General features: G+C 42.2%; 3 protein-coding genes and 1 non-coding gene across 5 annotated transcripts in view; 1 reads left to right on the top strand and 3 right to left on the bottom strand.

Moving 5' to 3' along the window:
* The window catches only part of LOC115166487 (extensin-like), a 6,653-nt gene extending 5,673 nt beyond the window's left edge, over window positions 1–980 (bottom strand). The window contains exon 1 of the mRNA XM_029720382.1: window positions 349–980. Within this exon, the coding sequence (XP_029576242.1) occupies window positions 349–980 (632 nt within the window). The remainder of the gene's footprint in view (window positions 1–348) is intronic.
* A 12,232-nt stretch (window positions 981–13,212) lies between these two features.
* LOC115165771 (calmodulin-binding transcription activator 1-like) lies at window positions 13,213–97,169 on the bottom strand. The gene is made up of 4 exons (XM_029719125.1): window positions 97,096–97,169; window positions 90,154–90,255; window positions 73,864–73,967; window positions 13,213–13,358 (listed from the first exon to the last, which is right to left on the bottom strand). The coding sequence occupies exons 1-4, from the start codon at window positions 97,118–97,120 to the stop codon at window positions 13,272–13,274; spliced, it is 318 nt and encodes a 105-aa protein (XP_029574985.1). The 5' UTR covers window positions 97,121–97,169; the 3' UTR covers window positions 13,213–13,271.
* On the bottom strand, window positions 74,614–74,668 carry LOC115166497 (U7 small nuclear RNA). Its single transcript, XR_003870333.1, has one exon. It is a non-coding gene; the product is annotated as a U7 small nuclear RNA (small nuclear RNA).
* A 1,223-nt stretch (window positions 97,170–98,392) lies between the features above and the next one.
* LOC115165772 (dnaJ homolog subfamily C member 11) lies at window positions 98,393–112,225 on the top strand. 2 transcript variants are annotated; one of them, XM_029719126.1, is made up of 16 exons: window positions 98,393–98,500; window positions 99,124–99,253; window positions 99,428–99,501; window positions 99,647–99,748; window positions 99,839–99,967; window positions 100,085–100,207; window positions 100,381–100,454; window positions 100,608–100,797; window positions 100,910–100,995; window positions 101,147–101,263; window positions 110,172–110,327; window positions 110,570–110,639; window positions 110,827–110,884; window positions 111,011–111,153; window positions 111,452–111,581; window positions 111,726–112,225. In XM_029719126.1, exons 1-16 carry the CDS (start codon window positions 98,429–98,431, stop codon window positions 111,749–111,751), a joined length of 1,680 nt encoding a protein of 559 aa, XP_029574986.1. In that variant the 5' UTR covers window positions 98,393–98,428; the 3' UTR covers window positions 111,752–112,225. The 2 variants fall into 2 exon arrangements, with proteins under 2 accessions (XP_029574986.1, XP_029574987.1); XM_029719127.1 differs by lacking the exon at window positions 98,393–98,500 and adding an exon at window positions 98,535–99,042.
* The last annotated feature ends 11,421 nt before the right edge of the window (window positions 112,226–123,646 follow it).

The raw sequence follows: 123,646 nt of genomic DNA on the forward strand, positions 1-123,646 counted from the left end.
TAGAGTGGTGGGTGTAGGGGATGGATGAGGGGTGGTGGGGTGGAGTGTAGGGGTTGGATGAGGGGTGGTGTGGTGGGTGTAGGGGATGGATGAGGGGTGGTGTGGTGGGTGTAGGGGATGGACGAGGGATGGAGTGGTCGGGTGTAGGGGATGGACGAGGGGTGGTGTGGTGGGGTGTAGGGGATGGACGAGGGGTGGTGGGGTGGGGTGTAGGGGATGGATGAGGGTTGGTGGGTGTAGGGGATGGATGAGGGGTAGTGTGGTGGGGTTTAGTGGATGGACGAGGGGTGGTGTGGTGGGGTGTAGGGGATGGATGAGGGGTGGTGGGGTGGGGTGTAGGGGATGGACGAGGGATGGAGTGGTCGGGTGTAGGGGATGGACGAGGGGTGGTGTGGTGGAGTGTAGGGGTTGGATGAGGGGTGGTGTGGTGGGGTGTAGGGGTTGGATGAGGGGTGGTGGGGTGGGGTGTAGGGGATGGATGAGGGTTGGCGGGTGTAGGGGATGGACGAGGGGTGGTGTGGTGGGGTGTAGGGGATGGACGAGGGGTGGTGTGGTGGGGTGTAGGGGATGGATGAGGGTTGGTGGGTGTAGGGGATGGACGAGGGGTGGTGTGGTGGGTGTAGGGGATGGATGAGGGGTAGAGTGGTGGGTGTAGGGGATGGATGAGGGGTGGTGGGGTGGAGTGTAGGGGTTGGATGAGGGGTGGTGTGGTGGGTGTAGGGGATGGATGAGGGGTGGTGTGGTGGGTGTAGGGGATGGATGAGGGGTAGAGTGGTGGGTGTAGGGGATGGATGAGGGGTGGTGGGGTGGGATGTAGGGGTTGGATGAGGGTTGGTGGGGTGGGATGTAGGGGATGGATGAGGGGTGGTGGGGTGGGATGTAGGGGATGGATGAGGGGTAGAGTGGTGGGTGTAGGGGATGGATGAGGGTTGGTGGGGTGTAGGGGATGGAAGAGGGGTGGTATGGTGAGGGGTCCCCATTAGTTGTTGCAAAAGCAGCAGCTACTCTTCCTGGGGTCCACGCAAAACATGAAACATAATACAGAATGACATAATATAGAACATCAATAGACAAGAACAGCTCAAGGACAGAACTACATACATTTTTAAAAGGCACATGTAGCCTACACATCAATGCATACACACAAACTATCTAGGCCAAATGGATGAGTGTTGGTGTGGTGGGGTGTAGGGGATGATGAAGGTTGGTGTGGTTGGGTGTAGGGGATGGATGAGCGGTGGTGTAGGGGATGGAGGAGGGTTGATGGGGTATAGGGGATGAAGGAGGGTTGGTGGGGTGTAGGGGATGAAGGGTGGTATGGTGGGATGGATGAGGGGTGGTGTAGGGATGGAGGAGGGTTGGTGGGGTGTAGGGGATGAAGGGTGGTATGGTGGGATGGATGAGGGGTGGTGTAGGGATGGAGGAGGGTTGGTGGGGTGTAGGGGATGAAGGGTGGTATGGTGGGGTGTAGGGGATGAAGGAGGGTTGGTGGGGTGTAGGGGATGAAGGGTGGTATGGTGGGATGGATGAGGGGTGGTGTAGGGATGGAGGAGGGTTGGTGGGGTGTAGGGGATGAAGGGTGGTATGGTGGGGTGTAGGGGATGAAGGAGGGTTGGTGGGGTGTAGGGGATGAAGGGTGGTATGGTGGGATGGATGAGGGGTGGTGTAGGGGATGAAGGAGGGTTGGTGGGATGTAGGGGATGGATGACAGTTGGTGTGGTGTAGGAGATGGATGAGTATTAGTGTGGTGCGGTGCAGAGGATGATGAGGGTCGGTATGGTTGGGTGAAGGGGATGGATGAGGGGTGGTGTGTTGTAGGTGATGGATGAGAGTTCGTGGGGTGTATGGGGATGGATGACAGATGGTGTGGTGGGTGTAGGTGATGGATAGAGGTGGTGTGGTAGGGTGTAGGTGATGGATTGAGGTGGTGTGGTAGGGTGTAGGTGATGGATAGAGGTGGTGTGGTAGGGTGTAGGTGATGGATTGAGGTGGTGTGGTAGGGTGTAGGTGATGGATAGAGGTGGTGTGGTAGGGTGTAGGTGATGGATTGAGGTGGTGTGGTAGGGTGTAGGGGATGGATAGAGGTGGTGTGGTAGGGTGTAGGTGATGGATTGAGGTGGTGTGGTAGGGTGTAGGTGATGGATAGAGGTGGTGTGGTAGGGTGTAGGGGATGGATAGAGGTGGTGTGGGAGGGTGTAGGGGATGGATAGATGTGGTGTGGTAGGGTGTAGGTGATGGATAGGGGTGGTGTGGTAGGGTGTAGGTGATGGATAGAGGTGGTGTGGTAGGGTGTAGGTGATGGATAGGGGTGGTGTGGTAGGGTGTAGGTGATGGATAGAGGTGGTGTGGTAGGGTGTAGGTGATGGATAGAGGTGGTGTGGTAGGGTGTAGGTGATGGATAGGGGTGGTGTGGTAGGGTGTAGGGGATGGATAGGGGTGGTGTGGTAGGGTGTAGGTAATGGATAGAGGTGGTGTGGTAGGGTGTAGGTGATGGATAGGGGTGGTGTGGTAGGGTGTAGGGGATGGATAGGGGTGGTGTGGTAAGGTGTAGGGGGTGGATAGAGGTGGTGTGGTAGGGTGTAGGGGATGGATAGGGGTGGTGTGGTAGGGTGTAGGTGATGGATAGGGGTGGTGTGGTAGGGTGTAGGGGATGGATAGAGGTGGTGTGGTAGGGTGTAGGTGATGGATAGGGGTGGTGTGGTAAGGTGTAGGTGATGGATAGGACTGGTGTGGTAGGGTGTAGGGGATGGATAGAGGTGGTGTGGTAGGGTGTAGGTGATGGATAGGGGTGGTGTGGTAGGGTGTAGGTGATGGATTGAGGTGGTGTGGTAGGGTGTAGGTGATGGATAGAGGTGGTGTGGTAGGGTGTAGGTGATGGATAGAGGTGGTGTGGTAGGGTGTAGGGGATGGATAGAGGTGGTGTGGTAGGGTGTAGGTGATGGATAGGGGTGGTGTGGTAGGGTGTAGGTGATGGTTAGAGGTGGTGTGGTAGGGTGTAGGTGATGGATAGAGGTGGTGTGGTAGGGTGTAGGTGATGGATAGGGGTGGTGTGGTAGGGTGTAGGGGATGGATAGGGGTGGTATGGTAGGGTGTAGGGGGTGGATAGAGGTGGTGTGGTAGGGTGTAGGTAATGGATAGGGGTGGTGTGGTAGGGTGTAGGTGATGGATAGGGGTGGTGTGGTGGGTGTAGGTGATGGATAGAGGTGGTGTGGTAGGGTGTAGGGGATGGATAGAGGTGGTGTGGTAGGGTGTAGGTGATGGATAGGGGTGGTGTGGTAGGGTGTAGGGGATGGATAGGGGTGGTGTGGTAGGGTGTAGGGGGTGGATAGAGGTGGTGTGGTAGGGTGTAGGGGATGGATAGAGGTGGTGTGGTAGGGTGTAGGTGATGGATAGGGGTGGTGTGGTAGGGTGTAGGTGATGGATAGAGGTGGTGTGGTAGGGTGTAGGGGGTGGATAGAGGTGGTGTGGTAGGGTGTAGGGGATGGATAGAGGTGGTGTGGTAGGGTGTAGGTGATGGATAGGGGTGGTGTGGTAGGGTGTAGGGGATGGATAGGGGTGGTGTGGTAGGGTGTAGGGGGTGGATAGAGGTGGTGTGGTAGGGTGTAGGGGATGGATAGGGGTGGTGTGGTAGGGTGTAGGTGATGGTGATGGATAGGGGTGGTGTGGTAGGGTGTAGGGGATGGATAGAGGTGGTGTGGTAGGGTGTAGGGGATGGATAGAGGTGGTGTGGTAGGGTGTAGGGGATGGATAGGGGTGGTGTGGTAGGGTGTAGGGGATGGATAGAGGTGGTGTGGTAGGGTGTAGGGGATGGATAGAGGTGGTGTGGTAGGGTGTAGGTGATGGATAGGGGTGGTGTGGTAGGGTGTAGGTGATGGATAGGACTGGTGTGGTAGGGTGTAGGTGATGGATAGGGGTGGTGTGGTAGGGTGTAGGTGATGGATAGGGGTGGTGTGGTAGGGTGTAGGGGCTGGATAGGGGTGGTGGGGTAGGGTCTAGGGATGATGAGGAATGGTGTGGTAGGGTGTAGTGGATGGATGAGGGGTGGTGTGGTGGGGTGGGGTGTTGTGAATGGATGACAGATGGCGTGGTGGGGTGTAGGTGATGGATGAGAGTTGGTGGGGTGGGGTGTATGGGGATGGATGAGGGGTGGTGTGGTGGGTGTAGGGGACGGATGAGGGGTGGTGTGGTGGGGTGTTGTGGATGGATGACAGATGGTGTGGTGGGGTGTAGGTGATGGATGAGAGTTGGTGGGGTGGGGTGTATGGGCATGGATGAGGGGTGGTGTGGTGGGTGTAGGGGGTGGATGAGGGGTGGTGTGGTGGGGTGTAGGTGATGGATGAGAGTTGGTGGGGTGGGGTGTATGGGACGGATGAGGGGTGGTGTGGTGGGGTGTAGGGGACGGATGAGGGGTGGTGTGGTGGGTGTATGGGGATGGATGAGGGGTGGTGTGGTGGGTGTATGGGGATGGATGAGGGGTGGTGTGGTGGGTGTAGGGGATGGATGAGGGGTGGTGTGGTGGGTGTAGGGGGTGGATGAGGGGTGGTGTGGTAGGGTGTAGGGGATGGATGAGAGTTGGTGTGTTGTAGGGGACGGATGAGGGGTGCTTTTATTTCCATTCATCATTCAATGCAGGAGGTCGTGTACAGTTAGTCGCTCGGCTCCCAGGGATCTGTAAAACACTCTCCCTGATGCCTGGCTGTCAGCAGTAGTGAAGCCAGAGGAAAGAAAACACACACGCACAGACACGCGCACACAGGCACACTCATACACACACACCCACACACACACCCACATATAAACCATCCCTCCTCAGCAACAGACCAATCAATCCAACACCAGATTTTTCACTTTATATTCAAGGTTAGTAGAAAACTGCTACTTTACAACAACAGCCTCATTGACAAAACAGCGATTGAACACTGATGTCATTCTTTCAACAGATATCATGTAAAACAAATCCCACACTGACGTTATTTGTGATGACAATGTTTCATTCCTGTTATACTATTCATACTGATGGTATCTTATGACTAGCCTGTATTCCTTCCTGTTACTCTCTCCTCTCTAAGATGTGTGTAGATGACTCAGATGCTCAGCACCTGTCCAGCCTTAACAAGACAGACACCTAGAGCCTCTCTACCGGAGGTAAACAGCATGATCCAGTCGATCTGTCAGCTTGCTTCCTTCTCCTCCTCTTCCTCCTCCTCACACATAACATGTGTTTCTCCCATCAAAGAGGCTCACTCCCCAGGACATACTGCAGGTGGCTAACAGCATGCTCCAGCTTTACCAGGCTTCAACCCGCCTCTCCCCTCATCTCCCCACCTCAGACACATGTACACACCAACAGGCCTCCTTCCCACCCCCTCCTCCTTCCCTGCCCAGGGAGCCCTCCCACTCCACTCTAATTAGGGGCGAGCTGATTGGCGATGCCCCTTGCTCCAGCAAGAAGCCACCCCTTCTTCATCCATGCCAACCTTTCGGCCCTCCCTCCACTTTGGATCTTCCACCTCCAGACCTGGCACTCTATCTGAGCAACACCATGGCAGAGTCAAGGGTAAGGCCTGGGGCGGTGTGTGACTGTAATAACACACACAACAAAGCACTTCTTACACACATGCTCTCCCATGATCCTTTGTGATTAATATGCAGGTCAGTAGATCTGCTGGGACAGACGGGGGACATTTGTCCGTGGTTTAATTAGTTGCAGCTCTAGCAAATATTCAGTCAGTAATTATGGTCAGGATTTTCCTGACCTTTCTCCTGTTTGGCTTTTATCCGACCATGTATTATGCAGGGTCTTTGTTGCGTAGCCTACATTATGCTGCTCAGCTGAGCTCTGCTGTACCTCTGTATCTCTCACAGCTTATCTGCTGCACATACAGTCTCATATAAAAAAACCTCGCTTTACAGGATGGCCAAACGGCGATGGCCTATTTTCTATTATTTGCCTTCGATTTTTTCGCTTCTGAAATGACAGAGTTCCGCTATGAAACGGCGGGGCCAAGCCTCACACAGTCTGAGCAGCTTGTCCAGAAGGCAGCCATCCATATTTATAAGCATGTCATTCTGTTTGCTTTCATAAGATTCAATTTTGGACGTACAGTAGGAAGACCAACATTCTAACATGTGAATAGCCTGCCAATGTCTCCCCCCAACCCCCACCTCGACACCGCCACCAGGCTGAATACTGAAGTCAGGAAAATAATATTATTAAAAGAAAATATTTTCCCTCCAAGGTGTTCTTTCATGTTAAAAGGGATATGGGGGGGGGTTAGAAATAGAAAGAGAGCAAAACGTACGGAGGTGAAAAGGAGGGGTGAGAAGAGGAGGATGGTAGTGTAGAAGGCAAAAGTGTGTCTGAATGTGACATGCAGAGGGTCTCTCACAGCGGCATTCTAACTAGGTTATTAGAGGATTAATTACTGGGTTAACAGTGAGTGTCAAAGCAGGGCCTGGCTGTGTGTTTAAAACCCCACAACCACTAACTCAACCTCTCAACAGACACACTTCTCAAAATAATATACACACACAGGAGCAGAGAGACACTGACTGTTCAAATCTGGCTATACAAGAGAAGCGTCAGACAAGTTCTCATACTCTGAGCATATTAAATCCGGGCTAAGCTGTGCCATTCTGCAAACATAGGATCATAGACCACACAACTAGGCCTGCACACAAAGAATACACACTACAACTACACACAATGACAGGAGCAGGGTTATACATGCTCTGACTGTCTACAACACACGACACACACACACACACACACACACACACACACACACACACACACACACACACACAACACACACAAACGACACACGACACACACACACACACACACACACACACACACACACACACACATACTACTAACACATACTATTAACACACACGTGGTATAAGAGCAGAGGCAGTGCTGTAGGGATTTGAGCTGCCAGGGCCCCTGTGGGGGAAGCTACGGCTTCCTGTTTGCAAGCCTTTCTTTAGTGAAAATGCTTAAAACGGGCCAAACGAGAGCAGTGCTTATCCAGCAAAATTGCTGCTAGATGGAGCAGAAAGTGCACAAATGTTCTATGACACCCCAGTAATGAGGTTTTATATTGACCCAGCCACGGTGAGTGGAAAGGGCCACTGCTCCTCTCCTCTTCCCCCCTAGCTGCTCCAGCCTTTCTTCCCTCTCTCCTTTCCCTCCATTTATTCTGGGTGCTTTCAGTCAGTCACTATCTGGTGGAGCTGCCTGGCCGGCCGGCCTCAGCCATGCAGGTGGAAGAGCACAACACACATCACTCAAACCTCTGCATCAACTATTCATAAAGCTCCATTATATTGTTGGTCTGAATAAAGGGCTTAAGGAAATAAAAACGGTCGTTGTTGTTGTCGCAGGGTGCTGTCAGTATACTGTACATAAATCACAGGTATAATGGGACTTTTTTAGGTTGTTTGAAAGATTGACATATCATCAAGCTCAGTTGTTTACGGTAAAGCTTGTTATATTCAGAAAAACTATAAGTCTGATTAGAGAATACAACGCTGAACAATCTAAGCATTAGTTCTAATAAAGTGCTTAAACAGTCATTTCCGGTTTCACATGACGTTTATTGCTTTTGTGTAGTCTGTATCCACATATAGAAGTTTTCAAATTGATTTAAACAAGGCGATAGGAACTGAACAGAGTAGTACCATTATTGTTGGCAAACACAGGTGTGAGCGTTGTGCTGTGACTGCTTTGATAACAGTGCATGTTTCCTCTTTGATCAGATTATCCCTGAAGACATCTCTCTCCCAGAATGCCAAGTGCCTGAGGCTGTGGGTCGTGAGGCTCCGTGAGGCTCCATGATGCATAGCTCCATATCCCTATGCTGCTACTCTTAAAGGTCAGGCTTCTCTGGCTGGATGTGTGTGTGTGTGTGTGTGTGTATGTGTGTGTGTGTGTGTGTGTGTGTGTGTGTGTGTGTGTGTGTGTGTGTGTGTGTGTGTGTGTGTGTGTGTGTGTGTGTGTGTGTATGTGTATGTGTGTGTGTGTGTGTGTGTGTGTGTGTGTGTGTGTGTGTGTGTGTGTGTGTGTGTGTGTGTGTGTGTGGGAGCCAGGAGGAGAGGGGTTCGGGGGATAGATAGACACTGATCTCACTGTGATCTTTGAACAGTTATTTCATTCATAGGTTTGGTGTTCTGTCTAGCACCTCACAACGCCCCTCTCCCCTCTCTGAACACTGACATTCAGACCTGAAAAAAAAAACAGGATTTTGACCCATCCATCATGTATTCATTAGATGTGTCCCTGGTTCTCTGGACCCTGACACAGATATATAGTGCTGGATGCTGCCTGCTGGAGCTGTGCCTGTCATGGTAACCAAGGCTCTCTCCCTCCCCTTTCCTCTCCTCTGCTCCGCTCTGCCACCCAGGCTGGGTTGGATCTCTCATTAGCAATATTTTTGTATGTCCGTCAGGGTAGCATGCGCCAAGCTATTTTAAGTAAATGCATCAACCACCAGTGAGATTTTGCAAAGTCTGCAGTCTTCTGATAAATGAAAAATGTATGCATGGATGGGGATCATTTCTGTATTACACCAATGGTTATTATTATCTTACAGGGCTACTACACATATCATTTCTAGAGGGTCATTCTTTTTTCATAATTACCCTTCTGAACATTTTAACATCTTAAGTGAGGATTTTGTCAAACTTATTATACTCTAAAAATACATTTAACCTTCCTATCTACACGTTTCTCACATTTTATCCGAGATGCCAAGAATCGGTCACTGCTTTCAGACAAACATAACATACAGTAAGCCTCAAAGGTTGCCCATAATGCATTAAGGCTGTTTTCTTTTTGACAGACAGAATGTGACCTTTAAATGATTTTTGTTATGAGCGAAACAGAACAGGAAAATGTATGGGAATCAGCGGGACAGGAGGGATTTACGCCCACCAGATTGATCCTTCCGCGTCATTTTCATCTTGATCAGAGATGCTCCCGGCAATGCACTTCTGCCCCATCACCTTCTGTTTGTTACACGCAACCATGTCTTACTAATGGAGACATCGTGAAGATAAAGATTCTCCCATCCACATGTACAACATATGCTGTGTCACCGTGAACAGGTCTCGCTTGTAAAATACATGTAATCTCAACGAGAACCACCTGTATAAAAAAAAGGTTCAACTGACGAACTAAGACCCACGACAACACAGTGGTTGAGACATAGCGTATGGTGTCTTACTAGACACCATCAATATGAGGAAATGAGAGGAACGTTCCTTTCAGACAAGCATGTTGGTCCATCACACAATAAAAACAAACACATTAATCATCTGAACAACACTGATAGATCATTAATTATTTTTCCTTACTGTTGTCGTCACACATTGTTGAATCCATTCACGGGTAGCCAGAGCAGTTTGACAGAACTTTATAAGGCACTTTCAGTTACGTACACTGCCATATCTTGATGAGCAGGAATTTCACATTGAGTCTCTGCAATAAAAATACTATTTTCTTTAGGAAAATTCAGCAAACATTCAAAAGAATTGGACTCTTTTCTCCAGTTTCTATGCTCACGGTTGGGATCGTTCGAGCTGAAAATGCCAAAGGCTCTACAAGAGAACAATGATAACAAATCTAGCAGATGTACCAAATGAAAAATGGCACTTCTCCCTTACAAGCAGATACATCAGTGTTTATTAAATCAATGGCAGACGGAGGAATCTGAAGGTAAAATAATGAACCACTTATAAATGATCTTTGCTTCACTGGGCCTTACCTGATCGGGGGCTGCTAGGGGACCACCAATGCGAGTTATATTAGGAGAGGTCTATTAATCCTAGCCTCTCATAGCTGACTATTAAATGGGAGAGTCCTCTGTGACTTGCTAGGCACATCCTTTTTAATTTTCCTATGCTAAAAAAAAGAAGTCAAGCCACACGGCTCTCATTGATTGGGTGTGAATGTTTCTGTTTCCCTGTACTGTATATCTCTCCTTGTGCAGCCTGAGCTTTCCCTGCTGGTGTTGTGGGAGCTATGCTAGGTCTAGGCAGCCCTGCTACCCCCCCCCCCCCCACATCCATGGCAACAAGGCCGCTCTGCTCTGCTCTCTCAACAGCAATGTGCTTTTAATTGAGTGACATCTAATCAGGCGGTGAAATACAGCGGTGGAGTTAACAAAACAGGTCAACGAGGAACAGGCAGCGCCAGCTGCACCAAACGCTGTAACAGGACAGCTAGGCAGATAAGTCAAGATACCGAGGTGGAGAATCAGTCTGGTGGTTTTAATGAACCAAAATCACGGGGTCGGAGAGATTTCTGTGTGAGATCCTGGGGTGAATGTGTGATTGGATAGGAGTGGAGTATCAGAAGAGACAGGCTTTGGGAGGAGGAATGTGAGGATGTGACTGAGGGGTCTCACCAGCTCCATCTTAACACATTAAACAGGCTCTTCGCAAAGGAGGAATAGTTCATTACAGAACATAGCGGGCCATGTTTAGGGTTTAGGCTTTTTTTTAATCAAATGTCAAATCTGTGGACTGGGGGGAAACCATCAAGTTTCCAAACATAAATCACAGTGAACAGTCAGGACTGTGATTGTAGAGGTAGTGACATGCAGTACATAGATAAAGGAGTGAAGGCAGACGTAAGACTAAAATCTCCATCGTGTTCTTGGTTGGGATCATTTGAATTCATGGCCTTTCTGAGTACGCTAACCATAATCCCCTGCTCTCTCTCTCGCTTCATCCACCTGATACGGCAAACACGGTTCCCTTCATTCCTCACATCTCACTCAGTCTCTGTCTCTCTCTCTCTCTCGTCTCTCTCTCGTCTCTCTCTCCTCTCTCTCTCTCTCGTCTCTCTCTCTCCTCTCTCTCTCTCGTCTCTCTCTCTCCTCTCTCTCTCTCGTCTCTCTCTCGTCTCTCGTCTCACTCTCGACTCTCTCTCTCGTCTCTCTCTCCTCTCTCTCTCTCTCTCTCCTCTCTCGTCTCTCTCTCTCTCTCTCATCTCTCTCTCTCCTCTCTCTCTCTCTCGTCTCTCTCTCTCGTCTCTCTCTCTCTCTCTCCTCTCTCTCTCTCGTCTCTCTCTCTCTCAACAAACACATTTAGGAGATGTACTATGTGTCCCTCTGCGTGTGAGAAACAACAGGCTCGACCTTTTTGCATAGTGTCATTCAGCGCAGCTGAAATAAATGAGATTTTAAATGCCGCTCCTCGCCAGCTTGACGCGCAGATACAACGGGCAGATTGGATCTCATAGAGGACGTTGTTTTTGATACACCCCCCCAAGTCACAAATAATTGCCAATGAACTTTTGGCCTTTCGTCCAGCAGAGCAGGATGAGTCTCTCTGATGAGTGTGCTTCCTCTTAAGGCCTCGAACCAGAGGGGTGTTGCCCTGGGAACAGTAGCCTACTGCGCTAGCTTCCTACTTAGGGGAAGAAGAGAAAAGAAAAGGGGTCTCTTGTTAAAGTCACTCTAACAAATGTCCCTGTGAAAACTGCTGTATAAATACAACTGAAGAGAAGAGATTTAGCTGTGTTTGTATTTGTTGTAATGTATGCGAGATGCCGAGTGGGCTGGGCTCTAATTGGAAGCCCCTGACAGCATGTGAATGTTACAGTCTGCAGCTCTAGTAGTGTAGGTAGCATTGGCTTATAATGCCCCAATTTCCTCTTTGGTGGGGCTAACTGTGGTGCTATCTGTTTGTTATTGCTCGAGATAAATTTCATTTCAATATTGGTGCCAGCAATAGCACCCCCCCCCCCCCCTCTCCTCCAGCTGAAGGGTTGGAAGTTGACAGGCAGGGGAAGACAGCTAATCAAAAAATCTGCCAAACAATTGCGGGTCAGAGCCAAAGATGTTCTCTATCGCTCACAATTTCCTTTATGCAGAGCAGGCACCGACGTGACTGACTGTGTGTGTATGTGTGTGCAAGCACTCGTGTGTGTGTGTGACAGACAGTCTGTGTGTGTGTTTGTCTGATTCTCTGTGTGTGTGAGTGTGCGAATCTGTGTGTGCATTTGTACAAACCTGTGTGTATGTCTGTGTGCATGCCTGTGTGTGTTTGTGGCGGGGCCACAGATAGGACCCAGTCACCCTTGCGACCCCCAGCCACACTCCACTTGTCTGAGGATAAGAGCAGTAGCATTAGAGAGGTCCGACCGCATCACCCTGAACCAGCCAATACGAGGAGGGGCAGACAGGACACTTGTTAACAAATGCAGCGTGATCCCTGTCCTGTCATCACAAACCGTGTGTGTGTGTGTGTATGGGTAAGTGGGTGAGTGAGTATGTGTCTCTGTGACTATGATAATGCCTGCGCCCACTGCTTTACACCAGGGTGGAGACTCATTGCTTGTTTTTAGGGGGACTGGGAAGGAGAAGATAAAAAAGGAATGCCTGTGTGCCATGCGGCCTGCTGTTCTAGACAGAGCCAGCAGCCAGGCCCTATCCTCCTCATAGTGTTTCTGTCCACGTCCTTCTCTGTTAGCTATTACTGCGTGCAGACGAGGGGTGATGTTTACTCTGCTGAGACAAGCAAGTCTACTGCTCTGGGTGGCAACCTTGTGACTCCCCTCTTCTCTCCTGCCGCCAGCTCGCCTCATGTCTAACCCTGGTCCTCACACAGGCAGCCAGGAGGCAGGGAGGGGAAATGTTTTTCATATTAACCCGATTGGTGCGTGTCCTTCAAGAATCATTCAGTCAGAATTTGTAAAAGGCGATACCTAACATATGGAAAACAACGGATCCACTCAGTTACTTAATAGAATAATATTTAATTATCTTTGTCTCCCGCTCTCTCCTTCTTTCTCTTACACAAATACACATATGCACACACAGGGAGGAGGGAAAGGGGAATGGGAATCGTTGGTAATAAGAAAAAAGCTAACATTGTCAATGAAAACATGACTAATTAGATATTCTATTAAATTAAAATGAAAAATAAAACAATAAGACACACATAATAAGAAGCAAAGACATGAGCAAACAAATTGCTATGTATTTGCAGAAATGTTATGGGTTACGGACAGAGGAGGTCATTGAGAATGCAATAAATAATGAAAAGGACACATATAAATTAATATAAAAATGCAGTCATTTCTAAATTGAGAACATATCATGATAATCAGAAGGGACAAAGGTATAAAGAAGATGAAATAGCAAGACATCTGGAAATGACATCTGGAAATTATATGATGATGAGAAAAAGGCCAAATTTTGAAAATAATAAAATGTATCAAATAAAAAATGAAATGATTACCAAGATTATGCAGGAGTTCAGGGTTCAGAGGTCAAGTTCAATATAAACAGGAAGGAGGAAAACCAATATGACGGATGGATGTCTGCCTGCATGGAAGGATGTCTCTGGAAGAAATAAAGCAAGGTGAGGTAAGTACACTTCACTGTTAAGTGGTGTTGAAGCCCTACACCTACTTGACAATATGTAGCACTCAAATATTAATGGAACACAATACAGTAATAAGCACTGGAACACTGCAGCATAGTACTTCACACTACTTCATAGTACTTCATAGTACTGTAGTAGTAACCCATTGCTGCAATCAAATGACAAACTCACCCTAGCGGCCTCATGGGTGGAATGTTATTCATATTTTTCATAATTTAATAATTAATAAACATTATACAAATTTAAAAAAATTAAAATCTGGTGTTTCTATGTCAAATGGTTTTGTTATATTTCAGTCTTCTGTGATGTACAGGACCAGTCAAAAGTTTGGACACACCTACTCATTCAATTTTTTTTTTTACTATTTTCTACATTGTAGAATAATAGTGAAGACATCAAAACTATGAAATAACACATATGGAATCATGTAGTCACCAAAAAAGTGTTTAACAAATCAAAATATATTTTATATTTGAGATTCTTCAAAGTAGCCACCCTTTGCCTTGATGACAGCTTTGCACACTCTTGGCATTCTCTCAACCAGCTTCATGAGGTACAGTAGTCACCTGGAATGCATTTCAATTAACAGGTGTGCCAGGTTAAAAGTACATTTGTGGAATTTCTTTCCTTCTTAATGAGTTTGAGCAAATCAGTTGTGTTGTGACAAGGTAGGGGTGGTATACAGAGGATAGCCCTATTTGGTAAAAGACCAAGTCCATATTATGACAAGAACAGCTCAAATAAGCAAAGAGAAACGAAAATCCATCATTACTTTAAGACATGAAGGTCAGTCAATTTTGAAAATGTCAAGAACTGAACGTTTCTTCAAGTGCAGTTGCAAAAACCATCAAGCGCCATGATGAAACTGGCTCTCATGAGGACCACCACAGGAAAGGAAGATCCAGAGTTACCTCTGCTGCAGAGGATAAGTTAATTAGTTCATTAGTTACCAGCCTCAGAAATCGGCAATTAACTGCACCTCAGATTGCTGCCTAAATAAATGCTTCACAGAGTTCAAGTAACAGACACATCTCAACATCAACTGTTCAGAGGAGACTGTGTGAATCAGGCCTTCATGGTCTAATTGCTGCAAAGAAACCACTACTAAAGGACACCAATAATAAGAAGAGACTTGCTTGGTTCAAGAAACACGAGCAATGGACATTAGAATGGTGGAAATCTGTTCCTTGGTCTGATGAGTCCAAATTAGAAATGTTTGGTTCCAACCACCGTGTCTTTGTGAGATGCAGAGTAGGTGAATGGATAATCTTCGCATGTGTGGTTCCCACTGTGAAGCATGGAGGAGGTGGTGTGATGTGTGGGGGTGCTTTGCTGGTGACACTGTCTGTGATTTATTTAGAATTCAAGGCACACTTAACCAGCATGGCTTCTATAGCATTCTGCAGCGATACACCATCCCATCTGGTTTGCGCTTAGTGGGACTATCATTTGTTTTTCAATAGGACAATGACCCAAAACACACCTTCAGGCTGTGTAAGGGCTATTTGATCAAGAAGGAGAGTGATGGAGTGCTGCATCAGATGAACTGGCCTCTACAATCACCCGACCTCAACCCAATTGAGATGATTTGGGATGAGTTGGACCGCAGAGTGAAGGAAAATCAGACAACAAGTGCTCAACATATGTGGAAACTCCTTCAAGACTGTTGGAAAAGCAATACAGGTGACTACCTCATGAAGCTGGTTGAGAGAATGCCAAGAGTGTGCAAAGCTGTCATCATGGCAAAGGGTGGCTTCTTTGAAGAATCTAAAATCTAAAATATATTTTGATGTATTTGACACTTTTTTGGTTACTACATGATTCCATATGTGTTATTTCATAGTTTTGATGTCTTCACTACTATTCTACAATGTAGAAAATAGTAAAAATAAAGAAAAACCCTTGAATGAGTAGGTGTGTCCAAACTTTTGACTGGTACTGTATATAAAGCGTAATATGTGACTTGTTTCAGGAAACAAGGTGTATGTCTTGCGTCACTACTTCATAGGAGAGGCATTTGAACATAAACTTTTTTTTTATCAAAAATATTTTTGGGGCAGAAATGCCTTCTGGAACATGTGAACTTTCATGTGCCTTAATAACAAACATGTATGCCATCTGCAAATACAAATACATTTGTTAAATTACGAGCCTAGTTGGTTTAGCCACGGAAAAAGCCAGGAACCTTCCCACTAGCCATGATTGGCTGAGATAATGGATGGGCTGGACATGCCAAGAGATGAGTTTGGATTGGTCTGCCTTGTACCTCGCTTCTGTCTATATCATGAGCCGGTCAGTATGTGTAGGTAATCCTTTCTAACGTGGCTTTTTTTTTTAAAGATATCACGTAGTAGAACTGTAAAAATGTCGATCTCCACTTTCTGGAGGACAAAGTTTTGAAATCTGTGGAATGCCCATTGGAATTAGAGTATGATAGCTAAGGAGATGGGGAAAATTTGTGCATTTTATTGTAAATATGCAGAGGGAGTCGAAAAGAGAACACACAGAAGGCTGTTGTAAGGGCATCCATGGCATCCGTGACAGAGAGTGAGAAGATTCCATTCATGTATACGGGTAAGATTGTCTAGCTAGCTAAATTTACAGATATTATACACATTTTGTCAGAAAGTCGTTTTCATTTCCAGTTAAAGTGTACTGTTAGCTAGCTAGCTAACGTTAGCTGGTTGGCTCGCTAGCTAACATTACAAGTATGATTTGTGTAGTAATATTATTCTTACCTCATATTATTTGCATTGCTAGTTATAGTCTAATGTTAGCTAGCTAACATTGAACCTGGTTGGTTAGCTACCTGCAGATTCATGCAGAAGAGTAACGTTATGATTTGGGATTGTGGTTCATTGTTTACCTAGCTAGCATGACTAAACAAAATACTCCACTATGCAAGTAACTATTTCACTAAACCTTAAAATTGGCTCGCCATTAAATTGTAAATAATAATTTTGTTGTGAGTTTATTTTCCTGTAATAATGAAGACAAATTAGCTAAAGTGAAGGCGTTGTCAGCTATATGATATGGTCATTATTTGAAATGGCTAGCCAGCTAACTTAACATTAGCTAGCTAGCTAACAAGCTAGAAACTAATCAAATCATTGTTTAGAAAGTATTTTTTGCTAGATTGATACTAAATTCATTTATAAACGGGTGGGTTTATTTGTGTTAAAATACACTACTTATGCAATTTTTTACCATCATGCAGCCTGTAGTTTTGTGTTTATACTTGTTCATAACGACAACGACAAGTTTGATGTCGGACGACAATAGAATGTACCTGATGTCATTGCGACAACTGTCGATAGATATAGTATAAACCAGCCTTTAGTCTTAAAATCTTTGGTTGTTTAGTACATGGACTCACGTGAATCCTTAACGAGATGGGTGGGGCTAAGGCTTAAGAGGATGTGAACGATGCTGAATGGGTGTAGACAAAGAAGATGTCTCCAGCAGGTTTACCAAAACATTTAAGGGCCATTTTCTCAAAAGTGAGGTTACAAGTTTATCAACTTTCAAAGCAGAATTACTTCTCCATTGCTCCTCAACTGTACTGTAGGCTATACCATTTTCTACTTTTATCCAATGTAAAAAAAACAATTCAAATTTTGCTACATGCTCGGCCTCTGACCGCAAGGGTAGCGCGTACGGCCCAGTACATCACTGGGGATAAGCTGTCTGCCATCCAGGACCTCTACACCAGGCGGTGTCAGAGGGCCCTAAAAATTGTCAAAGGCCCCAGCCACCCCAGTCATAGACTGTTCTCTCTACTACCGCATGGCAAGCGGTACCGGAGTGCCAAGTCTAGGACAAAAAGGCTTCTCAACAGTTTTTACCCACAAGCCATAAGACTCCTGAACAGGTAATCAAATGGCTACCCGGACTATTTGCATTTTGTGCCCCCCCCCCAACCCCTCTTTTTATGCTGCTGCTACTCTCTGTTTATCATATATGCATAGTCACTTTAACTATACATTCATGTACTAACCGGACTATCTGCATTGTGTCCCGCCACCCACCACCCGCCAACCCCTATTTTATGCTACTGCTACTCTCTGTTCATCATATATGCAAAGTCACTTTAACCATATCTACATGTACATACTACCTCAATCAGCCTGACTAACCGGTGTCTGTATGTAGCCTCGCTACTTTTATAGCCTTGCTACTGTATATAGCCTGTCTTTTTACTGTTGTTTTATTTCTTTACCTACCTATTGTTCACCTAATACATTTTTTGCACTATTGGTTAGAGCCTGTAAGTAAGCATTTCACTGTAAGGTGTAACTGTAAGGTGTAACCAGGTGTAACCTGTTGTATTCGGCGCCCGTGACAAATAAACTTTGATTTGATTTGAAGACCGAATTGAGCAGGTTGGTCAGAAACAAAAGCAGGTCGGATGCAAACAAAAAACGTAATACATTTCAACTCTAAATCTGACATGGAACAGGTGTCTTTTTTAACGCCCATAACCACGTGTGTGTACTTTTGTTTCAAAGAAGACTTGTTTAAGACTACCAAGAAACACTCTGTGTGACCCTGATTTAGCTCACTGCAGTAAAAGGCTCAAGATAAAGAAATACAAGTCTGTTCCACTAAGTGACAGTGGTGGGCTACTTTGGTGGTCACTGAATCTCAGCCATTTAGTTCACCCCCCATAAAAATCAGACAGGATCTTTAAATCCTCCCATAACAGAGGCTAGACTATACATTACGCTTTCGGTCATCTTCAACACCTCTCAGGAAATTGGGAAGACTTAGCAGGACACCAGAGTGCTATACTGTAGATTGTTAAAACAGCTACATTCACTCTCTAGTCTCTCTCTCACACATACAGTACATTGTGTACACACCTTAACTCAGACACATAAGTAAGTGTGCACTGCACAAATTCATGTAAGCTAGTTTGTGAAACAACAAAGTAAATATACAAAAACTGAAACCAATTATCAGGCACCAAGACAAAAGAACAAGGCATGTTGACTTCACTATCTACTGTATATCCAGTCTGTGTATCTATACTTTTAACAAACATTACATCTAAGCCCCTTGTGTCCTTGATTAGTTATTTTGCCTCAGATACACACATATGCAGAATGTCCCCTCTCCATAATCCATGTTTAGTCACAGCACTGCCTCCAACACTCAATCTTAAAACCTCTTGAGACTCTCATCCCGTTAGCGGGATCATTTTCCAGCGAAAAACTCCTAGCGACATTAGCATAACGAAATTCAATATTTTTTTTTTCAAATATAGGACTGTCTCATATCGTTTTATAGATACACCTCTCTTGAATCGACCCTCGTTGTCCGATTTCAAAAAGGTTTTACAGGAAAAGCACAATATTAGATTATGTTAGAGGAGTACATGGTAAAAGTAGCATCATATGAATTTTCCGACCAAGCACATGCATCACATATAACCAAAAAACAGCTAAATGCAGCACTAACCTTTTACAAACTTCATCAGATGACACACCTAGGACATCATGTTACACACAGCATGCAATCTTTTGTTCAATAAAGGTCATATTTCTATATAAAAACAGCATTTTACATCGGCACCTGACATTGACTAACTATTTTCCCATAAAATGCGTCCCGGGAAACAGTGCTACAATTTTATAAATTACTATTCGAAAACTTTTTTTTTTTTTATATTGTCAATCTAAGATTTATAGATGAATATCTCTTGAAAACACCCGTCATAACAGATTTTAAATTAACTTTACAGGGTAATCACACTTTGAGATAAAAGGGGATGCGATACTCAGAAAATGAGCTAGAAAGCCTAGCTCGTCGCCATCTTGGAACAATCGCACATCACATCTGATCTTGTATAATATTGCCAATAATCCCTCACCTTTAGTTGTCTTCATCAGAAAGCACTTCCAGGAATCCCAGGTCCACGACAAATGTATTTTCGGTCGAAAAAGTCCATCCTTTATGTTCCATTAGCTTGCTGTTGTTAGCGCGTCCTAAGGCTGTAACCAAATGTTGATCCGTGCGCGGCACTTGGCTAACGAAAAATGACTTTTTTCCCTCCGTTAGGTTCGTTCAAACATGTCAAACGTTGTATAACATTAATCTTCAGGGCCTGTTTCAACAAGAGAGCCAATAAGATTCGAGTGGGACGATTTCATTGTGTTTCAAAACGTTTCCAAAGGTGGGGGCAGACACGGCCACCGACGTCACAATGCTGATGGCCCTCCTACTGTGACCAATTGCCACATCGTCTCCTACACTGAGTTTCGACAGTAGAAGCCTCAAAACACTTTGTAAAGACTGGGGACATCTAGTGGATGCACTGGAAAGTGCTCAATTATCATTTTTTCACGTTGTGAATTACAGGGAAGGCTGTGAAGTCGAGTCCACAATTCAGAATCCCACTTCCTGGTTCAATCGGTCTCGGGGTTTTGACTGCCATACGAGTTCTGTTATACTCACAGACACCATTCAAACAGTTTTAGAAACTTTAGGGTGTTTTCTATCCATATAAAATAAGTATATGCATGTCCTAGCTTCTGAGTTTGATTAGTAGGCCGTTGAAAATGGGAACGAATTTTTTCCAAAATGCGCTGTGGCGCCCCCAGTGGTAGGATATACGCAAGAGGTTTTAACACACTCTAACTTCACAACAACCCTAATGTTTGAAAACTTAACGCCACAACACTGAACCACTTTAACACTAACCTTACTGCTAATAACTTGATAAAACACAACCCTAAACAGCCTTAATGCTGTAATTTCACAACACCAAACTCACTAACAGCACTCCCGCCTGCCTCAGTTCATTGTGGAGCTGGGAAGGAAGCAGCACGAGGTAGTGCAGAGCAGAAGGGAGATCTCACGGGTATTAGCAGCTAATTGCCATCAACGAAACAAGCTGCACTTTCTGGAAGGAAAAACAATCTATATTAATTCCTCCTATTCTCCCCCGTAGAATACACGCCACAACTTCTTGGGCACACAAGATAAATGCTTATACTGTAATTACGACTAATTGTACAAATAATTGCAACGTTTTCGTGCCACCTAAACCCCGACTCAAACAAAAGCAATCTATGGCTCTTGGCTGTGGAACAGAGAGGGCCCTGGCTGGTAGAATATGAAGGATTCAATTCTTTTCACATCTCTCTCTCGCTCTCTCTGTTCTTTATAGGAAACACGACTGGGCAGAGAATTCATCTGCTTCACGGAAATAAATCTAAAAATCCAAAAATTGACAAAGGGACGGTAAGGGAAGGGAGGTAAGAGGGAAGGCTGACAAGGAGTCATGGATGTTCCCAAAGGAGACATGCTCTTAAAATGGGGCTCATCTCTACAACCAAAACATTTGAAGGCCCCGGGAGCTTAACGCTCCAGGATGGCATCTTTGAGATCATATCCAAGTCCCCCTTTTTAAAGGAGAAAACACAAACAACAAACACAACATCACCTGTACGTCCAGATAGCCTTCTGCTGCAGGTTTTACAGCCTAATCCCTTTCATTTTGGGTCAGGATGACATTAGTGCTTTCTCACCGCTCCGGTGGTCAAAGCACACTTCAAAGATGTGATTCTCTCACCGACGGAGGGGCGAGGGAGAGGGCAGGAGGGAGACCAAGGAAATCCTCAGTCTATTACAGACAAGCCAATCATCAAAGAGAAATTACTGTACACTTCACTGGGATATGCTAATTCCAAATGAGATGAAAGTCATCAAAAGATAAGCACTGAGATATTTTGCATCTACAAATTGAAAATGTCTTGCTTTCAAATATAGTTGTTTTTTTCCGCTAACTTAGGTCCAATCTGGGGTTGCATTGGTGTTGGGGCAATTTGTAATGATTTGGCAAACAGTATGGGAATGTCACATCATATTAATGGTATAGCATTATATTATTGCCTAGCCCTAGACTTAACAGAGAGTACACATCAAGTGTACACATCAAGACAGTCTTTTACACTCCAATCTGACTAGCATGGATATCACTTGTCATTCATCATGGTTTCATTTGTTTCCGGCATAGATTATTTTGTGAGGAAGCCAGAACAGAGTTAGTTTAAACAATAGAGACACATGGAGACAATGACCCTATCCTCAGGGAGCCCCAGACTAAGGGGATAGTCAATACTTCTGTGCTACAGACACGTCAAAACGGCTGGGTCAGCTCCAGCACGCATTCCTCTCACCCTGGTTACCCTCTGAATGCTCCTTTCCAATCTTTTTTCTAAAGAGGAGAGCAATCACTCCAGCCAGTACAGCCCTGAGGTGTGAACTGTGTTTATGAGTTTTGCCCTTATGCTTGACATTTGATATGGAAGGCCATGGGCTTATGCTCCAGTCAAGAGGGATGAACAGTAGACAATGTCGATATTTTCCCCAACATGCAGAGTAGGCATACACACTCATAACAGAACAAGTGTATCAGCAAATGAAAGTAGAGGACCAGAGGGGTTGGGTGGAATAAATAGCTTGCTACAACAAATGACCTGACACCACAAATGCATGACACACAAACAAGCTGCAAAGATATGCCAAGGGCTTAGGTTTCTTTAGTAAATACAATAGAGTTTGACCATAAAAGAAATGCATGGATGTTTGAGAATGAGGGGAGACACAAGGCAGTCATCGTCACCATTGAAAGTAGTAGGTAGGCTAGTGTTCATAACCATCAAGGCACTTTGATCATCACAGCCTCATCGAGGGCTACAGACGTAATAGTTTTGTGTCCGTCACTCCTCCTCCAGGGACAGTTTATGTACCGGTACACCACTGGAGGTCAAGTCAGAGGATTCAAGGTTCTTCAGTAGAAAACCGTCTCACCTACACGCCATTTGATGTGTTTCCCCACCCCATCTTCTCCCCCCACCCCATCTTCTCCCCCCACCCGATGTCTCCCCCATTTCCCTCAGAATATGATGGGACTTATCATAAAAGCGCAGCGTGGAGATATTGTCAAGACCGCTTTCAAGTAATCCTGATTAAAAGCTTGACTTTTATTCTCTCAAGAGCACTCTCTCTCCCTGCCCTCTACCATGGCCCACAAGGGTGCCATTCCAGTGCTGTTGGACTCCATCCATTCACCACGCACCCCATCTGGGTGTAATATTACATATCAGGTGCTGGGCTGGCCCCTGTTGTGTTGTCCTGCCTGTATAGATAACTGGCTCAGCCCAGGCAGCACACCAACACCACAGATATTACTGTAGGTTAGAGATGACAAATCGGAAAAGAAGAGGAAGTGTTTTAGGTCATGGATTTTGAAAAACTACTATCTAAAAGCACTAGTTTTAAAACAGACATGAATACTTACTGATGTAGCCATGCGAAATATGAAAGTATATTTACATCTAGATGACAAAAAAGTACTTGAGTAATGATTTGAGTAAGACCTTAAACTATGTGCCAGTAAGTGGAGCCTGACACAGCTGTGTGCCTGTATGTAGGATACTTCATCGTGGACTGGGAGGATTATTTGTCCATTTTTATTTGTCCTTTATTACACAAGCACTTCCTTGCATTATTCATCACTATTCATCATTATTCATCGTGAAACAGAATCCAACACCATGTTTTAATCACACACAGATTGACAAAGCTGAAAGGACAGGCAAGCAGAGACTCTCCTCTCCCCTCAGTGAGTCTTTGTTCAGTGTCACCAATGTTAAAACATCAACAGATTAAAACACTTTCTGTGCAAATGTTGTTCCTAATTTCAATGGAAAAGAGGGAAGCTTACATACTTTATGTAAATGGATAAAGAAATGAACCTTTAATAAATGGACAGTATGCGTAACATAACAGAACAGTGGCAGATTGCTGTTTGTGACTGTGTGTGGTGGACTGACTCTCTCAGCAGGGGGCTGTGTGTGTCATCAATCCTCTGTGTTCCCTCTCTTTTCTGTCCCTCTCTACTCTGTGTTCCCTCTCTTTTCTGTCCCTCTCTACTCTGTGTTCCCGCTCTTTTCTGTCCCTCTCTACTCTGTGTTCCCTCTCTTTTCTGTCCCTCTCTACTCTGTGTTCCCTCTCTTTTCTGTCCCTCTCTACTCTGTGTTCCCGCTCTTTTCTGTCCCTCTCTACTCTGTGTTCCCTCTCTTTTCTGTCCCTCTCTACTCTGTGTTCCCTCTCTTTTCTGTCCCTCTCTACTCTGTGTTCCCTCTCTTTTCTGTCCCTCTCTACTCTGTGTTCCCTCTCTTTTCTGTCCCTCTCTACTCTGTGTTCCCTCTCTTTTCTGTCCCTCTCTACTCTGTGTTCCCTCTCTTTTCTGTCCCTCTCTACTCTGTGTTCCCGCTCTTTTCTGTCCCTCTCTACTCTGTGTTCCCTCTCTTTTCTGTCCCTCTCTACTCTGTGTTCCCTCTCTTTTCTAGGGTATTGTAACCAGGAGAGGAAGGGGATGGAGAAGGCAGAGAGCAGAGAGGAAAGAGAGGAACCCCTATCCCCTGACAGAGACAGACCCCAGACAGTGGTGATGGTGTTCCTGCTATCTTCCTGTACTGAAGCTGTCACTCGTAGCGTCAGGGCTGGGAGGCAGGCAGGCAATTTTAGCGCTGTGCAGAGGAATCGATACCCCATCACAGCACGTTCGCGGGCAGCACACCGCCCTGAAGAGGCTGCAGCGCAATTTACAGCATATTGTTTTTGGCCCCTGATGCAAACAGGCCACCGCCGCCCAGAGCAATAGAAGGAACATGGAGGAGCAGGACTAAGTCAAGGTGTGTCATTGTCATATCTGCCTTATCACTGGACAACATGGAGGAGACAAGGAGGAACATTCATATGAAACACATCAGACCTCGTCCTCAGACTAGGGGAGCGCTTACAAACGCTGCACGATGCATCAATTTGTCTGAAGCTAAATCTTTGAGGCTAACTTGTTTTACTTTCTTATTTGCTGACTATTGTACATGAGCCAATGTAAAGGTAGGAATCAGAGAGAGGAGAGAGCAAAACATCAGCCCAGGTGTTCAAGATGCACACTACAGGAGCTGTACAACAACACATGCAACAGATGATTCATTTGGTGGGAAAAAAGCAGCAGCTATGAGTACGTGTATGCTGCTGTTCACTCACCGGTATGCCAACAAGTGCCTTGCATACACCTGCAATCATTACCATCACACAGCGGGACAGACACTCTGAAACAGACACACTGTGCACAGTAGGCACTATGGATTAGGATAGAGCAGCAGCTCCAATAGGATTCACACTAAACAAACACCAAGTAGCCTACACAACAAATAGTCTGGTACACATACCTTCATAGATACTGACTCTGTCGAAATGACAACGCTGATACAGTAAATAACAGTGATGTGAATAGGCATGTGTGAGATGAAGAATGCGATCTGGTTTAATCGATAGCAACAGCCTCTTATGGTGACACGCTTCAACAATCATTACTGTTATGCAGATCCTCTCTTGCTTGAGACACATTGTGTTCTTGATATTCTATAGGCCTGCCTACAGAACTCTAGGGAGATCTAGGCTACAGTAAGCAACGCCTCTCGTGTTCATACAGTGAATACTGTGTGTACCTTACCTGTTTTTCTGTTTCTGTGTTTGGCATTGGTCTGAAAGCAAGCCCACAGGGTTTTCAAGTACCTTTTCAATCTAGGTATATGATGGGGGTTTATGTGGTGGGGGTCCGGCCAGTGTGCTTGTTGTGTTCAATCACTAATCTTATCCAGGAGGCATTGTGGGAAACAGCGCTATTATAGGTAAAAATGAAAGAAAAATCATTGCTGTTTGATTGATGGAACTATTCCCCTGGGCGATAAGCCACTATTTCATTTTCAACAACTGCAACTGACACAATCCTCTGTAGTTAGGCTGGTTACTATACTGTAGGTAAATCTCTTTAAAATGATACTTTTATACACTAGAAAATCAACAGCCGTAACACAGTCAAGGGCACTTAATGCCTGTCTGTCTGGGTGGGTGGTTGCAGACAGACTAACTACCTCTAACGTCAGTGTTGTGGCTTCTCTTTAATAATGCAGTTGTTGTGACGAGACAAGACTAGAGGAGAAGGCCTGTATTGGGATACAGCTGAATAGCTAGTCTTTAGACTGGATTGATAGTGATTGGCCAAGGAAGTCAAACAGAGCTGGAAGTGGCCTATTATTTGGCTGTGTTTTTAACAGCTGGAGCAGGAACGTCATTACGAGGAGAGCTATGGTGGTGGCAGAGCAGGAAGCATGAGGAGGAAAGCAGACATTAGGGTGTCTGGGACACCTAACCCACCACAGACATTAAACTAGAGTTAAGGGCTTTCTGAACAACAAGTGCATTGTTTGGCTGCTAGGCTATGCCTTAAACTAGTTCAATTAGATTATTTATCTACACATAATCATATAACTCAGTGAATTTCCCCAGATAAGGTCCAGCAAATAAATTATTACACACGCAGTTAATGTGTACTGCACAAATAATTGCTTTGCTTCTCAGTTTTGTTTCATACAAGTCTCAAACCATTGAGCATTTAGGGACCAGCACAAAAACACTAATTTGATTTAAATCTACTTTACCACCCAGTATATTCAGTTGTCAGTGCTACAGTCAGTACATCCCTCCTCAACCTCATCTACTCTGCTCAGAACAAGACATCCATCTCCCATCTCACCCAATAAGTCATGCAATAAGGATGTGTACGTCCTGGTGGGAAGGCAGAGGGGCCATGGCGCTGCATCCTGACATTTTCATTTGGAGATAGATAGATATCCATCTGTAATGCCTTGACAGGAGGTGTCAGTCCTGAATATGATTAGTAATCAATAGATGATGTACGTAGTGCTGGAATAGGGTGGAGGGGGCAAGGACGGCCATGTGTGTTTGCATCTCAAATGGCACCCTATTCCCTTAATAGTGCAGTACTTTTGACAAGGACCCACAGGTGCACTATAAAAGGAATAGGGTGCCATTTGGGATGCAGCCTATTTCTCCCACCCCCTCATCACCATTCCAGAGAACATCCCTCATTGGGATGCAGCCTCTCTTCATCACCATTCCAGACAACATATCTCATTGGGATGCAGCCTCTCTTCATCACCATTCCAGAGAACATCCCTCATTGGGATGCAGCCTCTCTTCATCACCATTCCAGAGAACATATCTCATTGGGATGCAGCCTCTCTTCATCACCATTCCAGACAACATATCTCATTGGGATGCAGCCTCTCTTCATCACCATTCCAGACAACATATCTCATTGGGATGCAGCCTCTCTTCATCACCATTCCAGACAACATATCTCATTGGGATGCAGCCTCTCTTCATCACCATTCCAGACAACATATCTCATTGGGATGCAGCCTCTCTTCATCACCATTCCAGAGAACATATCTCATTGGGATGCAGCCTCTCTTCATCACCATTCCAGAGAACATATCTCATTGGGATGCAGCCTCTCTTCATCACCATTCCAGACAACATATCTCATTGGGATGCAGCCTCTCTTCATCACCACTCCAGACAACATATCTCATTGGGATGCAGCCTCTCTTCATCACCATTCCAGACAACATATCTCATTGGGATGCAACCTCTCTTCATCACCATTCCAGAGAACATATCTCATTGGGATGCAGCCTCTCTTCATCACCATTCCAGAGAACATATCTCATTGGGATGCAGCCTCTCTTCATCACCATTCCAGACAACATATCTCATTGGGATGCAGCCTCTCTTCATCACCACTCCAGACAACATATCTCATTGGGATGCAGCCTCTCTTCATCACCATTCCAGACAACATATCTCATTGGGATGCAACCTCTCTTCATCACCATTCCAGAGAACATATCTCATTGGGATGCAGCCTCTCTTCATCACCATTCCAGAGAACATATCTCATTGGGATGCAGCCTCTCTTCATCACCATTCCAGACAACATATCTCATTGGGATGCAGCCTCTCTTCATCACCACTCCAGACAACATATCTCATTGGGATGCAGCCTCTCTTCATCACCATTCCAGACAACATATCTCATTGGGATGCAGCCTCTCTTCATCACCATTCCAGAGAACATATCTCATTGGGATGCAGCCTCTCTTCATCACCATTCCAGAGAACATATCTCATTGGGATGCAGCCTCTCTTCATCACCATTCCAGAGAACATCCCTCATTGGGATGCAGCCTCTCTTCATCACCATTCCAGATAACATAGCATTACTAGCGCTTTCCACAAGGAAATCAGTGTGCATATGAGGCACATAAATGTGAATTTTCATCATATTTCACATGCAGGGAATATTAATCAGCAGCTACATCCCCTACCGACCAGAACTCATCCATATTCCTGTCTGGCTTAATGCTCGGAGAGCCAGTGGCGATTAAACAGGATCGATATGCAGAATTGGTGAAAACACGGCCAGAACAACAGCAGGACACAAAGGCAAAGAGCAGGAGAAGAGAAGTGGAGAGCAGAGAGAGGGGAGAAGTGGAGAGAGGGCAGAGCAGAGAAGAGAAGTAGAGAGAGGGCAGAGCAGAGAAGAGAAGTGGAGAGAGGGCAGAGCAGAGAAGAGAAGGGGAGAGCAGAGAGAGGGGAGAAGTGGAGAGAGGGCAGAGTAGAGAAGAGAATGGGAGAGCAGAGAGGGGGGAGAAGTGGAGAGAGGGCAGAGTAGAGAAGAGAAGGGGAGAGCAGAGAGAGGGTAGAAGTGGAGAGAGGGCAGAGCAGAGAAGAGAAGGGGAGAGCAGAGAGAGGGTAGAAGTGGAGAGAGGGCAGAGCAGAGAAGAGAAGGGGAGAGCAGAGAGGGGAAAGAAGTGGAGAGAGGGCAGAGCAGAGAAGAGAATGGGAGAGCAGAGAGGGGGGAGAAGTGGAGAGAGGGCAGAGTAGAGAAGAGAAGGAGAGAGGGTAGAAGTGGAGAGAGGGCAGAGCAGAGAAGAGAAGGGGAGAGCAGAGAGGGGGGGAAGTGGAGAGAGGGCAGAGCAGAGAAGAGAAGGGGAGAGCAGAGAAGAGAGAGGGAAAGATGACTGGTAAGTCAGACTTAAAAATATTGCATATTGATGAGAGAGAAGGCAAAGGCCTGATCTTCTGTTGTAAATATCACAAAGGAAACATGCATGCACATCTGATGTAGTCACAGACGAAAGAACCAATTATGTTGAGGGAAATGGATGTCACAGTCAATCTTCTCAGTGAATTTGTTGTAAATAATGTGACATCTGTAGGTCTACTCTGCTTTGGAGGTGCAAATTCTCACAGCATGGTGCAAAAGAAAAACATATATATTTCTTTACATAAGATAATGATAATGCACACAGCTTTCATTACATTCATAATTTAATGAGCATAGGCTATGTGCATGAAACACATTGTTAACACACCTAGTAAATATGGCTGGGGAATTTAAGGGAGGCAAAAATATTTTCAATACATTTTTACAGTGGAAAATGTATAATCCTGTATCAAAACAGGATTGGCAGATTGTCTACCTGCACACCAACATTTATTTTCTCAATGCATACAGAGGTACAGAACAGAGTAGGACTTTAGTTTTTACATTCCACACGGGGAAACCTAGACACAAATCAAACATTTTCCCTCTCTTCAGCACATCTGAAAAAATGCCTCAGAAAATGAGTGACAACTTTATTCCTCATGTGTTACATAAACCAACTGAACCAGAAAGAATAAACTGAATCTTTAACTAAGAAATGTTCCCAGCGTTCTAGGCTTCCAAGCATTTTCTCAATAAAGTTTCACCAAAAAGAGAGTCATTTCTTTGACAGACAGGCTTTATGTGATAGAAGGGGACTTTTACCCACATAAAGAAAAGAGCGTTTCAAACAACACAACAGATAGCAGCTGTTTAAAAGGCCAATTTCCAAGTCCACATTGTCATTGTCACCCCTTTACCGCCAAAGGCACATACACACTCTAGCATCAAAGGCCATTGATTTTCTAATCAAGAGCAAATGATGATTAAGGCATATATGCTCCCTTATCGTTCTGTTTAAAATCCTCTTTTCTGGATTCAGTTTGACTTTGGGTGTTTTCCCCCGCTGTTGAAGGGAATCAGGGGAGGCAAAGACACCATGTGAGTGAAGGTGTCATAAATGATTAAGTCAAGCAGAAAATAACTGTGCCCCCCAAAAAACTCGGCTTGGTTTGGAGGTGAAGAAAGGCTGGCGTTGTGTAAAAGGAGGATGATGTGTGAAAGGAGGATAGGCCTAGGTCTGCCTTTTCAATAGCTATCCTTCAATATTAAGAGATAATTTGTCCCCTAAAAGTAGATGTTAAAATGAGAGTAGTTTATGGAGGGTGGATGGGAGATACCAACCCCTGCCAGGGGCATCAATAACACCCATTACTCATCCCTGACTGACTGAGGCAGCTCTAAGGTCTAACATAGAGCACTATTAATTCCCCCTCTGGAGCTCTATGGACTCCCCCGCTGCTCCCATACATCCATCCCTAGCTAGGGCTTCCTGGATCTGGGCAGCAATAAACAACATTTAAACCAATGCCTTTGAAGACTGGTAGAGTCTGAGTCCTTCCTTTAGCTTGATAAAGTTAAGAAGTAAGGCAACGCAGCACTGCTGTTGACTACGAGCCCTCAGGATGCAGCTTGAACGTACATTCTATCTTACCAGACTTGAATTATCCCTGCTTTCTCCCCTGGCCTGTCTGACTCTGTTTACCCTTTCTTTAATACACCTGCCTGTGGCTCCAGGATTAACTCCTGCTGTAGCCTATCTAAAGCCCAGTCTGGTGTATCTGGTGTAGGTCTGGCTGGGCTGAGGTCTGTCTGTCCTTCAGGAGGATGGATGCCTGATGAAGACCTAAGGGTCGAAACATTGTTATAAATAAAATCACCTGGGAGCGTGAGCAGCAGTGTGCAGCGTTTTCCTTTCTGTTTTCCATGATTTCACCTACAACTCCAGCACCTGCAGAAAGGACCTGGATGTGTGTATGTTCTTCAGCTTTTGTCCTTCAGGAGCCTGGAGCTCAGCTTAACAGAACTCTCTCTTTCAGCCCCCCTCTCTTTATCCACACGGACTCTGTATCTCTCTCTCTCTCTCTCTCTCTCTCCAATCTCTCTCTTTATCTACAGACTCTGTATCTCTCTCTCTCTCTCCAATCTCTCTCTTTATCCACACTGACTCTGTATCTCTCTCTCTCCAATCTCTCTCTTTATCCACACTGACTCTGTATCTCTCTCTCTCTCTCTCTCTCCAATCTCTCTCTTTATCCACACTGACTCTGTATCTCTCTCCAATCTCTCTCTCTCTCCAATCTCTCTCTTTATCCACACTGACTCTGTATCTCTCTCTCTCTCCAATCTCTCTTTTTATCCCTCTATTCTTCTTTCTCCTTCTTGACACACTCCTTGGTCTGGGAATGAATCCCACTCACACGCCCCTGGACATCATCAGTTCCTCTGTCTTTAATAATACCATCCACCTAAGTAGCCCTTTCCTGCAGTCAAATGACCTAGTTGTTAATATTTTTCATAATTTCATAATTAATAAACATAAATTCAAACAAATCGCCGAAGATCTGGTGTTTCTATGTTTTGTTATATTTCAATCTTCTGTGATGTATATAAAGTGTAATATAGGGATGTAAACTCAAAATATAATACATTTCAACTGTATATCTGACATGGTACAGATGTCATCTTTTTTATAAACCCATAACCATGTGTGTTAGGTGTATACTTTTGTTTCAAAGTAGATTTGTTTAAGACTACCAAGAAACACTCTGTGTGACTCTGATTTAGCCCACTACAGTAAAAGGCTAAATAATATGGAAACCAACCCACATCGACCAGCTAGAGGTGAATATTGTCTGTGCAGACGACCACTGACAAAGGCACTGTTTTGGTGCTCAGCTGGGAAGCTTGTACTCAGTACAGGATTTTGTCTTTTTGGAGTCAGAGTGGTGAAAAAGAAGAGAAAATAATAATTGCAAGGCCCAATAGCTTTTGATGAATAGGGGTCATTGTGTTACAGCTGCTTGTGTTAATTACACCAGTTATATGAGTTATTACTCTCTGTGTAAACCTCTCTCTCTCTCACACAAACCAAATAATGGGGAGGGGGACGTTTATTTTCAGATTCATCATTGCTACTATCCAACAACTAATATACTGTAACTACCATTCCTCAAAACCCTGTGAATGTTCTTTATCTACTCAACTTCACCTGGTGGTAATTGATGGGTGTTTCTAGTTCATCTCTCCCTATGAATGCTTCTTCTTTGTCAGCAGCATACAATCTTGCATCCCACTGCTGGCTTGCCTCTGAAGCTACGCAGGGTTTGTCCTGGTTGGTCCCTGGATGTGAGACCAGATCCTGCTGGAAGTGGTATTGGAGGGCCAGTAGGAGGCACTCTTTACTCTGGTCAACAACAAAAAATATCTGAATGCCCCATGGCAGTGATTGGGGACATTGCCCTGTGTAGGATGTGATGTTAAACGGGTTTCCTGACTCTCTGTGGGAACTAAAGATCCCATGGCACTTATTGTAAGAGTAGGGATGTTAACCCTGTCCTGGCTAAATTCCCAATCTGGCCCTAATACCATCATGGCCACCTAATCATCCCCAGCTTCCAATTGGCTCATTCATCCCCCTCCTCTCCCCTGAAACTATTCCCCAGGTTGTTGCTGTAAATGAGAATGTGTTCTCAGTCAACTTACCTGGTAAAATATATATTTTTTTTAGTTAGCTTGATGTTTTCAGTTCTGTATCTATCAATGGTGTTTCCTCAACGCAAAGGCCTGTGATGTGACAGTGTGAAGAGCTAAGAGAGGGAGCAGTGGATACCTCCAGCATGGTGGAGCAGAGCAGAAAGAATGAAGGCTTGGTACAGTTCTGGGGCACAGCAAGAGGAAAGATGGAAAGCAAAGCAGGCGGACACTCGTTGGTTGCACGGTTCTATATGGATGGAAAGATTGGGACGACAGCGAGTGAGAAGTGGTTTTGTTCTCTATGTATTTCTTCGTATCTGCTTGTTGAGTGCATCTCATCTCCCCATGTAGCTGCTCAGAGAGAGGGAGATTTCTAATCTGTTTATTTGGCTGTGTGTAGTGGAGTCATTGACAGCTTCATATAGACATAACAAGGTCTTTAAAAGCAGATGCGTTTTTGCACTTTCCACAGTCTAGTGTTCATATGAATATATCTGCTTTCGTATGTAATCTATGAAGGCCTATTCTGTGCGTCGTCCACACGCCCCAGCTCATGACCTTAAAAGGTGACTGCTTGTTTTTGATTTGGTTCATTAAAGATGCACTACACAGAAATCGCTCCGCCATCTCATGGTTGCTAAAATTCTAATAATTTGCCTAATTTCAGTTTATGTGACAAAACTTTATGTGACAAAAAAAAGTATAGTGTAGAGAATCATTATACCATCTAAACCAAGCTGGTGGTGTACACCAAGCTGGTGGTGTAAACCAAGCTGGTGGTCTAAACCGAGCTGGTGGTGTACACCAAGCTGGTGGTGTACACCAAGCTGGTGGTCTAAACCAAGCTGGTGGTGTAAACCAAGCTGGTGGTGTACACCAAGCTGGTGGTGTAAACCAAGCTGGTGGTCTAAACCAAGCTGGTGGTGTACACCAAGCTGGTGGTGTAAACCAAGCTGGTGGTGTACACCAAGCTGGTGGTGTACACCAAGCTGGTGGTGTACACCAAGCTGGTGGTCTAAACCAAGCTGGTGGTGTACACCAAGCTGGTGGTGTAAACCAAGCTGGTGGTGTACACCAAGCTGGTGGTGTACACCAAGCTGGTGGTGTACACCAAGCTGGTGGTCTAAACCAAGCTGGTGGTGTACACCAAGCTGGTGGTGTAAACCAAGCTGGTGGTGTACACCAAGCTGGTGGTGTACACCAAGCTGGTGGTGTACACCAAGCTGGTGGTGTAAACCAAGCTGGTGGTCTAAACCAAGCTGGTGGTGTAAACCAAGCTGGTGGTGTACACCAAGCTGGTGGTGTAAACCAAGCTGGTGGTGTACACCAAGCTGGTGGTGTAAACCAAGCTGGTGGTGTAAACCAAGATGGTGGTGTAAACCAAGCTGGTGGTCTAAACCAAGCTGGTGGTGTAAACCAAGCTGGTGGTGTAAACCAAGCTGGTGGTCTAAACCAAGCTGGTGGTGTAAACCAAGCTGGTGGTGTAAACCAAGCTGGTGGTGTACACCAAGCTGGTGGTATAAACCAAGCTGGTGGTGTACACCAAGCTGGTGGTGTACACCAAGCTGGTGGTGTAAACCAAGCTGGTGGTCTAAACCAAGCTGGTGGTGTAAACCAAGCTGGTGGTGTAAACCAAGCTGGTGGTGTACACCAAGCTGGTGGTGTAAACCAAGCTGGTGGTGTACACCAAGCTGGTGGTGTACACCAAGCTGGTGGTGTAAACCAAGCTGGTGGTGTAAACCAAGCTGGTGGTGTAAACCAAGCTGGTGGTGTACACCAAGCTGGTGGTCTAAACCGAGCTGGTGGTGTACACCAAGCTGGTGGTGTACACCAAGCTGGTGGTCTAAACCGAGCTGGTGGTGTACACCAAGCTGGTGGTCTAAACCGAGCTGGTGGTGTACACCAAGCTGGTGGTGTACACCAAGCTGGTGGTGTACACCAAGCTGGTGGTCTAAACCGAGCTGGTGGTGTACACCGAGCTGGTGGTGTACACCAAGCTGGTGGTGTAAACCGAGCTGGTGGTGTACACCAAGCTGGTGGTCTAAACCGAGCTGGTGGTCTAAACCAAGCTGGTGGTCTAAACCGAGCTGGTGGTGTACACCAAGCTGGTGGTCTAAACCGAGCTGGTGGTGTACACCAAGCTGGTGGTGTACACCAAGCTGGTGGTCTAAACCGAGCTGGTGGTGTACACCAAGCTGGTGGTGTACACCAAGCTGGTGGTGTACACCAAGCTGGTGGTCTAAACCGAGCTGGTGGTGTACACCAAGCTGGTGGTGTACACCAAGCTGGTGGTGTACACCAAGCTGGTGGTCTAAACCGAGCTGGTGGTCTAAACCGAGCTGGTGGTCTAAACCGAGCTGGTGGTGTACACCAAGCTGGTGGTCTAAACCGAGCTGGTGGTGTACACCAAGCTGGTGGTGTACACCAAGCTGGTGGTGTACACCAAGCTGGTGGTCTAAACCGAGCTGGTGGTGTACACCAAGCTGGTGGTGTACACCAAGCTGGTGGTGTAAACCGAGCTGGTGGTGTACACCAAGCTGGTGGTCTAAACCGAGCTGGTGGTCTAAACCAAGCTGGTGGTCTAAACCGAGCTGGTGGTGTACACCAAGCTGGTGGTCTAAACCGAGCTGGTGGTGTACACCAAGCTGGTGGTCTAAACCGAGCTGGTGGTGTACACCAAGCTGGTGGTGTACACCAAGCTGGTGGTCTAAACCGAGCTGGTGGTGTACACCAAGCTGGTGGTGTACACCAAGCTGGTGGTGTACACCAAGCTGGTGGTCTAAACCGAGCTGGTGGTCTAAACCGAGCTGGTGGTGTACACCAAGCTGGTGTACAAAATCGGAAGTAAAAAGACGCAAAACATTCCCTTACTTAAAATGGTCCACTGACATGTGCACAGTGGTGAAGAAGGCGACAGCACCTCTTCCTCCTCAGGAAGTTGAAAAGGTTTGGCATGGGCCCCTCAAATCCTCAAAGAGTTCTACAGCCAGAGGTCCTGGATGGCAGGAAGAGGATCTTGACTGGCTACATCGTTGCTTGATATGGCAACAGCACCGCCCTCGATCGCATGGCACTACAGAGGGTGGTGCGGACAGCTCAGTACACCACTGGGTTTGAGCTCCCTGCCATCCAGGACCTCTATATCAGGCCCAGAAAATCGTTAAAGACTCCAGCCACCCAAGCTATAGACTGTTCTGTCTGCTTCTACAAGGCAAGTGGTACCGGTGCATCGAGTCTGACACCAACAGGCTCCTGAACAGCTTCTATCTCCAAGACATAAGACTGCTAAATAGCTAACAGAATGGCTGAGTTGACCCTTGTATTTTATTTTTATCACTCTTTGCACACTCACAGGACTCTACACACTCAAGCACACTGACATTCCAACACACACATAACATTCACACACATTTATACTGACTCTACACACACACACACACACACACACACACACATATACACTCACATACAATCATAATTTACGCTGATGCTACTCTATGCATCATACATCCTGATGCCTGGTCACCGTACCCCTATACATACAGTGCATTCAGAAAGTACTTTTTCCACATTTTGTTACGTTACAGCCTTATTCTATAACGGATTACATCGTTTTTCCCACCTCATCAATCTACACACAATACCACATAATTACAAAACAAAAACAGTTTTTTTGAAATGTTTGCAAAACCAAATAAAAAATGTTAATATCACATTTAAATAAGTATTCAGACCATTTACTCAGTACTTTGTTGAAGCACCATTGGCAGCGATTACAGCCTCAAGTCTTCTTGGGTATGACGCTACAAGCTTGGCACACCTGTATTTGGGGAGTTTCTCTCATTCTTCAGTGCAGATCCTCTCAAGCTCTGTCAGGTTGAATGGGGAGCATCCAGAGATGTTTGATCGGGTTCAAGTCCAGGCTCTGTCTGGGTCACTCAAGGACATTCAGAGACTTGTCCCGAAGCCACTCCTGCATTGTCTTGGCTGTGTGCTTAGGGTCGTTGTCCTGTTGGAAGGTCAACCTCGCCCCAGTCTGAGATCCTGAGTGCTCTGGAGCAGGTTTTCATCAAGGATCTCTCTGTACTTTGCTCCGTTCATCTTTCCCTCGATCCTGACTAGTCTTCCAGTCCCTGCCGCTGAAAAACATCCCCTTACATGATGCTGCCACCACCATGCTTCACCGTAGGGATGGTGCCAGGTTTCCTCCAGACGTGACGCTTGGCATTCAGGCCAAAGAGTTCAATCTTGGTTTAATCAGACCAGAGTATCTTGTTTCTCATGGTCTGAGAGTCCTTTACAGTAGGTGCTTTTTGGCCAACTCCAAGCGTGCTGTCATGTGCCTTTTACTGAGGAGTGGCTTCCGTCTGGCCACTCTACCATAAAGACCTGATTGGTGGAGTGCTGCAGAGATGGTTGTCCTTCTGGAAGTTTCTCCCATCTGCACAGAGGAATTCTGGAGCTCTGTCAGAGTGACCATCGGGTTCTTGGTCACCTCCCTGACCAAGGCCCTTCTCCCCTGTTTGTTCAGTTTGACCGGGCGGCCAGGTCTAGGAAGACTCTTAATGGTTCCAAACTTCTTCCAGTTAAGAATGATGGAGGCCACTGAGTTTTTGGGGAACTTCAATGCTGCAGAAATATTTTGATACCCTTCCCCAATCTGTGCCTCGATAAAATCCTGTCTCGGAGCTCTACGGACAATTACTCTAACCTCATGGCTTGGTTTTTGCTCTGACATGCACTGTCAACTGTAGGACCTTATATAGACAGGTGTGTGCCTTTCCAAATCATGTCCAATCAATTGAATTTACCACAGGTGGACTCCAATCAAGTTGTAGAAACACCTCAAGGATGACCAATGGAAACAGGTTGCACCTGAGCGCAATTTCGAGTCTCATAGCAGAGGGTCTGAATACTAATGTAAATAAGGTAAATAAGGTTTTCGCGTTGTTATTATGCGGTATTGTGTGTAGATTGATGAGGAGTTGTTTTATTTAATCCACTTTAGAATAAGGCTGTAACATAACAAAATGTGGAAAAAGTCAAGGGGTCTGAATACTTTCCGATTCCACTGTATCTACCTCTATCCCCCAGGATCCCTGCACATTGTACATATGGTACCGGAACTGACCCTGTATATAGCTTCTTACTTTCTCGTGTTTTTCATATTTTTATTTCTCGTGTTTTTGTTCTACCTTGTTATTTTTTGTGCTACATTGATATTCATTACTGCATTGTTGGGTTTGGACCTTGCAAGAAAGGCATTTCACTGTACTTTTGCACGTGACATTAAAAACTTGAAACTTGCCCCATTGGGATATCCAAAGTCAACCTAAATTTGCCATGGGTATTACAATGGGTCGTGTGCAGCTGTACTCTGAATTGCTGATTATTTGTGTGCTTTCAGCTGTGGGCCTGTGGGCACGATTGAAACAAACCCAACCTTTACACATACTCTGAATTGTACTTGGTGATATGGTGCTGCTAGTGATAGACAACATTTAGAGACAGAATACAGACAGCGGAGTTTAAATAAAGTTTACATACATTATATACAACTCGGTAGAGTGAGCATAGCGCTATAAGAGAATGAGCATATATACACATATACAGTACACTGGGTTGATATAGAGTGGATGTACACATTTACAGTATCAGTATGAATATCTCTAAATGCAGAGAGATGAACAAAGTACAAATGCAGTACAGTGCAGTTATTTTGTGTACAGTTCAGAGATGCACTGTCCGGCGATGATCTTTCCTGAACGCTTCCTTGCACTGGAGTTGTGCAGGACCTTGATGGAGGGCAGATGGCTGCTGATGAACCTCTCTGCAGACCGGACAATGCTTTGCAGTTTGCCCTTGCAGCAGGCAGATGCAGACCCAAAACAGACGGTGATGGAGGAGGTGAGGATGGACTCAAAGATTCATTTGTAAAACCGAATGAGGATTGACTGGTAGATTCAGCTGACTGGTAGATTCAGCTGATTGGTAGATTCAGCTGACTGGTAGATTCAGCTGACTGGTAGATTCAGCTGACTGGTAGATTCAGCTGATTGGTAGATTCAGCTGACTGGTAGATTCAGCTGATTGGTAGATTCAGCTGATTGGTAGATTCAGCTGACTTGTAGATTCAGCTGATTGGTAGATTCAGCTGACTGGTAGATTCAGCTGACTTGTAGATTCAGCTGACTGGTAGATTCAGCTGACTGGTAGATTCAGCTGACTGGTAGATTCAGCTGATTGGTAGATTCAGCTGACTGGTAGATTCAGCTGATTGGTAGATTCAGCTGATTGGTAGATTCAGCTGACTTGTAGATTCAGCTGACTGGTAGATTCAGCTGACTGGTAGATTCAGCTGACTGGTAGATTCAGCTGACTGGTAGATTCAGCTGATTGGTAGATTCAGCTGACTGGTAGATTCAGCTGATTGGTAGATTCAGCTGATTGGTAGATTCAGCTGACTGGTAGATTCAGCTGATTGGTAGATTCAGCTGATTGGTAGATTCAGCTGACTGGTAGATTCAGCTGACTTGTAGATTCAGCTGACTGGTAGATTCAGCTGATTGGTAGATTCAGCTGACTGGTAGATTCAGCTGACTGGTAGATTCAGCTGACTGGTAGATTCAGCTGATTGGTAGATTCAGCTGACTGGTAGATTCAGCTGATTGGTAGATTCAGCTGACTGGTAGATTCAGCTGACTGGTAGATTCAGCTGACTGGTAGATTCAGCTGCTGCAAGTAGTTGATCCTCCGTTGTGTCTTCTTGGTGACCGGTGTGATGTCGTCCTCCCACTTGTGGTTGTGGGAGATGGTCCCAAGGAATTTTAATGATTCAACCGAGCTAAATTCACGACCACAAGTTTCACAAAACTCAGTTTTCCACAAGACTGACTTTGTGACTGAAATTGTCCTATTTACGCTTTGTAGTCAATTTTGACAGTAGAATAAATGTTTCTAACTCATATCGATGCCACATAGGTTGTTTTCTAAATGAGAAGTTGGTTTTAGTGGCAGTTTCTCTTTAACATAAGATGTATAGTCAATTACTTCTTGTTTTTATAAGCAATGTTACTGTTGGAAATTCCAAATTGTTTGCATAGTCAACTTACACACAGCACTGACACACACACTTACCCCACCATACATACCACCAGAGGTCTTTTCACAGTCCCCAGGTCCAGAACAAATTCAAGAAAACGTACAGCATTATACAGAGCCATGATTGGATGGAACTCCCTTCCATCTCATATTGCGCAAGAGAACAGCAAACATGTTTTTTTTTTAATGAATAAAGCAACACCTCACGGCACAACGCCTCTCCCTTATGTGACCTACTTGTTGTGTGTATGTATTGACATGTATGTGTAACTGATAAATGCACACACACACTACATGTTAATGTTTTTAATGTTTGTAAATTGTAAAGTCTTTTGTCTGTAATGTATTTTTCATTATATGTCGAATCCCAGGAAGACTAGCTGTCTCCATTGGCGTCGGCTGATGGGGATCCTAATAAATCACATCAAAATTAAACAGTCTAAAATATATATATATATATACAAAATATATATATATTTTGTATTTTACCCCCTTTTTCTCCCCAGTTTTGATCTTGTCTAATCTCTGCAACTCCCCAACTGGCTCGGGAGAGGCGAAGGTGGAGTCAGGCACCCTCCGAGACATGACCCGCCTAACCGTGCTCCTTAACACCCGTCAGCTTAACCCTGAAGCTAGCCACACCAATGTGTCAGAGGAAACACTGTTCAACTGGCGACCGGGGTCAGCCTGCAGGCACCAGGCGCGCCACAAGGAGTCGCTAGGGCGCGATGAGCCAAGTAAAGCCCCCCCGGCCAAACCCTCCCCTAACCTGGACGACGCTGGGCCAATTTGGGGCCATCCTATGGGACTCCCGGCCAAGGCCGGTTGTGGCACAGCCTGAGAATTAACAGTGCCTGAGACCGCTGCGCCACTCGGGAAGCCCAAAATGAAACAGGTTTAATGAAATCATTGTTATACGGACAATAATGAGACTCATAATGCTACAAGGCTGCTGGTTAAGGTTGGCTAGAGGCTGGTGATGCAGGATTAGATAGGAGACCTAGGTCATGTGATCTCCATCATCAGATTGGCGGAGCAGAACCTGTCTGTCATGATTACTTCCTAACTCCTCTTCTTATCTACCGAACCACCAAGCATACATATAACACCTCAGTGTCTGTACCTAGGATTGTGTTTTTTATCAAGAGGTTTCCTGTCACTTTTTACCTTAATCCTATCAGCTAATGTGAAGGCACTGATCCGCGTCTGTCTTGAAGGTTATCTGTGTATGTTTCACACCCCGGGGCATTCATTATTTACATAGCTGCTCCCCCGAGGCACCGCCAGGTCTCTCTCCACAGGAGGTGTGGATGGAAAAATCTCCTTCCCCAATCTAGCCGGGGACACATCCATATCTCGGCTGCAGCGCTCTGTTCTAACACCATGCCTGACTGACTCAGAGAGGATGCAGTGTCAGAATGATCATCTTCTCCCAAGACACTTCATCATCATCGGCTTGGTAGCAGTAAGGCACCAGGGAGTAGACAGAAACAGCAGCATCAGGGAGGGAATCAGGGGTTCCCCAACTCCGCAGCCCCCAGGGGACCTGTCTTAGAGAAGAAGGCTGTTTCGGAAACTCATTAGGAAACAAATCAGAATGTAACAACGCTACGCTAGCTAACAACGAGCTCCTTGTTATGAAGAGCCCCCAGGACATTTTGTCTGCGTGAGAAGGAGGAGTGGAGTGCACCAACTTAAATTTACATTGAAGTGGAGAGTAAGAGAATGTTTTCCTAATATCATATATAAATTCGGCTCTCGTTTCTGGATGTGATAGAGGCGTTAAGCCAGCCTGGTGTTTCTACCCAGATATTTTCCCTGAGGAGGAGGAGGGAGAGAAACGGACTGACTTCCTGAAAGGGTTTTTAGTGACTCAGCTCATGCAAAGGTGCTAATAATTCATGTTTTGTAAACATCTATCCACACATGAATACATTCTACATCCACACAGACATGTGAAGTAGAATAGCTCAATAGCAGCTGTTGCATAGCAAGGATTTCATTTCACAACAACCTCATCTCTCTAACCTCCCAGATAACTATTTCTAATGATACTGTGATACTGATATCTGTGACATTCATTATGATAAACGTCAATACACCAGCCCACTCATCTGAATGTGTTATTGAGCAGAACGTTGACTTTTGCCAAGCCCCCTATACCATCTCCGATATGTGTGAAAAACATCCACGCCTGCCCTTTCAGAGCACAGGGCTCATTTGATAGAAGTGTGACGGGGTATTTATAGAAAGAGAGGCAGACAGGGCAGAAAGCCTCCTCCTCCTCCTCCTATTCCATGGCCATGAGCCTGTTCTAGTCCAGTCCAGACAATATTGGCAGCCCTGCTCACTCACAGGAAAAGCCATCATGTCAGCAGCACACAGGCAGTGCCGAGAAACATGTTGAGGTAACAGGTTTGGGAGGGAAATAGGGACAGGGACAGATCAGGACAGTGCTGTCCATTGTCTATGGCCTACCCTAGAAAAACATCAGTACTATACTCTATACGGTCTACCCTAGAAAAACATCAGTACTACATTCTCTACGGCCTACCCTAGAAAAACATCAGTACTATACTCTATACGGCCTACCCAGAAAAACATCAGTACTACATTCTCTACGGCCTACCCTAGAAAAACATCAGTACTACATTCTCTACGGTCTACCCTAGAAAAACATCAGTACTACATTCTCTATGGCCAACTCTAGAAATACATCAGTACTATACTCTCTACGGCCTACCCTAGAAATACATCAGTACTATACTCTATACGGCCTACCCTAGAAATACCTCAGTACTACATTCTCTCTGGCCTACCCTAGAAATACATCAGTACTACATTCTCTATGGCCTACCCTAGAAATACATCAGTACTACATTCTCTACGGCCTACCCTAGAAATACATCAGTACTACATTCTCTATGGCCTACCCTAGAAAAACATCAGTACTACATTCTCTACGGCCTACCCTAGAAAAACATCAGTACTACATTCTCTATGGTCTACCCTAGAAAAACATCAGTACTACATTCTCTATGGCCAACTCTAGAAATACATCAGTTCTATACTCTCTACGGCCTACCCTAGAAATACATCAGTACTATACTCTATACGGCCTACCCTAGAAATACATCAGTACTACATTCTCTCTGGCCTACCCTAGAAATACATCAGTACTACATACTCTATGGCCTACCCTAGAAATACATCAGTGCTACATTCTCTACGGCCTACCCTAGAAATACATCAGTACTACATTCTCTACGGTCTACCCTAGAAATACATCAGTACTACATTCTCTACGGCCTACCCTAGAAATACATTGGTATTACATTCTCTATGGCCTACCCTAGAAATACCTCAGTACTACATTCTCTATGGCCTACCCTAGAAATACATCAGTACTACATTCTCTATGGCCTACCCTAGAAATACATCAGTACTACATTCTCTATGGCCTACCCTAGAAACACATCAGTACTACATTCTCAATGGCCTACCCTAGAAATACATCAGTACTACATACTCTATGGCCTACCCTAGAAATACATCAGTACTACATTCTCTACGGCCTACCCTAGAAATACCTCAGTACTACATTCTCTATGGCCTACCCTAGAAATAGCCTAGTCCTATACTGAGCCATGATTGCATGAAAATCCCTTCCATCTCATATAGCGCAAATGAACAGCAAACCTGGTTTCAAAAAACAAATAAAGCAACACCTCACGACACAACGCCTCTCCCTCATGTGACCAAAATGTGCGTGTATGTACTGATATGTATGTGGTACTGATAGATGCACACACACACACACACACACACGCACGCACACACACACACACACACACACACACACTAGAGGTCGGCCGATTATGATTTATCACCGCCGATACCGATTATTGTGGGACCAAAAAAGTCCGCTACCAATTAATCTGCCGGTTTTTAAAAAATGTACTTGTAATAATGACAATTACAACAATACTGAATGAACACTTATTTTAACTTAATATAATACATCAATAAAATCAATTTAGCCTCAAATAAATAATGAAACATGTTCAATTTGGTTTAAATAATGCAAAAACAAAGTGTTGGAGAAGAAAGTAAAAGTACAATATGTGCCATGTAAGAAAGCTAACGTTTAAGTTCCTTGCTCAGAACATGAGAACATATGAAAGCTGGTGGTTCCTTTTAACATGAGTCTTCAATATTCCCAGGTAAGAATTTTTATATTTCATATACCTTTGACTATTGGATGTTCTTATAGGCACTTTAGTATTGCCAGTGTAACAGTATAGCTTCCGTCCCTCTCCTCGCTCCTACCTGGGCTCGAACCAGGAACACATCGACAACAGCCACCCTCGAAGCAGCGTTACCCATGTAGAGGAAGGGAAAAAACTACTCCAAGTCTCAGAGCGAGTGACGTTTGAAACGCTATTAGCGCGTGCCCCGCTAACTAGCTAGCCATTTCACATCAGTTACACCAGCCTAATCTTGGGAGTTGACAGGCTTGAAGTCATAAACAGCGCAATGCATTGCGAAGAGCTGCTGGCAAAACGCACGAAAGTGCTGTTTGAATGAATGCTTACGAGCCTGCTGGTGCCTACCACCGCTCAGTCAGACTGCTCTATCAAATCATAGACTTAATGATAATATAATAAACACACAGAAATACGAGCCTTAGGTCATTAATATGGTCGAATCCGGAAACTATCATCTCGAAAACAAAACGTTTTTTTCTTTCAGTGAAATACGGAACCGGTCCGTATTTTATCTAACGGGTGGCATCCCTAAGTCTAAATATTCCTGTTACATTGCACAACCTTCAATGGTATGTCATAATTACGTAAAATTCTGGCCAATTAGTTCGCAACGAGCCAGGCAATGAACGCAAGAGCAGTGACACAATTTCATGTTAGCAGGCAATATTAACTAAATATGCAGGTTTAAAAATATATACTTGTGTATTGATTTTAAAGAAAGGCATTGATGTTTATGGTTAGGTACATTGGTGCAACGACAGTGCTTTTTCCGCAAATGCGCTTGTTAAATCATCACCCGTTTGTCGAAGTAGGCTGTGATTCGATGAGAAATTAACAGGCACCGCATCGATTATATGCAATGCAGGACACGTTAGATTAGCTAGTAATATCATCAACCATGTGAAGTTAACTAGTGATTATGTTAAGATTGATAGTTTTTTATAAGATAAGTTTAATGCTAGCTAGCAACTTACCTTGGCTTCTTGCTGCCCTTGCGTAACAGGTAGTCAGCATGCCATGCAGGCTCCTCGTGGAGTGCAATGTAAGGCAGGTGGTTAGAGCGTTGGACTAGTAACCAGAAGGTTGCAAAAACGAATCCCCGAATCCCCCCTGAACAAGGCAGTTAACCCCCGTTCCTAGGTCGTCATTGAAAATAAGAATGTGTTCTTAATCTGACTTGCCTAGTTAAATAAAGGTGTAAAAAAAAAAATTCTAATATTATATATATATTTTTGAAATCGGCAAATCGGTGGACAAAAATACCGATTACCGATTGTTATGAAAACTTGAAATCGACCCTAATTAACCTGTCTGGGCTAGGGGGCAGTATTTTCACGGCCGGATGAAAAAACGTAAACAATTTAAACAGGTTACTACTCTGGCCCAGAAACTAGAATATGCATATTATTAGTAGATTTGGATAGAAAACACTCTGAAGTTTCTAAAACTGTTTGAAGGGTGTCTGTGAGTATAACAGAACTCATATGGCAGGCAAAAACCTGAGAAAAATTCAAGCAGGAAGTGAAAAGTCTGAGAATTGTAGTTCTTCTTTTGATTCTCTATCGAAGCTCCAGTGTCTGTGGGGTGACGTTGCACTTCCTAAGGCTTCTGTCTAAAGCCTTCAGAAAGTGGTTTGAGCATTTTCCTGTCACTGGGCAGATAATAGGAGCTCAGTTACTGAGTGGTCTGCCTGGCAACAAAGGGATTGGATATGCTCGGTCCCGTGAGCGCGCCCCTCCTTCTGTTACTCCTTGAATGAATATGCTATTGTCCGGTTGGAATATTATCGCAATTTTACGTTAAAAATACCATAAAGATTGATTTTAAACAGCGTTTGACATGCTTCTAAGTACGGTAATGGAACATTTTGACTTTTCGTCTCTCGTTCCGCGCTCGCGCGTTATGCCTTTGGATAAGTGATCTGTACGCACGAAGGTATTTGGACATAAATATGGATTATTTGGAACAAAAACAACATTTCTTGTGGAAGTAGCAGTCCTCGGAGTGCATTCTGACAAAGATCAGCAAAGGTAATACAATATTTCTAATACTAATTCTGAGTTTAGGTTGCCCCGAGTTTGGTGGGTGTCTGAATAGCTCGCCGTGATGGCTGAGCTATGTACTCAGAATATTGAAAAATGTGCTTTCTCCGTAAAGCTATTTTAAAATCTGAAACAGCGGTTGCATAAAGGAGTAGTCTATCTATAATTCTTAAAATAATTGTTATGTATTTTGTCAACGTTTATGATGAGTATTTCTGTAAATTGATGTGCACATTCACCGGGCGTTTTGGTGGGAATACATTTTCTGAATATCACGCGCCAATGTAAAATGCTGTTTTTGGATATACATATGAACTTTATCGAGCAAAACATACATGTATTGTGTAACATAATGTCCTAGGAGTGTCATCTAATGAAGATCGTCAAAGGTTAGTGCTTCATTTCGCTGTGTTTTGGGTTTTATTGACGCATGTCCTTGCTTGGAAAATGGCTGTGTGATTATTTTTGTCTATGTACTCTCCTAACATAATCTAATGTTTTGCTTTCGCTGTAAAGCCTTTTTGAAATCGGACAATGTGGTTAGATTAACGAGAAGTGTATCTTTAAAATGGTGTAAAATAGTCGTATGTTTAAGAAAGTTGAATTATGACATTTTGTTGTTTTTGAATTTTCCGCCCTGATATTTCACTGGCTAGCGTCCCACCTAGCAAATAGAAGTTAATCGGCCATTCCGATTAATCGGTCGACCTCTAACACACACACACACACACACACACACACAGACATGAAGGCCTGATTCACGCATTCTCCTCTGAACAGTTGATGTTGAGATATGTCTGTTATTTAAACTCTTTGAAGCATTTATTTGGGCTGCAATTTCTTAGGCTGGTAACTCTAATGAACGTATCCTCTGCAGCAGAGGTAACTCTGGATCTTCCTTTCCTGTGGCGGTCCTCATGAGAGCCAGTTTCATCCTAGCGCTTGATGGTTTTTGCAACTGCAAGTTCTTGGATTTTCAGATTGACTGACCTTACTGACCTTCATGTCTTAAAGTAATGACGGACTGTCGTTTTGCTTATTTGAGCTGTTCTTGCCATAATATGGACTTGGTCTTTTACCAAATAGGGCTACCTTCTGTATACCACCCCTACCTTGTCACAACACAACTGATTGGCTCAAATTAATTTAGAAGGAAAGAAATTCCACAAATGTACTTTTAACAAGGCACACCTGTTAACTGAAATGCATTCCAGGTGACTACCTCATGAAGCTGGTTGAGAGAATGCCAAGAATGTGCAAAGCTGTCATCAAGGCAAAGGGTGGCTACTTTCAAGAATCTCAAATATAAAATATATTTTGATTTGTTTAATACTTATTTGGTTACTACATGATTCCATATGTGTTATTTCATAGTTTTGATGTCTTCACTATTATTCTACAATGTAGAAAATATAAAAAATAAATGACTAGGTACTATATACACTGTTCAAAAAAATAAAGGGAACACTTAAACAACACAATGTAACTCCAAGTCAATCACACTTCTGTGAAATCAAACTGTCCACTTAGGAAGCAACACTGATTGACAATACATTTCACATGCTGTTGTGCAAATGGAATAGACAACAGGTGGAAATTATAGGCAATAAGCAAGACACCCCCAATAAAGGAGTGGTTCTGCAGGTGGAGACCACAGACCACTTCTCAGTTCCTATGCTTCCTGGCTGATGTTTTGGTCACTTTTGAATGCTGGCGGTGCTTTCACTCTAGTGGTAGCATGAGACGGAGTCTACAACCCACACAAGTGGCACAGGTAGTGCAGCTCATCCAGGATGGCACATCAATGCGAGCTGTGGCAAGAAGGTTTGCTGTGTCTGTCAGCGTTGTGTCCAGAATATGGAGCCGCTACCAGGAGACAGGCCAATACATCAGGAGACGTGGAGGAGGCCGTAGGAGGGCAACAACCCAGCAGCAGGACCGCTACCTCCGCCTTTGTGCAAGAAGGAGCAGGAGGAGCACTGCCAGAGCCCTGCAAAATGACCTCCAGCAGGCCACAAATGTGCATGTGTCTGCTCAAACGGTCAGAAACAGACTCCATGAGGGTGGTATGAGGGCCCGACGTCCACAGGTGGGGGTTGTGCTTACAGCCCAACACCGTGCAGGACGTTTGGCATTTGCCAGAGAACTAGCGCCCTGTGCTCTTCACAGATGAAAGCAGGTTCACACTGAGCACATGTGACAGATGTGACAGAGTCTAGGGACGCCGTGGAGAACGTTCTGCTGCCTGCAACATCCTCCAGCATGACCGGTTTGGCGGTGGGTCAGTCATGGTGTGGGGTGGCATTTCTTTGGGGGGCCGCACAGCCCTCCATGTGCTCGCCAGAGGTAGCCTGGCTGCCATTAGGTACCTAGATGAGATCCTCAGACCCCTTGTGAGACCATATGCTAGTGCGGTTGGCCCTGGGTTCCTCCTAATGCAAGACAATGCTAGACCTCATGTGGCTGGAGTGTGTCAGCAGTTCCTGCAAGAGGAAGGCATTGATGCTATGGACTGGCCCGCCCGTTCCCCAGACCTGAATCCAATTGAGCACATCTGGGACATCATGTCTCGCTCCATCCACCAACGCCACGTTGCACCACAGACTGTCCAGGAGTTGGCGGATGCTTTAGTCCAGGTCTGGGAGGAGATCCCTCAGGAGACCATCCGCCATCTCATCAGGAGCATGCCCAGGCGTTGTAGGGAGGTCATACAGGCACGTGGAAGCCACACACACTACTGAGCCTCATTTTGACTTGTTTTAAGGACATTACATCAATGTTAGATCAGCCTGTAGTGTGGTTTTCCACTTTAATTTTGAGTGTGACTCCAAATCCAGACCTCCATGGGTTGATAAATTGGATTTCCATGTATTATTTTTGTGTGATTTTGTTGTCAGCACATTCAACTATGTAAAGAAAAAAGTATTTAATAAGATTATTTCATTCATTCAGATCTAGGATGTGTTATTTTAGTGTTCCCTTTATTTTTTTGAGCAGTGTATAAGTCTGTAATGCCTGTGTTAATGTTTTAAATATAGCTGTTGCCATTGGCTAATGGAGATCCTAATAAAAAGGATCTCCATGGGCCTGCCATCCTTTGTATCATTAGCCTACACATTAGCCTACACCAGGAAGGAACACTACAATTTTCCTAAACATTTTAAATGTATGTTTTATCAACCCCTACAAAAAATGTCCATTAATTATAATGCCCCCAAAAAATTACATTTCCTGTTGCTGTAGAATTACTTTCCTGCTGTAGCAAACTGGCTCAAATTAAGATCCTACATCTGTACATTAAAACAGACATTGTCTTCATTAAGCCACCATTAAGCCCACATTGTGCAATCATTGTCATGATATATTTAGATGATATATTTATGTGATGTGTCTTGGTAACGACAAACAAATTAACATATTAGGGGGAAAAAAAAAAGATCTGTAAACCTGGCTGATCCACACTGACATGTTTCAATTCCTATTCATCACCAAAGTATAGGCCGCCTACCCCCTGTAGCTAGCAGGGTTTATGTCCCTTCTTCAGCCAAACCATTACAATCAACAAATCAGCCACACAAGCCAGCAAGGGGAGATAAATAAATCAAATGAATAAATGGGAATAACACCCCGAGCAGGTGTTTACATAAACATTATTTACAAATACATTATGCATCACAATGCACATTTTGCTCCTACTGAAGTCTTTCATTAAGATTCCAGGTGTTCCTTTAGAGTGTTGAGATATGCAGGCACAGCTTTGATCAGCATATCAGAACAATCCACTCTTTCATCCCCAGGACTGGAGGGAGGGAACATGGTTTGGTTAAGGGTAGATTTTGGATCAAGGTTGGTTCAGCCTAGCCGAGACTTGGCACACCCTGCCTCCCCTCTCGTTTGGTATTCAATCCCAGTGCACTAATCTGGTGTTGTTCTACTGAAGTCATCGGCAACATCAATCTCCCATTAATACACAGCGCAAATATTGCAGGAAGCAGAGGAACTGATGCTGTGCGAATGCAGTTCTGGAGAAAAGACCCCAAACAAACAATAACACAAACACAAAGAGAGAAAACAAAACAAAACAACGAAAATGCATGAAAATGAGAGGAGAATCTTTCAACATGCAAAGCCTGTATCAACATAGTTTTAGTTAACTTCTTATTGTAAACTTCGAATTTCAAACTTTGATGTATCACTGGTTATTATCTTTTCCATTGTCCAATCTACAGCATGATGTCTAATAATATTTCATGAATTCATCTAAGAAAGACATGCTGTAAAAATGCCTGCAGGACTAATGATTAATTATTACTATTACTTAAGCCCTCAAAATAAATCTAACAACAAACCACACTCAAAAAAGAAGGAAGCGTTAAAAACAATACATTGTTTTTATAAAAATTAAATTACCCTGATTTTAAAAGCAAAAAAGAGCCTTCAGCTGCCAACGCTCGCCATTGAGAGTCTAAGCAAAATCCATAGTTTGTTCTTATAAATGAAAACAGTTTTATTCTGCATGCCGACACCGCTGCATTGAGCTCCAGTGTTGACTCAAGAGGTTATAACTGGAGACACAGTGGCCATAGGAGACTACAGAACAAGCGAGAGATTAATAAAATACATGAACACAGAACTATATAGGCAAGTAAAAATCTGTCTCCTCTGTGGCCTATCTGTCATTAGTGGAGAGGAGGCATCCTGTTATTCTAGCTAGCAGTAGGCCGGGGTCTGGGCTACAGAAGCTAGCTACACATACATCTAACTCGAGTCAACTAAGAAACTTGGGCTGGAATAAATATCACTGACTATTGGGCTAAAACAAGACAAAGACAGAGACTGAGTAAGTACAGCCTGGGCTCAAAAAACTAAATAATTTAGCCGGGGAGACAAACTGATAAATGGTGGTGTTACAGGGACCTGTGGACTGGGATTTATTATGCATGGGGGAGATTAAGGCCATTGATTGCCTCCAACAAGGTCACCATGAGAGGTAGTGCTCGTCTAAGGCCTCTGTCCGTCGTGGTAACAACTCTCTACGACCAGTCGAGAAATACATATGCAATAAGGTTAATGAAATTCGCTAAAAGAAATGCTGAGGTTGAGGTTGGGACTGGTGCTGGCCTCTTACCATGAAAATATAACTTGGATAATAGCCTGTATTTATTTGAGGGAAAACTGTCCGACTTGTACATTATTCATAGGGACCGGAGGAAAATGTGATAGCTGTGCTAATATAATACTGACCTGACCCAGACACTACAAGAATGGCAATAGCGACATCGCTAAACCCACAATGACATACTGGGTTACTCTCATTGAAAGATATCACTTTTTGCCTCACAATCAATTCACATGCACCTACAATACATCATTTGGAACTCAATATACCATTGTTTTAAAGGTCATGGGAGATTGGGATTGACTGGACAGTGGGCAGAGAGGACCATTGAGGTTCATAAAGAACACTCTTTATCCAGACATCCTAGTTGAACAGCATTGGATTGAGCTTGTTGTCCACAAATGCGCAAGAAGGAGTTTTATCTCTTTATTTGGCTTACTGTGTGGGTGGACAAGAATACATGGAAATAAAACAGTGCACGAATGGATTAATGGTTTATCAACCCACATCTAATGAAGATTTGTGTCTGTCAGCCTTTGTAGTGAGACACAATCATCTCTCCAGCTAGCAACAAAGGAGGGAAGGAGAAACTTAAAACAAGATCTGATTTGCAATTAAAGACTTTCAGAGATGTGACACTTAACAAGAGTAAAAATCTTGGCAATGAAACAAAAGCATGTGCATTCATCTTTTCACAGTTAAATAGCAAATATAATCGTCTTCCAATAACAAAGTGTGCGATTCTTGCCATGGTAAAATGTGTTCAGACGATGAGAATGTTTTTTTTACTCATCCTAGCAGGCCCCATCGTCTCTCACTCCCTGCTCCTCCAAAAACAATTTTTGTCCTCTGTCTTTAAGAGAGTCAACGGCAAACACTCGCACATAAACACTTCTGTGTTCCGGCTGGTTCATGACTGGGATTTATTCAAACTGTGTACCAGGTTGTCACAGATCATTAGTTAGATGGTAAAGTAACCCCTGAAGAATGACAACATAGAAACTGAAGAAAACACTAACAACATTTCCTATTGAGCGAGAGAGTGAGCGAGTGTGAGTCCCTCCCTGAGCTGAGACTGAGAACGGGTCCCAGTGAAGCAGTCAAGCCTCTCCTTCAGTCCAGATGAGACTGCTAAGCATTTCCATTATAAGGAAATCGTCAAAGCACTTTGACTCCTTGCTAATTATATAAACATGACTTTGAAAAATGTCCAGCGCTGGGAGAACAGAACAGCAGACTAGCAGAATTACGTACGGTGGCTGAGCGGCTCTGCTGCGATGCCTCATCAACAGAGATTTCAAAAGGAGGCAGCCTGGAATTTCAATGGCTCCTCAAGGTTCTGCTAAAGGACAGGCCAGGGGAGAGGAGAGGAGGAACAAGGGAGGGAAGAGGAGGGGACGCTATAATGAAGTGTTGAAGCGCACCGTGTTGACACCTAAACTTTTTGGGCTCTAGCTAGAAAGCATGTGATGGAGGATCTCACCGGCAGTTAACACTGAGAGGTACAGACGAACCAGACAAACCTCCAACCCTCAGAATACCAAACCTATTCAACTACTGCCTGGGTCTTTCTTCTTTGTCTCCAAAATGACGGTTCACATTTTGAGAAACTTGAGAATTTAGAGAGAAACCCAATTATGTCTAAAAATCCACCCGTGTTTGCAAATGGAGATACAGTAGGCCTAGATGTTCCCCAGCACAAACAAATGTATGAGCTCTCAAAGCCACAGCTGAGCACTTACTAATCAATACTAGGCTATTTGTCAGACATATTGGTTATCTATACATTCAATAAGTTTGAGGCCCAGGCTTTGCAAGCACTGGAATAGAAGGGATTGTATAAGGCTACTGACCTAGGAACAGGTGCAGGACATGTTCAATACATTGAACCCCATCCAGGTAATAAAGCGTGCCTGGTAAACATTATCATTATACTATCTTCACAGCCCCAGAAGACACAAGGTGTTGGGATAGTAACAGCTAAATCACTGTTTGAAGTGATTAAGAGGCAGAGACAGATCCCCCTTCTGTAACTCCACCTAGCATTAATCTCAGTAAAGAACAGTCTCTTTCCTACAACAAAACATGTTGTTTTTATCTTACTTTCCTAATAAAACAAAACATAGTTGATCACATATATAAAGAGCAATTCAACGGTTCAAAAGGAACCATATTATACCATTCAATCTTTATCATGGAGACTGAGTCTATTGCCTTGTCAACGAATCTCAACAACTTACTGAGACAGCCTCCTGACAAAGTTTATCACTTGTGAGCTTTACAAACTGTTTAGAAGAGAAATGCACAGTTTAGATTGAGTTAATATCCTATCACAATAATCAAGAATCATATGATTGTTTATACAGTTGCCTTACAGAGAGATCACTTAGCTCTATAACTATGCTGTTCTATTTTGGTGCTGAAACGGCTTTCAGAACGTGTCCAGTCCCTGATCTGGGACCTGCGAGATGGATCATTATGGCCTTGTCAGCCTGTTTCTCAAATCCCAGCGGTTCCATTGATGTGTAAACATTTCTGAGAGAAAGGGCTTCACATGTGGCCCAGATGAACAAAGAAGGCTGAAGGACATCCCTCCAAGAGGACGTCTGAACCGTGCTGCTGGTCTGGGATCCGGTGAGCTGTGGGATACAGTGGAGGACAATGCCTCAATGAGCAGCTCTGACAGGATAAAGACAATGAACAACTAAAAGGGGATAATCGTTGATATTTCGGAAAGACTCTTCTCTACCATGTAAAAGGCCTTGTGAGGTTCCACCTAGGGATGTGCAAGGTTATTAGAATATCCGAACGGACTTTAGTATTTTAATACGTTAGAGTATTTATTTTTGCCCACCCAAAAAATGTTTTTTTATTTTAACACTGAAAAGGCTTTTTTTTAAATTAAAATATCCATCTGACATTGTAACATACAACAGTAAACCATGCCATTTAAAATTATTAATTTAATAAAATAAAACACTTTACAAAAAAATGTATGAGGTGCGGCCCATAAAAAAGACTAGTAGCCGTCCAGTAGACTTCATGGGTGTAGCTTGTGTGTAGCTTGGTGTTTATGTTGGCCAATCACAGCCGCAAAGCGGCTTAATGTGTAGCAAGTGTAGTGAGAGTTCCCTAATGCAACGCAAGATGGAATCAAATTACGGAATTAAAAGTTAGCGAAATGAGGAGTAGGCTGTTGTTTTATCTGAATGGGGTTGTGGAGAAAATGCTAAATGTGGCCTCAATTAGCCTAGCTAGCTAAACGTAAGTAAAAAAAAACCCACATATATTCGAATATCCAGCTATCCGACAAATATTCATGATACTATTCGAATAGTGAAATTATTTCAAACCCCCATCCCTAGTTCCACCAAGGTTAAAGTGTAGATTATCTCCCTAGTTTTGTCAGTAACCGTGAAGTAAAAGTTTTGATTGGGATGAAAATACTTCTATTGGATGTAATGTATTCACGCCTTGTTCTTTCAGCACCATATTCTTACTACCCTTTGCATTCACAAGGGAATACAATTCTACATTCTAAATTCTAGTGTAACTAGGTCTTTGCTAAAAGTTGAGAAAGTAAGCTCCCCACCAATTCCATTCAAATGCATCAATTGGAAAAAAGAAAGAAAGGGATGGTGAGGAAAACACCTTGTTAGCTCAATGGACGTGGGCCTTGGTGTTTGACGGAGTACCTAGGTTTAACTCAGGGAGAGATGACAGCCCAGTCAGCTGGACATCCAGAGAGTCTTAAATCTCATAAATGCTTAACACTTACAGTGTGAGTGCTAAGATTGGACAGGTTGGGCAGAGCTCCTTCCATAAGAGAGAGAGAGGGAGAGAGGTCTCACCAAAGAGGAGGGAAGTGCCGCCATCAGCTTAACTGCCTCTCAGTTTGTGAAAAATGATTACTCTTGAGGATATGAAAGGATCAGATAAATGCATGAAAATGCCTATATTGTAATGCTGTACCAACTTAACAAACAAGGTCAGAGAGAGCTCCCGCTCTAGTTTCCTTTCTCTTTGACAATGAAGGGGGGGGGGTGTATCAGGCAGGCGGGCAAAGCCCTCAATATGTCAGGGCTGTAGCGGGGAGAGGAGAGGCATGAGAGGCGAGGCGCTGCCTGAGCTTGTCATGACTGGAGCTGTCCATCAGATGGAGAAAGGGTGATAGGAAGGGATCCGAGCAGGCCCAGAGAGAATCCCAGGCTGCTTCTGCCTGGCTACTTCTGGCTCCTCATTCTCAAGGACCTTTAAAGATCAAAGCCCCACACACAACAAGAAAGGGAAGATGGGGAGAGAACAAGCGAGAGTGAGATCGAGAGAAAGGAGAGAGAAAGAGAGAGAGAAATAGAGAAAGACAGAGAAGCAGGAAGGATGCCATGAAGCAGAAGTAGTAGAGCCCATGCGGCCTTCCACTGATTACCCAACAACATCCCTCCTACTGGGCCAAAGAGGAGCGGCGTCAAACGGATTTCCCGGAGAACCTCTATGAAACATCCACCGTGACTCATCCCAGCCTCCCGCCCTTCCGGAGCCAGATAAAGTGCCTAGCCTTCCGACCTCAGTCAACACCAGCCTGCCTCTTACTCTTTTCATGTTATATTCTGTAGTGTGGAAGTGATGTGTTCTTTTGATCCTCTAAAAAAAGACTGGCCCCTTGTGGAATAGAAGATTGCGTCTCGCTCGGCTCCCAATAAAAATATAAAGATACATAGTGTCCTCTCTGCTGACCAGCTGTGACTGCATTGTTTGACCTTGATGGAAAAACGAAATAGGACAAGCAGTTTGACCAAGCAGATACTGAGCTAGGAGACAACCGTTATGAAATTGAATTCAGTCAAAGACAAGTGCCAAAATAGAAATAACAGGAAACAACGCTGTAGCTAATGTGTTAAGATATACACTACCATTCAAATGTTTGGAGTCACTAAGAACAGTGAAGAGGTGACTCCGGGATGCTGGCCTTCTATCCAGCGTTCCTCTGTCCAGTGTCTGTGTTCTTTTGCCCATCTTAATCTTTTATTTGTATTGATCAGTCTGAAATATGGCTTTTTCTTTGCAACTCTGCCTAGAAGGCCAGCATCCCTGAGTCGCCTCTTCACTAATGACGTTAAGACTGGTGTTTTGCGGGTACTATTTAATGAAGCTGCCAGTTGAGGACTTGTGAGGCATCTGTTTCTCAAACTAGACACTCTAATGTACTTGTCCTCTTGCTCAGTTGTGCCCCCGTGGCCTCCTACTCCTCTTTCTATTCTGGTTAGAGCCAGTTTGTGCTGTTCTGTGAAGGGAGTAGTACACAACGTTGTACGAGATCTTCAGTTTCTTGTTTCTGCCCATTTTGAGCCTGTAATTGAACCTACAAATGCTGATCCTCCAGATACTGAACTAGTCTAAAGAAGGCCAGTTTGTTGCTTCTTTAAATCAGCACAACCGTTTTCAGCTGTGCTAACATAATTGCAAAAGGGTTTTCTAATAATCAATTAGCCTTTTAAAATGATCAACTTGGATTAGCTAACACAACGTGCCACTGGAACACAGGAGTGATGGTTGCTGATAATGGGCCTCTGTACGCCTATGTAGATATTCCATAAAAAATCAGATGTTTCCAGCTACAATAGTCATTTACAACATTAGCAATGTCTACACTGTATTTCTGATCAATTTGATGTTATTTTAATAGACAAAAAATGTGCTTTTCTTTCAAAAACAAGGACATTTCTAACTGACCCCAAACTTTTGGACGGTAGTGTAAACAGTTGAGATATAGGCCCTAATCAATGGATTTCACATGACTGGCCAAGGCAGCAGCCAAGGGTGGGCCTGGGAGGGCATAGGGGGAGCCAGGCCTAGCCAATCAGAATTCGTTTTTCCCCACAATAGGGCTTAATGTTGTGGAGGTCTTGGGCTGGCGTGGTTACAGATGGTCTGTGGTTGTGAGCCTGGTTGGACGTACTGCCTAATTCTCTAAAACGACGTTAGAGGCGGCTTATGGCAGAAAAATGTACATTCAATTCTCTGGCAACAGCTCTGGTGGCCATTCCTGCAGTTAGCATGCCAATTGCACGCTCCCGCAAAACTTGAGACATCTGTGGCATTGTGTTGTGTGACAAAACGACACATTTTAGAGTGGCCTTTTATTGTCCCCAGAACAAGGTGCACCTGTGTAATGATCATGTTGTTAATTCAGCTTCTTGATATGCCACACCTGTCAGGTGGATGGATTATCTTGGCAAAGGAGAAATGCTCACTAACAGGGATGTACAAATTTGTGCACAAAATTGCAGATAAATAAGCTTTTTGTGGATATGGAACATTTCTGGGATTTCTTATTTCAGCTCATGAAACATGGGACCAACACTTTACATGTTGGGTTTATATTTTGTTCAGTATAAATATTAGAGACCGACTATGATCACTGAAATGCACAAACAGATGAAAGATGAAAGAACTCAGGAAAAGAAATCAGGATTGGAACTCCTTTCCTTTTGTATCTAGTAAATAAACTTCAAGTCCATTACAAAACGGTTCCGCCCAAAAAACCCTGACCCAGCAATTTAGTGCGAAAAGGTATAGAAATCTATTCCTTCATCCCTGAATAGCTTTGCACCTCAGTGAACACATGAGGGAAAAGGAAAAGAGTAAGGGAGGGAAACTAACATGAGATAGAGAGAGAGAGAGAGAGAGAGAGAGAGAGAGAGAGAGAGAGAGAGAGAGAGAGAGAGAGAGAGAGAGGGGAAGAAAAAAAATGGAAGACACAAGCTGGGTTCAATTTAGAGTCTTCCCACAGGAGGTGGAGTGACCTGTATGTGCTACAATAGAGGTCATGCAATTTTGAGCTGGCACCCCTGTCTTCAGAGGAGACCGAGGACCCCTGCCTTGATGTGCACATCCATAAGAAGAAACCAAAAGGTCTCTGTAGCATGCACCTTACTGGTGGGTTGCTATTGCAAACAAACTCACCACACCACTGCTACAAAATTGACACTTTACAGTAAGTTACATCACTGGCAATCACTAGAGCTATCAAGACATAGAGGAGGGTACTACGAGGCCAGGCCAGTCGACCTGAGGCCTACTTTTGTTCTGCACATACTTTATGTTCTTTTCACAAGAATATGGATTTGGGATTGAAATGTGCTCAAACCCCTAAATAGCGATGTGGTGTATGTTTACACCTTTATCCCGATTACCTACATAAAGCTAACGACTGGAAACGCTAAAATCCCTAGCCTAGGTTAAAGAACATGGATCCCGACAGGATGGAGATGGTATTTCCCCCTTCATCTCACCTCAGCCACTTAAAGCACTAGTCCAGACTCCACTTGAGACAAAGCCCTGAGCACCGGGCCCATTCATATTCACAACACACACCGGACACCTGTTCATGGTGTAGAAAAAAAATTAAGGTATTTCCGTTTGAAAAAATAAAACAAATAAACAAACAAACAAACATGACCTTTAATTTCCACTGATTGCCCCAGAGAAGCTAATGAACATTTCCATAAACATTTGCGGATTCGGAGGGAGTCATTTTAATTAGGCTACATTCCGTAGAGGAAGGATGAGGCCGGGCAAGTAGCTCAAATGAAGATAAACATTTAATCAGACGCAGCCTTGAGTTCGACTAGGTGAATTCTCTAAGCACTGACGTCCATAAAAACAACATTGACAGGCCCTGGAAAAAGATCCAATTTGTTTGTGTAGCAACAATGACCGAAAATGTATTAAAAGGAGAGTTAAGGGAGTCAAACACCTGGCTGTTTGATGAGGGCAGGCCCAATCATCCTAATCAGAATCATCCTAATCCATAGGAGAAAGCCTTAATCCAGCCAATGTTGTAATGAGGTCAGGATATTCAGAGGGGGATTCACCAGCCTCAGCAGTAAGCAGCAGCACTAGAAAAGCTGCAAGCCACGGTAAAAGGGTTCTGGGAAGAACACAAACCTTACAGAGCTGAGCATCCAGGGCTACAGGGAGGACATCATGTAAATGAACCTCATTTAGCTTCAGCAAGGTATTAAAAAATTGCATATTCATTAATGATACAGTATACAGTACATCCTTCATTTGGGTAGAATGGGACGACAAGACATTGGTAGCTAGCTTGTTTAGAAAGGAGAGACGCTCTGAGCTCAACTGCCTTTGTAGGCCTTTCATATTGTGTTCAATAAACACTTAAAAGGTAATCATTACCGTTACAAAAGAACAGAGGAAAGATGAAAACTGTATCTGATTGAAGTAATCTCCTGCAGCTCTCTGAAAGATTGTGCCGTGTATTCTCAAATAATAACAGCTGGGAGTTGGAGCAAACAAAAGCAGAAGAAAGGGTTAACAGACATGACGTTCCAGCCAGAGATAAGGTTCTGAATGATTACATCACGGTATCCAATTGTCCTTATTATTATTGCTGACTATCTCCTATTGTCAGTGAACAACTCCCGAGGATACCTCCCTTCCTCAGCCATATGCATTTCATTACTCGTTAGCTGATTTTGACCAGCACTGTGTCGCTAGGGTAGCTGCCTTCCTAGCCCTCTCTCCCTGGTGGTCTGATTCACCCACTGCCCAGGAGTATAGTGATTGTGTCCACTGAGTGTGTCCAGTCTCCAGTGAGGCTCTGGCTGGGTGCTGTCCTGAGCGGAGGCATATTGCATGCAAGCACCATGCCGTGCCACTGCCAGCATTGGATTATTACTGACGACAGGGGTATTAAATGTGCAGCAAGCCGAAGGAGGCCTGAGCTGATGCTGTCTTGTCTCTCTGGGTTCAGCACCAGTTCAGCGGCAGCAGGCAGCAGCAGCACTCCCACTCTAAAGCTGAGGCTGTGGGGGAGGTTCTTCTCACAGTGCAGTACTCAGAGTGCCGCTGCTGCAGCGCTGTCTTGCGTTCATTAAAGACTGAGGGTGTCACACCAGCTTAGGTCCCAGGTCCCCTTTCGACTGTGGACCAGTGCTTCTGCTATTCAAGACGCGGTGACTGAGGATCAGATGCTACTCCCCTCAATATGGTGTTTCTAGTTGCTACATGTTTTTCGAATGCATTCTTCCAGAATATATGGCTTGAATTTATACAGCTTGGTGGGTATTTAATAAACTATTTTGGAGACAATTCAACTTTATTCTGTCTGATTCGTGCCCGTCTGAGTGGACTGATCCATTCTGGAGGCCATGGGGATGTATCACTCTAAGACATGTGCTACTGAAATTGTATATGGTTATATTATGTAAGAACAATGGTGCAACACAAATAAAAATTATATTATTTTATAACAAATGCCCTTTCTCAATTGATGGATAGTGGTCGCTGTCCGCAGTTCTGAAACGCATCAGTGCGCTGTTGAATTGGCGCCTTTTCCTAGACCATGTAGCTATGTGCATAATAGCAAAGTTAACCAGCATATTGGTGTTGCGAACAATGCGGCGGAGGCAGCAGTTGAGTTAGGAGACGAGAAAACAGCCCTTCCCTTAATTGTCTAAGAAAAGTGAGGAGAGCGTCAACCCCAACTTAATTAGGTCTATAATCAATAGCCTAACTGTTAAATGTGCCTGGCTTTATAAATCATTCATATATTGTATATGTACAGAAATAAGACAGATCCTGCTTGTGTTGTCTGTTTGAGTGTTTGTTTAATAGCCTACTGATTCCATGAGCACAAAGCCTCACGAACCACCTGTCGGATAAACAATTTCACAAATTCTGCTGTTTTTAATCTGTCCTATGCTGTAATAAAGGCTTTACACTTTTTATGTGAGAGCAGTCTCTCTGGTATTATAAATAATCTATTTAGTGTTGTTTACATTGTTCCAAATTGTCAGCAAAATTATATTTATAATAATAATAACCTTAATTTTTGCTTTATCGCCTTGTTATTGTTATTATTACTATTATTATTATGATCGTCCTTATAATAATAAGTAATGTCATTATCATTAGTAAGCTTAGTATAGCAGACTTGTATAACCACCATCGAGCTGTAGGACTAAGAGCACATGCTGTTTAGTCTTAATACCCTCTCTTACTTAGGTCTATATTTCAATACTTATATATAGTAGGCTACTTTAGCAATCAATAAGGTTTTCATTCATGTCATCACACAGGATTCGAGTCATTCTATATTTGAAATGCAATCAAGCATTTTAGTTTAAAAAAACAACAACAAAGTGACTATTGAATAATTAGCGTAAACAATAAATAAATAAAAAACTTCCATTTTGGAAATTGCATTCACGAATGAATGTGACTGTTTTCAGTCTTTGCTGTAAAAAACGTTTTACAAAAAAACATTACAAGAGACTCTGGTACGCTTATAATTTATTTAGTGTTGTTTACATTGTTCCAAATGGTCAGAAAAATTATATTCTAATCTAACAACATGCGTTTGCACACATAATGAGACACCTGAAACCCCACCTCTTTAAGGAATACCTGGGATAGGATAAAGTAATCCTTCTACCCCCCCCCCCGAAAGATTTAGATGCACTATTGTAAAGTGGTTGTTCCACTGAATATCTTAAGGTGAATGCACCAATTTGTAAGTCGCTCTGGATAAGAGCGTCTGCTAAATGACTTAAATGTAAATGTAATAATATGCACGAAGCACTTGCTCCTTACCTTCTTTTTCTTGATCTCCAGTATTTTCTACAACTAGTGAAATGTATTACACACATCTGACTTCCCCTTTACCTCCTGAGCAACCAGTAAACATTCCCCCGTTTTGAGTTTATTTGTCAAGTCCTCTGCATCCATTTTGCTGTCACATGTGTTACGTGTTCAGAGTTTGTTATAACCAATTTATTGATGTGATTATGATATTTATTTATTTTATTTTATTTATTTTTATTTCACCTTTATTTAACCAGGTAGGCAAGTTGAGAACAAGTTCTCATTTACAATTGCGACCTGGCCAAGATAAAGCAAAGCAGTTCGACAACATACAAAAACACAGAGTTACACATGGAGTAAAACAACATACAATCAATGATGCAGAAGAAAAAAATAAGACTATATACAATGTGAGCAAATGATGTGAGATACGGGAGGTAAAGGCAAAAAAATGCCATGGTGGCAAAGTAAATAAAGTATGGCAAGAAAAACACTGGAATGGTAGATTTGTAGTTTGAAGAAAGTTAAAAGTTAAAATATAAATAATATGGTGCAAAGGAGCAAAATAAATAAAATAAATAAATACAGTAGGGGAAGAGGTAGTAGTTTGGGCTAAATTAAGGATGGGCTATGTACAGGTGCAGAGATCTGTGAGCTGCTCTGACAGCTGGTGCTTAAAGCTAGTGAGGGAGATAAGTGTTTCCAGTTTTAGAGATTTTTGTAGTTCGTTCCAGTCATTGGCAGCTGAGAAATGGAAGGAGAGACGACCAAAGGAGGAGTTGGCTTTAGGGGTGACCAGAGAGATATACCTGCTGGAGCGCGTGCTACAGGTGGGTGCTGCTATGGTGACCAGTGAGCGGAGATAAGGGGGGACTTTACCTAGCAGGGTCTTGTAGATGACCTGGAGCCAATGTGTTTGGTGACGATTATGAAGTGAAGGCCAGCCAACGAGAGCATACAGGTCGCAGTGGTGGGTTGTATATGGGGCTTTGGTGACAAAACGGATGGCACTGTGATAGACTGCATCCAGCTTGTTGAGTAGGGTATTGGAGGCTATTTTGTAAATGACATCGCCGAAGTCGAGGATTGGTAGGATGGTCAGTTTTACGAGGGTATGTTTGGCAGCATGAGTGAAGGATGCTTTGTTGCGAAATAGGAAGCCAATTCTAGATTTCACTTTGGATTGGAGATGATTGATGTGAGTCTGGAAGGAGAGTTTACAGTCTAACCAGACATCATTTATGTATACAGAGAAAAGAGTTGGCCCAAGAATTGAACCCTGTGGTACCCCCATAGAGACTGCCAGAGGTCCAGACAGTAGGCCCTCCGATTTGACACACTGAACTCTGTCAGAGAAGTAGTTGGTGAACCAGGCGACGCAATCGTTTGAGAAACCAAGGCTACTAAGTCTGCCGATGAGGATGTGGTGATTAACAGAGTCAAAAGCTTTGGCCAGGTCAATGAATACGGCAGCACAGTATTGTTTCTTATCGATGGCGGTTATGATGTCGTTTAGGACCTTGAGCGTGGCTGAGGTACACCCATGACCAGCTCTGAAACCAGATTGCATAGCGGAGAGGGTGCGGTGGGATTCGAAATAGTCGGTAATCTGTTTGTTGACTTGGCTTTCGAAGACCTTAGAAAGGCAGGGTAGGATGGATATAGGTCTGTAGCAATTTGGGTCAAGAGTGTCACCTCCTTTGAAGAGGGGGATGACAGCAGCTGCTTTCCAATCTATGGGAATCTCAGACGACACGAAAGAGAGGTTGAACAGGCTAGTAATAGGGGTTGCAATAATTTCGGCAGATAATTTTAGAAAGAAAGGGTCCAGATTGTCAAGCCCAGCTGATTTGTAGGGGTCCAGATTTTGCAGCTCTTTCAGAACATCAGCTGAAAGGATTTGGGAGAAGGAGAAATGGGGGAGGCTTGGGCGAGTAGCTGTGGGGGGTGCAGTGCTGTTGAATGCAGTAGGGGTAGTTAGGTGGAAAGCATGGCCAGCCGTAGAAAAATGCTTATTGAAATTCTCAATTATAGTGGGCTTATCGGTGGTGACAGAGTTTCCTATCCTCAGTGCAGTGGGCAGTTGGGAGGAGGTGTTCTTATTCTCCATGGACTTTACAATGTCCCAGAACTTTTTAGAGTTGGAGTTGCACGAAGCAAATTTCTGTTTGAAAAAGCTAGCCTTGGCGTTTCTAACTGCCTGTGTGTATTGGTATATGCTATAGGTCAGGTCCTATTGGTCATGTGCATGCGATGCATTCATGTGTTATGTAAAGAGAGCAATGGTTGAGGGAATAGGGAATGTTTTTCCTAAATAAATTAAGGATTTCGGCAACGTCATTTTTCAGTCAGAAATGGCTGTAATTATGTTGCAGCTTCAGTAACACGTACAATGTGATACACACTGATGATGTTCTGTGGTGTTTGCTGCAGCAGGGAGGAGAGAGAGACAACAGGTGCTAGTCATACAGTCACTCGCTGTCTTTTCTTTTTAACACAGCACAGCAAGTCTGAGCCAGGCCCGGCACAATCAAATAAATTGTGGTCGGACTTCCTCTAGTAATTTGTGTGTCTTAATTATTTCATCAAACAGTACGCTTAAAGCAACAGACAAGCTCTGTGCATATAGTTGATTTAATTAAAACACATAGGATGTGTCTATATATGGAAAAATACATGTAATAACATTTTGACCAATCGATTGGTTGATAGAAAAACGACTCTTGGTCGACAAAGATTTTTTTAGTCGGAGACAGCCCTAGAATGAATGCAGTTGTTTTATTCCCACAATGATAAAGCCATGCCGAGACTCTGGACAGAGTTCCAACGAGAGCCAAAGAGCAAGTGATGCAAATAAAAATAGCATTTATGCATGGCATTGCAATTCTGCCACACATCTCTGGTCCTCCTACCTTCCCATGCTGAGGTAACCTAAACATGGAGGCGGTTCTGTTTGATCTGGAAAGGAATTTAAGCTTTAAGCCCCTTTGTGTGTGAGGTGTATTTCTATACAAATATTTTAATCTCAACAAGAATGTCCGGAAAATAGAGGTCATGGCTGCCAGAGCAGACAGCAGACAATAGCAGTTGGTTGCGGACCTGAGACGAATTCTGGGTAGGATTTGTTTCTCCTGGACCTATAGCCTACTCCTCTCAGAAAGACATAAGAGGGTGAAGGCTGCTGACTGAATAGAAAGAGCAATGACAAAATGATAGGCCTACATGCTTCGACTACAGGAAAAGGCGTGGCTAGCCTTAGTGACTAAAAACACTGAAATAGCTTTAGTTTTATGGGGGATAATAGCCTAATAGCCTGTATGTAAATCGATGTTAATGTCATGCAACGCAACGTATGTAAACTCTGCCATAACAGACAAATGATACGTAATATTTTAAAGTCTCTGCATTAGCTGAACCTGAGGTACAAAATGTCCTATTCTTTATGAACGGTTCACCATTTTTAAAACGTTTTTATTATTTATTGCAAAAAACACAAGGAAGGGGTAACATTAAAGTATTAGAACATGAAGGACAAACAATACAGCATCAAGACACTATCAAACATGTATCAGTCTTTCCACAACAGACCCATCCTTATGTGTGAGGGTGCGTGTGAATGATAGTGATATAAAATATATGTCATAATTTCCTTTTTCATGATCACAATCTTGTGAAACCTCAACCCTCCAAGATCCCCCCACACTTCCCCAATAGCTGTCCCTCAACCCCCCCCCGAATTTGTTTTTAAATAAAAAAATACAATTAATTCCATTCCCCACCCCCAAGAACCCTCCAATGCACCAACAACCAAGAGAATGAACTAAAGACAAAAAAGGAAAAGACAGAAGAAAACAGCAGACAACAATGCAAAAAAAATTAAACAAAAGAATAAATTTAAAACAAAGGACATCAAGGACAACTAAAATCATAACAGCAATGCCTACTGTACATGTATGTGTGTGTTCTTGTATGTGTTTATTTGAATGAGAGTGTGTGCATATGCATGTGTACAAACACCTGCACGGCATCAGCCTCAGGCAAACCGGCATTAGTTGTAAAAACACTGCCACTTAGTGTCATTCAAATGTACTTTTATTATGTTTTATTTTAACTTTTTTTTCTCCTTTATCTTTTGACCATCATTCTCTCTCTCGCACAGAAACTCCACTCCCACCTGTCTCCAATTCCACATACCAACCTTCAGCTTCCCTCAGCCCATCCCATCTATCTCTGCTGGCCACCCACTTCGTGTTTCTACGCAACACATATCTTTCAACTATGCTATGATGTTTAACGTACAATTTCAATCTATCTAATTGAATAGAATCTACAGATTGCGTGTTGAAGATAAATAATTTTACAAAGAGTATTAGTATTTTAGTAATTGACTGACCCGGTCTCTCCAGATCTCCTAACAGTACTATTTCTAGGGTCAATTTTAGATCAATGCTATGCATTTTCAGACATTCCTGAACCTGAGACCAGAAACAGGCTACCTGAGGGCAATACCAAAATGTATCCTCACAACAAAATCTGCAGAGCTTCGATGATTTTATGCCCCAAATATTCAACATTTTGTTGGTGGCAAGAATTCTATATAATAATTTTAGCTGAAAAGCACGAAGTCTTGAATCTTGCATTGTTTTATATATCAACTCATACACCCTTTACCATCGAATAAGTACATCAAAAATCTCTTCCCAACTATTTTGCAATCTTTATGGCACAGTTGTCAACATCCTGGTCCTCAAATTAAACTGGTATACTTTCCTATTTTATGCTATTTTTATTCCTCCGCCAGTTTTGATCCTTTATATTGGGCAGACAGACCAGTTCCCTACCTCCTCCCGCTGCCACCCACCTCCTCCATTTTTGTGGCAATGCTGTAATCAACTACAATTTACAATATAATTTAAGAACAAAATACCCTTTTCAAACATCTTCCCATAAATACAGGTATTTTGTCAACCAGCACATTTGAGTTCAGCCATAATATTTGTTGTAATATTTGTTCTATCTTTTCAGGGGGATGAAATTGAAATTGTTGCCAGCTCTGCAATGCTTGTTTGAAAAAGACAGATACTTTGAAAAAAGTATAATTTTCAATTAATCGAAAATGAGACATGGCAATCTGCACAAAGGCAAAAAGGACATTTTTAAACAATGGATGAGCTTTTCTTATTAATCTACTTGAGAACCATTTAGGGTTCCAATAAAACTTTTGAATGAGTGAAGCTTTTAGAGAGAGGTTTAGTGCTGTTATATTTAATTATATCAACCCACCCAAATTCATTATATAGATAGGCAAATTTTATTTTGTCAGGTTTAGCATCCCAGATAAAGCGAAATATTTTTTGCTCATATGATTTGAAAAACGAATCATCAGGAGCAGGCAGCGCCATAAGTAAGTGAGTAAACTGAGATATGACTATGGAGTTAATCAGGGCAATTTTTCCATAAATAGACAGGTATTTACCTCTACATGATTGCAGGATCTTGTCTATTTTTACAAGTTTTCTATTGAAATTCATTGTGGAGAGCTTATTTATATCTTTTATGATATGAATACAGAGTATGTCTACTTCTACATCAGCCCATTGTATAGATAAGCTGCAGGGTAATGTAAAAGTTGTATTTTTTAAAGATCCAATATGTGATTTTATCTGATTTTAATAGCTAGCATTTCGATAACCACAACGAATAGATATGGTGACAGCGGACACCCTTGTTTAACTCTTCTTGACAATTCAAAACTCTCTGAGAAGTAGCCGTTATTTACTATTTTACACCTGGGGTTGATATACATTATTTTTACTAATTTTATAAGAGAATTACCAAAATTGAACAAATCCAGGCATTTATAAATAAAATCCAGTCTTACTTTATCAAATGCCTTTTCAAAATGCGCTATAAATACCATTCCTGGCTTCTTATATGTTTCATGATGTTTTAGTAGCTGATTATGATTATTTCTAGTAGTTGTCGTATATTATCTCCAATGTATCGTCCATGTAAAAAACCTGTCTGATCAGGATGAACAATACCTGGTAAAACCCTTTTAATTCTGACTGCTATGCATTTTGCTAGTATTTTTGCATCACAACATTGAAGTGTAAGGGGCCTCCAGTTTTTAGATAGACTGGGTCTTTATATTTGCCATCTGGGTCTTGTTTTAATAATAGAGAAATTAGACTTTCCTGCTGAGTACCTGACAGACTACCATTTCTATAGGAGTAGTTAAAACAATCTAACAATGGAGCTTTTAGTATATAAAAAAAATACTTGATATACCTCTACCGGTATGCCATCAAGCCCTGGGGTTTTTCCAGACTGAAAGGATTTAATAGCCTCAAAAAGTTCTTCCTCTGTAATTTGGCCTTCGCACTGATCTTTCTGTACATTTGTTAATTTTCCATTTTTTTATATTATTTGGAAAGAATTCCTTACCGTAATCTTCATTCAGTGGGAGAGGATGAGACGGAAAAGAGAACATCTGCCTAAAATAATTAGCTTGCTCTTTTAAAATATAATTCAGAGAATCATAGATGAGTCCGTCTTCAGTAACGAGTTTCTGCAAATTATTTTTGTTAGCGTTCCTGTATTGGAGATTCAGGAAGGAGTTTGTGCATTTTTCTCCATATTCCATCCAGTTTGCTTTATTTTTGTAATAGATTACATTAGATCGTTCTTGAATAAGTTCCTCAAGTTCTTTTTGTTTTTCCTCTAACTTATTTTGTATCTCTGTAGTATCGTTTTTATTGCTATCTACCTGTACTATTAGTTCATGGATTTCCCTTGTTTCTTTAGACAGAAACTGCTTTTTTATTATTGATGAATATTGAATTGAATGACCCCTGAAGGTACATTTAAAGGTATCCCAAACAATAACGGGATTTGCTGAACCTATATTATACTGGAAAAATTCAGTTATAAATGATTTTGTCTTAGTTAAAAATAAGTTGTCTTCCAGTAAACTTTGATTAAATTTCCAATATCCCCATCCACGTGGAAAATCTATAAGAGTTATGTGAATGCCAATTAGATGATGATCCGATCGCATTCTGTCTATTATTTAAACTTTTTTAACCTTTGACGCAAGAGAGAAAGAGACAAGAAAGTAGTCAAGACGACTAGCTTGATTAAGTCTGCTCCATGTATATCTCACTAGGTCGGTTTTTTTTAGTCTCCAAATATCCACTATTTCTAATCTGTCCATAATATTTGTGATTTCCTTAAGGACACGGTGGTGATAGTCTGTAGAGGGATTACCTTTACGGTCCATTGAGGTACTTAACACTGTGTTATAGTCTCCTACCATAATGATCAGATCATTTGTTGCCTGTAAGTTCAATAAATTGGTATAAATGTTTTCGAAGAAGTGTGGATCATCCTGATTTGGACCATATAGATTAATGAGCCAAATCTATTTTTTGTCCACTTTCATATTCAAAATGATCCATCTTCCTTGCAAATCATTCCTGATTATTTGCACATTCAGATCAAAATTTTTGTTAATTAATATCATCACACCCTTTGAGTTCCTTTGTCCATAACAGAAAATTATTTCACCACCCCATTCCCTTTTCCACGCAACTTCATCTAAGGATGTAGAGTGAGTTTCTTGTAAACAGTATATGTTATATTCCTTTTCTTTTAACCATGTAAAGACTGATCTTCTTTTTTTATAATCTGCTAAACCGTTACAATTATAACTGGCTATACTTATTTCACCCCTTACCATAACTAGATACTATTCTCAGGCTAAATTGACCATAAGTAGTGCTTGTAAAGTTACTGCCATCAGAGGTATTATGACGGTCAAAACTAGAGCTTTCAAATGTCTGATATTTTCAATTCAAGAAATAGGTTCTAGCAATATTTGTTTTATTCCCTTGCCTGTTTGCCTGTGAGCCAATGCCACAGATGTTATAAAATTGAGACAAATGATGTGTGTAACAAATCTGAGTAGGTTGATGTGTATGATATTGGATATGATATAATGAGAGTGTGTATGATGTCTGTATAAGAGTAAGACTATAATGTGTGATGTCTAAATAAATAATAACTCTGCCAATTTGCATGTTTGAGTGTCTATGTGTGTAACATGTAGTGCGTATAGCCTTAATATTCATAATTGTAATCCATATCATATCACCATCATAGTTGCATCATAATTACCTTTAACATAATTGAAAAACACATCCCAGCAATTGACGTTTCACCTGATCCTGAAAGAGACCTTGCATTACTCTAGAGACGGCTTCACTACAGTACAAATGTATTCCGTACAATATGGTATTATTCCCCAATGCCCCTATTCTGATATATTCCCCTTGCTTGTTGTAAACATATATAAACTTGTAGACAAATACATAAAAAAGATAGACAAACAATAAACACATTATACGGTTCACAAATTGTACAAATCTAATACTTCCCTCCTAGAGAAAACACAGATTTCTGGCATGCACTCCTTGTTTATTTCTTTAAAAACATACCTCCCTTTCTTTCTGCTATGGTTGTGTCAACTAAATTGTCAAGCTTGCCCCATATTTCCTATTAATCTCACTTTGACAATTTAGAAGCTGAGAGCAGCGTGCCTGCCTATCAGCTGCTCTGAGAGAGGCTGAGGCTGCTTCAGAGTTACTGATGCCAGCCCCCTTCCCTTCCTCCGCCCGCTTCCTTCCCTTGCATTTTGATCAGATTGGTTTATCTAATTTTCCAGTAAATGCTTGAAATGTATTCATGCACACCTTCTTCCCATAAACGTACACAGGGGAATAGGGAGAATGAGATAGAAATTAATAGCTTGGCATTAGCTCCCTTCACACCCTCGTTCCTCCATTCCGATACACATTTGGGGCAGGAGGAGCGAATCTCTTCCACCTATGGAGGGATGACTAACACTTATTCAGCAACAAGGGAGAAGCCAAGACCTTTCCAACCTATAGAGCCTATAAGGGATGTGGCCTTTACACAATACAGAAAGGTGAGAAAGGCATATTTTCTTGAGGTGCTATCTAACCAGATACTTTTGTATTCAAAGAGAAGTGAAATGCCCTTCCGAGGGCAGTATGACAATAGCTACACACTTTATGATCATTTTAGGTTTTAGGAAAGCATTTAGTTTGAGAGCAGTTGTATTGAATCCTGCATTCAAGCTAAAGTGGTCATCAAATGCACTCTCTATACCCCCAAAATGTTGAGAGTTTAATCAGAGGGGGAGAAAAACAACAAGGTTGCATTAGGCATGCTGAACCAGCGCCAGAAATATGCAGAGAATTGATGAGGTGTCACTTTCGCTAAGAGTCACACAATCGCTGCCGACAAGAGACTCTGTAATCCCCTGCCTGCCTGCCTGCCTGCCTGCCTGCCTGCCTGCCTGCCTGCCTGCCTGCCTGCCTGCCTGCCTGCCTGCCTGCCTGCCTGCCTGCCTGCCTACCACCAACGAGCCACAGCAAAGAGAGAGAGACACTGGTTCACTTCGCATGGTGCTCATGAAAGGGAAACGCCCTTGATTTTAGGGAAGGTTACCTCGGTCTCCTTCTCTCTCCTCAACCCTGGAAAGTATTGCTCCACAGCACTAACGCACATCGTGCAACATAATTAGGATTGATGCTCTTTGGTTGTGCTATTGGAAAAACTTGACAGGAGGTAAATTACCTATGATGTTAATCCTAAACCCACATGGCAATATACGTAAAAACATTTCAAATAAACAATACCAGTGACATAACTTGGTCTGCTTTTTAATAACATGTCTGTTGTTTGTGTTGTTAGTAATAAATGACAACAGCTGTAGCCAACAACAAGTGCTTACATTTATGAAATCAATTTCAAAATACATTAATGAATTTAAATTGCTAGCAGAACACTACAGGTCGGACAGGAGAAACAACAGCAGACTCAATTAGAAAACATGCAGGTGGATTATTTGACATTTCTCATGGAAAAGAGAGGCAGACTGAGAGAAAGATAGACTGAGATGTCTAATACAGCGATGTAATAGTGTATGTTTATGTGCAGGACTTTGCAGCACTGTAAGAATTAGGCTACTCCAAGAGGCTGATGGATTAATACACATCAGATAGATTGCTGTGCAAATCATCTAAACAACAAACACAATAGAAGTAAGGACTTTTGTCTTGTGGTACGGATAACATGAATAATCTCCCGTCATGTTTGTGCTGACGCTTCCACTTGTTTTTCACTCAATTAATTAGAAAACCAATGATGACAGTATTTCTGGCCCAAATTTGTAATCAAAAGTACGGGTGGCTGGGTTTCGCACATCGCTTTAATTTCCTCTCATTAGTAGTGGCAGTGACTTTGATCAAATCTTCATGCATCTAATTAGATTGATTCACTCATTAACAACTAATTATATCAAAATCGAGATCAATATTTGAAATTAAAGCCATGGGATCATTGAACTAAATTGACCTGCACCCAGAGGAAAAGCGGTGACAAAACTCGGACAAAACTTGACGCTTGAATGTCATACCAAAAACTGCTTCCTTCTCTCTCTGTCTCTATCTTGGTACTGTTATGAATTCTTATACAGCATATTCAAGCACAAATACTTGTCACGACATGAAGAAAAAAACACTTCACTGTTGAAGGATCAAAATGCCTTAGTATTTCATAAAAACACCTTTAAGAGAGGATGGATTATGATTTGTAACTCCAGAGGTTTGGCAGGGCCTGAGTTGATGTGGGAGTGATAGGTAAGTTATGAAAGGGGGTCTGAGACCAATCACTGTGCTCCATTATACAATTAAAACAGTGCTGCTTTTCTTTGCCTGGGTTCCTCTGATGATTCCATTGCCTGTCGGTTAATGTGCTGAAACCACCACGTTTGCTTCATTGGGATCAATTGTATTATAAATGCAGCGATGCCTTCACTGGCAGCAGCTTATGAATTTCCTTCGAGAAACTTTTGTAATTGCAATCGTTCAAAATCCATCCAGCATTAGGCAGCAAGCTAAATAATGTTTAGTTCCAATCTCCCTGACAAGTCTCCACGTACGTAGACTAGAGAGAGAACCCATACCCCAAAAAGAGATTGAACGTGAACGACAAATAAAATGTGAACATCAAGCAAGACACTGTCTCACTTCCATTAAATGATAAAGTAGCGGTACTGAAAAGAAAATAACTAATTTAAATGGCTGGCCTATAGGTCAAGGACAGCCGGAGCAAATGGCTTCTGTGATTTCTTTTCACACGGGCATACAAATAAAAACATTTTGCACTTTCATTTTCTGTGACAGAAAGCTAAACAAGTTGTGTTATCTTTTCTTAGTGGTGTGATACAGTATATGAAATGTGAAACATCTCTAGGCTTATGCAACCTATGCTAAATACTTTTTATGTTAACATTATGAGATCTACATAATGCTGGATGAATACAGCCTCACTGAATAATAACCCAGGTGTGATTGACAGTTACATTTATGGTTTAGGCCAAACAGGAATTCCTTTAAGAATGGGTAACGTAAAAATAAACATAAGCTAAGCGATAAGACACATCAATGATCTAGCTCTTATTCCACAAATACATAGGTGAAAATAGACTGTTGCAAGTTCTTATGTGTGTAGGCTTAGTGCTTTATTCAGCCAGTGAGCATCATCAAGGTCTCACTATACTTAAAGGGATACTTCGGGATTGAAGGGCAATGAAGCCCTTTATCTACTTCCCAAGAGTCAGATGAACTCGTGGCTACCATTTTTATGTCTCTGCATCCAGTATGAAGGAAGTTAGAGGTAGTTTGGGAGCCAATGCTAACTAGCATTAGTGCAATGACTGGAAGTCTATGGTATCTATTAGCATGCTAGCAGTTACCATAAACTCCCAGTCATTGTGCTAATAGTAGTTAGCAATTATGCTAGCGCTAGTTAGAAACTTCCTTCAAACTGCAAGCAGAGACCTAAAAATGGTATCCATGAGTTCATTTGACTCTGGGGAAGTAGATAAAGCGCTTCACTGCCAAAATCCCGAAGTATCCCTTTAAGGAGCTCAATGACACTGTGCTCACATTACAGATGAAACAAACCTCCAATTAAGATAGGCCGAAGACATCATGCTCTCCAATTTCATTTGTACAGCAGCTAAACACAAAATAAGCCTATTCATATTTTACAGTGGTTTTCATAATGTACAGTGGGCATGCACATTATGAAAATCACCATCTTAACTGTTCAATAGACGGTGTACATGCTCAATTCTGTATCATACATTTTTCCTCCTTGTCTTACTGTTGGCCGCTAGACAACAGTGCCAAACAAAAACAGGAAAGGGGAAACTAGGTGACAGGAACAAATTACATTGCAAACTAATTCTGTCAGCTGCAAAAACATGTGTTGATGTTGGAACCTAAATAAATGGAATCATGTGATTCTACACAGAAGACAATCAAGATACTTTTAGATAATATGTACTTTGCCAGTATGAATAAAAGACTTATAAATTAGATTTAATGCACAAAAATGTTTGGATTAAACGTTCCTTTGCTAACTAATTTAAAACACAGTATAGCTGAAGTTAAGTTTAAGTAAAATAATCAAATGCTCATACCTATAGGCCTGAAGAATATGGCTGATTTTGTGTCTGAAGTGGTTTTACATTGTCACGGAGGACATCAGAAACATTTGCAATGATAACCACAGAGTGACAAGGAGAAGAAGGGGCCATACCTCATTGGTGTTCCATCTGTGTCTCTCCTTTGGCAGCGACGAGCATTTTGGTAGACATTCAAGCAGCTTTTTGGGCAGGTATATTTTCAAATGTCCATGTTCATCTGCAAAGAGAGAAAGAGATATGTCACATTACAGTGCATGCATGCTCCTTTTTCCTTTTGGGTTTCTTAATTTTTTTGTTAGACCTGAGGAATCAGAGCTGTGTCAGAGATGGGGCAGCTTTATGGGGGGTAGAGGTTTTCAGAGCCAGTTTCAGAAGAAAACCGTGTTGCTGTTACCAGGTAGCCTCATATCACAATGCTAAAACAACAACAAGACAATTTCTATTAACTGTTATAGTAAGCTAAGGTATTTAAATAATATAGTATTCACTGTATTGTTTTTGCAGACTTTCTGTAGTATACTGTAGTATGTATAAATACTATAGTATAAATACTGTAGTGAAAGAAAACTGTAGTATATACTATTGTAATTAATGTGATGTTTTTGCGGATAGAAGTATACTGTAGTATTTACTGTAGTGTTTTTGAAGAATGTAGTATACCGTAGTATTTACTGTAGTGTTTTTGCAGACTGTACTATACTGTAGTATTTACTGTAGTTCTTTGCGGACTGTAGTATACTGTATTATTTACAGTAGTGTTTTTGGAGATTGCACTATACTGTAGTACTTACTGTAGTGTTTTTGCAGACATTACTGTAGCATTTACTATAGTGTTTTTGTTTTATTATCTTTGACATAGAAGTGGAGGCTTTCTCCTTCAGAAAACCAAATGGAGAAATACTAAAAGAGCTGATTTTCCATAACCTTTACGTAGGTAGGACTGGGTTCTGAATGGATAGCTTCTGCTCTTTTTGATAACCTGTAGGGAACACAATATATAGTCTCTACTTGGCATGTAGGTTTCTCAGTTATGGGGGAGGGGTATGGGCAGGGTATGGGCAGATTAAATACTGTAGTATTCACTATAGCTAAAAAAAAGTGTAGTGTTTTTGGGGACTGTAGTGGTTTTGCAGACATTACTGTAGTATTTACTACAATATTCTACAGTATAATACAACATTCTATAGTAAGTACTACACGTGATAGAGGGACACTACAGTGTGTAGTGTAGTATTCTACAGTAGCTTATTCTACAGCTTACTATAGAATTCTATAGTAAGTACTGTATTATTCTATAGTAAACTGTAGTATTTTTTCATGTGGGCACTCTCCACTGTTTCAGTGATTCAAACTGCAAGCTGAAGTGGGACCACATCCTCTCACACAAGCTCAAATGCCAGTGGATGATACAAAAAGGAAATAGGCCAACAATTTGTTGAGTAGGGAAATGAAAGCTGTGTTGTATCTTTCCTCTTCTCCCAGTTTCAAAGGGCTTGGCAGCCCAGTCAAATCAATGTCGTTCTGAAGCAATGATACTGTCTGTAGCCTTATCTGGGAATCGGCTTTAATTACACACTTGTTATTATCTGTCCATTATATCCGTCTCCTAAAGTTGTCCACTAACTTTATTTTTACATAAATATTCACAAAGAGAACCATGGAGCCTAATGCACAAAATGTAAACGCCCAATCATAATACCATAATTCAGTGAATTATTGAAAGAGAGTAGGCCTAACCTAGTCAATAGAAAGCCCATTGCTTTACATGGTTACACGTCATGTTACATTTCACAATCATTTCATAAAGATTATGTAGCAAATTCAGTGCAGAGGAGACATGCTTAGATACAATCATGCATTAGGCCCATGCTGTTTAAGGTCCTATTGCTCATTCAAGTTGCACTGCCTCCTCATTCCTGCTATTCAAATATGCAGATGGCATTTCATCCAAGACTTAAGTGGGTGCAAATTCTATTTGTCTGGAGACCAAATTTACTGTGAATTTATAATTATGAACAAAACTAATATAGTCTTTGGGATGAATATTACAAGGAAATTAAAATAATATTTTTTGTAAGCATAAACACACAGCTTTTAGAAAGCCTATGCATCCATAGCTTTTGCAATTTACATACCAAATGAGCATATCTCATTCCCAGCCAACAGCTTATCATTAAGGGTGGGTTTAAAGACAGAGAGGAGCTACTGGCTGCCAATCATAATGACATGACATCATAGTAGCAGGTGGCCTGTCAAAGAATGGAAGCAAGGCTACTGTACGAAGAAAACAACCCACTAACCTTGGCTACTATGTAAATCAAGTTTTCTGGATAATTATTTGTTAGGAGAGAAGTTCACACTGAATAATAATGTGTTTACATAACAAAACAAAAATGATCAATTATAGACAGTGTAATGTTTTGTAGGCCTACGTTTTGGCTATGGGCCTAAACAATAATATTCCTGCTCAGCTTTGCATCTTCCTACTAAAGTCACCCATCAAGGCACATCTGCTGAACAAATTGCACTGTTTCCTGATACATTTGTTGTGAAGATTCAGACTGCATAATACTATTTCCAATAATAGAACCTTATAATAAAACCTTATAATAGAACCTTATAATAGAACCGTATAATAGAACTGTATAATAGAACCTTATAATAGAACTGTATAAGAGAACCGTATAATATAACCTTATAATAGAAGTGTATAAGAGAACCGTATAATATAACTGTATAATAGAACTGTGTAATAGAACCTTATAAGAGAACCTTATAATATAACTTTATAATAGAACTGTATAAGAGAACCTTATAATAGAACATTATAATAGAACTGTATAAGAGAACCTTATAATAGAACTGTATAATAGAACCTTATAATAGAACCTTATAATAGAATCTTATAAATAGATCCATAAAATAGAACATTATAATATAACTTTATAATAGAACCTTATAATAGAACTGTATAATATAACCTTATAATAGAACTGTATAATATAACCTTATAATAGAACATTATAATAGAACTGTATAAGAGAACCTTATAATAGAACTGTATAATAGAACCTTAAAATAGAACCTTATAATAGAACCTTACAATAGAATCGTATAATAGACCCTTGTAATAGAACCTTATAATAGAACCGTATAATAGAACTGTATAATAGAACTTTATAATAGAACTGTATAATAGAACCTTATAATAGAACCTTATAATAGAACTGTATAAGAGAACCGTATAATATAACTGTATAATAGAACCGTGTAATAGAACCTTATATTAGAACCTTATAATATAACTGTATAATAGAACCTTATAATAGAACATTATAATAGAACTGTATAAGATAACCTTATGATAGAACTGTATAATAGAACCTTATAATAGAACCTTATAATAGAACATTATAATATAACTTTATAACGGAACCTTATAATAGAACTGTATAATAGACCCTATAATAGAACTGTATAACAGAACATTATAATAGAACTGTATAATATAACCTTATAATAGAACCTTATAATAGAACCATATAATAGAACCTTATAATAGAACTGTATAATAGAACCGTATAATATAACTGTGTAATAGAACCTTATAATAGAACTGTATAATCAAACCTTGTAATAGAACTGTATAATAGAACCTTATAATAGAACCTTATAATAGAACTGTATGAAAGAAACATATAATATAACCTTATAATAGAACTGTATAATAGAACCTTATAATAAAACCTTATAATAGAACATTATAATATACCTTTATAACAGAACCATATAATAGAACCGTATAATAGAACCTTATAATATAACTATATAATAGAACCTTATAATATAACTGTGTAATAGAACCTTATAATAGAACCTTATAATAGAACTGTATAAAAGAACCGTATAATATAACCTTATAATAGAACTGTATAATAGAACCTTATAATAGAACTGTATAATAGAACCTTATAATAGAACGGTATAATAGAACCTTATAATAGAACCTTATAATAAAACTGTATAATGTAACCTTATAATAGAACCTTATAATATAACTTTATAACAGAACCGTATAATAGAACTGTATAATAGAACCTTAAAATAGAACTGTATAATAGAACCATATAATATAACCTTATAATATAACTGTATAATAGAACCTTATAATAGAACCTTATAATAGAACCGTATAATAGAACCTTCTAATAGAACCTTTCTGATTTGGTATTACAATTTAAGCAACCACACTTGCTTTAGAGTTGGGGTGGATATCAGTGTGAGATATAAATCATCTTTAGTATCAGGGGAATACCATCTTTCTCAGATTGTCATCCTCCTACTAAAGTCACTGGTGAGACAAGGCACATCTGCTGAAGAAATTCCATAGTTTCCAGCAGTGCTGGTGAGGCCATGCACAGAGAGCCCATGGCAAATACTTTGATTTTAAGTACAGAACCTCCATTCCAGTCGTGTACTAGGCCTATGTCAAGAGACCTATTGAAAGGGAACAGAATTTATAGCCTAGGCCGAGTAGGCCCTAGCTTGTACAATCCCATTATTCATTCAGATGGTACAAACAAACTGCTGTTCCAGCCACCTGATCAGGGAGGGAGAGAAACATCAGAGCCATGTTTAGTGTTGCTCCCATAGGGAACAGGTAGTAGAGATGGATTTGTAGATCTGTAGCTGTTTGCTGCATCCAACTGTACCTGGAAATTCTGCGTGTGTAAACTCTTTTTATATGAGCTGAACAGGTATCTGTAATCATTTGTTTCGCCCAATTACCAAACCCGTACAGCATCTGCTCGTAGGTTCCACCAAAGTGGTGTTATTGTTGTCATCAGAGGCAAACAGGATTGAGCTGAATGATCAGAGATGTATCAGGCAGGGAAATGAGAGGGAAAACGGGACATGGGCAAATTAGGGAAACAACTAAATAGGTAATAAGGGAAAGAATCACACAAAACAAAAAGAGAAGCACATAATGAAAAGGGGAAAAACAAACAACTCTCATCTTATAATGAAATGTTTTATTTTTATTTTTAAGACTAGACCAATTAGCTATTGTTGGACTAATTGCATTTTCTATGTTTTTTCTAAGTGTGGATTGGCTTTCAGCATGTGTCACACACTCTGCCTGCGGAATGTTTATCTGTTTGTTTTCTAATGAGAAGCCATGAGTCCACTGAGTCCTGGCTCAAACATTAAAGGTGATGCTTAAAGGCAGACCAGGACACACTCAGATTGAACCAGTTGTGTCCAGGGGAAGCCATCTCTCACCTCCCTCTCTATAGTACACACAGAGCAGAGTTCTCCGTCCGCCTGCTCTTGAAATCAATCCTCAGCAGAGCAGCAGCAGGCCTACTCGCCAGCCAGCCTATCCCATCATGGAGCTCTGCCAATGATCAACGCTAACCTATGACATACCCTCAGATGACATCATCGAGGGGAGAAACTCAGTCAGAGAAACTCAATTATTATTGTATTCAAATGTCACTACAATTTCATTTTAGAAATCAAGAATATGTACTGCACTACTGAATTGAACATCAAGCCATTGATAAAACTTCCTTAAAACCTGGTCATAAAATGTTTTGGATAATGCCTCAAAAAGCTCTCTGAGTGTTGTAATGGGAATTTACAGGTGAACAAAAAGGAGAGTAGCCGTTGATAACATCAATAATAAATCTACCCGGGTTTATTATTTTATGCACAGAACTTGGTGATATACTGCAGGAGGTAACTGAAATTGTAAAATCGCCACCTGTTTGCAAAACTACATGGAGATATGATATCAGAGCATGACAATGTTATATTTCACACCGAGGCTCGGTGGTTATCGAGGGGGAATGCTGGAAAGATTTTTCACAATGACACACTGTTGTCATTCAAAATGGATGTAAAAAAACAGACTTGGTTGACTTTCTGTGTAATGAAAATATAATGTGTCTCCTCGCCTGTGTAACAGACGTATTTGCGAAACTGAATGAACTGAACACAAGCATGCAGGGAAAAACAAAAACATTCTACAGATGAGTGACCAAATCAGTTTATTCAGTGGAAAGAATTCTTATTGGAGAGAATCATGCCCCCTTCACTAGGCTGTGCATGTTTCTAACAGAAAACAGCATCAGTAAGTATCACACATGAGTGATGACTGCTCACCTCCGACGCTTGGAAGAGAAAAACGAGCTCCGACTGGGAGAAATCGCTTTGAAAGGGTCATCCGACCTGAAGATCACTGACGTCATGATTTGACCTCGTATTTTTCAGTTCCCAGTTGTCTTGAAAGTACCATAAAACTCCTGGTAACCTTCACCAGCTCATATCTGTTTGAAGCTGGATTCAGTGCTCTCATCTGCATTAAAACCAAATATCTATCCAGGTTGGATGTGACAGCAGAGATGAGGTGCGTGCTGTCGGCCACGCCCCCTGACTTTGAGAAGCTCCGACTCGACATGCATCATCTCATTAGTGGTGGTGAGATAAGATACATTATGTCAGACTCATTTCCAATTGACTGCCAGATCCCCAAGTAAAAAAGTAAACATTGGTTGTTAATTACATCATTTTTTTCACATGGTTGAAGTCGCGAGAATTTTCAGATATCAAAATTGGGTCGTGGGCCAAAAATGTTTGAGAACCCCAGCACTAAACTGAATAGGAACTTTATTCACCTTAAATTTCCCAATTACAAGTGGTCTTATAGTTCAAGACCAAAATGTTTAAGACATTGGATCTACGTTTCAGATTTGAAATGGTTGTCTGTCTAAGCCCTGTATACCAGATTTGTTCAGTCAGAGGTCATATGACTACCTCTGAACTTAAGCACCTTAGGAGGGTGTTCTCCAACTAACATGTTCTTACTTTCACCGCCTGTTATTAGGCTATAGGCTGTATCTCTCTTTGGAGAACAGACAACGAACCACAGAACTTGTTTCAAATGCTAAACTGAAGCATCTTTCCTCCCGTTTATTAGGCCCACATCGTCAATTTGTTCACGTTATTCCAGCAATCCTGAGATTTTCTCCAGCAGGCTTTTCTACAGCTATGGTGGAGGAGAAGGGGCTCCTTTGAAATTGATAGTTCAGAGTTTTGCACACAAATAAAAGGTTTGTCAACTGTGCCAGTGAGACGAAGTGAATCAACATAATGTAGATGTGATAGAGAGCCTCAGCCTGCTTCCACATGGGAATAGGTTGGATGCCAGACACACAACACAAACCTTTGACAAAACTCTGAAAGTCACTGATTAATCTACAGCTGAAACACAGGTTAGCAGAGACAAATTGTATTTGTGAATGTTTATACAGAAAAGGAAAATCAAATCATAAAATGAATAAAATAGGGTGCCTCTAATTGGGTAAACAGTAATATCTATACAATACACAATAACACACTGTTTTTTTCCAATTAATAATTGAAACGATGTGACTGTTTTTAAAGCCGTCTTACAGGCCTTACCACTTTATAAAACTTGTCATTTTAAATGTCTCATCTACTGTAAGGATAAATGGAATCTAACACTGGAATGAAGTTTTTATCATATAGGCCTAAATGTTCATCAGATTGTGTTATAATGAAAACTCAATAGACATGGTCTTCCTCTCCATTTGAACATCGAAAAGGGACATCCTGGGAAATCTGGGATTTCTGTGCTTCTAATTAAATGAATCAGACTAGCTAAATGAAGGCTTTGCATTTAGATATAACAGCCTGCACGCTAAAGGTTTGTGTTGTGTGTCTGGCATCCAACCTATTCCCATGTGGAAGCAGACTCTCTATCACATCTACAACACGTTGATTCCCCTTCATTTCACCGGCACAGTTCACAAACCTTTTATTAGTGTGCAAAACTATGTTTGAACTATCCCTTTCAAAGACTATCTTAAATAAGACATCTCAGTGTTATTCCCCCCCTCCCCTTAAAAAAAAGAAACAACATGCACCTGACTTTTCCTACTGGCACTGAGCTGATAACTTCTTTAAGAGAGGAAAAACGTACTTACTATGACTGTGATATGTGGTTGTCTCTCCTAGCTATCTTTAGATGAATGCACTAACTGTAAGTCAATCTGGATAAGAGCTTCTGCTAAATTACTAAAATGTAATCAATGTGCTGGTAAAACATAATAATCTCTTAAAGGCGCAGTCTAAAAGGCAGCTCTCTAGGCCCTCTACTCTTTTCTATTTTACCAATGACCTGCCACTGGCCTTAAACACAGCATGTGTGTCCATGTATGCTGATGAGTCAACCACATACACATCAGCAACCACAGCTAATGAAGTCAGTGAAACCCTCTGTTTTGGAATGGGTGGCCAGTAATAAACTGGTCCTGAACATCTCTAAAACTAAGAGCTTTGTACTTGGTACAAGTCATTCCCTAAGTTCTAGACCTCAGCTGAATCAGGTAATGAATGGTGTGGCTGCAAGTTGAGGAGACTAAATTACATGGCGTTACCTTAGATTGTAAACTGTCATGTCAAAACATATAGATTCAATGGTTGTAAAGATGGGGAGAGAACTGTCTGTGATATAGAGATACTCTGCTTGTTGACACCACGCTCCACAAAGCAAGTCCTGCAGGCTCTAGTTTTATCTTATTTTGATTATTGTTCAGTAATATAGTCAAATGCTGCAAATAAAGACCCAGTTAAGTTGCAGCTGGCCCAGAACAGAGCGGCACGTCTTGCTCTTCATTGTAATCAGAGGGATAATATTAATACTATGCATGCCAGTCTCTCTTGGCTGAGAATTGAGGAGAGACTGACTGCGTCACACACTTACCCCACCATACATACCACCAGTGGTCTTTTCACAGTCCCCAGGTCCAGAACAAATTCAAGGAAACGTACAGCATTATACAGAGCCATGATTGGATGGAACTCCCTTCCATCTCATATAGCGCAAGTAAACAGCAAACCTGGTTTCAAAAAACAAATAAAGCAACACCTCACGACACAACGCCTCTTCCCCATGTGACCTACTTGTTGTGTGTATGTAGGCTCCCGAGTGGCCCAGCGGTCTAAGGCACTATATCTCAGTGCTAGAGGCGTCACTACTGACCCTGGTTCGATCCAGGGCTGTATCACAACCTGCCATGATCAGGAGTCTCATAGGGCGGTGCACAATTAGCCCAGCGTCGTCTGGGTTAGGGGAAGGTTTGTCTGGGGTAGGCTGTCATTGTAAAATAAGAATTTGTTCTTAAATGACTTGCTTAGTTAAATGATGTGTAACTGATAGATGCGCACACACTACATGTTAATGTATGTAAATTGTAACGTCTGTAATGTATTTTTCGTTATGTGTCGGACCCCAGTAAGACCTGCTGTCGCCATTGGTGTCAGCTAATGCGGATCCTAATAAAGCAAATCAAATAAAAAATGCAGCACCATTGGGTAGGCAGCACTTCTATAGGCCTAATCACTTCTATAGGCCTAATCACTTCTATAGGCCTAATCACTTTTATAGGCCTAATCACTTCTATAGGCCTAATCACTTCTATAGGCCTAATCACTTCTATAGGCCTAATCACTTCTATAGGCCTAATCACTTCTATAGGCCTAATCACTTCTATAGGCCTAATCACTTCTATAGGCCTAATCACTTCTATAGGCCTAATCACTTCTATAGGCCTAATCACTTTTATAGGCCTAATCACTTCTATAGGCCTAATCACTTCTATAGGCCTAATCACTTCTATAGGCCTAATCACTTTTATAGGCCTAATCACTTCTATAGGCCTAATCACTTCTATAGGCCTAACTTAGCCTATCACTTCTATAGGCCTAATCACTTCTATAGGCCTAATCACTTCTATAGGCCTAATCACTTCTATAGGCCTAATCACTTCTATAGGCCTAATCACTTCTATAGGCCTAATCACTTCTATAGGCCTAATCACTTCTATAGGCCTAATCACTTCTATAGGCCTAATCACTTCTATAGGCCTAATCACTTCTATAGGCCTAATCACTTCTATAGGCCTAATCACTTCTATAGGCCTAATCACTTCTATAGGCCTAATCACTTCTATAGGCCTAATCACTTCTATAGGCCTAATCACTTCTATAGGCCTAATCACTTCTATAGGCCTAATCACTTTTATAGGCCTAATCACTCATATAGGCCTAATCACTTCTATAGGCATAATCACTTCTATAGGCCTAATCACTTCTATAGGCCTAATCACTTCTATAGGCCTAATCACTTCTATAGGCCTAATCACTTCTATAGGCCTAATCACTTCTATAGGCCTAATCACTTCTATAGGCCTAATCACTTCTATAGGCCTAATCACTTTATAGGCCTAATCACTTCTATAGGCCTAATCACTTCTATAGGCCTAATCACTTCTATAGGCCTAATCACTTCTATAGGCCTAATCACTTTTATAGGCCTAATCACTTCTATAGGCCTAATCACTTCTATAGGCCTAATCACTTCTATAGGCCTAATCACTTCTATAGGCCTAATCACTTCTATAGGCCTAATCACTTCTATAGGCCTAATCACTTTATAGGCCTAATCACTTCTATAGGCCTAATCACTTCTATAGGCCTAATCACTTCTATAGGCCTAATCACTTCTATAGGCCTAATCACTTCTATAGGCCTAATCACTTCTATAGGCCTAATCACTTTTATAGGCCTAATCACTTCTATAGGCATAATCACTTTTATAGGCCTAATCACTTCTATAGGCCTAATCACTTCTATAGGCCTAATCACTTCTATAGGCCTAATCACTTCTATAGGCCTAATCACTTCTATAGGCCTAATCACTTTTATAGGCCTAATCACTTCTATAGGCCTAATCACTTTTATAGGCCTAATCACTTCTATAGGCCTAATCACTTCTATAGGCCTAATCACTTTTATAGGCCTAATCACTTTTATAGGCCTAATCACTTCTATAGGCCTAATCACTTTTATAGGCCTAATCACTTCTATAGGCCTAATCACTTTTATAGGCCTAATCACTTTTATAGGCCTAATCACTTTTATATGCCTAATCACTTCTATAGGCCTAATCACTTCTATAGGCCTAATCACTTCTATAGGCCTAATCACTTTTATAGGCCTAATCACTTCTATAGGCCTAATCACTTTTATAGGCCTAATCACTTTTATAGGCCTAATCACTTTTATAGGCCTAATCACTTCTATAGGCCTAATCACTTCTATAGGCCTAATCACTTCTATAGGCCTAATCAAGTCCCTCATAGCCAACATGGGCAACACATTTTCAAGGCTATGATGTAAGATCTATCAGAATGCAGAGTTTACAACAAACAGAACTCACAAGTTGGAACAACAATTGTGTCTAAGATCTAAGATGACCCTCAGATGACTTTCTAAGCCAAAATGATGAGTAAGGCGCTTATCTTTCAACATACCTGCCAGTCTTTAATGACTGGGGATTTTAGTCGCTAATACTCTCAGATTAAGGAATACTCATGTACCAACAAATAAGTCTACTGGGTTAATTGTGTGCAAGATTACACAAATAGGGTTGGTTACACAAATAGGGTTGGTTACACAAATAGGGTAGCCCTCAATAGACACCCACCGGGTAAAAATATGGAACATTTTTGATTTCACCACCTTTCATAACTGCATCATTATGAGAAACAATGGTCCTGTTTTGCAAATCAGATCAATGTTCGTCAGATGTTATGCCGGTGTGATTATTATTACCTATCCCTTCTGGCTGAAGAAAGAACAACAAACAATTGGTTGTACAACACTAAAGTGCAACACATGCTGAAACAAGAGCTTGTTAATCAGAAGGTGCTGAGTTGGGCTGAGCAAGGCATGGCTGGGCTGGGGGGCAGTCAATTACTGCCCTGGTGTTGATGAAGGAAGGGAGAAAGTCTCTATAGGGAGTTGTCCAAGAGAAAACGTACCTAGGGCCTACCACCCATCTCATCAGCTGCTTAGGCCAGGAAGAGGTAGGGCTGGGACTTGCCAGGGACCTCACGATACAATATTATCACAACTTTATATGTATTGCAATTTGATACTGCGATTTTGTTGCAATTTGATGTTCCAAACATATTGCTCACTACATTTTTTTACATTTTAGTCATTTAGCAGACGCTCTTATCCAGAGCGACTTACAGTAGTGAGTGCCTACATTTCATACATTTTTTCCCCTGTACTGGTCCCCCGTGGGAATCAAACCCACAACCCTGGCGTTGCAAACACCATACTCTACCAACTGAGCCACACGGGACCACTATATGTCAGCTGCAGAGAGACTAGAGGGATCCATGAGAAAGCATCAGGGAAATAAATATGCTGAAAATATGTTGGCTCACTATTTAAAAAGAAGATAGAGAACAAGTTACAGCTGACTAGCGCTAGCCAACGCTATTCAATGGCAAAAATATAGAGAATTTTTCGGCCTTACAAGTACAATATCAATACAATATGGGCCCAAAATAATATTGCAATATGCAACTGTATCTATTTTCTCCCCATCACTAGGAAGAGGCCTATAAAACAAAGTTTACTGCCTGCTACAGGGCCTGTTTTTGAGGAGTACCCCTGACCAACACTGTAGGCTGTTTCTACTCCTTGGTAGTAGGGACTGGAGAGGGTAAAGCATGTCTGTTCATCAGTTACAACACCCTCAGACAAACGGACCCCAAAAATATATTTCTCTGTGCTGATCTTTGGATTATCACTGATCCTGCCTGTGAAGCAGCGAACAGTAGGGGAATTGAAGGGTATCTGTCATGCTAGCTTGCTCCGGCTCCACCCTGGAGACCAGAGCGTGGGTCATAAGGCTGGAAAGGCTGACAAAAACAAATCTTTAATCAATACCCTGGCCCTCAATGCAAACCCCTCTCTCCTCCATCTCTGTCTCAGTGCGTTCTGTGAGTGACAGTTTTTCCTTTTAATCTGTGCCCAGTGCTCCTCATATTGTTAGGAAATAGTGAGCTAGTGTTTCGGTACCTTTGTTGGCTCTGCATAGTGTCTAGGCTCTGTAGTAAAGCACTCATGAAGATCTACATAGGTTCAACACTTTTAGGCCTTATTTCTAAAGAACTAGGCTGAAATGCAAAACACTCCACAACAGGCCAGTATTCACTTTGTAATGTTGGCCTAGTCTAGGAAGCCTCTGTCTTGAGTGACAGGTGAACAACACTTTATCACAAACATGAATACACAGTCCTCTATATATATATAACAGAAAAATAACTCCAATCAGAGAAACAAAGAAAATGTTAAACAACAGTAAATGACAAGATTTAAGGCATTAAACAGCCATGCACGAAAGGAAATCAAGCACACAGCCATGCAACAATTCTTCTATAACATGCAATTCTACCATGCATTATTCTGCACTCAGTAGACTCTACATCAGGGCCCGTTCAAGCATCTGAAACAAATGACACAGTAAAGACATCACACACACAACCAACAGAATAGTTGGCTATACAATTAGAGTGTCTGGTATATTTACAGGGTCATTGTTAACCGATCCATATGAATTACAGAACCAGACAGAGGGATCACATCAGTGAATAGCGTGACAAAGTGGACTCAATACTTTTCTAACCCTGACTACCATCTCTGCGCAGACAGAGACACATCCCTCAAGAACTTCAATCATGTGGAGCAAAACACCCCTAATCCTCAAGGCGCACTAAAGGCCCACTGTCTGTCCGTCCACAAACACTGTCCCCTCCTCAGCGGCTGGCGCCACACTAAAAACACTTATTAGGATAGAAATAAAAACACTGTGATTGAATCAAAACCGGAGCAAGAAGGCATTTGTCAGCCAAGATGCGGTGGCCGGTTACTAACATGCTGTCAATCAAAAGCAATCAATCTGGGTGAGCTGTTGTGAGACATGTGAGAGGAGGGAGGGAGGGAGGGAGGGGTTAACCTGTGTTATGTGTTGTTGCCATTAAACAAACCATTTCTGATGACAAATAACGCACTTGAGTTCCAAATCCAGAATGAGCTAATCATGACACTCAGCATATGATTGGCATCAAAAAGGTAATCTTGGTCATAACTATTTCACAGGAAATAGCCTATAAAAACATAGGAGGCTATTGCTAAATGGACCTCTTCTTCACTCAGTTCAACTTTATAATATGATGCCAATATCCAGACCTCTACCCAAACTAAAAAAAGATTTAAGATCTCACAGATTTTTGCATGTGGCTTAACAAGTCTTTGATTGCACTGGACCTCTACTTGATTAGCACAATCTTTTCAAATATTAATGATCAGAGAAGCAGAGTATTCCCCACACTTCTGAAAAGTCAACACAATGCTTGATTAGGCCACTGCTAGGGGGGGAACTTGAGCCTGGGGTTTACTACTACAGAAAGCAAATGAAAGTAGCAGCGTCATGTTTCCCTGGCAGTAATAATAAGGGCAACTTTCTTACGGTCTGGTGACTCTTGATGGGGGGAAAAGAGGGGGAGCTTTTTGGGCAACCAATTATCGTAATTAGTCTATATTATTTATATAACAGTGTTAGTCTACTTAGAGTAAAAAATAAGCAGCATGGCTACTTACTCTAGTACGACTTGAGTACTACGGTGTTGCTTAATGTAGAGATTCATAAGTGAGGAGGCTAAACAAGGCTAAGTCAAAGAGCTGCAAAAAATATTCAATGGGAAGTTCAACAAACGTGCACTCGGACGGTTAACTGCCTGCAACAAACGGAAAAGGTCTCTTTGTGTGCTCCAACCCTCACCACGCTCACACATCCATGAACATCCCATCTCAAGGAGAGCAGAGGTGAGGGCTTGTGGTGCGTACACACGGCACACCAACACACAGTCAGCCAGTGAAGGATGCAGCTACGCTACAGCCCTTTATCCTTATCAGACCTACTCCCTCAGATCACTGGTTTACCTGCCTGGGCCTGGGCTCTGGGCCTGGGCTCTGGGCTCAGGGCTCTGGGCCTGGGCTCTGGGCTCTGGGCCCTGGGCTCTGGGCCTGGGCTCTGGGCCTGGGCTCTGGGCTCTGGGCTCTGGGCCTGGGCTCTGGGCCTGGGCTCGGGCTCTGGGCCTGGGCTCTGGGTTCTGGGCCTGGGCTCTGGGCTCTGGGCTCTGGGCCTGGGCTCTGGGCTCTGGGCTCTGGGCTTGGGCTGTTTAAAAGAGCGTTACAGTGTCCTGGTGGTACAGAAACCTCCAGCCAGCCAGGCAGGCAGCCAGCCAGGCAGAGAGAGCACATTAACTAGGCCGTCTGACATGGGAATAGGATGCCATAATAAAAAGCACCAGCATGAAGGGAGAGCTAGAATAGAGAAAACACTCACAAGAAGACCGACTAGTCAGAGTTGTCACACATTGTTTTTACATTTGAGTCATTTAGCAGAGACTCTTATCCTGAGTGACTCACAGGAGCAATTAGGGTTAAGTGCCTTGCTCAAGTGCACATCAACAGATTTTTCCCGTAGACAGCTCAGGGAGTCAAACCAGCAACCTTTCAGTTACTGGCCCAACACTCTTAACCGCTAGGCTACACAAGAGGGGTGACGTGTTAGTCAATCAACAATGACCCGAATCCCAATCATTAAGAATCACAGACTACAACACAAACCAACTCTTCTGCTTCCTTTAAATCTACATCTCAACGTGTGTCGAGTCAAAACACTGAGCTTTAAAGCAGCTAAAGCAATATTAAGGACATCAGCGTAAAGATGAAGACTCTCTTTTCAAAACATTACTCCAAACATGAACACACTTAATTACCTAGATCAACAGAGCCTTTGGCAGTGGAGGAACTGTAGAGGAAGCTGCAGTGTTCATTAAGCATGAAGAAAGTAGTCACTTTCACAGAGACACCAACTGCTGTATGGCGCTAAAGCGTGCATGGCAATCTTTTCAGTAATGGAATGTTGTGAATTCAAAGAAGCCTCCTCTTGATTAGGCTAAACGTTAAAACAGAAATGATACAACTTACAATAAAAACACTTCCAGAACAGCAGCCTTCTCCCTGTGCATTTCTCATTCTCAGGCCTAATCTCATCCCAGTGCATTCGTCACTCAGATGAATGGAGGAATCCTCATTCAGATGAATGGATAGGAGAGTTTTACACTCAGAAACATACAGTAGGTGTCCTAGCAGACTTCCTTCTCTCTCCTGCTCCTGATCTCAACCTGAATCAATCACTCTTAGTTAACGACAACACTTCTACTGTTGACAGCAGACACTTCCATCAACAGAGCAGCGAGCTCCTCTCTGGTCCAGGAGGAGCACCCAGAGGAGGAAAGGAGGAAGTGGAGAGAAGAGGAAGGGGGGGATGAAAATCAAGAGGTAAATAAATGACTCAATGAATGAATAATAGATTGACAAGCTATAGTGGGCTCTCGGAGCAGAGCACAGTGCCACGGGGGGATGCAGTATTAATAACACTCTCTTACTGTTCATCTCTGTGTCATCACTGATACTCTTAGGAGGAGCATGGCCGGCATAACACACAGCTGATCTGTACATTCGATCCGGATTACGAATTTTCTTCAGTCCTTCAGGAGGCAAAAAGAGAGTAGAGAAAATGGAGGAAAAGAAGTAGGGCATTCTCCCAGCTGCTTACAATAGCCCAGTACAGCCCTGTTTCCCCTCATGCAAACACATTGACAGACAGACGCTGGACAGTAAGGATGGTTAAGTGCAAACAACACATTAGAAACAAATCCCACGATAAAGGAATGAGGCATGAGCTGTTCAACAGACAGAGGTGGTAAAGAAACAACAGAGGCTGGCTAGCTGAGTTCTATTGCTATTCCTAACCCTGACCTTGGCTTAACCTAGACCCTTGGCTTAACATAGACCCTTGGCTGGTGAATCAACAGTTACATGACATATTTTTACCCCCCCCCCCCCCAAAACGGACAGGTTCTAGGACATCACTGCTGAAGTGTAACGCAAAATAGTCATCCATAGATATGCAGTAGCATATAGCCTATTGACAAAGAGCAACTGGTGAACCTTAGCTCCAATAAGAAAGTTTATACACCCCATAATACTTCCATTATGAGGCACCTCTACTGACAAGTGAAGGGATTGTATTGATATATGGTGCACAGTTGAAACTTTCAGACAGCTAGAACAAAAAACCATTATAAGTCGGGAAAGTATACAGATTCTCAGTAACTGTTCCATGAGTATGCCTAGTTCACTGTTCTGTTGAGAGTTCAAGGCTGACACTTCTACTGTCACGGATTCTGGCATGCTTTATTTTACATCTTATTGATCTTGGAGATCCTCTTTTCAAACTGTTCTGACAGGCCACAGCCTAGCATACAATACAGACATCTTACTTAAAACACCAAACAAAAATGAAATCAATGTATCATGGTTTAAAAGGCAAATATGTAGAATAAACCTGAGATCTAAATTAGCAGCTGAGAACAAAAGATGCGTATCAGAAGATCCAGCCTAATTGATTGGTTCTTCTGCAGTGCCAGACATTCAGCTTGCTCGTAGGCTTAGGTATACATGCTTGTTTATCTATTCTATTTAGGATTTGTTTTTCTATGTTGCTGAACGATGCATCTCTTGGTGAGAACAAACAGTTAAATGTTTCATATTCTGGGAATGCTCCCTAATGAATGACAAGTGAAGAGGCCAGCAATCAGGCTCATTGTAGGCTGGGTTTGATTCAGGTCGATATTGGTCCAGATCATATCAGTAGTAAGCTGGATGAATCAATGTGATCAATCAGAGAGGGCCTTGTGAGGCAGCTTGTAAAGGCTTGTTAGAGACAGACAGGAATGATACCAGGTCTCAGCAGACAGAGTCAGCCAGAGTCTGTAGCATGGAAGGAGCAGACTACCATCCATCCACGCCTCACTAATTCAATTAAGAGGCAGGAAAAGGGAAAATCTCCAGCCTGATTCTAGGCTGATTCCACACTGGTCTGTCTGAAATCAGGAGAAGGTCACTTGTTTGACGATGTAAACACTAGGTTACAGCCAGCACTGACTGAAGTTAATGACTGTGGGATTTCCTGATGCTTTCTTCTATTGTTGCAGCCTGTGAACTTTCTAACTCAGACATCAATTATAAATAGGCCTACACTACATTTGTTTTGTAAAGCATTGATGTTTTTAATGGGTATTCTCTCGTCTTTTACTCACAGGGCTATAGTACTGTTTCACATGTATTGACTGCATTCAGGTTTTGACATACAAGGTTATGTTCTCTTTCTTGAGGAAGATACCTTTCAGTGTGAACATGTTATAACCACGTTAAATTGCACTAATAACTATTTTAGAGATATAGGCTACAGAGGAGAGAAATAGAGAAATGGCATTCTGTCTACAGATCAAGGAGGGTAGCCTAAGTTTTGCATGTATAGGAGGAGAAATGTATCTGGCCTTGCCTCTGTCCGGTTCACACCCATTACATCTACATGGCCATCACTGTCAAGTCCTGAAGGATTCAAACGTGTTAGAAGTTTACTCTAAAGACTAATATGAGGAGGTAAGACTTGTCGCTTGACTGAAATGATCTTAATTCAAAAGACACACGTGCCCTCCGTGACAAGCAGTCTAAGACCCCCTGTTGTTTGGGGAGCGTTAGGGAAAGCTCTATTCTCCAGGGTCTTGCAATCAGTTAGATGGGTAAGAAGGATCCTAAGTCATGGTGTTACTCTGTACACAGAAGACCACTGAGAGAGACTGGCTCATGTCCCACTGGGAATAGCACAGGATGCGTGCCTTCAGGAGACCTGCCAAACATCACAACTATAGCCTATATCCCCATCCCCCCACAGTCCAGGTGCTTCAAGGACAAAAGGTTAAGGGAGAGGCTGGCTTGTACTACCTATGGCTCGAGAGGAGAGTGTAGTCCAGTAGCAGCACTGCTGTAATAATAGGATCTTTTTTTGAAGCAGCCTATCTTGGCCTAGCCTGATCTACTATATTCCATATTCTCCCTTTCCGAGTAACATCATTGGATAACTGATATTAAATGAATGTCGGCTGGAGAAATAAAGAGTGCCGGACTATTCTATGTAAAAGCTCCCAGGCTCCAGATTGCCTGAGAGGACATTGTGTTTATGTAGAGGTATGAAGCACTCTCTCTCTCTCCTCCTCCACTGACCAACCTCACAGGAACACCGAAAATACCTCAACCTGCTCAGCAATGGGAGTTTCAAGTCAGGGTTTCAGTAAAAGCTCCTGGTGATGGAGAGGTAAAGAAATGAACAGAGGTAGCCGTCTGTACGTTACATTCATCTTGTGCGTGTGGATGTAATGCATTAGGTCTAAATGCCACTGTGAAGTAGTAAGTCCTTACTATTACGGAGAAAGGTGTTCTCCCTTTTTAATTCCGCCATATAGACCTACTACTAAACTATCAACGTAAACTATGTCCTGGCATGGTCATCCTTTCCACAGCTCCATACCACCCCCCTGTGGAGCTTTGTTTAGAAGTTGACACTATCAGATCACAGGCTCAGCTCTGTGATCTTTGTTAGTGTGGTCACTAGTCCAGGAACACACTCACCACCAGTGTTATGTTTATTGTATAACCTAGATCATAAATGCGTTTCAAATCTTTTATTTTACGTTGGAGGAGGCTCAAGCTGTGACACACATACACACACAAATAGGAAGTAGAGGACGTCAACTCTTTTCTTTGCAAAGACCAGCCTGACTTAAAACCTTCCCCTCATGTTCTTGACGTCAACAGTTACCTCTGCAGTGGTGTGTCAATATGGGACGTCGAATTATTGTACGTCTGTTCTAGGCACTCTATCTATGTATTCCAGTGATTGACAACCATTTGAAAATATGAGATCGCTCTTTGTCGCCACCCACTGGTTACACATGAACAATACAACTCCATGTATTTGTAAACAATATGAAGAGCATAGACTAAACGCAAGCAAGCTTGATCGCATGGTAAGAAATCGACGCAGAACAAGAACTAATATTAATGAAAACTGTGCAAATTCGGAAGTTCAAATGCGTGTACTGTAAGTCTAAATTGTATATGACTAAATAGGCTGTCCATTAGATTGTATTTTCACATGTTATTAGTGATACAGCAGCCTACAAATGAAGAGTTTCATTCCAAAATGCTATATCCACATATTTTTCACATTTATGTTTTTTCATAAAAAAGTATTGCTTATGGGTACCTTCATTTGTGTGTAAAAAATTACTGTATCAAATTTTTGTTAGATGTATATTAAAACGGGTTTTGTTGCAAAATGCTATATATCCATTGTTTAGCTGGAATGGAATGTTCTTATCCTGTATATTTGGCTGTGATTTGTGGTTGTACTAACTCTAAGTTGCTCTGGATAATGGCATCTGCTAAATGATTAAAATGTCCAAAAATCTCATATTACCATATTGATTCATTTTTTTTAAACATTTGTGTTATATATATACACAGTGCCTTCAGAAAGTATTCAGACCCCTAGACTTTTTCCACATTTTGTTACGTTACAGCCTTATTCTAAAATGTATTAAATTGTTTTTTTTCCTCGTCAATCTACACACAATACCCCATAATGACAAAGCAAAAACAGGTTTTTATAAATGTTTGCGAATTTATAAAAAAATAAAAATAGCACATTTACGTAAGTATTCAGACCATTTACTCAGTACTATGTTGAAGCACCTCTGGCAGTGATTACAGCCTCGAGTCTTCTTGGGTATGACTCTACAAGCTTGGCACACCTGTATTTGGGGAGTTTCTCCAATTCTTCTCTGCAGATGCTCTCAAGCTCTGTCAGGATGGATGGGGAGCTTTGCTGTACAGCTATTTTCAGGTCTCTCAAGAGATGTTCAATCGGGTTCAAGTCCAGGCTCTGGCTGGGCCACTCAATGACATTCAGAGACTTGTCCCAAAGCCACTCCTGCATTGTCTTGGCTGTGTGCTTAGGGTCGTTGTCCTGTTGGAAGGTCAACCTTCGCCCCAGTCTGAGGTCCTGAGCTCTCTGGAGCAGGTTTTCATCAAGGATCTCTCCGTACTTTGCTACGTTCATCTTTCCCTCGACCCTGAGTAGTCTCCCAGTCCCTTTCGCTGAAAAATATCCCCACAGCATGATGCTGCCACCACCATGCTTAATGGTAGGGATGGTGCCAGGTTTCCTCCAGATGTGACGCTTGGCATTCAGGCCAAAGAGTTCAATCTTGGTTTCATCAGACCAGAGAATCTTGTTTCTCATGGTTCTGAGAGTCTTTAGGTGCCTTTTGGCAAAACTCCATCATGTGCCGTTTACTATCTGGCCATTCTACCATAAAGGCCTGATTGGTGGAGTGCAGCAGAGATGGTTGTCCTTCTGGAAGGTTCTCTCATCTCCACAGAGGAACTCTGAGCTCTGTCAGAGTGACCATCTGACAAGCACTGTCAACTGTGGGATCTTATATAGACAGGTGTGTGCCTTTCCAAATCATGTCCATCAATTGAATTTACCACAGGTGGACTTCAATCAAGTTGTAGAAACATCTCAAAGATGATCAATGGAAGCATGATGCAACAGAGCTCAACTTTGAGTCTCAAAGCAAAGGGTCTGAATACTTATGTATATAAGGCATTTCTGTATTTTTATTTTTAATACATTTGCAAACATTTCTAACAACATGTTTTTGCTTTGTCATTATGGGGTGTTGTGTGTAGATTTCTGAGGTAATTGTTTTATTTAATACATTTTAGAATAAGGCTGTAACATAACAAAATGTGGAAAAAGTCAAAGGGTCTGAATACTTTTTGAACGCACCGTATATATTGATGTCACAAATGTATAATTTGTACAGTTCTTAATTAAAGATGTAGTTACGTGTCACATTTGACATGTCACAAAACGTATCATTACTAGTAATTTCTCTGAGAGTAAAGGGAGATATATAGCGTTTTGCCGTAAAACATGATTTTTTGTCTCTCTGAAATGAAACAATCAAGTGATATATTTAAACCAAATACATGTCTGTCATTGAACAGCCCCATGCCATTATTAGATGGTGAAAAAACACATCAATCTCTTTCATAAATTCTTTAAACAATAAATACTAATTTACCAACATTTCTAAAAATGGATATGTAGTGTTTTGGAATAAAACTCTTCAAAGAGTACAATTAGGCTACTAATCACAAACATTGCTTGAAAAAAGATATATAGTTAATACGGGTTAATATAGTATAGTCATACTCTCCCTTCAAAAACCAGCCATGAACAGTGTTAATTGTAGTGCATGCATTCCTGTCTCATGCAAAGGTGCTGATCTTTAAAGCGACAATGTGCGATGTACTTGTCCTCTGTAGTTTCGACTCTATAATTCCGACTTGTAACCAAATACTCAGGAGTATTACCCTCTAACTCAAATGACATATTCAAATCAATATATGGATCCTGACCAGAAGCACATTTCAACCCAAATGAGCTTTAAATATTCAATAGACTAGAACATCAAAAATTCATTTTAAGATCATGCCTTAAAAAGAAAGATAAACTACACTTTCTGGCTAAGAGATAAGAAAAACGCTCTTTAGAATCTTACTGTTCATTAAAATAAAAACACATCTGGTGGCATTCAATTCCAAAGCTGTGTATGGCACAACATCCTAGCTTTAAAATATATTTGATTTCTATATCAAACATAGAAAGTATTATAAAATACCACTTTTAACTGAACAATAATATAATATGATGGTCTCTGTAATATCGACACCAGTCAAAATCCCACTTGAAATGAGAGTAGTACAGGAGCCTCACCAACGAACGGGTGGACTGGTCGAGTAAATACAAAGATTGTCCAGGACTTGCAAGCAAGCATTTTTGTAACCAGACATGGTCACTGGATGGCTGAAATGCATTTGAAAGAAACTAAACTACAATCCAACGTTTGATACATAGGATGTTAACTTAGAGCTGTGCAATGTCAAATAGCCTATGTAATAGCTTGCTTGCATTTATGAAATAAAAACAACATTTTCAAAGCTGGATAAATGGAAGAGAAGTTGGTCGATGGCAATGACATGTTGTCATTAACTTAGCTTGGTTGTAAACTACTTAGCTTGCTGCTTCACTGAACTGAATCTGGAATAAATTAGGATTCTTCAATTCGGTTCTTTGATCACGCTGGCTATTTTGTCTCGTTGTTTTTAATCATGTGTAGACGGGTATATCTGGGTAGAAAGCTAGCAGATATTAGCTGGCTAGGTAATGTTGTATCCACGTTTAGCTGCCTAGTATTTCGGAAGAAATATATTTCGGAAGAAATATAAGAGTGCGATTCATTTAAAAACTCCACGACTCTCATCATGTATGTCACCATTGTCTGACTTTATAATCTTGTATATCACATAGTTGTCATACTGGTAAATTAATCCCATTATATCGCTCTTACCTTCCGGCTTGTTTTCGGCAGCCATTTCCCCTTCGCGCGCAACATCCTCCTCCTCCTCACGACCGTGGGTACCACGCGCGTGCACGCGGCGAGGACAGCACGAGGAGGGACTCGAGGAGCAGCAGCGAGTCCAGCCAATGCAAACTTACCATTGGTTGTGAGGCAATGACTGACAATGAAACTCTGGAATGGCTAGTGACATCAAGAAAAATAACCATCCAATGCAATTACCAGAACACGTCATTGGCCAAAAGGTATTATTTAATTACACCTCGAAAGGATATCTGCCAATCGGTTTTGGAATGGACTAACAATTAGTGTTTAGTCTACTCGAAACAAAATCTGATGTGGTGAACTGTTATGTTGAAACAATATTTGGAATTGAGCAAGTCAGATTTAAATGTATATTTCTAAGATTTAGCTAAATACAGTAATGGCATAAAGTCAACCATTTAGCTTATGCAACACAATAAAAACATATAGATACATGTATAAGTGTTTTATATAGGCTAATTGATAGACATGTACATGTACTATGTGGCTCTGCTAGAGACAGGCCCAGACGGAGAGGTGCTGAAAAGACAGCTCCATTCAGCAAGAAGGCGGATGATGCCTCAGAGCAGCGCCCAATCTACACGCTTGCACAGCAGTATCGCAAACGGAGCAAATACGACTGAGAAAAAGTCCTTCAGTCACTATTCATAAGTACAAGACAGGCATTAAATCTTTATTCCGAAAAAATATATAAAAAGGAATGAAAAAGCATAATGTGCACAATGCACTAAATATGGTATATATTTTTCTTTACCCAATTATTTAATTTAGCTGTAATCAAGTGTATTATCCCACGGAATTATGTAATGGATGAGTAATTTAACAACTGTGTAACATTGTAACAAGGACAGACAGACTCAAAGTGTGAGTTTTAACAAATCTGACCTGTAAAGCAAGCTAAGAGAGATGCATTGCGCCCATTAAGCCTACCCAATTATTTATTAACAGTTGCCAAATAGCCTACAAAAATAGCAATAAATGTATTTTTTGTTGCGATGTTTAACTGAACATCTTCCCTTAGGACTAGGCACTATACTATTATTGAACTATATGACATGTTCTAAAACACCCGTTTGAGGCACATTATGGATTAAATTGATTTATATAGCCTAATTTGCGCGATTAAAAGTTATTTGTAATATTTCTGGTGTGCTGGTTTTGGACGCTGTCAAAAATGTTTATAGGCGCGCTTGATAAAGACATCCAGTCCACAAGGTGGCAACAACAGCGGTAGTGTTGCACAGAGACATAGCGGAAGTGGGGATGAAAGGTTGCAAACATGGCGCCGGCCTTGGAAGACGATGAAATCGACAACAACGATTACTATTCTTTACTTAATGTCAGAAGAGAGGTAGTGCATGTTTGGATCCTGTTGGATGTGTTTGTGTGGATGTTTTGACAAGTGTTTTCGTAGTCGGTTTGATTAATTTGTTGAAGTTTTCTGGAACAAATTGAAGCGGCTTCCCTTTTTGCTATCCAGCTAAGCTAGCTAGCTAAGTCAGTTGACCCTCGCTTATCATTGATTTCGGACTGTTCTGTAAAATGTGGCTAGCCTAACGCCTAAGCTATGTTAGGCGGCAATAGCACCAGAAGCCAAACATCCCAACTCTCTCCACTAGAACAAAATCCAGTAACTGTCAAGAAGCCACTGCTCACCAGAGGTTTGGTTCTGAGTAGACGAGAAAATGGCAAGCTTTCAAATGCATGCAAGTTTGTTTCTGCCAAGCAAAGACTAGCTGCTTGGCTTGCCACCCGTCATAGTCAGGCCTCAATTCCATTATCTAATTTTAGGTGTTGTCACTTTTAAACCTGTGTGTAAAGATGTATATGTCTACTTGCAATGTCAAGGAAGCCAAGGCAACACTGCACTGAACTTAGTGACTTTGCATAACTGTAAGTGGAATCATATTAACTAACTAGTACTTTCTTACAAGTAAGTTGAAATTCTCACTTTTTCTTCTGTTTGTCCATTAGGCGACACAGGAGGAGCTGAAGGGATCATACAGGCGACTGTGCATGCTCTACCACCCAGACAAGCACAGAGACCCAGAATTAAAGAGGCAGGCAGAACAGCTCTTTAACCTAGTGCATCAAGCTTATGAAGGTAAGATGAATCCTAGACTGGTACTTCATGTATTTTACCATCATGATTTTGCTCTGTTTCAGCTGAACATTTAGCTCAACTTGCCTATTATTGTCTCTGCTCAGGATTGTATGCAGGATTGTATGCATGTGTACCTTTCATTGAAACTGATCAGTTGCATGTTTCTCTCTGTAGTCCTAAGTGACCCACAGTTACGAGCCATCTATGACATCTATGGCAAGAGAGGGCTGGATGTTGAAGGATGGGAGGTTAGTCCAGCAGTTTCTCATTGGCTTGTATTTATAACATACATAGGCTACTGTAGCAGGAAAAGTACTATATATTTTTATTGTCAAGGTAATGAGTGTTGCTGATCATCAGGCAGCAATGGCTCAAATGGTATACTGATTCCAGGTGGTAGAGAGAAAAAGAACTCCAGTAGAGATCCGAGAGGAGTTTGAGCGTCTGCAGAGAGAGAGGGAGGAGAGACGGCTACAGCAGAGGACCAATCCCAAGGTTTGTGTGTGTTGCTAATTTATTTGTAACTATATGACTGAAACCCTGCTATTACATGATCAATTATTGATGTGACTGTGTCTCATTCAGGGGATGATCAGTGTGGGTATAGATGCCACAGACCTCTTTGATCGCTATGAGGAGGATTACAAGGATTTGCCCGGAGGGGGCTTCCCACATGTTGAGATCAACAAGATGCACATATCACAATCCATAGAGGTAATAGAAAAGCTTGAAATGGGTTTGAAAATGGGGCAAAGTCACAGTGGTAAAAGTATGGCTGATGGACCATCACATTGGATAATCAGGAGTATTGTTATTTGTTACCTACTGCAGGCCCCCCTCACCACCACAGACACAGCTGTTCTCTCTGGCTCCCTGTCAACCCACAACGGAAACGGAGGAGGAAACATTAACCTGGCACTACGGAGAGTCACCTCTGCTAAGGGATGGGGGGAGGTCAGAAACCACTTAATCATTTACAATTTCTACCTACATATCACTCACACACACTGCAAGCTAGTGCTTTCACATGCTCACACACTACATAAAACAAACAATTATCACATTTGTGTTTTATTTTACACTGAGTAGTCCAATGTGAGAGGTTATATATTTGTGTACCTACCCAGGTAGAGTTTGGGGCAGGAGACTCACACGGGCCCCTCTTAGGAATGAAGATATTCCGCAACCTCACTGCTCGCTGGTAAGTCAAGATTCCAGGACATTTGAAATCTGTAAAGCTGCATCCAATTGTGTTTGGGCTATAGTTGAATCAGAAAAGACATACGGTAGAGTGAAAGTTGTTTTTCTCCAGGCTGAAGACATATACTGTAGAATGACCATTGTTTTTCTCCAGCTTTGTGACTGCTCAGTGTGGACTCCAGTTCTCATCCCGGGGCGTGCGGCCTGGTTGCACCACGGTGCTGGCTCGGCACCTGGACAAGAACACCATGGGTTACCTGCAATGGCGCTGGGGCACCCAGTCCTCCATGAACACCAGCATCGTCAGGGACACCAAGACCAGCCACTTCACCTTCGCCATGCAGGTCAGCACAGCATAAGATAATTATATACAGCAATTGTAGTATAAGAAGGGACTGTCTGTTGCGGATGTATTCTCTATTTCCTCTCCTAACCGTATTTGTTGGCCCTCTGCAGCTTGGGATCCCTCACTCCTTCATGATGATGAGCTACCAGTACAAGTTCCAGGACGATGAACAGACCAAGGTCAAGGGCTCAATCAAGTATGTCCACTTCATGATAAGATTTTAGCCTTTGTTCATTTTGGTAAATGAAGGCCATTGAATCTTAGAACTGAAACCTTTATTATAAATCATCAGGTCAGGCCACTGACAACATGGGAAGACTTGCTGACTGTCTGTCATTGTCTTGTAGATCAGGCTTTTTTGGGACAGTGGTGGAGTACGGTGCAGAGAGGAAGATCAGTCGGCACAGTGTCCTGGGGGCGACCGTCAGTGTAGGAGTACCTCAGGGAGTCTCCCTCAAGATAAAGTAAGTATGGCTCAGTTTTCTTCTAGGTGTGCCGAAAAGTTGGTTGCTATACTAATTAAATGTTTGGGAGCATAATTAGTGTGCAACTTTTTATTTTTATAGTTTACTCGCCCTTAAACAGCACCTCTATACAACATTTTCCGTCAGCTTATGCCTTTTACTAGTACATTTTCCTTTTAACCAAACTATCTCAGTACAGTAGTTGTTGGCACAAGGCATCTGGGTTGTTCTTGAATTGTGGTGGCATGGCATATTGGAAAATATTTACTTTATTTTTCAAGATTGTTTTAGTTAAATGTATTTGGTATATCTTGCCCTTCTAAATCAGCTAATATGTTAGATTAAAGACGTTAAATATTTTTCCCATTATCATATCATTGTGCCACCAGTAGGAGTAGTAACACCAGAGACGCATGTTAGGTAATTAAGGTTTTGTAAAATGGAGATCACAGGTGCTCAAAGCTAAGGTCATTAACCCTTTGAAAATAATTTACTGAAGTGATATCATTGATCATGTAATTTCCTTTCATTTAAATTGACTAACACCAATGACACTTTGCATTTAGACACACCAAATTATCAATGGATTCCTAAAATGTATTACATGCTAAAATAGTGTGATTAGCTAATCATTTTCTTTCAAATATACCCCTCCCCTGATAAGGTTGTCACTGGAGTGAATGCTCAAGGTCCTTATCTTTTTCATTTGTGATTTTCAAGGTGGTAACACCAATGACAAAACTTAGTGACATATAGTTGTAAAATAATATTTTTTACTTATTATTATTAATATATTAAATACTTGTTTACTTTCTAGTATTTAAAATAATAGATATCTCTATATCCCCAAAACCTGTCACTTATACTCTGCAAAGTGTGGTGGTTAATTTCTGTATTACCAAATGAGGAGAGACAAACCTCACACACCAGTCAGAGTTATACTTAAAATACATCTTTAATAATAAGAGATTTGCAATAGCAATGACTTAACGATTCCCTATTTCTAATGAACCGTTGAGAGTGACAACACAATGGCTACTGAGATCTTTTATAGCACAGATCCACACCCCTACTCGACATGACAAACCACAGATATTAGGAACAGTTCACAAAGGAAGACTTTATAATGAGAAAGGAGTATCCCGTAGCCAGATAGCATTCGCTATAAATTATCGTTCAGTTTGGTCCCTAACACGAGGTTCTAATCTCGTTCCTGGTACTTCATAGCACAAAAACACCAACTCATCCAATGGCATAACTCAATTGTCAACTCTAGATACTCCCATCTCAAGTAAAACCCCTTCTTGACCCCTCTCCTGGACAAGCTCACTGAGGGGAGTGAGCCACTAGGTCATACACTATCCCAGGATAAGTGCAACATCAGAGAGGACATACAATGGTTCCATACACTACCATACACCTCCCCCCAATGTCAAAGGAGGGAGTGACTTGTGCACAGACATTGTGGAGACAAGTAATTGGTTCCCCATTAATCACGCCATCCCTTCACATGGTTTAAGAATAGGTAGACACATTCACATATAAAGACAATGTTCCATCCTGTCCTCTTCCCTTTCTGATATTCTGCATAGCACCAGAGACATGTAAAAGACAAGTCTGACCTCTCCCCTCTCTGGGCCCCAAGTGACTGAGCCCCAACTGAGGGAAGAAGTTCAACTGCCAACACCAGAGTCCAAAGGGATACATTCTAATAACAAGTATATCACATAAGCATATTATACAGATAAGACATCTTAATTATCTATGTTACCCAACTAATTCTGATTCATCCGCCACAAAAGGCAAAGAGCAGTAAAACTGAGAAAGAACAGTAAAACTGAGAAAAATGTCTAAAGTTTTCTGAGCCTGATGGCAAACCATAGTAACTGCAGTCAAAACACAGTTGAACTAATCCAGGGTGTAGTAGCTTCACTTAGTAACAACAATGATTGACAGCCACCATAGATGGTAACGACATCTTGATGTGACAGACGTTGGTTTAAGCATATTTGAACTTGACTTGCGCTATGCAGTAAAGAACGGAGTCGGGCAGCACACGAGTGATATTCCCGACTACTTTGCCTATCCTATTTGCTATAGTCTATTTGAGTAAACGTTATATACAGAACGCAAGAGAGGAATGTAGGCTATACAGAGCACAAAATGTCCAGTCAGAAAATATTGTTTCTCTCTGTCGGATTCATGGGTGTCTAGGGCCCTCAAACTCAACTCTGGACCTCGAAGCCAGTTCCACGGCGGTTTTTCATTGTTCCCCTCTAATCACGGACTGAATTAGACCTCGGACACCAGGTGTGTACAATTAATAATCGGGTAGAACAGAACCAGCAAGCTTCGGACCTCGTAGGGTAAGAGTTGAATACCCCATGGTCTAGGGTTTACCGAGAATGGTGCGACAATCAAAAAGCATTCTGTCAGCAACAGTCCTGTGTGCGAAAACAGCTCGTTGATGAGAGGTCGAAGGAGAAAGGCAAGAATCGTGCAAGCTAACTGGCGGGCCACAAACAGGCAAATGTGCTTTTGCAGCGGATGACCACACCGGGTTCCACTCCTATCAGCTAAAAACAAGAAGAAGTGGCTCCAGTGAGAACGCGATCAACACTGGACAATTGAGGAGTGGAAAAACATTGCCTGGTTTGACGAATCCCAATTCCTGTCTAATAATCATGCTGTTTAATCATCTTCTTGATATGCAACACCTGTCGGATGGATGGATTATCATAGCAAAGGACAAATGCTCACTTACAGGGATGTAAACAAATTTGTGCACAAGCTTTTTGTGCATACGGAAAACGTCTGGGACCAACACTTTACATTGCGTTTTATATTTTTGTTCAGTATAGTTAATCCACAATACTAACCTAAATGAGTGAAAAGAAGGAAGCCTGTACAGAATAGAAATGTTCCAAAACATACATCCTGTTTGCAAAAAGGCACTAAAGTAAAACTGCAAAACGTGGCAAAGAAATGTAACTTAATGTCCTGAATACAAAGCGTTACATTTCGGGCAAATCCAACATAACACATCACTGAGTACCATATTTTTAAGCATAGTGGTGGCTGCATTGTGTTATGGGTATGATTGTCATCGGCAAGGACTAGGGAATCTTTTGGCGATAAACATAAATGGAATAGAGCTAAGCAAAGGCAAAATCCTAGAGGAAAACCTGGTTCAGTCTGCTTTCCAACAGACACTTGGAGACACAATTTACCTTTCAGGAGGAGAGTAACCTAAAGCACAAGGCCAACTATACACTGGAGTTGCTTACCAAGACAACATTGAATGTTCCTGAGTGGCCTAGTTACAGTTTTGACTTAAATTGGCTTGAAAATCTGACAAGACTTAAATGACTGTCTAGCAATTATCAACAACCAACTTGACAGAGCTTGAAGAATTTTAATGTGCTAATATTGTACAATCCAATCTTACATGCTGACCAGACCGGACACGTCGTGTGCGCGAGCGTTGCAAAATAAATGTACACGTTATTCAATCATTCCACCCACACTGCTCCCTTGCGTCTGTGTGGGCAGGCCGCTAAAATAGAACTTGGTTCTGCAAGTTCTCATTGGTTTTTAGGAGCATATACCCACGTGGGTGATTGAAAGATGAACTGAAGCGTCTTCCCTGTGGCTCAGTTGGTAGAGCATGGTGTTTGCAACGCCAGGGTTGTGGGTTCAATTCCCACAGGGGGCCAGTACAAAAAAAAAATGCATGAAATGAAATGTATGCATTCACTACTGTAAGTCGCTCTGGATAAGAGCGTCTGCTAAATTACAAAAAATATCAATGTAAATGTAAAGGGCAGGGCTGCCAAATGTGTAGTTACTGCTGTTTGCAGTTCTATGACAGTACTCAAATGGGAGGGAGGCGAAGTATTTGCTTGCTCACCCTAAGTACTTAAAGGTAGAGTCAGCTAAATGACGTTGCAGGGGCAGCACTGCAGATATTGCGACGAGCGAGATGCAAGACTTCGCTCTCGCGCACACACTGCGCATGTGCACGGGTTCACTTTAAGCTCTTACAATGTGGTTACCACGGGAACAAAACAGACAAAGTTTTGCCTCTTACTCCAACTCTCTTAGTTGTTGCGTAAATTGACCTACTATGCTGCTTACTTTGTGCATCTACGTCATATCGTTGACTCTAACTTTAAAACAATTTATAAACGTTAGGACTTGCGGTATGTTTAATCATTGATAAATAGTTCAATATGAACAAAAACATGATATACAGTGCATTCGGAAAGAAAGATCAAATTTTATTGGTCACATACACATGTTTAGCAGATGTTATTGCGGGTGTAGCGAAATGCTCGTGCCTCTAGTTCCGACAGTGCACCAATATATAACAATTTCACAACTTAATACACAGAAATCTAAGTAAAGGAATTAAGAATATATAAATATATGGACGAGTAATGTCAGAGCGGCATAGACTAAGATACAGTAGATAGTATAAAATACAGTATACACATATGAGATGAGTAATGCAAGATATGTAAACATTAAAGTGACTAGTGTTCCATTTATTAAAGTGGCCAATTATTTCAAGTCTGTATGTAGGCAGCAGCCTCTCTGTGCTAGTGATGGCTATTTAACAGTCTGATAGCCTTGACATTTAAAAACAGCTTCTGTCTCTCAGTCCCAGTTTTAATGCACCTGTACTGACCTTGGGGTGAACAGTTAGTGGCTCGGGTGGTTGTTGTCCGTTGATCTTTTTAGCCTTCCTGTGACATTGGGTGCTGTAGGTGTCCTTTGCCCCCAGTGATGCATTGTGCAGACCGCACCACCCTCTGGAGAGCCCTGCGGTTGTGGGCGGTGCAGTTGCCGTACCAGGTGGTGATGCAGCCTGACAGGATGCTCTCAGTTGTGCATCTGTAAAAGTTTGAGGGTTTTAGGTGACAAGCCAACCAGCCAGGATGCTCTTGATGCTGCAGCTGTAGAACTTTTTGAGGATCTGGGGACCCATGACAAATCTTTTCAGTCTCTTGAGGGGGAAAAGGTGTTGTCATGCCCTCTTCGACTGTCCTGGTGTGTTTGGACCATGATAGTTCGTTGGTGATGTGGACACGAAGGAACTTGAATCTCTCGACCCGCTCCACTACAGCCCAGTCGATGTTAATGGGGCCTGTTCGGCCCGCCATTTCCTGTAGTCCACGATCAGCTCCTTTGTCTTGCACACATTGAGGGAGAGGTTGTTGTCCTGGCACCACACTGCCAGGTCTCTGACCTCCCTATAGGCTGTCTCATTATTGTCGGTAACCAGGCCTACCACTGTTGTCATCAGCAAACTTAATGATGGTGTTAGTCGTGTTTGGCCACGCAGTCGTGGGTGAACAGGGAGTACAGAAGGGGGCCCCAGTGTTGAGGATCAGCGTGGCAGACATGTTGTTGCCTACCCTTACCACCTGGATCCAGTTGCAGAGGGAGGTGTTTAGTACTAGGGTCCTTAGCTTTGTGATGAGCTTTGTGGGCACTATGATGTTGAACGCTGAGCTGTAGTCAATGAACAGCATTCTCACACAGGTGTTCCTTTTGTCCAAGTGGGAAAGGGCAGTGTTGAGTGCAATAGAGATTGCATCATCTGTTGGGGCGGTATGTGAATTGGAGTGGGTCTAGGGTATCCGGGATGATGCTGTTGATGTGAGCCATGACCAGCCTTTCAAAGCACTTCATGGCTACTGACATGAGTGCTACGGGGTGGTAATCACTTAGGCAAGTTACCTTTGCTTCCTTGGGCACCGGGACTATGGTGGTCTGCTTGAAACATGTAGGTATTACAGACTCGATCAGGCAGAGGTTGAAAATGTCAGTGAAGACACTTGCCAGTTGGTCCGCACATGTTTTGAGTTAACTTCCTGATAATCTGTCTGGCCCGCTGCCTTGTTAATGTTCACCTGTTTAAAGGTCTTGCTCACATCGGCTACCGAGAGTGTTATCACACAGTTGTCCAGAACAGCTGGTGCTCTAATGCATGCTTCAATGTTGCTTGCCTCGAAGCGAGCATAAAAGGCATTTAGCTCGTCTGGTAGGCTCGCGTCACTGGGCAGCTTGTGGCTGATTTTCCCTTTGTAGTCCGTAATAGTTTTCAGGCCCTAGCGCATCCAACGAACGTCAGAGCCGGTGTAGTATGATTCAATCTTAATCCTGTATTGACGCTTTGCGTGTTTGATGGTTTGTCTCAGGGCCTAGTGCGATTTCTTACAAGTGTTCGGATTGAAAGAGGCAGCTCTAGCCTATAGCTTGATGCGGATGTTACCTGTAATCCATGACTTCTGGTTGGGATATGCATGTTCGATCACTGTGGGGACGACGTCGTCGATGCACTTATTGATGAAGCTGATGACTGAGGTGGTTGGTATACTCCTCAATGCCGTTGGTTGAATCCCGGAACATATTCCAGTATGGGCAAGCAAGAATGTCCTGTAGCGTAGCATCCACGTCATCTGGCCACTTCCGCATTGAGTGAGTCACTGGTACTTCCTGCTTTAGGTTTTGCTTGTAACCAGAAATCAGAAGGATAGAATTATGGTCAGATTTGCCAAAGGGAGTGTGAGCTTTGTATGCAGATTTGTAAAACGGATTTAAGTTTGCCTGCATTAAAGTCCCCGGCCACTAGGGGGGCACTGCTTCTGGATGGGCAGTTTTCTTGTTTGCTTACGGCCTTCTATAGTGCGGTCTTAGTGCCAGCATCGTTTTTTTTTGGTGGTAAATAGATGGCTGCGAATAATATAGTGTCTACAGCTTATCATAAGGTACTCTACCTCAGGCGAGCAATACCTCGAGACTTTTTTAATATTAGACATCGCGCACCAGCTGTTATGACAAATAGACACACAGCCCCACCCCTTGTCTTACCAGACATAGCTTCGCTGTCCTGCCGACGCATGGAAAATCCCACCATTGTCGTCGTTCAGCCACGACTCAGTGAAACATAAGATATTATAGTTTTAATGTGCCGTTGGTAGGATAGTCTTGATCGTATGTCATCCATTTTGTTTTCCAATGATTGCACGTTGGCCAATAGAACGGATGGTAGGGGAGGTTTACTCACTCACCTACGAATTCTCAGAAGGCACCCTGACCTCCGCACGCTTTATCGCTGTCTTAACGCAAATGACGGGTATTTGGGCCGTTCCCGAGAAAGCAGTATATCCTTCGCATCAGACTCATTAAAGAAAAAATCTTTGTCCAGTTCAAGGTGAGAAATCACTGTTCTGATGTCCAGAAGTTATTTTCGGTCATAAGAGATGGTAGCAGCAACAATGTACAAAATAAGTTTAAAAAATAAGTAACAAACAATACGAAAAAACTAACAAAACAGCACATTGGTTAGGAGCCTGTAAAAAGCCAGCCATCCCCTCCGGCGCCATTCTAGTGGACTCTTCCTAGAGCTGGCGGCCCAGCCAAGCTGAGCAATCGTGTGAGAAGGGCCTTGGTCAGGGAGGTGACCATGAACCCAATGGTCACTCTGACAGAGCTCCAGAGTTCCTCTGTGGAAATGTGAGAGCCTTTAGGCCTTTTATGGTAGTGGCCAGACGGAAGCCACTCCTCAGTAAAAGACACATGACAGCCCACTTGGAGTTTGCCTAAAAGACTCTCAGACCATGAGAAACAAGATTCTATGGTCTGATGAACCCAAGATTGTACTCTTTTGCCTGAATGCCAAGCATCACGTCTGGAGGAAACCAGGCACGCTCATCACCTGGCCAATACAATCCCTACAGTGAAGGATGGTGGCGGCAGCATCATGCTTTGGGTATGTTTTTCAGGTACTGGGAGACTTGTCAGGATTGAGGGAAAGATGATCGGAGCAAAGTACAGAGAGATCCTTGATGAAAACCTGCTCCAGAGCGCTCAGGACCTCGGACTGGGGCAAAGGTTCACCTTTCAACAGGACAACGACTCTAAGCACACAGCTAAGATAATGCAGGAGTGACTTCGAGACAAGTCTCTGAATGTCCTTGAGTGGCCCAGCCAGAGTCCAAACTTGAACCCGATCAAACATCTCTGGAGAGACCTGAAAATAGCTGTGCAACCTGACAGAGTTTGAGAGGATCTGCAGAGAAGAATGGGAGAAACTCCCCAAATACAGGTGTGCCAAGCCTGTCGCGTCATATCCAAGAAGACTCGCGGCTGTAATCACTGCCAAAGGTGCTTCAATAAAGTACTGAGTAAAGGGTCTGAATACTTAGGTAAATGTTGTATTTCAGTTTTTTATTTTGAATACATTTGCTAATAAAAGGCTGTGTGTAATGACGTAGTCCAAATAAGAAACAGTGCCCTCTGTTTCCATTCCATCCCAACTCTGTCGATGGTTTTGGCACAAAATGTCTGCAATAAATAGCAAATGTGTCTGCTCTGGTCTTGGTACTTGCACTCTAGCCAACAGTTTGCAGATCCAGTGAAGAGGGTACATCATGAGATTATGGATAACAGCAAGATCATTTGCCAATTGGCAGCCAAGCAGCGATCATCATGTCACCAGCATACAAAAAGATCCCCAATATTTATTGGAAAGGAGCATTAAGCTCATCACCGTGCACTTTCAGCGCCCTGTGATGTTCATTATTACTTATTTCGTATGTAGCCTAAAACTCTACATTCTTTTCCAAGTCGTAGTGGGGGGACCCCACAACATTGCTAACGGTGACTGCGGCAAGTTTACTGCGACATTGTTTTTTCTATCACCAAATGCGCAAGAAAACATTTCCACTGCATGATGATTTCACCAACCCAAAAAATATCCACACCTATCTAGCGTATTTGGCTCTGTCGACATTTAGAGAGTTTACCGAAAATTATACTTTTTTTTAATCCAGGTATTTAACTCTTAAAAATGTTTGGATGGAAACATGGTTATTGTTGATGCATCGTATTTGTGCAGGCTGAACCGTGCCAGCCAGATATATTTCTTCCCCATCCATCTGACTGACCAGCTCCTACCCAGTGCAGTGTTCTACGCCACGGTTGGACCACTCATCTTCTACCTCGCTATCCAGAGACTCATCATAAGGCCCTACGTGCGTGCCCAGCAGGAACAGTAAGACTGCCCACTTATCTACAGTTAATGTTAATCTGTGTCACTCTGACAGTATTTCAATTGCTCAAAATGCGTACGTACTACTTTCTGTCAACCTACCTAAAACACATAATGGATAGTGTGTGATGGCCTTACAGCTTCCTAGCTTGGCTTTACTAATAGAGGTAGTAGTAAACAAATTGTGTGCAATGAAATCTTGTGAAGCTCTCCTAATTATTCCATTATTCCTCTCCACTGTATAGGGACCTGGAGAAGCACCGGGAGAGTTCAGCCTCGGACATTGCTAGGAAAAAGCAGGAGGCAGAATCTGCTGTGAGTGCACGATGTCTCCTTATAGACATACAGAAACAATTTCTCCTCATAGACGTACATAATGTATATTGGTGTCAAGCAAATACATTTCTTACATGATAAAACACTAGGACTAGATGCTCTATTGGTCTCCTTTTTTTGTGTGAATTTTAGCAACTTGATCTGACATCTCTCTTCTCTTCTGAAGGTTTTGCTAATGCAGGAGTCTGTGCGCAGGATCATTGAAACTGAGGAATCTAGAATGGGTAAGTAAATGGGCTTCTGTCAGCACCAGAATGATCAGTATAAGAAAACATTAGAAAATATATAAAACTTATATTAAACTAGTTGATTGACTCAACATGCTGACAGGATGTTATATCCTGGATCAGGTCTCATCATCCTCAACGCTTGGTATGGCAAGTTTGTGACCGACAACAGTCGGAGGCATGAGCGGGCAAAGGTCATTGATGTGTCTGTTCCACTGCAATGCCTGGTGAAGGACTCTAAGCTCATCCTCACCGAGGCTACAAAGGTATACAGCTAAAGTTACTAGACTAACTCTATCATAGCTCAGTTGCCCTGACTGTCTGAATACAGTCAGGGCAACTGACTTTTTTTTTTTTTTTTTTTTTGCATGACTGAATGCAAAATGTCAGTTGAGTAATTTGTCGATTAACATTTTTCAGAGTATGATACTGATCATGCTACTGCTAATGCTACTGCAATTGTGTGATTACAGAAACTCACCTTGAAACTATAAACCGCCTTAGGCGTAGAAAGTAGTGTTGACAGGTCTGATGATGACTGCTGTTATTGTGGTGTTTTCCCAGACTGGATTACCTGGGTTCTATGACCCCTGTGTGGGAGAGGAGAAGAGCCTGAAAGTCCTGTATCAGTTCCGGGGAGTGATGCATCAAGTTCTCTCCCCTGATGGGGAAGCACTCAGGATACCAAAACAATGTAGGTAGCCTTATCAATGTGTCTGCTAAACTACATCAGTTACATTTCTTAAAATACAGTGTATTTGTATTCAAGATTTTCAATTGAATGTGTTTCATAGATTTGTTCTTGGTTTTGTTATTTCTTTTTTTTTACCTCATGTAGCTCACAGGATTGATGCTGACACATAGGAGCCTCTTTCCTGGACCAAATGGGGCATGACACAATGTTCAACTTTGACAATGGATGGACAGACTCGTATTGTAGAGACACGGAGTTACTCATTGTGCCCTAAAAAGTCATGCATATCCACGTTCATGTTGTCCATCTAATTATGCCGATGAGACATGTCAGAAATGTACTCAGCAGGGGTTGCCCTATTGAATGAAATTCAGTCTAAAGTCTAAATTCACTCTAAAAATGGGATGGTCATAATCTCGCTTTCCTCAGCCTATTCCTCAGTCTATGCATCTTTAAAGTACTCCCCTTTCAGGTATGGCTTGTAATGTCTGACTCAGTACTGTACTAACACTGCAGTGCCTATGTGACCCTCTTGAAGGTATGAATGCATCTCTGTATATGCCATATTATTAAAGTCAATATTTTTCAAGCTGCAATAACTCATTTGGGAAATTGCGCTCGAAACAATATTTTGTCACCATTTAGTTTATTTTTTAACTTTTATTTTTTATTAAACAAACTAATGGGCTTTCTGAAATGTTAATAATGATACCAGAGTATAAGGATTATTGGCCTGCACATTTGTACAAAATGATAAAATATTTGTCAAAAGATAAACCCAAAGATGATTGGAAGTGTGCCCCACCTTCTGTATGGTTTGCACTGTCAGGAGATTTGTAAGTCGCTCTGGATAAGAGCGTCTGCTAAATGACTTAAATGTAAATCAATTGATAAGCCTATGACATCTGGGTGTCCAGTGCCTGACCGGTTAGTGAATAGTACAAGGCTGACTATCTCCCTTCTCATGCAGTATAAAATCACACTCTGATAACATGACATACTATACTTAGAAAATAATGGACCAGGTGTAGGCCTATATTCAGTTATGTAACTTGAGTGGTTTATTGTTGACATTTTAGATCTAATTCACTGTAGTCCCAAGTTTTAGGGTAACTTGAAAGATGGGAATATATTAGAAAAAGTACACTACACTACCGGTCAAAAGTTTCAGAACACCTATTCATTGTTTTTATCTTTATTTTTACTATTTTCTACATTGGAGAATAATAGTGAAGCCCTCAAAACGATGAAATAACACAGTAACCAACAGTGTTAAACAAATCAAAATGTATTTGTTATTATTCAAATAGCCATCCTTTGCCTTGATGACAGGTTTGCACACGTCATTCTCTCAACCAGCTTCACCTGAAATGCTATTCCAACAGTCTTGAAGGAGATCCCACATACGCTGAGCACTTGTTGGCTGCTTTTCCTTCACTCTGCGATCCGACACATCCCAAACCCAATTTGGTTGAGGTCGGGGGATGGTGGAGGCCAGGTGATCTGATGCAGCACTCCTTCACTCTCCTTGGTAAAATAGCCCTGACACAGAATGGAGGTGCTTCTACACCTGCATTGCTTGCTGTTTGGGGTTTTAAGCTGGGTTTCTGTACAGCACTTTGTGACATCAGCTGATGTGAGAAGGGCTTTATAAATACATTTGATTGATTGTCCTGTTGAAAAAGTAATTATAGTCCCGCAAAGCAGATGGGATGGCGTATCGCTGCAGAATGCTGTGGTAGCCATGGTGGTTAAGTGTGCCTTGAATTTTAAGTAAATCACACAGTGTCACCAGCAAAGCACCATAACACCTCCTCCATGCTTTATGGTGGGAAATACACATGCAGAGATCATCCGTTCACCCACACCGCGTCTAACAAAGACAAGGCGGTTGGAACCAAAAATCTCAAATTTGGACTCCAGACCAAAGGACAAATTTCCACTGGTCCAATGCTTGTTTCTTGGCCCAAGCAAGTCTTCTTATTAGTGTCCTTTAGTATTGGTTTCTTTGCAGCAATTTGACCATGAAGGCCTGATTCACACTGAACATTTGTCTCCTCTGAACATTTGATGTTGAGATGTCTGTTACTTGAACTCTGAAGAATTTATTTGGGCTGCAATTTCTGAGACTGGTAACTCTAATGAACTTATGGGTCTTTCCTTTCCTGTGGCGGTCCTCACGAGAGCCAGTTTCATCATAGCTCTTGATGGTTTTTGCGACTGCATTTGATGAAATTTTCCGGATTGACTGACCTGCATGTCTTAACCTCTTATAGCGGAACGCCTCACCAATATCCAATGGTAGCGCCTTGGCGCGAAATACGAAAAACCTTAAAAATGCTATAATTTCAATTTCTGAAACATATTACTATTTTACACCATTTTAAAGATAAGACTCCTTTATCTAACCACATTGTCCGATTTCAAAAAGGCTTTACAGCGAAAGCAAAACATTAGATTATGTCAGGAGAGTACCCTCCCAAAAATAATCACACAGCCATTTTCAAAGCAAGCATATATGTCACAAAGACCAAAACCACAGCTAAATGCAGCACTAACCTTTGATGATCTACATCAGATGACACTCCTAGGACATTATGTTATACAATACATGCATGTTTTGTTCAATCAAGTTCATATATCAAAAACCAGCTTTTTACATTAGCATGTGATGTTCAGAACTAGCATTCCCACCGCAAACTTCCGGTGAATTTACTAAATGACTCACGATAAACGTTCACAAAAAACAATTATTTAAAGAATTATAGATACAGAACTCCTTTATGCAATCGCGGTGTCAGATTTTAAAATAGCTTTTCGGTGAAAGCACATTTTGCAATATTCTGAGTAGATATCACGGCTAGCTAATTTGACACCCACCAAGTTTGGCCTTCACCAAACTCAGATTTACTATAAGAAAAAATGGATTACCTTTGCTGTTCTTTGTCAGAATGCACTCCCAGGACTTCTACTTCAACAATAAATGTTGTTTTGGTTCGAAATAATCCATAGTTATATCCAAATAGCTCCGTTTTGTTCGTGCGTTCAAGTCACTATCCGAAGGGTGACGCGCCGGCGCGTTTCGTGACAAAATAATTGTAAATATTCCATTACCGTACTTCGAAGCATGTCAAACGCTGTTTAAAATAAATTTTTATGCGATTTTTCTCGTAAAATAGCGATAATATTCCAACCGGGAGACGTTGTATTTGTTCAAACACTGAAAGTAAAACATGGAGTCGTCTCGTGCACGCGCGCTCCAGTGTCATTGTTCTCAGAAGGACCACTCACAAAAACCCCTGCTGTTTTTCGCCCAGAGACTGCAGAGCTCTCATTCCACTTTCTGGCGCCTTCTGAGAGCCAATGAAAGCCTTAGAAAATGTCACGTTACAGCAGAGATGCTGTATTGTTGATAGAGATGCCCTAGAAGGAGAACAAATTGTCAGACAGGGCACTTCCTGTATAGAATCGTCTCAGGTTTTGGCCTGCCATATGAGTTATGTTATACTCACAGACACCATTCAAACAGTTTAAGAAACTTTAGAGTGTTTTCTATCCAAATCTACTAATTATATGCATATTCTAGTTTCTGGGCAGAAGTAGTAACCAGATTAAATCGTGTACGGTTTTTATCCGGCCGTGAAAATACTGCTCCCTATCCCAAACAGGTTAAAGTAATGAGGGACTGTCATTTCTGTTTGCTTATTTGAGCTGGTCTTGCCATGATATGGACTTCATCTTTTACCAACTAGGGCTATCTTCTGTATACCAACCCTACCTTGTCACAACACAACTGATTGGCTCAAACGCATTAAGGAAAGAAATTCCACATATTAACTTATATTAACGCACACCTGTTAATGAAAATGCACTCCAGGTGACTACCTCGTGAAGCTGGTTGAGAGAATGCCAAGAGTGTGGAAAGCTGTCATCAAAGCGTTTATATTTGAAGAATCTTAAATCTAAAATATATGTTCATTTAACACTTTATTTGGTTACTATATGATTCCATATGTGTTATTTCATAGTTTTGATGTCTTCACTATTATTCTACAATGTAGAAAAGAGTAAAAGTAAAGAAAAACCCTTCAATGAGTAGGTGTTCTAAAACTTTTCACCGGTAGTGTATGTGTTCATGAAATGCCATTTATACAGTTGAAGTCGGAGGTTTACATACACTTAGGATGGAGTCAATAAAACTTGTTTTTCAACTATTCCACAAATTTCTTGTTAACAAACTATAGTTTTGGCAAATCGTTTAGGACATCTACTTTGTGCGTGACAAGTAATTTTTCCAACAACTGTTTGCAGAGAGATTATTTTACTTATAACTCACTGTGTCAGAAGTTTACATACACTAAGTTGACTGTGCCTTTAAACAGTTTGGAAAATTCTAGAAAATGACGTCATGACTTTAGAAGCTTCTGATAGGCTAATTGACATTTGAATCAATTGGAGGTGTACCTGTGGATGTATTTCAAGGCCTACCTTCAAACTCAATGCCGCTTTGCTTGACATCATGGGAAAATCAAAAGAAATCAGCCAAGACCTCATAAAAAAATTGTAGGCCACAAGTCTGGTTCATCCTTGGGAGCAATTTCCAAACGCCTGAAGGTACCATGTTCATCTGTACAAACAATAGTACACAAGTATAAACACCATGGGACCACGCAGCCGTCATACCGCTCAGGAAGGAGACACTTTCTGTATCCTAGAGACGAACGTACTTTGGTGCGAAAAGTGCAAATCAATCCGAGAACAGCAAAGGACCTTGTGAAGATGCTGGAGGAAATGGGTACAAAAGTATCTATATCGACAATAAAACAAGTCCTATATCGACATAACTTGAAAGGCCGCTCAGCAAAGAAGCCACTGCTCAAAAACCACCATAAAAAAGCAAGACTTCGGTTTGCAACTGCACATGGGGACAAAGACAGTACTTTTTGGAGAAATGTCCTCTGGTCTGATGAAACAAAAATAGAACTGTTTGGCCATAATGACCATCGTTATGTTTGGAGGAAAAAGGGGGAGGCTAGCCAAAAGAACACCATCCCAACCGTGAAGCACTAGGGGTTGCAGCATCATGTTATGGGGATGCTTTGCTTCAGGAGGGACTGGTGCACTTCACAAAATAGATGGCATCATGAGAACGGAAAATTATGTGGCTATATTGAAGCAACATCTCAAGACATCAGTCAGGAAGTTAATGCTTGGTCACAAATGGGTCTTCCAAATGGACAATGACCCCAAGCATACTTCCAAAGTTGTGGCAAAATGGCTTAAGGACAACAATGTCAAGGTATTGGAGTGGTCATCACAAAGCCCTGCCCGCAATCCCATAGAAAGTTTGTGGGCAAAACTGAAAAAGCATGTGTGAGCAAGGAGGCCTACAAACCTGACTCGGTTACACCAGCTCTGTCAGGAGGATTGGGCCAAAATTCACCCAACTTATTGTGGGAAGCTTGTGGAAGGCTACCCAAAATGTTTGACTCAAGTTAAACAATTTAAAGGCAGTGCTACCAAATACGGAGTGTATGAAAACGTCTGACCCACTGGGCATGTGATGAAAGAAATAAAAGCTGAAATAAATCACTCTTTTCTGACATTTCACATTCTTAAAATAAAATGATCCTAACTGACCTACGACAGGGAATTTGTACTAGGATTAAATGTCAGGAATGATGAAAAACTGAGTTTAAATGTATTTGGCTAAGGTGTATGTGAACTTCTGACTTCAACTGTATATACAGTCGTGGCCAAAAGTTTTGAGAATGACAAATATTAATTTTCAAAGTCTGCTGCCTCAGTTTGTATGATGGCAATTTGCATATACTCCAGAATGTTATGAAGAGTGATCAGATGAATTGCAAAGTCCCCCTTTGCCATGTAAATTAACTGAATCCCCCAAAAGCATTTCCAATGCATTTCAGCCCTGCCACAAAAGGACCAGCTGACATCTCAGTGATTCTCTTGTTAACACAGGTGTGAGTGTTCACAAGGACAAGGCTGGAGATCACTCTGTCATGCTGATTGAGTTCAAATAACAGACTGGAAGCTTCAAAAGGAGGGTAGTGCTTGGAATCATTGTTCTTCCTCTGACAACCATGGTTACCTGCAAGGAAACACATGCCGTCATCATTGCTTTGCCCAAAAAGGGCTTCACAGGCAAGGATATTGCTGCCAGTAAGATTGAACCTAAATCAACCATTTATCAGATCATCAAGAACTTCAAGGAGAGTGGTTCAATTGTTGTGAAGAAGGCTTCAGGGCACCCAAGAAAGTCCAGCAAGCGCCAGGACCGTCTCCTTAACTTGATTCAGCAGCGGGATCGGGGCACCACCAGTACAGAGCTTGCTCAGGAATGGCAGCAGGCAGGTGTGAGTGCATCTGCACGCACAGTGAGGTGAAGACTTTTGGAGGATGGCCTGGTGTCAAGAAGAGCAGCAAAAAAAGCCACTTCTCTCAAGGAAAAACATCAGGGACAGACTGATATTCTGCAAAAGGTACAGGGATTGGACTGCTGAGGACTGAGGTAGAGTCATTTTCTCTGATGAATCCCCTTTCCGATTGTTTGGGGCATCCGGGAAAAAAGCTTGTTCGGAGAAGACAAGGTGAGCGCTACCATCAGTCCTGTGTCATGCCAACAGTAAAGCATCCTGAGACCATTCATGTGTGGGGTTGCTTCTCAGCCAAGGGAATTTCACTAAGAACACAGCCATGAATAAAGAATGGTACCAACACATCCTCAGAGAGCAACTTCTCCCAACCATCCAGGAACAGTTTGGTGACGAACAATGCTTTTTCCAGCATGATGGAGCACCTTGCCATAAGGCAAAAGTGATAACTAAGTGGCTCGGGGAATAAAACATCGATATTTTCGGTCCATGGCCAGGAAACTCCCCAGACCTTAATCCCATTGAGAACTTGTGGTCATTCCTCAAGAGGTGGGTGGACAAACAAAAACCCACCAATTCTGACAAACTCCAAGCATTGATTATGCAAGAATGGGCTGCCATCAGTCAGGATGTGGCCCAGAAGTTAATTTACAGCATGCCGGTGTGGATTGCAGAGGTCTTATTGACTCTTTGCATCAACTTCATGTAATTGTTAATAAAAGCCTTTGACACTTATGAAATGCTTCTAATTATACTTCAGTATTCCATAGTAACATCTGACAAAAATATCTAAAGACACTGAAGCAGCAAACTTTGTGGAAATTAATATCTGTGTCATTCTCAAAACTTTTGGCCACAACTGTACAGTACCAGTCAAGTTTGGACACACGCACTCATTCCAGGATTTCTTTATTTTTACTATTTTCTACATTGTATAATAATAGTTTAGACATGAGAACTATGAAATACCACTGCTTTGCACACTCTTGGCATTCTCTCAACCAGCTTCATGAGGTAGTCAGCTGGAATGCATTTTCATTAACAGGTGTGCCTTATTAAAAGTCAATTTGTGGAATTTCTTTCCTAATACCTTTGAGCCAATCAGTTGTGTTGTGACAAGGTAGGGTTGGTATACAGAAGATAGCCCTATTTGGTAAAATACCTAGTCCATATTATGGCAAGAACAGCTCAAATAAGCAAACAGAATTGACAGTCCCTTATTACTTTAAGACATGCAGGTCAGTCAATCTGGAAAATTAAGAACTTTTCTTCAAATGCAATTGCAAAAACCATCAAGCGCTATGATGGAACTGGCTCTCGTGAGGACCGCCACAGGAAAGGAAGACCCAGTTGTTACCTCTGCTGCAGAGGATACGTTCATTAGAGTTACCAGCCTCAGAAATTGCAGCCCAAATAAATGCTTCACAGAGTTCAAGTAACAGACATCAACTGTTCAGCGGAGACAGTGTGAATCAGGCCTTCATGGTCGATTACTGCAAAGAAACCATTACTAAAGGACACCAATAATAAGATACTTTCTTGGGCCAAGAAACACGAGCAATGGACATTAGACCGGTGGAAATCTGTCCTTTGGTCTAATGAGTCAAAATTATAGATTTCTGGTTCCAACCGACTTGTCTTTGTGAGACGGAGTGTAGGTGAACGGAAGATCTCTGCATGTGTGGTTCCCACCATGAAGCATGGAGGAGGTGTGATGGTGCTTTGCTGGTGACACTGTCTGTGATTTATTTAGAATTCAAGGCACACTTAACCAGCATGGCTACCACAGCATTCTGCAGCAATATACCATCCCATCTGGTCATTGTTTTTCATCAGGACAGTGACCCAACACACGTTCAGGCTGTGTAAGGGCTATTTGACCAAGAAGGAGAGTGATGGAGTACTGCATCAGATGACCTGGCCTCCACAACCACCTGACCTCAACCTAATTGAGATGGTTTGGGATGAGTTGGACCGCAGAGTGAAGGAAAAGCAGCCAACAAGTGCTCAGCATATGTGGGAACTCCTTCAAGACTGCTGGAAAAGCATTCCAGGTTAAGCTGATTGAGAGAATGCCAAGAGTGTGCAAAGCTGTCATCAAAGCAAAGGGTGGCTACTTTGAAGAATCTAAAATATATTTAAATTTGTTTTAACGCTTTTTTGGTTACTACATGATTCCATATGTTATTTCATAGTTTTAATGTCTTCACTATTATTCTACAATGTAGAAAATGGTAAAGTAAAGAAAAAGCCTTGAATGAGTAGGTGTGTCCAAACATTTGACTAGTAGTATGTGTGTGTGTATCTCTTTGAAAAAAAATCAGGCCAGGTTTTAAATGCCTGCATGTGCCAAACTTGTTGACATCTCAATGAAATGTTTTAAAACTGTATTTTTGTGTCTTGGAATCCTTGATAAATGTTAATTCAGGGAAGAAAAGTTAGTCCAGAAAGGTCCCTGTAAACTCTTGGAATAGTGTACCATATCAAAATAATGATTTTGCAAACGGCAGCAAGATGGATCGGTCTGCAAAGCTTTCCATATTAAATATTTTACACTCATTGGCCAAGATGAGATTTGAAGATAACTTTTTAATCTATCTTCAACAATGTTTTCAGAAGAGGATCAACAAATGCAAAATAGCTTTCCAATAAAACCAATGTCAATGTGTCAGCTGATATTCACAGCTCTGCTCTTGGGCCGTATAGATTCTTAGCATCAGCACTGGCCAGATTCCACCAGCAGCGTAGACTCGACAACTCAGCCCGTGCTGCCTTCAATTCAAGCCTCCTCTTGTTGATCAGCTGGCTCTTCATTTGTAACCTTCTGATGAGCTATTTGTTGACATCCAAGGATTTGAATAGGCAGGCCTTCGCTGCACATGGGTTGTAGAGGGTGTAACTCTTATCGAAGATGGTAAACTGCTAAATAAAAAGGCACAAGAAAATCAGTTATCTGATCAATATAGTAATTTTGATTAAATATTTAGATCCAAGGTGATCATGCAAAGATGGCTCAGCCTCAAATCATACAGAATTTGATGTTGCACAAGACAGTCTCACATAAAAGTTGAGTAAAACCACAGCAGGTTTTTCCGGTTGCACAAGCTGCTGAAACAATCCAGACTGAAATGAAGCGAGCAGAATACCATGTTTCTTTGGATAAAAGTCATCTCAGTATATGTTGTCCAGCCATTGTGTAAATACAGACGGTTTGCTGAAAGGAAATCTGTAGAAATTACAGAGATATGGTATAGTGAAATCAATTAAGATTATCCCATCATACCCAGAAGTGAGACATCCCACTCCCTCATTTTTTTCTGGAGTCAATGAACTAAGCAGACCAGACCCAACTGCTATAACATTGGTGCTTCATATACACTACATGGACCAAAAGTTTGTAGACACCTGCTGGTCGAACATCTCAAACTAGACAGAGTCATTAGGCAGAGTTCCTCTGTCCAGTGCCTGTGTTATTTTGCCCATCTTAATCTTTTCTTTTTATTGGCCAGTCTGAGATATGGCTTTTTCTTTGCAATTCTGCATAGAAGGCCAGCATCCTGGAGTCGCCTCTTCACTGGTGACGTTGAGACTGGTGTTTTGTGGGTGCAATTTAATGAAGCTGCCAGTTGAGGACTTGTGAGGTGTCTGTTTCTCAAACTAGACACACTAATGTACTTGTCCTCTAGCTCAGTTGTGCACCGGGGCCTCCCACTCTATTCTGGTTAGAGACAGTTTGCGCTGTTCTGTGAAGGGAGTACACAGCGTTGTACGAGATCTTCAGTTTCTTGGCAATTTCTCACATGGAATAGCCATCATTTTTCAGAACAAGAATAGCCTGATGAGTTTCAGAAGAAAGTGCTTTGTTTCTGGCTATTTTGAGCCTGTAATCGAACCCACAAATGCTGATGCTCCAGATGGGCGGCAGGGTAGCCTAGGGGTTAGAGCGTTGGGCTAGTAACTGAAAGGTTGCAAGTTCGAATCCCCGAGCTGACAAGGTACAAATCTGTCGTTCTGCCCCTGAACAAGCCCGTCATTGATAATAAGAATTTGTTCTTAACTGCCTAGTTAAATAAAGGTAAAATAAAATACTCAACTGGCTTCTTTAATCAGAACAGCAGTTTTCAGCTGTGCTAACATAATTGCAAAAGGGTTTTCTAATAATCAATTAGCCTTTTAAAATTATAAACTTGGATTAGCTATCACAACGTCCCATTGGAACACAGCGGTGATGGTTGCTGATAATGGGCCTTAGTACGCCTATGTAGATATTCAATTAAAAAGCAGCCATTTCCAGACACAAGTCATTTACAACATTAACAATGTCTACACTGTATTTCTGATCAATTTGATGTTATTTTAATGGACAAAAAAGTTGCTTTTCTTTCAAAAACAAGGGCATTTTTGAAGTGACCCCAAACTTTTGAACAGTAGTGTGTGTCAGAAGAATTGCAGTATTATCATCAGGAGACGTATACTTGGAATACAGAGGAGGTATAGAGCGAAAAAGAGAGGCAGAGGAGGTCTAAGAGAGAGAGAGAGGAAGAAAGAGGGTGAGCTTGAGTCAGTTAAAAATTGTGGGAAAAAGGGAGATGGTTTGTTAAAGAATGAGTAAGCAGAGTGAGCTGAAGACAGGAGGAGAAATGGAAGTGAATGAGGTCCAAGTATCGAAGGTGGTAGGTGTGGTGAAGGTCTCGGAGCCCAAGGCTTGCACTGTCAGGCTTGCACTAGTTTGATAATTGTGTAGTTTAGAGTAATTATCGAGGTTAGCTAGCCAGCTATTTTCGTCCCCCGCGACGCCATTTTTCCAAACCTAGCCAACTATTACCGACGAGCAGCATTGTAGAAACTAAATACATTACAAAGGAACGTCTTGATTAGTGTTATGTTAGCTAGCTACATAGTTGCTTTTATATCATGACAAGGTGTAGTACTGAAACTATCGAGGTTACCTAGCCAGCTACACGTTCAAACAAAGTCAACAACGCAGCCACTGCTAGCTAGCCTACTCCACCAGCCAGCAGTACTGTATCATTTTCGTCATTTTAGTCAATAAGATTTTTGCAACGTAAGCTTAACTTTCTGAACATTCGAGACGTGTAGTCCACTTGTCATTCCAATCTCCTTTGCATTAGCGTAGCCTCTTCTGTAGCTTGTCAACTATGTGTCTGTCTATCCCTGTTCTCTCCCCTCTGCACAGGCCATACAAACGCTTCACACCGCGTGGCCGCTGCCACTCTAACCTGGTGGTACCAGCGCGCACGACCCACGTGGAGTTCCAGGTCTCCGGCAGCCTCTGGAACTGCCGGTCTGCGGCCAACAAGGCTGAGTTCATCTCAGCCTATGCTACCCTCCAGTCCCTAGACTTCCTGGCGCTGACGGAAACATGGATTACCACAGATAACACTGCTACTCCTACTGCTCTCTACTCGTCTGCCCATGTGTTCTAGCATACCCCGAGAGCATCTGGCCAGCGGGGTGGTGGCACTGGAATCCTCATCTCTCCCAAGTGGACATTCTCTCTTTCTCCCCTGACCCATCTGTCTATCTCCTCATTTGAATTCCATGCTGTCACAGTTACCAGCCCTTTCAAGCTTAACATCCTTATCATTTATCGCCCTCCAGGTTCCCTTGGAGAGTTCATCAATGAGCTTGACGCCTTGATAAGTTCCT

This window comes from Salmo trutta, chromosome 28, assembly GCF_901001165.1.
Source record: "Salmo trutta chromosome 28, fSalTru1.1, whole genome shotgun sequence".
NCBI lineage: Eukaryota > Metazoa > Chordata > Actinopteri > Salmoniformes > Salmonidae > Salmo > Salmo trutta.

Bases quoted from the DNA above. Each gene is read 5' to 3' on its own strand.
- LOC115165772 (XM_029719126.1), top strand. From the start codon at position 98,429: ATGGCGCCGGCCTTGGAAGACGATGAAATCGACAACAACGATTACTAT. The intron at 100,455-100,607 runs GTAAGTCAAGAT...GTTTTTCTCCAG, and splicing joins CGCAACCTCACTGCTCGCTG to CTTTGTGACTGCTCAGTGTG. The intron at 101,264-110,171 runs GTAAGTATGGCT...GTATTTGTGCAG, and splicing joins GGAGTCTCCCTCAAGATAAA to GCTGAACCGTGCCAGCCAGA.
- LOC115165771 (XM_029719125.1), bottom strand. From the start codon at position 97,120: ATGGCTGCCGAAAACAAGCCGGAAG. The intron at 90,256-97,095 runs GTAAGAGCGATA...TGCCTCCTGAAG, and splicing joins TGCCGAAAACAAGCCGGAAG to GACTGAAGAAAATTCGTAAT. The intron at 13,359-73,863 runs GTATGGCCCCTT...TATTTCTTCCAG, and splicing joins ACAGATGGAACACCAATGAG to AGACATCCTTCCATGCAGGC.